Source organism: Dipodomys spectabilis, unplaced genomic scaffold (assembly GCF_019054845.1).
Source record: "Dipodomys spectabilis isolate Male_0828 unplaced genomic scaffold, ASM1905484v1 ptg000096l, whole genome shotgun sequence".
Lineage (NCBI taxonomy): Eukaryota > Metazoa > Chordata > Mammalia > Rodentia > Heteromyidae > Dipodomys > Dipodomys spectabilis.
In genome coordinates this window covers 7,088,418-7,210,313 of record NW_024870773.1, presented here as the reverse complement: position 1 = coordinate 7,210,313, position 121,896 = coordinate 7,088,418, and the positions used below count along the sequence as shown (strand labels likewise).

Genomic DNA, 121,896 nt, shown 5'->3' with positions numbered 1-121,896 from the left:
CAAGGAAAATATTGAGTGAATTGTAATATGATATGTAATTCTATGTTATAAATATGGGCGCACCCATTTTTGTGGGAGGAAAGAGTAGTCTTGGATTCTTTACATAATATAGCACTTAGAACAAAGAGTATATTGAATTTGTGTGTGTGTTTGTGTGTGTATGTGTGTGTGTGTGTGTAAGTGCACACACATATGTGTGCCAGTCCTGAGGCTTGAAATCAGGGCCTGGGTGCTGTCTCTGAGCGATTTTTACTCAAGGCTAGCACTCTACCACTTGAGCACAGCTCCATTTCTGGCTTTTTTGGAGGTTTATTGGAGGAAAATCTTATGGATTTTCTTTTTTTCCTTTTTTTTCTTTCTTTTTTTTTTGGGGGGGGGTCCGGTCGTGGGGCCTGAACTCTGGGCCTGGGCACTGTCCCTCAGCTCTTCAGCTCAAGGCTAGTGCTCTACCACTTGAGCCACAGCACCACTTCTGGCGCTGAGAAATCAAACCCAGGGCCTCAGGGTTGCAAGGCAAGCGCTCTACCACTGAGCAAACTTCCCAGCCCTAAATTAAGTTTTTTTTTTTTTTTGTGAAAATACTGTACAGAGGGGTTACAGTTACATGAGTGAGGTGATGAGTACATTTCCTATTAAGCATTGTTGCCTCCTCCTTTGTTTTTCCCCTACCATCCCTTCCCTCCCATTTACACAACTATACTGGCCCCCCCCCCCCCCCCCCCCGCCTAAATTGTAAAGTTTGTTGTTCAACAGTGTCTTGTACATCTCATTGTTGCAGTGGGTCCACCTGTATCCCTATTTAAACATTTTGTTTTTTCCCTTCCTCTCCCCAAATTATACCAACATCAAACACAGTGAAAACAGGAGTTATACTGTGGGGGAGGCTTGTGTTTTTGTTTTTGCTTTTGCTTATGGCTTGAAACTCTTTTCGAATTATACCAGAGCTGCTTTGAGGAGGAGACAGGTTCATGTATGAGTAAGTCATGCCAAAGTCCAAGGTCAAGGAGGAACCAACAGAGAGAAAAGAAACCCAGAAGAGTCAACAGCTAGCTCTTTCCACCAACAATGTCCATCAGAGCCACAAGGGAATCTCCAAACCATTTCACAGTTGGGATCAGCCTGTCCATCCCATGTCTGGAAACCCAGCAGGTTAACCTTCCTAAGTGGTGATCAGTCCATGCTGAAAAGCAACAGATGAGGACACTGAGACTGACGAAGTTAAAAACAACAACAACAACAAACCACAACAGGTGGAAATTGTATTTCCTTCAAAATGGATCAGCCACTGGACCGCCTGTTCTCCTGGCCCAGCAGCTTCTGATACCCCAGCGCTGCAAGGATTTATTACCTTCAGGTTGAAATGTAAAGGCCAACTCTGAAGTGTGAGGACTGGGTGGTCCTGAGAGATCAGGGGTCTGAAAGGTCAGTAGTCAGCACACACTGTACTCTCCTAATGGCCCGAGAACTCATCCTCGAGGTCAGTGTGAAGTTTGTTTGCAATCCTGGGACCCCTCACTAGTTCACTGGGCTGGTGGGACAGAGAGAAGTCTGCATGTATTGCACAGGTATGAAATGTCCACGAGTTTAAAAAGAACATTAAAAAAATAATTTGCTACATTGTTTATGTAATAAACAGAATTATTTATTTATTTACTTTTTTGACAAGGTCTCCCTATGTAGTACAAGCTGGCCTGGAACTTACTATGGAGCTCAAGCTGAATTTACATTCATGATCTTCCTGCATCAACATCCCTAGTTCTGGGATTATATACATGTCATACCAGGCTCATCCTAAATAGCTTTCTTTAATTAAGGATAGCATTTAATAAGATATGTCCACTGGGGTAATCTTAATGTTCATCTCAATAATTTTACATATACATGTGTACACTATGACATGTATGTATAAGTATGTTTATTTTATATATACATGTGTATGTGCATAGTATATGCATCTTTCTCTTTCTCTCTCTCTTTTTTTTTTTTTTGCCAGTCCTGGGCCTTGAACTCAGGGCCTAAGCACTGTCCATTAGCTTCTTTTGCTCAAGGCTAGCACTCTTTCACTTAAGCCACAGTGCCAGTTCCAGCCTTTTATGTTTATATGGTACTGAGGAATCGAACCCAGGGCTTCATGCATGCTAGGCAAGCACTCTACCACTAAGCCATATTCCCAGCCCTATGCATATGTCATTTGCATATGTAACCACAACCCAGATGGAGATGCAGATTTGTTTCTCCTGTTCCCCCTCTCAGTCCCAAGCTACTGACAAAGCAAGTAAAAGGTGGGTTTGAGGGAGTAGCTCAGTAGCAGTGTTTGCTAACCCCTGGATGGTAAGCTGTTGGGTTAAGACAAGAATCAAGCTGGCGCTGGTGGCTCATGCCAGCCCGGGCAGGAAAGTCTGTGAGACTCTTATCTCCAATAAACCACTCAGAAAATCGGAAGTGGTGCTCTGGCTCAAGTTGTAGAGGGCTTGCCTTGAGCTGAAGAGTTGAGGGACAGCGCTCAGACCCAGAGTTCAAGTTCTACGACTGACAAAAAATAATTTAAAGAAAATCAAGAAAAAGAAAGAACAAAAGAATGAAAGAACAAAAGAATGGAAGGAAGGAAGGAAAGAAAAAGGAAAGATAGCTGATTTTTTTTTTACAACAAAAATACTTTAAAGATCAGTCACTGTAAATTTTATTAGAAATTTAGTTGTGGAGAATAGATCCCAGAAAGAAATAGTTTAAGTAAATAAGTTTATTTGCTTTTCTGGTATGTAAGAAAAAGGTTAGAGATACGCCATCAAGAGCTGGTGTGCAGGCTGCACAGAATTTAGTGTTAACTTTTCTGCTCAGCTACCCTTAGCCATGAACTCTGCTTGGTATCATAATACCCTATGTGACTCCACCTGGGTATAGTGACCATTGTCCAAAAGGAGGAAGAGCAAAGTTGAAGCTCAGGGCAGGGCCTGCTGAGTCAGTGCTGTTTAAATGCTTCCTTGAAAGTCCAGCCAAATGATTTTGCTTATACTGTATGTATCTCATTGGCTAAAACTGTCCTACAACACAGTTTAGGGTTGAGAAGCCAAAATAAAATGGAATTTTATGGACAAGAAGGACAGGAAAGAGGTAGGTTGGTTAGTCAAGGAGCAGTCTTGATTATATTAATGGTCATAAACTGTTCCATGAATGATTTCTCTTGGAAATTTCACTTTGTTTACAATGAATAAAACTTATAATAAGTTAATGGAACAACAGCAACCAAAAAACCCATCCCACAATAAGTAATGTGTCCTGAAATAAACTTACCCTCTTTGATAAGGACACTAAAACATTTGGAAAAGAAAACGGTGAAAAAACATGACCATTATTGTTATTATTTTTGCCAGTCTTGGGGCTTGGAATCTGGGTCAGGGCACTGTCCCTGAACTTCTTTTGCTCAAGGCTAGCACTCTACCACTGAGCCACATGCAGCCCAATTTCACTATTCTTACAGTGAAAGATATGGGGAAAAAAAATAAACAAAAGTACTAGAATTTCCCCAAGACCACAAAAATTTAATGTGGTATGCATTTGTTCGTTAGGGTCAACAAATGGAAAGTTCATCATTTCCAAATTGTAACTTCATGTCATTAGAAATATAAGCCTGACCACCCTAGGCAAGAAAGGCCATGAGACTCTTATCTCCAACTAACCACCAGAAAACAGGAAGTAGAACTGTGGCTCAAAGTGGTAGAGCACTAGCCTTGAGCACAAGAGCTCAGGTCCTAAGTTCAAGTCCCATGACCAACCAAAAACAACAAAGCAAAACAAAACAAAACCAACACATGTGTGTGTATATATATATATATATATGTACATATTTATATATAAGAATATATATACATATATGTATATATATATATTCTTTCATTTAAGCTAAGAATAGAATGACAAATTTATGATCTTTTTTCACAATTATGAAAATAAAAAAATATTTGAACACTGAAAACTTCCTTTTTTTGAAGTTGCAGTATCCTGTTTAGTGGCAAAAGATGACCTGATCTGATAAGGGGCTACTTGAAATTTTTACCCCATTTACTACAAAATATTAATATATTTGATTATGGAGAGATGGGCCATAATACTTTATTTCACTTTTTTTGGGGGGGGGGAGGTGCCGGTCCTGAGGCTTGAACTCAGGGCCTGAGCATTGTCTCTGAGCTTTTGTGCTCAAGGCTTGCACTCTACTATTTGAGCCATACAGCTCCACTTCTGGCTGTTTGGTAATTTATTGGAGTGAAGAGTCTCATGGACTTTCCTTCCCAAGCTGGCTTCTAACACTGGTCCTCAGATTGCAACCTCCTGAGACATGAACCACTGACACCCAATGGAATACTGATTTTTAATCAAATTAGCTACATTAAATTTTACTTCAAAATGCTTTGTATCATTTGTAAAATTAAAAAAATGTTGAACTATATTCAACTAATCTAAAGTGTGTGATTTTTTAAATCAAGACTGGGTACGATGGCTGTCTGTAATCTCAGCGACTTGGAAGTCAGAGGATCGAAGTTCCAAGCCAGTCCAAGGAAAAAAGTTAAACCCTATCCCAGTCAATTAATTGAGTATGGTTGTGCTCAGTCATCCTAGCCGTGTGAGAGGCATAAATAGTCATTAAAAAATGATTGCACTGTTTGGTTAAGCAGAACTAGCAACTTAAAAAAAAAAGTACAAGTCTATTAAAAATTTCAATCAGAGTGGCGCTGTGGCTCAAGTGGTAGAGCACTAGCCTTGAGCTGAAGAGCGCAGGGACAGTGCCCAAGCCCAGAGTTCAAGCCCCACAAGCGACCAAAACAACAACAACAACAAAAAAAACCCTACATTTCGGAAGTGGTGCTGTAGCTCAAGTGGTAGAGTGCTCGCCTTGAGCTGAAGAGCTGAGGGACAGTGCCCAGGCCCAGAGTTCAAGCCCCACGACCGACAAAAAAAAAAAAAATTTCAATCAGTATACACATATATAATACAATATACTAGTTATGTTAAATGCTACAAACCAATGTGAGTCTACCGGAATGAAAACAATCACATTTAAGCTTTAAGAACCATTTTTTCCCTATATATTAGTATTTTCTCAAATATGTAGATGGGGAAAATGAGGAAAATGAGTGCAAAGAATGGGGCTCCCAAATTACACATATGTAAGTCCTTTCTAACAGATGCTGAGGGAAGGTATGCATTGTCATGTCTAAGCCCGAGGTGGATAATTTTCCTAAAACATTTCTCACTACCTTTTTACATTTACCTTTACCAAAACCAAACCAAACTAAAACACCTTAGCATACCAGGAATATGATCTCAAAATACACACACACACACACACACACACACACACACACACACACACACAAAAGATCCCACAGGAAAGTATGCAACAAGATATTCTAATCTATATATAAGTATTTATAGTTGGGCACCAGTGGCACACACCTGTAATCATAGCTACTGTGATTTGAGGATCATAGTTTGAAGCCAGCCCAGACCGGTAAATTAATGAGATTCTTATCTCTAAAGAACTACCAAAAAAGCTTGAAGTGGTAGAGTGCTAGCCTTGAGCAAAGAAGCTCAGGGACAGCACTCAGGCCCTGAGTTCAACACTTGTGGCCAACCAAAACAAAAGATAAAGGGAAGTGTAGATGCAAATGTGGATGTTCATATCCAGATATTTTCCTTATCATGGCTGTCCATCAAATATGTCAGAATCTAAATCTGTTTAGGTTATATACTTCAGTTAATAATGGTTGAAGCCCAGAAGAGCTGGGGATAGAGAGGGAAGGTCAGATTCTGTCTATTGGCCAGGGCCTCAAGCCTATGGATGACCTATCCCTGGTCTCTCCAAATCCATAAGTGAAGTTTGCCTCTGGATTACTCTTCCCTTCTTCTCCTGCTCCTCCCCCTGCCCCCCCCCCCTTCCTCCTCCTTCTTTATCATGTTCTATCCTGGGCTCATTAGAAACTCAGCTGGCGGAGTCTTTTAGCTTCCTTTCATTTTTGAGGACTGGGAAATTCTCTCTCTCTCTCTCTCTCTCTCTCTCTCTCTCTCTCCCTCCCTCCCTCCCTCTCTCCCTCTTTCACTTCTTCCATCCCTTCCTCCTCTCCCTTCCCTCTCTTCCTTACTCTCCTATCCCTCTTTTTAATTTCTCCTTACTTTATTCTCTTATATTAAAATAAATTCTTATTTGAAATATCAACAAGAACAAAAAAGAAATGTAGTTAATAAAGAATTTTTATAGTGAATGTGTTCAATGAACACGTATGCATTGTTGGACACCTTTTGATAGTTGCTAGCTTTTGTGACTTTATATTTGCAATCAGTCACAATGTTGTATTCATTTTGTTTTTATGTTTTTTTTTTTATTTTGTTTTTCTTTTTGACTTTTTTGTCTTCTGGGTTTCAGTACTGGGGTTGGAATCCAGGGGCTCCCTCCAGAGTGCTTCTTCACTTGGGCCACGCCCACAGCTTTTTTTTTTTTTTTAGTTTTAGACTTTGTCTTTATTTAAAAGCCTGATTGCAAACACCCAATGCCTGGCTTAGTTCACCACGAAACACCAAAGCATCGAATTTCCCAGCCCACTTAATTTGAAAGCCTGCCAAGATAGGTGAAAGACCTTATAAATATGTAAAGCAGGAAGTTCAAATTACAGTCAAGTAAATCTCTGGTGATTGATGTTCTTTTCAAAACAATTAAAAAGACAAAACTTAAAAAAAAAAATCCACAATTTCTACGATTTCCACACACACGCACCCCTATCTTTACCAAAGGTTTGTGCCGAGTTCAGACTCCACAATGTACTTTTAGTAGAGTATTTATTTTGGATTTTTTACCACTTCCTGGAGGCCGGGAGGAGACACAATGGGAGGATCCAGAAAAACTCAGTGCCACAGCCATTTTGTTTGTGAGGCAGGGTGGGAGGATTCTGTCACCCAGGAAGGGTTGTTGAAACGCAATTTTTCAGGAGGGGTGGGAGGAGTTGGTTTGATGTTTTTAATTTAACCACGAAACCCACTAGTTTGTTTGTACTTTTATTTTTTTTAACGAATAGTCATCATTCATGGCTAACAGATCGTATTGCCCCCCCCCCCAAAAAAAAAATGAAAACCTCTGGGAGCTGGAGGAGCCCTCAGTGTTGTACCACGGGTTTCTTTAGGTAACCTAGATGAGAATCAGACCAAGTCAGGGAGGAGGAGGATGGTTTCTACATTGGCCACGTCTGTAGGTAGATTCTCGATGGGCGATTTTTAAACGCAGAGAAGACGGATTTGCAGTTAGGGGGAGCGGGCGGGGGGGGGGGGGTCTGTGGAATCTGCCTTCCAAAAATGCCACATGCGACGCAGGAGCAGACAGGAGAGTTGGTGAACTGTGGGGAGAGAGTGTCTTCCCTGCGTTCCGAGGCAGCGGTTGGAGCCCATTGTTTTGCAGTGTCACTTCATCGCGAGCCTCGACTTTTGTCATCGGGGTGGCTGTGCTTTTAAAAGCCCAGTGTAAAATGGCACACACACCGCATTTTTTTGCGAGCTGAGCTGCAGGAGGCGGGGGCCGGGGGATAGTGCAGATGAGGGGGGGGCGGGGGGACCCAGGCCGCGCAGCCAATCAGAGCGCGCCTGCTTGCATCGCAAAGTTGTTAACCCCAGAGTCTTCTGGCTGCCGCTGCCTCCTCTGCTTTGAATCTTCGGTGGCTATTTCTCCCATTTTTTTTTTTCCCCCTCAAACGCCCACGGATCTTGGGGAGGGAGGGAAGCTACCCATCCAGCCACCGATCATGGAAGAAAGTATTACTTTTGATTTACCAAATATTTTAAAGATGTTTGAAGAGCCATATGCTGCTGCCTGGGAGCTGTATTTTTCTAGACACACAAGTATCCAGCTTATATTGTTACACATTTTCTTTTTTCAAGAACTGGCTTCTTCGTTTTGCCTGCACGAATGGTAAGTTTGTCGTTTTTAAACAATTATGTCGAGAAATCTTTGAATGGGCCCACAGATACAAAGGGTTTTCATTGTATTTCTTTTCTTTTCTTTTCCTTTTAAACAAAATCAATCTTTGTATTTTTCTTTAGCTTTGATCTCTGGCTGTTCCACCTAATCTTATCTGGTTAATTTTTTACCAAAATGAAAAGAAATCGGCTTCCCCCCCCTCTATTGTTAAAGCTAAGTGTGTTAATATAAATTATACTTTGATTGCTGTGAAGTATAGGGGAACTCAGATATTTCAAGATGGACTTGTTTTGTGCAATCAGTGTTGCTAATACCAAATATGTGCGTATCCTCTTTATAAAAAAATGTGTTACCTAATTTGTCGAGTACTAAATTATCAGCAGGCAAAGTATGGATGTAGTAGTTTTTTTTAAAAAATAGGCCTATTATGGTTCTCTTGTGAGTACTAACTACAGAAAAGCTGCCCTTGGTATAATGAAGGTGGAGATTGACATAACCAGGTTTATATTAAGTTATGGCTGTTTCTAAATAGTGGTTCTTTTATTTGCTGACCAGACCCCAAACTTGTAGTTCATGGTATTATTTCTTTCGAATCTCCTCACTAGTTAATCTTTGCAGATCAATCTTATTTTTCTTCCAAAAAAGGTACATTTGGGAGACATTTTGTAATTTTGGGCATTTTTTTTTCTAATTTTTTTCTTTTTTTGCACACGGTGGGAGATCTTTTTTGTTTTGCATTGATCTGTGTTGGTGGCGCTGTAGTGCTCCTCAACAATTTATGTCAGTTTCACTAAAAGAAAAAAAGAAGAAAAAAGAGGTGGGGCAAGATTTTATCTATTATATGATCTTCTGATTTTCTTAAAGAAAGTTTGATTTGGTCAGTGGATATAATTCAGTTGCATTGTTGAGATGTTTTCTGTGAACTGTGAACTGTGGTGGAGTAGACATGTCGTCATATCCAGACCATGCAAGATCAGGGACAAGCATGCAGTGGTGTTTGATTTGATCTTATTTATTGTCTCTAGGCCAGCTTCGTCAATAATAAGCTGGTGGCTTCTTGTTTTTCTCCTGAGCTACATTTTGTATTTTTCTTGTATTGTAGAATCATCTCTGGTGGTGCCTTTTCAATGTAACAAAATATTTGAGTTTTAGTTCTCTCAACATTGTAAAAGTTGAATTTCATTTTGAACCTAGGGATTTCACAAATAAGTATTCCCGAGTCTCTCTGGAAAGATTTGCTGGTACTTTGCCATGTAATAATACCTATATTATTCATTTCTTTTATTTTGAGATGCGATTTCAACTGAATTCACATAAGCCTGGTTAAAAAAAAAAAAGATCAGATATTTTAAGTAAGGTAATTTAAAAAATACGTGAGCAACTACTTTTAACTTTACAAATATGGATGTTCACATATCTAAGTGAAGACTTATATTTTTTTCTATCTTTGTTCTTGTTGAGAGTTATTTGATTAGAGACTATGGAATTTAGGCCTACAGCTTCCCAAGAACAAAAATGTGTTATGATATGGCATAGATTATACTGATCTCCATAAACATTCTAGCAGTTTATAAAACAGTAAGTATGTCCTTAGTTCAAAAAGAAGGTAGGAAGAAGCAGCAATTATGCCCTGTTAATATTTTTTCATATAAAATAAAAACAACTGAAATAGCATCCTAGATCACATTTTCCATGTGATTGAGTAGATTATTTCTTGAAAGACTGCAAATTTCAGGAGTTATAAAGTGTCCTTATTCACTTTGAAATATGTAAAGGCTCTCCTCATTATTTAAGCATTTAGTAGTTAGAAGTAAAAGAATGCACAAAAATGATGAAAAACAGCATTTCCTATAACCTACATTTTTTTCCTTGAACTTAGAAAATGATCATCCATATACCTCTATTTTGTTTAGACTGTGCTGTCAACATTTAAAAATGTCCACGGTAACATTTTTTTCTTTATAAAAATGAAAAGAACTTAAAAGATTGCAAGATTGCTCTTCAAGATTGGTTTTTGACATGATAGATTATTTATAGGATAAAACACTGCAGGTGTAAATATATTGTCTAACCTGGTTATGCTGGAGAGTTTAGTTTCATGAAGTTGATCTACAAAATAAAATATACATTCCAATATGTTTATTGCTAAAATAGTCTGCTATTTAGAACTGTGATGGTTTTCATTTTGTTCAGTCTCTGATTCGATGAATGTTTCTATAATTCTTAGTATAAAAACAAACATGCTCTGAAGTCCATATGAAGCTATGCAATGTTCTTTGTTCTCCTACATCATTGACTTACATCATTGATTAGGAACTAACCATTATAGTTGAATCTTCACTTTCTTAAAATCTCCCATCCGTATTTATTTGAAAGCTATTCTTCTACCTGTGACTCTTACTTATATCACTATGTGTATAAGGAGATTAAAAATCCATGAGGCAAAAGCAATTTACTATTTTATATTATTCTCCATTTTAAAATCCACCCTGTGCTTCATCTTAGCTCTTGATTCTTTGCACATTAATCCCCTGTTTTAATTGAAAATATTTGATAGACATTACTTCATAAGTTTGTTGAGAAAATGATCAGAAATGTAATGATAGACTATGATTTTAATCATTTTTAAAAGCCTTCTATTAAATTTAGTATATAGAGAACTAAATCTTTCATGATTGCAGTTGCTAGGTCATGAACAATAAAAAAATATTTTTCTTAAAAAATATCCTGAAATGTCAGTTCAGTCAGTCAACAGTTACATACTTATTTCATTTTTTGCATACCATTTTATCAGATCGTAGCAAGGAGAAAGACTGTTTATATGAAAATGTCATGCCATTTTTTAAAAAAATCCTGCCCAACCCTCTGACGGAGGGAGGGGTTAATAAGTAGTGAAATGGCCAAAAAACAGGTTGTAGAAAGAAGAAAGAAATGATGCCAAAGACATGGAGAATCTTCAAGTCAAATTCTAAACAATAAACCTGAGTAAAATGAACTTCAAATGATAGAGCTTGGTCAATAAAAGAAACAGAATTATATTGTTACTTCATGTAGTAAGCCAATCTAATTTCCTGATCAATAAACTTGTATTCATTAGAACTGCCAAATATTAAGGAAATTTCAGATTAGCTAAACTCATCAATCACTAGGTAATAGTAGGATGAAGCAACAAAGGAAAGAAACACAAGATATTAAGATGACCTAAGATGAGATGGATGTTGAAAATATTAGCCAGGGCCAATTTAATCTTAGCTTAGAACTTGTTCAGAAGAAGGAAGAATATTTACCCTTGGAAACCAAGCCTGATATATATCTGAATTATGTATATTTCCAATTTTACCTTCTTCTTGCATGTATTTCCCACTTTGCTGCTATTCCCTATAAAGATTGCTGCTTGCCATACGACTGTACAGATACATACTGCTGTCTCCAGCATGGTTTTGCAAAGGGGAAGATGAGAAGAACACCAAATTGGGTGTTTGTCTTATGACTTTGTTCTTTTTGATGTTTCCAAAATGATTCTCCCATGGAGAATCTAAAGGAAAAACAAGGATTTCATTCTGAAAAAGATCAAAACATTTTATTTTTGATTTGGTCAATGCTTATTTTATTTGGGGGTGTTTTGTTGTAGATTCTCCCATCTATTGTGTACCATCATGATAAGATTCTGGGATCCAACGTTAGGAAAAAAGGGAGAAAGATCCCTGTAACTAGTAAGTTGATAGTCCAACATGGCTCAGAGTTCTAAAAACATTAGAAATCTAAGGTTTTAGATGTGTGGGGTGTCTATAGGGACAAAAAAGCCAATGAGGATTTTTGGAAGAAAAAAATTATAAAAAAAAATTAAGACTGTTCACACAAGATTTCACAAGCATCCTTGCACTGAAGGTCCATTATTTGGATACCATAGATGCAGACTTTGGGAGGAAAATGGCTCTCATGTTTTATTCATTGCCCAAATACATACTTACACAAATAGATGATTACCTAATCCAAATTCCTGTTGGAAAGTGAGAAAGAAAACAATGGCTTATTTATTTGAGAGAGATTGAGAGGGTCTCTATGGTAGTATGAGCGTGGGGTATATCTCTTTGATATCTGACAAAAATTGTTTTTTGTTAATTAATTAATTAGTTAGTGAATTAATTTCAGTGCTAGGGATTAAACCCAGAATTGTGAGATCCCCAAGCCATTTTTAAAACATGATAGAGCTTTTATTTTTATATTTTCCTCACATTTCCTTGAAAAAAACATCAAATATCAATTGTGATGATGAAGGAAATACTACTAGTAAAGGGCTGGGAAGGTGGCTCAGTGGTAGAGCGCTTGCCTTGCATGCATGAGGCCTTGGGTTCGATTCCTCAGCACCACATAAGCAGAAAAAGGCAGAAGTGGTGCGGTGGCTCAAGTGGTAGAGCTCTAGCCTTGAGCTGAAGAGCTGAGGGACAGCGCCCAGGCCCAGAGTTCAAGCCTCACAACCAGCAAAAAAAAAAAAAAAAAGTAAAGAACTACTACTAGCACTGAGTGGTTATATTTGATCCGAAGTATTTATTTATATTTTAAAACATTCTTAATTTCTAGTTATATATGTATCTATAAAACAGAATCTTTAAAATAAACATTTTTATGGAGTTACTAAACTAGATCCTTAGCTAAGGGTTACTTAGTTGAGAATTTGCGACATGTGGTTTAAGATGACTTCAAAAGACCCAAATTATTTTGTTATAGCACCAACTAGTCCATACTAGCTAGATGTGCCATTATCATTTAGTTTGTTTTCGTGCTGACTAACCTAGAACTCTAAGAAGATCTATTCTTTCATCTTAATTAGTCATCAGGAGGAAAGCGATTGCTAGGTTTGATTCAGTAGCTCACAATGTTATGAAACAACAGCATATGTCTCTTGCAAGAGTTTGTCCTCTCTTTCCATGCCAATAATGTCCTCATAGTCACAAGATGGCTGCTGCAGTTCTAAGTATCATATATTGATACCACAAAATTCACAATGAGAATTTCACTTATAAAGTAAGAAATCCTTTCCCAGTAGCTTAAAACCAATAGGCCAGATTCATAGGACATATTCATATTAAAACCAGTCAGTGACAAGATGAGAATGATCATCTGTTTGACTAGGAAAGAATACTTAGAAAGGTGAGCTCTGCTGAATATCTAGTGTCATTACTTCTTACTTGCTCTTTATAAACTGTGTGTGTGTGTGTGTGTGTGTGTGTGTGTGTGTGTGTGTGTGTGTGTGTTCTGGAGCTTGAACTCAGATCCTGGGCACTGTTCCAGAGCTTTTGTGCTGAAAGTTAATGCTCTACCACTTGAGCCATAGCTCCATTTTTTTGGTCTTTTTTTTCTTTTGGTGGTTAATTGGAGATAAGAGTCTCATGGACTTTGCTGCACAGGCTGGCTTCAAACTATAATGTTCAGATCTCAGCTGCCTTAGTAGTTAGTATAGGCATGAACCACTAGTGCCTGGTGTGTGTGTGTGTGTGTGTGTGTGTGTGTGTGTGTGTGTGTATTATACTGGCGTTGAATACAGAGCTTTGCGCTTGTTCTCTACCACTTGACTCATACATCCAGTCCCTTTTGCCTTGGTTATCTTCAAATGTGTTTTATTCCCCTGCTGGCCTGGGCTTCTATCCTTGCATTTGTACTTCTTCTACTTGTGGTTGGAGATGACATGCACTACTTTGCCCAGGCTTTGTGTGTCCTTTGCAGTTGGGATACTAGGCTGGTGGAATCTTTGTAAACTTCTTTTTGCCTGGCTGGTCTTGAACTGCAATTCCATGATCTCTGCCTACTTACTAGCTAAGATTACAGGCTCTAGCAACCTCACCCAGTTGTAAAATTGTGTATGTGTGTGTGTGTGTGTGTGTGTGTGTGTGTGTGTGTGTGAGTGTCCTGATTCTTGAACTCAAAACCTGGGCACTGTCCCTGAGCTTTCTGCTCAAGGCTAGTGCTCTACTACTTGAGTTACAGCTCTATTTCTGGCTTTCTGGTGGTTAATTGGAGATAAGAGTCTCACACACTTTCCTGCCTAGGCTGGCTTTGGACTGTGATCTTTAGATCTCAGCCTCCTGAATAGCTAGAATATAGGTGTGAGTCATGACACCCAGCTAAATATGATCAAAAGTTAACATCATTTTTTTTTGTAGTGACCAGACTAATCTTAGATGAGGTAATTAAAAACAAACAAACAAGCAAACAAAAAAAACTACTTACCGTTCTATCTTTAGCCTAAATACTAGCTTTATGAGCTCCGTAAATGCTCATGCAAAGTTAGTGGATCGAACAGGTGGATCTATCTGAACACTGGTGGCTCACTCCTGTGATCCTAGCTCCTCAGAAGGCTGAGATCTAAAGATCACAGTTGGAAGCCAGCCCTGGCAGGAAAGTGTATGAGATTCTTATCTCCAATTAACTACCAGAAAACTGGAAGTGGTCCTGTGGCTTAAAGTGGTGGAGCACTAGCCTTGAGTGAAAAAGCTCATGGACAATGCCCAGGCCCTGAGTTCAAGCCCCGACACTGACAAAACAAAAACAAAGAAAAAGAACCAGTGTTTCATTTTACAGAGGAGGAAATAGGCAGAGCGTGATTGGCATGCCTGAGGCGTGATGGCCCACGGTTACACAGGAAATGAAAACGTTAGACTTTGAACCTGGAACTCTGAAATCATAGCTTAGATGTTTACTTTTTTGTCCCCTCTATCACATTACATAATGTGTACATTTGTGTTCTGTTAATTGAAAGTTGTTCTTTCTGGTTTTGTTTTTGGGTAGTGGGATTTGAGCTCAGGCCTCATACTCATTTGGTTTGCTTGCTCCTGGCAGGCTCTCTACCACTTAAGCCACATCTACAGCCCCTAAATTGATATATTTTATTTTTATTTCTTTATTTTTTTTCTTAGTCATGGGGCTTGAACTCTGGGCCTGGGTGCTGCCCCGAGCTCTTCAGCTCAAGGCTAGAGCTCTACCACTTGAGCCACAGCACTACTTCCAGTTTTCTGGTGGTTCATTGGAGATAAGAGTCTCACAGATTTTCCTGCCTGGGCTGGCTTTGAACTGTGATCCTCAGCTGTCTGCCTCCTGAGTAGCTAGGATTACAGGAGTGAGTCATCAGCACCCAGCAATCTGACATATTTTAAATGCATAGTGTGCTGTTGTTGTTGAATCCTTTAATGAAATTCTTCATTATTTTATCACTCTGGTAATCTTTTCATGGAATGATGAATTTCCTTAGGGTCCACAAAGGGTATCTCCTGTCTTCAGAGACATCTGAGGGCATTCTTTCAAAAGCTATTTTTTACAAATTGTGAACTTCATGAAGAAATATAAAAAACATAAAAGAGTTGAGACTCTTCCTTATTGGGGGAAGTGAATTCATGTTTCTTAACATGAAATCCAAGTAGAATGTTTGACTTCTGTTTCACAACTTACAAGACTAACTTTATGTCCTAAAATGTTTTAAGTCTCTGTCAACTTTAGAATATAAAGATATTTTTTCCTCTGGGACACTTTAGGGGGTTCATAGTGCTCTCAATCAACGGAGCTCAGGTTTTTTAGAGGGCCTCACTATCACTTTACTAAAATGCTGCTTGCTGGGTCACTTTAGTGAAGTCTTAAGTTCAAAAAGTCTGCAGTGACCTGTGAGAATCAGCATCTCTTAAGAAGTTTCCAAATGACTTTGGTGCTGCTTTTAGAGAATACCTTGAAACTCTGCCCAGGAGAGTCATTTGATACTGTGATAAAAATTTTGGCCTTGACAAAAATCAAGAACTCTAACAACAACAGATGCTGGAGGGGATGTGGACAGAAAGGAACCTTACTTCATTGTTGGTGGGAATGTAAACTTGTTCAACCACTTTGGAAAGCAGTATGGAGGTTCCTCAAAAGACTTCACATAGAGCTCCCCTATGACCCAGCAATCCCACTTTTGGGCATTTACCCTAATGTTTACAAACAAGACCACACTAAAGCTACCAGCACAACTATGTTTATTGCAGCATTATTTACCATAGCTAAGATATGGAACCAACCCAGATGCCCCTCAGTAGATGAATGGATCAAGAAAATGTGGTATATATACACAATGGAATTCTATGCCTCCATCAGAAAGAATGACATTGCCCCATTTGTTAGGAAATGGAAAAACTTGGAAAAAATTATATTAAGTGAAGTAAGCCAGGCCCAAAGAAATGTAGGTCCCATGGTTTCCCTTATTTGTAATATCTAGTATATGTATGACTCAAGCGGAAAAGGTCAGATAATGTGATGTCAGGAAAATGAACCCTTAGATGTGTATTTTAATGTTTTTTTTTCTTTCATGCATGTGTTTCTAACACATTTATAAGATTATCTCTTTGTTGCTTTGTATGTCCCTCCTCCACAGTATAACCCCTGCTTTCACTATATTTGATGTCAGTATAACTTGTGGAGGAGATGGGGAAAAACCAGTTGTTTAAGGATACAGGTGGACCTGTTGCAACAATGAGAAGTACAAGTTGTCATGTCCAAAACGAGCTTTACAACGTTGGTGCAGGGGGGGGCGGAGGGGGGGGAAGGAGAAGGATTGGGATTGAGGGGGAGGGGGGAGGCTGGGAAGGGATGTGAAGGGTAAACAAAGGAGGAGGCTGCAATGCTTGGTAAGAAATGTACGCATTATCCTGCCCATGTAACTGTAACTCCTCTGTACAGTATGTTCACAAATAAAATTAAATTTAAAAAAAAAAAATTTTGGCCTTGAAATATAGGTTAAAAAAAAAATCTAAAGGGTCTCATTTAATAAGTAGCAAGTATAATACATAGTAAATATAAAAATAATAAAATATAGCCAGTTGAAATCCTAGTTACTCTGGAGGCTCAGATCTGAGGATTGAAGTTTGAAGCCAGTCTGGGAAGGAAAGTCTGCTAGACTCTTATCTTCAGTAAACTTCCAAAAAGCTGGAAGCAGAGCTATGGCTCAAGTGGTAGAACCCTAGCAAAAAAAGCTCAGGGACAACACCTAGGCTCTGTGTTCAAGCCCCAGGATGGCTCCCCCCCTCCCCAATAAAAACAAATTGAGGCCGGGCGCTGGTGGCTCACGCCTGTAATCCTAGCTACTCAGGAGACTGAGATCTGAGGATCGCGGTTCAAAGCCAGCCCGGGCAGGAGAGACCGTGAGACTCCTATCTCCAATAAACCACCAGAAAACCGGAAGTGGCGCTGTAGCTCAAGTGGTAGAGCGCTGGCCTTGAGCTGAAGAGCTGAGGGACAGCGCCCAGGCCTAGAGTTCAAGCCCCACGACCGACAAAAAAAAAAAACAAAAACAAAAACAAAAAAAAAAAAAAACAAATTGAGAAAATATCAGTAGTGTGGGCAGGGTAACCTTAGCTACACAGCTGAGCAAAGACTTGAAGGAGGATAAAGTTTCACATTAGAATCACAGTTGATATGTACTCACCAACAATTCATGTGTGTTTGTGCTTCCAACTGAAACAAAAATCAGCAATGGGAATAAGAGGGTTTTTGTTGTTGTTGTTATTTGCCCCCCCCCCCCACCCCGACCTCTGTGTCACTGTTTTTGAAATCTGTACTTTTTGTCTTGCATGTAAGTTTATGTGTTTTGATAGGACAGAGAGTGAACTAATCCAGCAGGGATACTCACTAGACACTGTTATAAATGAACTATACAACTTGTGTGTGGGGGGAAGGTTGGGAGGGAAAAAACTGGGGGCAAACAAGTGAAGAAATGACACTGTCCAAAAAGACAATACCTCATTTATGTAACTGTAACCCCTTCGTGCATCATCTTTACAAAAAGAAAAAAAAAATCAGCGATGGGCAAGAAAGGAGCAATGGAGAATATTCTCAATTATTTTTGGTTAGGAGTTCTACATAGGTTCTCAACCTTTTTTTTTTTTTCCCTAGTAAATTTTGTTAAGTTGGAAAAAAAATTACAAAGCAATCTATAATTTAGAAGTTCTTTTAAAAACATATAATTTAGTTTGTTTAACAACAAGTCGCATCTGAAAAGGACTTCTATCCCTACGCCACAGTGATGGGTTTTCTCTAGATTTTATCCCACCAACCATGAATGCCCCACATTCGTGAATAGGACATGGTTTCTGTGAGACTGAGAGACTGTCCATGCCAATGGCCTATATTTAGCTCTGAAACCCAGTCTAGTGCCACAATCTGTTGGAAACTTTCCATCCACCAAGACAGAGGTCACAACCCTCCAGCTGAAAAACACTATAATCTGCCAAGAAGTGAAGAAGACCTTTGCTGGGAGTTTAATTACTTCCCTGCTTCACCATTAAACTAGGAGACAAGAAAACTTTCAGTTCTAAAGGCTTTTACTCCTTTGTTCCCAAGAAACATAAATGAAGACAAAACAAACCCCAGCTAATTCAATGTCTTGGCTTTCTTCAGAATCTAATATGTTCTGTGAGTTATACTTCCATACCCCACAAGAGTTTGTTTAGAAAGGAAGTCACCTAAAAAGACCCAGGAACTAAGTTTGGTGTGGTGTAGTCTAGAATGAAAAAGATCATTCAGACTGGGCGCATGCCTGTAATCATAGGTACTCAGGAGGCTGAGGTCTGAGGATCTTGGTTCAAAACCAGTCCAGGCAGGAAAGTCTGTGATACTCATCTCTCCTATTAAGCACACACACACAAAACACAGCCCCCACCCTCCCCCCAAAAGAGCAAAAACAAACAACCCTCAAATGGAGCTCAAGTGGTAGGGTGCTGCTAGCTTTGAGCAGAAAAGCTTCGTGACAGCATCTAGGCCCTGAGTTCAAGCCGCAGGATGCCCCCCTCCAAAAACAATAGATAATTCAGTATATCTTTATTAATTAATTAGTATCTTTTAAAATGGGAAAAACTCTAGAACTGTGGTTGTCGAATGCAGTAGTTACCTGCCACATGTATATTTAAAATTGAATTAATTTAAAATTTAAAGTTCAGTTCCTGATTTCACTTGTCCACATATTGAATGATTTGAAGCTACACCTGACTAGTGGCTTCATATTGGATACCATGGATCCACTGAACATTTTATCTAGAATGTTCCTGGCAAACTCACACTGTTATCCTAGTGGTTCTCAATTTTGCCTATATGCATGTATGCACGCATGCATGTATGTATGTATGTATGCATGAATGAATGAATGTATGTATTAATTTTGCAATGCTGGAGATTGAGCCCAAGACTTTGCAAGTGCTAGACATTCTACCTCTGAGCTGTATCCTTAGCTCTTTACCTACCTATAGAATCATCTAGAAGCTTAAACAACAAAATGCCTATGTCCCATTTTAATTGGTCTTGATGGGGCCTACACACACACAGACACACACAGACACACACACAGACACACAGACACACACAGACACACACACACACACACACACACACACACACACACACACACGCCACCACCACCCTCCCTCCCCTCCCCCTGCCCCCAAAGCTGCCCATGAGATTCTAATAGGCAGCTAGGGTTCAGAATTACTAGGTTATACATCAGGTTAATGGTTATTAAACCAAAAATTGGGGGAGGGGTACTATTTCTTATTTCCATCTTTCAAAACCTAGAGGCTATCTCTTAGGCAGTGATGGAGGCCCAGACTAGATAATGAATGAGTAGATAGACAAACCCGTTCTGAAGAGTGAAGTCATAAGTGAATTGAGGAAAACAAAACAATCATACAGTTGTAAGAAATTTAATACCCTCGAGCATAAGTCTTGTATATTAAAGGACTATGTCATAGTTAGAATTCTTTTTTAAAAATATAACATTTATATAGCCAAAAGTAGTTCTTATATTTTAAAATTTAACTTCCAAGTTTCATCATATTTATATATTAAAATTTTTAGAAATCATGGTCCTTTAAATAAACTGATTTGTGGACTCACTGATAGCTTAAATACTTTTTTATTTATTTTTTTTTTGTGGTATTGAGGATAAAACCTAGGACCTCACACTTTCTAGGCAAGTGCTCTACAACTTGAGCCACATCCCTAGTCTGTTCTTATTAACTTTAACTAGGCTGGCCTCAAAGTGCAATCTTATCTCCTCCTCCTCCTCCTCCTCCTCCTCCTCCTCCTTTATTGGATATAAGAGTCTCATGGACTTTGCTGTCTGGGCTGGCTTTGAACTGTGATCCTTAGATCTCAGCCTGCTGAGTAGCTAGGATTATAGGTGTGAGCCACTAGTGCCCGGCTACAATTTTTTTAATGTGTTGTGTTATATCAGGGCTTGAACTCAGGGCCTCATGCTCTAGCTTGACTTTTCCACTCAGGGATGAAGGAGAGCTTTACCATTTGAGCCACATTTCCTATCTAGTATTGTGTGGATTAATTGGAGATACAGTCTCTTGGACTCTTCTTTCTTTCTCTCTCTCTCTCTTTTTCTCTCTCTCTCTCCTTCCTTTCTTCCTTTCTTTCTCTCTTTCTCTCTTTCTTTCTTTGGTCTGGGGCTTGAACTCTGGGCCTGGGTGCTGTCCCTCAGCTCTTCAGCTCAAGGCTAGCACTCTACCACTTGATCCACAGCGCCACTTCCAATTTTCCTGAGTGGTTTATTAGAGATAAGAATCTCATAGACTCTGCCCAGGCTTTGAACCCTGATCTTCAGATCTCAGCCCCCTGAGTAGCTAGGATTACAGGCTTGAGCCACATGGTCCTGGCTTCTCTTAGACTTTTCTATCCAGGCTGGCTTCAGGCTGAAATCTTCAGATCTCAGCCGTTAGAGAAGTTAGGATTACAGGTGTGAGCTACTGGCTCCTGGCTAACTCTAATTTTTTTTTTAATGTCAGATTGATAAATGCACCTAACAATTGTCTTCTTTTGAGTAAAAAATTTTCAGAAACTTAAGGTATTCCATACCTAAGAAATTAATTGAAAATATGACCATTCTTTTCTCTTTAATGGCTAGACTGCACAGCAACTTAGTGCAAGTTCTGCTTAAAAATCTAGTAGGCTTACCTCTTACTCCATTGGATCACAGATTCTTAAACAGTATGATTATCAAAAAACAAACCAAAAAACAAAAACAGTACAGTTACTAAATTTAAAAGTACTTACTGAGTCAGGAGCTGGTGGCTCACACCTATACTCTTAGGTACTGAGGAGGCTGAGAGCTGGAGCAGTAGGCAATCCATTTACAGAATAACTAGCAAAAAGCAGGGGTGGAGGCATAGCTCAGTTGGTCCAGTGCCAGTTGAGCAAGTGCAAGGCTCTGAATTCCAACTGCAGTAGTGTCACCAAACAATATTTATACTTTTTATTGTACATTCTAAGTCTTCCTGGAATTAAAATATGTGTATCTCTTAGGGGAACAGTCTTCTCAAATAGTTTTAGTGTTGCCTCCCCCTGTACTTTCTTAATTTGTTGCTCTCTCTCTCTCTCTCTCTCTCTCTCTCTCTCTTTCTCTCTGTGCTAGTAACAGGCATGCTCTCCTTTGAGTTTTTCCTCATAGCTGGTGCCACAACTCCACTTCTGGGTGTGGGGATTTCTGTCTGAATGGAGGCTTTGGTTGGAATACAATTGAAGCCTTTGCTGAAATGCTGCTGAGTCTTACTTATTTTCATTGGAATTTTTTATTTCAAAGGTGTCCTCCATGTTAGATACTGGGTCATACTTTTAGCTCTTTTCAAATCAGATTACAATCTATGGTCCTCATGCAAGTAACTATATTAACTGACAAACGTTTGAATTTTGAACTTCTTAATCTTTTTGAATATATAACTGTCATTTTTGTGTGTGCAGTGCTGGGCTTTGAACTAAGGTCCTCATGCTTGGTAGGCAAATACCCTACCATGCCCCAGTCCTTTAGCTTTAGTTATTCAGATAGGGTCTCACACTTTGCTTAGGCTAATCCTCATACCATAATCCTCTTGTCGCTTCCTAAGAAGCTGCAATTACAGACCTGCACTACTGCACCTGGTCCTTGTAATTGCCTCTTTAAAAAAATTTTTTTTTTCCAGTCATGGGACTTGAACACGGGGCCTGGGCAATGTCCTTGATCTCTTTCACTCAAGGCTAGCACTCTACCACTTTGAGCCACAGCGTCCCTCTGGCTTTTCCTGTTTATGTGGTACTGAGGAATTGAACACAGGACTTCATGCATGCTAGGCAAACACCACTAAGTCACATTTCCAGTCCCTGTAATTGCCTCTTATATCTAAATCTAGACAAAGGAATATAAGCTATATTCCTTCACATTCTGTATTGTAGGTATTCCAGATAGTTAGTGGACTCTGTATCTCATATGGCATTGTCAGTCTCTGAGTTCATATTTCTAGAGTTATTCTGTTGCCCGGGTATCACTAGGATAGCTGACCAGAGGCCCCTTCATACATATTCCTGCTGAAAACATTCCATTGGAATAAGTCACATCTTTGACTACTCTGTTTTGTGTTCCTAGCATCACTCTATACTACTTGTGTAACCTTGGGCCAATTAATTGTCCAGACCCTCTATTTCCTGAGATAAGGTAGTATTGCCTACCTCATAGACTAGTGTGAGAATACAATGACTTCATGCATCTCTTGTACCTCCAATAGTGCCTATCTTGCCGTTGGTATTCACCAAACTCACCTTTTCATACACATCACATGCCTCATTTCAGAAATCAAAACGGTCCTTGCACAGTGAAATACTAAGTCACACAGATATAAAGAGAAAAGGTTTGGGGCTGGGATGTTGCTCAGTGGCAAAGTGCTTGCTTAGCAAGTGCAACATCCTGGGTTCAATCCCCAGTACCAAAAAAAGAAAAGACAAAAGAATACAGTTAAAAAGAAAAAAAGAGAGAGAGAAAAGGTTTGAGTTTATGGTTTTAGAGTCCATGATGTGGCAGAGCTGTTGTTTGTAAATCTCCAGTGAGACACTAGGTGGCAATGGTTAAGAGTCTGCAGAAGCAAAAGAGAGTTGGAAAGTCTAATCTCACTGTCCTCTTCAAGAACATGACCCAAGACCTCTGCTGCCTACACGCTCCATCATTTCCCTCTATTGCCACCCTGGGGACTAAATCTTTCACATATGTGGACCTTAAGAGACACTTGAGGTCTTCTTGACAGATGGGACTTAAAACAAAAATCATTCTAGGTCTGGGGAGAGATAACTTAGTTGTAAAGCACTTGCCTAGCATTTATGAAGCCCTGGGTTCTACCACAGCATCATGAAAAGTAGACAGATGGAAAAACATAATCAGCTCATTCAGGTATATGGATTTTGTAGACTTCTTCAGGTGGATCATTATCTTCCCCGGGAACTCTATTAAATTAATAAGGTCAGTGAATCAGATAGCTTTGCTAAGAGTTAATATTTATTATCTCCTTTTTCACTTATTAAAATAAATCTTTATTAGCCAGGCACTGGTGGTTTACAACTGTGATCCTAGCTACTAAGAAGGCTGAGAGCTACTAAGGAGGTGGATAGAGTCAGCCGTGATGTGGAAGCAGCACAGAGTTTTTGGTGCTCCAAGCTGGGGAAATCTGAAACTCATTGTCTTCAGAACACTAGTTCAAATGCTATGTTAACTGCCCAGGAAACGAGATTGATTTTTTTTAAAAGGAGCTTTCTCTTTCTTACATGAACCTGTTAACCTTTGACCCTGCAGAGAAAAACTTCAGTGGTCTAAATCTTTAGCCAGGGAAGATTTGATGGGAGAGAGTAAAGAAAGAACCCGTGAAAGAGTGGAACTATCTTCTGTAAATGTAGACACTGGGCAGCAGGGGGCAGCATGAAGGCACTGAAGAATTGAAAGAATGTGTTTCTGTAACATTTCTTGACAACGAGCAGTTCTTATTTATTAGATGGTCTATATTAAGAACTTAGGTCCCGCCTCCAAATGAGTAGAAATCAATAGATAAAAGAAGAAAAACAATAGCTGCACTTTTTAGGTTAACTATGGCAGAAGGCCATTGTTACTTGAGAGGATGGAACCAATTGTCTATGCTGTTACTTTCTTTCAAAATGCTCAGTTTGAAACAAATGTATAAATTTCACTTGAAAGAAAGCACCTTTGTTTCTTTTTTAGCATACTTATTCTGCGATATTATACTTATTCTGTGTTTAAAAAAGAGTAATGAATAAGGTAGAAACATTTAAAATAAACACTTAAAAACAAAATCGTAATTAAATAATCAGTTGAAATTTTAATACATATTTTATTTTACATATCAAATAGATGGAGATTTTTGGTTTAGATGGTTATGAAATTTTGGGACTTTAATAAAATCTTTTATAATATCTAGATCTAGAATTACCTATACTACATTTAATCAGCTTTTTCTGGTGAAATTCACTTTGCACTAACCTTTTTAAATGTTTGAATGATTAGTGATGTTAAGAGTAAGAAAATGGAAGTTTCCACCTACATCTCTACATCTCTTCTTAAGTTCTGGAATTTGCCATTTCAAAAGCCGCATTAAACCCAGTTGAAATCTCTGTCTCTGCCTCTCCCTCTCTCCTTATTCTCTATTCAGCCTATTAAACATTTCTGTATCTCACACTTTTCACTTTAAATGGACAAATCAGATGAATTGAAACCTGGAACAATAAGTAAATAAATAAGTTTTGTTTTGGTTTTCATTTTTGTTTTTGGTTGTGGGGCACTGTCCCTGAGCTTTTTTGCCCAAGGCTAGCATTCTACCACTTTGAACCACAGCACCACTTCTGGCTTTTCTGGTTAATTGGAGAAAAGAGTCTCATGGACTTTCCTGCCCAGGCTGGCTTTGAACTGTGATCCTCAGATCTCAGCCTCCTGAGTAACTATGACTATAGGCATGAGCCACCGGCACCTGGCTTGAGAAAGCTTTTGGCTTAAGCTATGTAAGTTGAAAATTAGTTCCCTATTGATATGTCACAAAATAATTGAAGGCAAATCACTTAATAAATTTATGAAATATTACCTTTGTATTTTATGTCAATTAATAAATTTGTAATTGTGGGAGTATAAGGATATCAGATTATGCCTTTCAAACTAGGGCATAAAAAAGGATGTTACCCTGTTTGCGTTTTTGTTGTTGGTGGTGGTTGGTCATGGGATCTGAACCCTGGGCCTGGGCACTGTCCCTCAGCTCTTCAGTTCAAGGCTAGTACTCCACCACTTGAGCCACAGCACCATTTCCAGGTTTTTCTGCTTATGTAGTGCTGAGGAATTGAACCCAGGGCCTCATACACTCAAGGCAAGCACTCTACCACTGAGCTATCTTCCCAGCCTCCTCCCCTTCCCCCCAAGTTGCATTTATAGGAACTAAATTCATTAAGGGCAACACACCTTTTTTCCTCACTATTTCCAATGATTCATAACACAATGTTTGCACAGAAGTGAGGCTCAATAAACAAAACAAGGTTAGGAAAATTTAGTCAAGTGTGTGAAACTTAAGATTTGCAATATAGGCTTAAGTGGATTCATTATATGTCCATCAGACTTCAAATTGCTAACGTGTTCCTGTTGTTGCTTGGTCCTAAAAAAATACTATTACATGAATTCTTTTCTAAATTTATTATGAGTAAATCCCTTATGCTTTTCTAGGGAGGATACCAGACTAATTGCAGACCTTTTATTTCTAGTCACTTGTTTTGATCATTTTGGCTTCAGTTTTTATTCTGAAGTTTGGCATCTTTCTTTTCCTATTGTGCTCTATTATGTTGCAATTTTCACAATCTATTTGCAAGCTACAGAAATTCCTTAAGTCACATTTGATCCATTTATGGCAAAGCTACTTCTTTATTGTCTTTGTGTTGGGTGGTAGGAGCAAGTAGTTAACACAGAAGAACACTGGGCTTTAATCCTTTCAACAACAACAAAAAACTCACAACCCTATCCCCCAAAGCTTTATGGAGGAATATGTGTGTGTGGGTGCATGTATGTGCATTCATATTTTTGTGAATAGGTGAAATGATGTTTTTAGAATATCTTTTCTACATCCTTTTTAAAATTTAGATCACTCATTGTTTCATTGACATGGTCCATCTACACCACAATTGCCTTAATCAAGATCACCTTCTGCATTCTCCCTCAGCTTACTTCTTTCTCCCTTCCCAACCTGACCTCAACAAGCTTCCTCATTGCAATCTCACACACGTGCATAAAGCACTCCTTCATCCTCCCCTCTCCCACTGGTACTCAACCTGAGACAAGGTCCTGTTTGACATTTCTATCATTTATTATTCTTTTTTTAAACTATACATTGTTAAAAAAGGTTTCATTATGGTAATTCTTTTTAAATCATTTTATTTTTTTATGTACATATGGTACCAAGGAATCAAACTCAGGGCCTCATACATGCTAGGCAAGTACTCTACCACTCAGCCATATTCCTGCCCACTATGGTATTCATATGTATTCATATTCATAGTGCTGTTTTGAATCAGAAGGATCTCTCACCACTCTTACTTTCCCCTACCCCCTCTATTATTCAACAACTTTTAATGAGATTAGCTTTGCCATCTTCATTTATAGATGCAACAACATAGTTTAGTATTGTTCACCCTCTAGCATTCTCTTTTCTTCCTTATCCCCTCAAATAGTCCCACAATTGTAAGCATTTTATATGTATATAATTCTTTTAGGTCTAGCATCATATGAAAGAAAATATTCAACCTTTGAAGAGGTTTGAAAAAGTATTTAAGGAGGGATACTTGCTGGGGTTGTAGTTTATTAATAGAACATGTTTAGCATGCATAAGGCCCTGCGGTCTATCAAGAGAGAGAACAAGAGGACATTTTTCTTTATTCATATCATTTCATTGTTTTGAAGGTTTGGGTTTTTAGTGGTTGTGGGTTTTTTTTTTGTTGTTGTTGTTGTTTGTTTGTTTCAAGGAAAAGACTGAACAGCTACTGTCAACTACTGTCAATCCAGAGACAACTGACTTTCTACCTCACACTCAGAACTACTACTTCGTTTTTGTTGTTTTTGTTTTCTGTTTTATTTTGTCTGGGCACTAGAGCTTGAACTATGAGGCCTTAAACTCTAGCTCAGCTTTTTCACTAATAGCTGCTGCTCTACTAGTTGAGGCACACATTTTAGTTCTGGAGCTCTTTTTCTGATTAATTAGAAGTAAGAGTTTCTCAGAGGCTCCAACCAAGATCCTCATCTCAGCCTTCTGAGGTGTGAAGATCTTAGGCACAAGCCACTTGTGCCAATTTACTGATAGTTTCAAAATTCAGAGAATTATGTGGACATGACAAACGATGCATGCTTGTAATCCAAGCAATAACAAGGCAGAGGCAGGAGGGTCATGAATTTTAGGGCAGCTTTGGGCTATATAACAAGACCCACCCTCCTGTCCTCTTCTTACCCCCTCCCTCTGCAAAAAAAAAAAAAAAACACACCAAAAAACAACAACAAAAAACAAATGGAAATAAGAAAACAAAGGGGAAGCTTAGTGAGCAGAAAACAAAATCAGGGATTATTATTTTGTTGTTGTTTTTCTAAATTGGTAATGATTGGGAAGATACTTCATCAAAAATTTTTATTAGTAAAAGTTACAATACTGGTAAATTTATCACAAAGATCAAGTTGTCACAGGTTTCCTGAACTTTACATTATATTAGACTTTCACTAAAGTACATTGAAGAAATATGACAAGATAAATTAAGAGGTATAGAAATAAAGATTATTTTTAAAATAAGTAAAATGATGCTGGGTGCTTGGGGGCACATGCTTGTAATCCTAGCTACACAAGAGGCTGAGATCTGAGGATGGCAGTTTAAAGCCAGCCCAGGCAGAAAAGTCCCCATGAGACTCTTATCTCCAGTAAACTACTCAAAAAAGCCAGAAGTGGCACTGTGGCTCAAGTGGTAGAGTATTTGCCTTGGCTGGCAAGAGAGAGAGAGAGGGAGGGGGAAGAGTCAAATGAGTGATAGATCTCATCTTAAAGATTTCCTATGTAAGGAAATGTGCAGAGGGCTGCACATATTGTATCAGTCCAGTTTTCTGTGATTACTGCTTATACTGGGAAAATGATAGGTTTTATATTCCACTGTGTTATTTGGTGAGGGATGTTGTGGCCTTTCCAATTGCTATGGTAAAATTGTTATTTTTTTAAAAAAAGTAAGAGTGTGTGTGTGTGTGTATAAAAGATAGAGTGGCATAAAGAGAGAGAAAGGAGAGAGATAATGGGAATTGAACCCAGAGTCTTATCATTCAAGTGATACCCTCAGCCCTACTATGGTAAATTTTAACTAATCTATTCTCCCTTCTATATGGCACTTGGGAAATTTCAAAGATTTGTCACCATATTATCTTTCCTATTTTTGTTTTGTCAGTTGTGGGGTGTGAACTCAGGGCCTGGTTGATGTCCCTGAGCTTTTTGCTCAAGTCTAGTGCTCTACTAAATTGAGCCACAGTGCCACTTCTGGTTTTCTGGTGGTTAATTGGAGATCACAGACTTTCCTGCCCAGGCTAGCTTTGAACTACAATCCTTAGATCCTCCTAAGTAGCCAGGATTACAGGCCTGAGGCACTGGTGCCCAGGTCACCATACTATTTTATTTGTTGTTCATATGGCCTAACAGAACAAGTATTCTTTAGACTTTGCATGTGAGACACTTAAAGCCCCCCAATTCAGTAATTTCTACAGGATCATTGTGTTAGCTTTGTGTCACTGTGACAAAATGCCTGACAAAATCAACTCAGAGCAGGAAAGGTATTGTTTTTCTTTCTTATAGTTTCACAGGTTTCAGTCCATGGTCCCTTGGCTTCATTGTTCCTGGTGGTGAGGCAGAGCACCACAGAAGAGAACAAGTAATGGAGGAAAGCAGCAGAGTAAGCGAGAATGAAAATAACAGTGAGACAGACAGGCAAGGACAGGTCTTAGAGTACATGGCCCTTTGAAGTGGATCAGAAGGATGGGATGGAGACCAGTGGGCTGGAACCATATCTCCTCATGGCAGCTGGGAAATAGAGAGCTCACTTATATGACATAGCCCTTCCTTCAGACTCTTTAAGCTGCCAATCAAAATGGATTCACCCTTGATGTCTGAACCTTTAAGATCCAATCACCTCCCAACAACCCTTACCTCTATTACTCCATTGAGAACCTAGTCCTTCAGTACAGGAACTTTGGGGGAGAGGGGAATATTGAAGATTCAAACCATAATAGTCATACTTGTGGTAGATACTAGATTAGGATCTAGGTCTTTAAAGATGGAAGCCCTTGTTCCTTGTAGTGTTTCAGACTGTTATCTCAGGACTCTGTGTGGCTACTTTTAATGCAAATTGCTACTTCTCATTTGACTGATTTTATTCAAAGCACTCACCCTGAGGCAAACAATAGCAACTTGTGCCCAGAGGCCCTCATCCCCTATGGAGCTTGCTTGACCAGATTTGAAGATTGACCAGTCACTGGACAACCATTTGGTTGGTGATGAATCACCTGGCAAGGAAACAGAAAGAGCAGCACGGCTCCTTGTAGATGTAGCCACATGAAAGATGCCAAACTACTGGGTGGAAACCAATCAAATCAAATCAGAGCAAAAGAACAGGATGGTAAACCATCTTATACGTTAGTTTTATAGAGTATTTTATAGTACATTGATTTCATGTAAGCATTTGTTTCCTTACCTAAGAATTTTGAAGCTTTTTCACAAATACTTTGTTCTATACCACAGATACAAATAATAATAATAATAAGGTCAAGGATGCTGTAACACAAGGTGGAACACTTGCCTAGCATGCACAGTGTCTTAGGTTCTCTCCCCAATACTGCAAGGAAAAACAAAAAAGCTCAGAAAAGTAAAATGAGGTATTACAAAAAGTAGTCTTCGCTGGGCACCCGTGGCTCACACCTGTAATCCTAGCTACTCAAGAGGCTGAGATCTGAGGACTGCAGTTTAAAACTATCCCATGCAGGGAAGTCTACGAGTCTCTTATCTCCAATGAACTACCAAAAAAACTGCAAGTGGAGCTGTGGCTCAAATAGTACAGTACTAGCCTTGAGCAAAGAAGCTCAGGGACAGTGCTCAGGCCCTGAGTTCAAGCCCCGGGTCCATCACACAGTAGAGTCCTTTTAAAATATCCTTTTCTAAATAGTCATTTATTAAGCATAACTTTTGCTTTGAAGTACAGGCTTTGCTTGTTAGATTGTTTCATTTAATTTATGTAACAATATAATTACTACATTGTGTTAGGATTCTTGCCTTATGGATACAAAGAACTATAGCTTTGAGAGTTTAATTTAGAGTAAGCATTTCTGAATTGAAGTTCTAGATGTTCCTTTAATAGAGAAATTTGAGGGATGAAATGCTACTGACTATTAATTTTATTTAGATAATTACTTAGTGCTGTTACTGGGGCTTGAGCTTAGGATCTGAGTATTAAATTTTTAGCTTTTTCACGTAAGGCTAGCACTCTACTACTTGAGTGACAGCTCTGCTTCCAGTTTGTTGCTGGTAATTAGAGATAATAATCACATGGACTTTCCTTTCCATGCTGTCTTCAGAACTGAATCCTCAGATCTGAACCTTCTGAATAGCTAGGATTTACAGATGTGAGCCACTGGTGTCCACCATTAATTGATTTTAGTTGTTGTTTTTGTTGTTATGTGGAGCTTGAACTCTGGGCCTGGGACCTGTCACTGAGCTCTTCAGCTCAAGGTGAGTCTCTACCACTTGAGCCACAGTGCCACTTCTGGTTTTCTGGTATTTAGTTGGAGATAAGAGTCTCATGGACTTTCCTGCCTGGATTAGCTTTGAGCCACGATCCTCAGATCTCAGGCTCCTGAGTAGCTAGGATTACAGGAGTGTGCCATTGGTATTAATTGAGTTTCAAACACTAAGTCCATTGCCAAAATATAACAACCTTCACAATTCTAGTGCTTGTCAGAATTCTTTGCAGTTTTTTTACATGTCTTATTTCACATTCTTTTTTTTTTTTAAAGTGGGGTTAAAACTCCTCATTAATGGTAGTAAAGATAAAAGTAAGATTTTTTTCTAAGTTTTTAATTGGACTCTAGCTAATTATGTGGAAAAATTTTCTACTTCCTTGTTACCTTGAGTAAAATTTCCCAAAGTGTGCTCTTACAGAACAAAAGGTAATAACTACTGGTGCATAAAAAGGCATTCTATGCTCAGATAATTTTGAAAGGTGCTGTGTAAATGGGTTTCTTTTCTGAGACTTTTCTGATCCTAAACTTCTCTTAGAGAGTATATTTCCTCCCCAACTTACTAGTTTTATTTACTGACTTACTCATTTTTGCAGTGCTGAGGATAGAATTTAGTACCTTGCATATGCTACATCAGCACCCTATAAACCTCCCAGCTTTATATGTAATTCTTTAACACCACTCTTAAGTCAGAACATCTGAGATTTGAACCTTAGCAGCTAGGTGAATGTCTGGGAAGAAATACTCATACTGAAGAAGTAGGTTTTTCTCTCCAGCTACTCAGATGGTAATATTTAATACTGTCAATCCTTATGTAGATGTGGAACAGCAGATACATTTGACTGTGACTTAATGCATAAAATTTTAAATCCAATTTTTAATCTTAAATGTTATACTAAAATTGAGTATATTCTGTTTTGTTCTGGTACCAAGCCCAGTTCTTCAGGCTTTTGCTTGGCTTTTTCACTCAAGGCTGTTGTTCTATCACTTGAATCACACCTCTACGTCTGGCTTCTTGCTGGCTAACTGCAGATCTATGTATTGGGATTTTGTCTGCCTAGGCTGACTTTGAACCTCAACGTCAATCCTCACATCTCAGCCTCCTGAGTAGCTAGGATTATAGGCATGAGCCATCATTGTCTGGCCACATATTTTTTTTTTTTGTCAGTTGTGGGGCTTGAACTCTGGGCCTGGGCGCTGTCCCTCATCTCTTCAGGTCAAGGCAAGCGCTCTACCACTTGAGCCACAGCGCCACTTCTGGTTCTCTGGTGGTTTATTGGAGATAAGAGTCTCACAGACTTTCATGCCCCAGCTGGCTTTAAACTGTGGTCCTCAGATCTCAACGTCCTGAGTAACTAGGATTACAAGCGTGAGCTACCGGTGCCCAGCTCACATGTGTTGTTTATAAAGAACAAAAAGTCAGTGTGTGTTAAAGATAATGATTATAGGACACCCATAGAATAAATATCCTTGTTTAAAAATATACTCTTAGGTTGGGCATGGTAGCTTATGCCTGTAATCCTATGACTTGGGAAGATGAGGCAGGAAGATTGTGAGTTTGAGGTCAGCCCGGACAGTAAGACCCTATCTAAAAAAATTCTCTTGGAGCTGGGAAGATGGCTCAGTGGTAGAGTGCATGTCTTGCATGCATGAGGCCCTGGGTTTGATTCCTCAGCACCACATAAACAGAAAAAGACAGAAGTGGGCACTGTGACTCAAGCTCTTGAGCTAAAGGGCTGAGGGACAGTGCCCAGGCCCAGAGTTTAAGCCCCATGATCAACAAAGAACAAAACAAAACAAAATTAATTATATGGGAACACATTCAAATTATATTGAGAAATAAAGGCCAGCAAACAGAATACATAGTGTTATCCTACTATTATAGGAAAAAACAAACAAATGAAAAAGCAAAAACAAAAATTAAGAAAGCAAGCCAGAAATGATTGTGGAAACACCAAAATGTTAACCTTGTTTTGAATAAATGAAGCCAATACATCCAAGCATATGTACTACCACATTTTTACCTGTCTTGGTTTTTGGTTTATGAATATCGTATTTAGGAAACTTAGATCTTAAGAAATCTTAAGGTCTGGGGGCTGGGAAGGTGGCTCAGTGGTAGAGCGCTTGCCTTGCATGCCTGAGGCCCTGGGTTCGATTCCTCAGCACCACATAAGCAAAAAGAAAAAAGCCGGAAGTGGCGCTGTGGCTCAAGTGGTAGAGCGCTAGCCTTGAGCTGAAGAGCTGAGGGACAGTGCCCAGACCCAGAGTTCAGGCCCCACGAATGGACCCCCCCCCCCCCCCGCAAAAAAAAAAAAAAAAAAGAAATCTTAAGGTCTGGATGTAGCTTATACCTATATGGAGCTGGCTGGCCATTGGTGTCTCAGCTTCTGCAGCTTTCAAGATGGAAGATATGTTTTACCCTTTCCACCTCCAGGATATGAACTGCTGGAATGCATTTAATGGAAAAAAAAAAAAAAGGTACAGATGGAGATAGTTACTCTGTGCCCCTGGCTGAGTCCTAAAGTAAATGGATACTTAGCTTCAAGGTGGCCTTACTCTCCTGTCCAAATAACTTTAAGAAAAAATGGTTACAGAAGAGTATTGGGAAATCACTTTCAATTTTTACCTGGTTTTGGCCTGTCAGATAAATGCTTTAGGTACACACAATCAGTAACCTTCCCTCCAGTTTACCCCTTCCCTCCAAGATCTATTTTTGGTACACAGCATCCTATAGAAATCATGCTTGCTTTGGTCTCCAGTGATCTTATTTATTTCTAGGGCTTGAACTCAGGGCTTGAGTGTTGACCCTGAGATTATTTTGTTCAAGGGTAGTGCTCTACTTACTTGAGCCACAGGGCCACTTCCAGCTCTTTGGTGGTTAGTTGGAAATAAAAGTCTCACATATTTTCCTGTCCAGGCTGGCTTGAAACCAGATCCTCAGATCTCAGCCTCCTGAATAGCTAGTATTACAGGTATAAACCACCCAGCTTGGCAATCTCATTCTTTTTGATTCTCCTTGTTGATCTCCTTGATTGTCTTGTCTCTTGGCTTGTCTAGTCTTCTAGGCTTTTCCTGGCTCTTCTGTCTCCTGGAAGATGGTGTTCCCCAAGGCTCCATACCCGACTCCTCTCACTCTGTGAATCATTTTTCACACTTCTAATCTTACTCGATGGGTCTGAAATCAACACTTTCTCCTTCTGGGAGGAGGGACTCAAATCAGGGTGCCTATCCAAACAAACGACATTGTTACTTAAAGGATCAATGAAAATAATTATTGCAAAAGGAAACCGTTTATTAAAGGTCAAAGGACATTTTATTTCAGTTACATTTAAAGGAAATATTTTACTTCCCTAAAGTTCCAAGGAAACATTTTATTGTACTAAAGTTTGCTTATACAAAGATAAGAAAGATAACTGTTTCCAAATTTCAGAAACGAGATACAATTTTATTTTCTCAATGGCAATGATAGCAGTTCATCATAATCTCATTGTTGAATGCCCTCATCTCTATTTTCTTTTGTCCATCAGCCTGAAACTTGACTTAATCCTTGCAACATGTTTTACATGAGCAGATTTCCAATGACCCTTGCATTTCACTCCTTTACCTATCTTTACCCTTTATGCCACATTAAAATGTATGTAAAGCAGTACATAAAGTTGTAGGTTCTGTCTACTTAAGATTTTAAGGCACTTACAGGTTGTTCTCTGAACGTCTGTGTCTGTCTCTGTCTTCCTCTCTTTTCCCTCCTTCCCTCTCTTGTCTCTTTCTGCCCCTCAGAACCTTGCGCTTACATCTGAGCTGTCCACAGTAGTCAGAAAGTGCCAGTTGGTGGGTTGAATAAGTTAACAGTGATTTGACATAATTTTATTTACATGAATATTAACACATACTTTTTCAATATGTTTTAATTCTTTTCTAAAATGGGATATTTATTCTTCTGGCAAGTTAAATGTTAGGATGTATGACTTGGAAAAGGCAAATACTATTAGTTTTAACATACGTATATATTTAATTCTTATGTGTTTTTTCCCACTTTTTAAGGATGGGCTTTTATTATTCTGGTAAATTGTTAGATATATTAACAACATCTATTGAGTTTTCACTGTGGGCACAGATCATTCTTCATGCTTTCATGAATTGTTTTGTTTAATTGCTCAAAAATAAGATTTTAGGAACTTGAGGGTAGGCAGTCTGGAGCTAGCCAAGAGAGTGAAAAGGAAAGAACACACAAAAAACTTGAGGCAGGGAAGACATGTGTTTGGAAGCTGATGAAACTCACTAAGAATTTGTCTTAAGCAGTGATAGAAATGATATAGGGCCCAAGGCCTTGATCACCATACTAAAACTGAACGTGGCTTTCCTAATGGGTAAAATTGACAGTGGTTATAAATATATGACTTGGGGAAGAGAGAAACAGAATGGAAGGAAGGTTTTAGGAACAGTTATTTGGTGACAAGCATTAGAAAGCCCTGCTAAGGATACAGTTGGATTGTGTTCTTCATATTCAGCCAAAGATCACAAGATGATACTGGAAGTGATCATTAAAACATAGGTCTCTGTACTTTCTATTCCTACTCTGTCCACTCAGATTCTTGCCAGTTTTGTTTCATAACTGGGTTGTTGTGGGAGCCTCCTACTGAATTCTGGCCAAACAGATCACCTCATTCTTATTTACACCAGGCAGTTCCTCTTTCCTCCATTTGTTTTGTCATCTTTCAGAACCAAGTCCCATATTGCCTTCTTCTTGCTTAATCCAAGGGGAATTGAGTGCTTCGTCTTTATTTTCTTGAATTGAGTTTATGCTGCCAGGGCTGGCCTCAAACTCACCACCCTCCTCCCTCAGCCTCCCAAGTGCTGGGATCACAGGTATAGGACAGTGTGGTTGGCCCTGACTATTCTCCTTCTGGAACAGACACAGCGCTGCATTTCACCGTACTGCCTTGTCATTTGGTTAACTGGCGATCCATTTACCAGTACTTAGCACTATCCCCTACAGTGGCAGCAGGGTATTACTTATTATTTTGTACTCAATTTATGACAGGAACTGAAACTATTCTAAATGCTTCAAATCCTTTCCCAAACATGTGTTTCCTTTTGAGGAAAAGTTAGCATACTCAGCATTACACTAGTATATGTTTTGCCGCACCACGAACTTCAAGTCACATTTGTTGGTAATACTTTTCTTTTTTAAGGAGGAACTTTAAGGTGGGAATAGAAAAGCACGTTAAAGACAGTGCAAGGTTAGCCATGTTTTCAAGGAACTACTGGGTAGGAGGAAAGAAGCGGAGGATCATCGAATCTGAGTCAGCGTTGCTGTACTCCTGCTCCTTAGGATGAGGAAAAGTGAAGTGAGCATGGGAAGGTGTTGGGACTTCAGCCTTTGGGTCCAGACATCCAAGAAGGACCCGAGAGTTAGAAATTTAGGACACTGGGCTGGGAAGGTGGCTCAGTGGTAGAGCGCTTGCCTTGCATGCCTGAGGCCCTGGGTTCGATTCCTCAGCACCACATTAAAAAAAAAAAAAGCCGGAAGTGGCGCTGTGGCTCAAGGGGTAGAACGCTAGCCTTGAGCTGAAGAGCTGAGGGACAGTGCCCGGGCCCAGAGTTCAGGCCCCACGACCCGACCCCCCCCCCCCAAAAAGAAAGAAATTCAGGACACTGAGGAGCTGGATAGACAACTAATGAGGAAACAGGTATCTCAGCTGGCAAATTATCTGCAAAAATACCTGCTATGTTTGTAAGCATATCCTTCAACTTGCCCTATAGGAATGATTTCAGAATTTCCAAAGGACAAGGAATTCATTAGCATAATGCCTATCATTACTACTATGTGGAAAATAAGGGTTTAAAGACCGTTCTTGGACTAGTTATGACTTAGGACTGTATGCTGTACTGTGAAATCTTGAGTTCTTCAAACACATATTCAACTACTAGGATTTTTTTAGGAAGCTAATATTGTAGGCTGGAGAGGACTACTACAATAATGTGCAGCCAGTATTTTCAGAGCTGTTAAACCTAGCAAAATAGGTGTTATATTCCATGGTACAGTTGGCAATGCCTAAGGATCCCAGAATGTGACATACCCTCTCAGGGCTTTGAGTGGCACATGCCACTGCTCTTGATAAGATGCCTTTCTTCATTTTTGTTTTTGCACCTAACCCATACTTATCTTACCCAGCTTTACTGAGACATCATTTTCTCCCAGATTCCTTCCCCAAATACTTCATTAGAGCAGTGCCCTGGGTTGGAAAGCCACTCCTGCCTATTCCCACAATAGCATGTGTTTTCATCCTAACCCTCATCAGAAGGGCACGGCCATTCACAGATCCTTCCCTTTGGGGAAGCTCAGGTGGAGTTCTGTGAGTTGTAGAGCAATCGGCAGCATACTTGGAAAGGCATCTCTCTAGCCATTTTCTCACTGAATGAATGCATGGTGGGCGTGTTAGAAAGATGGGTGAAAAAGCCCACCTGCCTCACACAAGTTGAGCTGTATTGGGAGTTTACTCTTCCGTGTCTTCTCCCCACCTGGTGGAATGTCGAGAACGGTGAAGAGTTCCCTATAATTAATGGTGTATAGAAACCAACCAGGAAGATAGCCCGTTTGCCAATGTGCCCTAAGCTAATAACAGTTCCTAGCAAACCCACTACTTAAGAATAGTGATTATTACTATAACTGTGCGGCCCCCAGGGAGAAAAGCACATTTATCAAACATGTTTGTTTTTTAAGTATTTTTTTTAAACTTGGTGAACGACTGAAAATTTGCTGCCGAACTTAATCTACCCACCCCACCCATTGTCCCATTTTTAAAATAATTCACTGGAAAGTGACGTCTTGATCTCCGTCTGCACAGGTAGCGCACCCCAAATGCTAGCTCTCGGCGGTATCCGTCTAAAAGCTGGTAATGTGCCTTTTGATTTCCTCTTCCGTCTCGTGTGTGGCGGGAAGGCGACCGGGATTGCTACGATTCGGTTTCATAAACAGGTTCAGAGGATAAAGTGAGAAGAAGAGTCATGAACCCCTTCCTTGGCTCTGGTGGAGCTCTCAGAAAATCCTGATCTGGCTGCACGGCACCGGCTCGGGAAGGTTTAGAGGTTTCCCCCGGAGGTTACAATGTATGCCAACTATTAACTCTCAGCTACCAGATCCAGGCCCTCTAGCTGAACACCACTTCTTCCCCAACCCAGTCCGCCCTTAGTGGGGAAACTGAGGAGCGATGCAGTTCTGGTGGGCAGTAAACAAAAGAGAATCGCCGGCTTAAAAACTTTGTCCGGACTTCACTTTTTCTTTAGCTCCTCATCCGTTTGCCCTTTTCCGCTTCCATGGCCGCGGGCACTGCGTCCTGCATCCTCCCCGGGCACCCCGCGGGCTGGAGGTGCGCGGTCTGCCCCCCCTCGGATGGATAGATGGATGGAGAGAGGATGACAGGTGCTCGCGCCCGCCCGGGGCTCCCGGGGCCACCACAGCGCCGCCACTGCGCTCTCCCCGGGCGGGCCGCCTGCGCGCCGAGCCGCCGGGCGTGCGGCTGGAGAAGGTTCGCCGGGCCGCCAGCGGGCGGACGGGAGCGAGCGAGCCGGGGGGAAGACGAGCGAGCCCGCCCGCTGCCGCTGCCGCTGCCGGCGGCGACCCCCGACGTCCTAGCGCGCCCCCCCCCCCCGGCGTGGTCGTCCCCCACCCACCGGAGGGGGGCCCCCCGAGGGCGCGCGGCCCGCCAGCCGCCGGGCCGCGGGGAGCCGAGGCCGGCAGGGCGCCGGGGGTTGGCGGGACGCGCGCTCCCCGTCTCGAGCCCGCGCTGCCCCCCCCCCCGTCCGCGTGCCCGCGCCGCTGCGCGATGCAGTGTGGGGAATGGCTGGGGTTGGCTGAAGAGCGCACAGTGGAGTTTTAATGTCCGCCATGTTGGCCATGGCGTATTGAAGAGAGCGAGCGAGCGAGGAGCGGAGCGGCACAGCGTCCCACCCTCCCGGCTGGTGTTAGTGCCCGGACGGCGGGTTCCGCGCTCCGCCCCTCAAGTCCCCGGCAGCGGCTGGCGAGTGGGGACCGAACCCCCGGTTCTCCATGATCCCGCTGGCCGGGGCCGTTTCCCCAGAGCGGAGAGGCTTCTGCTGCGCCTGAGATGAGTAAACTGTCGTTCCGGGCGCGGGCGCTGGACGCCTCCAAGCCGCTGCCGGTCTTCCGCTGTGAGGACCTGCCCGACCTGCACGAGTACGCCTCGATTAACCGGGCCGTGCCGCAGATGCCCACCGGAATGGAGAAGGAAGAGGAGTCGGTACGTGTTAACTCCCCTGTCCGACCCGCCGCCGGGCCCCGCTCCCTTCTGCCCGCGGCGGCGGCGGCGGCCGAGCAGCAGACCCACACAAAATGGCCGCCATCTTCTCTCCGCCGCCGACTCTCGGTCGCCGGCCGGGCCTTTACCCCGCCTCCCCGGCCTCCGTCCCCGGCCGCCGCGGCCTGGACGGGGCCTCCTCAAAGGCCACCCGCCGACCCTAGTTACTTGTACCCAGGTCCCGTGGAGTTCGGGGGGCCTGAAAGGCACAAAGGGGTCACGTGACGAAGCCGCCGGCAGCCATTTTGTGGTCTTAGTTCTTGGGTTGGGCCTTGTGCATCCGGAGAGGGGAACGGGCTGGGCGGCGGTGGAGGGGAGGGGGGGCGGGGGGAAGAGCGGGTGTGCGGCGAGCCGGGAGCCGGGGACCCGCCTGCAGCCTCGCCCGCGGGCCGCTGGGGGGCGCTCCAGGGCCGTCGCGCCGCTGTCGGCGCCCGGGGAGCGCCGGCTCGGTGCAGCGGTGCCCGGGACTCTTTGACTTCCCCCGTGGGCGGGAAAGCTGGTCGGGCTCGGTTGCAGCCTTCCCTCGCAGCCTGTCATCTCGGACTGCAGCTTCGAGACGTGTTTTCTCGCCTCCCTGCGAGGGCACCCGGGCTTCGCCCAGAAGTCCTAACTTTGCTAGAAGATGAGTGAGACTTCCTGGCAGCACAACCGCTTGCAGTCAATCCGACTCTTTTTTTCTTTTGCATCCAGTCTCAAACCCGGTTAAGTGCGAGGTTGATCAAGTTCAACCGCTTATCGCCAACCCGACTTTTTTTTCTTTTTTTTTTTTTTTTTTGCTTTGACCCTGGGCAATGATTGTGTTGCAGATTTGTTTGCAGTACGTTACTGAATCAAAGCCTGCAACTTTTTATTTATCCTTAAAAATTCCTGGTACCTTAAAATTTAAGCTCGCCTCCTTCTTGCGCTCAAAGCAGAGCAAGACCCAATTTAAGTAAATGTTGGCAGATCTAAATTTCAAGAGAGGGTCTTTTCCTATTTGATTCCTGACAGAGCTTCACAGATAATACTGTCATTAAGTTGGGTGGGCTTTGGTAGTTCGAGGACTGTTCACAGCAAACAGTCTGTCGATGCTGTAGCTTTACCTTGCTGTGGAAGTTGGGTTCTGACACAAGGGTAATAGAATCTTCCTCTCATTCCCCCCAGATGCTTGACAGTATAACTTGATGACTTCTAATCCTAAGGAATTGCATACCTTGGTTTTCAGGTACAGCCATTTAAACAGGGTGCAGTGTATTGACAGTTCAAGGAAGTCAAGGATTCACGTGGACGTGTGTGCTACAATTTTGTTGTGGAAAATTGTACTGTATTACTTCCATTGGTACTGTAAGAATTTTCTATGCTCTGTAATGTTTTTGAAAATAAAACTCTTTAAACTGTTTGGGTTATTTAACCTTTTAAAGTAAAATAGTTCTGCCAGTGGAATGTTTCTTTGGAGAGTAGTATCTTAAAACCATCTTAAAGATAAGTGTATGTAGTTGAGATTGTCTAGGGTAATACTGACTTTTGAGCACGTTACCTGTGTGAACAGTACCTTTAAATTTATTTTTACTTGTATCAACTCAGAGTAGAATGGTGCTATTTGTTCACTTTCAATAAGTTACTTGTTTTAAAAATTAAAGTACTTGTGATTGCAGAATCTTGTCTTTTTGTTTTATTTTTGTTTCTCTTTATAAGTTTTACAGGTAATACTTTGAAGTTGGGGTACTGGTGTTATCCTAGCCCTAGGAATTAATTCATAGTTCTTGTTTTTCATCCAAGGAAGGGGAAAATATTGATTAAACAAGAGAGCACTACAGTACACTTAAAAAATTTAGTTAAGTCTTGCTTGTCTGAATACATAAGACAGTCCTATGAGAGCTGAGCTCAACTTCAGGACCGATGCATGTTAAATTGTGCAGATAAGTTTTGTTTACTGAAATAATACTGACTTTTTTTCTTTTTCTTTTTCTTTTTTGGTCGGTCATGGGGCTTAAACTCTGGGCCTAGGAGCTGTCTTTCAGCTCTTTAGCTCAATGCAAGCATTCTACCACTTGAGCCATAGCGCCACTTCTGGTTTTTTGGTGGTTAATTGGAGATGAGTCTCACGGACTTTTCCTGCCTGGGCTGGCTTTGAACCATGATTCTCAGATCAGCCTCCTGAGTAGCTAGGATTACAGGTGTGAGCCACCAGCGCCCGGTTAATATTGACATCTTACAGGGCAATGTTTGTTATTTGGTGGTGGTATGTGGAGTTCCTGCCTTTGAGGAATTCTGAAATATTTTCCCCTTCAGACTACTGTTTCCCATCATCTGTTGAGAGATTTTTCATTTCCCAGCCAACCAACAAATACTATGATGATCAGTGAAGCATAGCTCTCAAGAAGAGATATTGAACTTAATAAAGGAAAACTTCCTGGTGTTCATGCTGTAAAGAGTCCTTACAGTCTGCTCCTGTGATTCATGCTTTAGTGTCAGGCTGTGGAAATCACAATTGAAAGAAGGATGTATTACAAATTGAAAATGTATACAAGCTAACCTTAGGAAAATGAAAGGCAGTAATTTGCCGAAGCATTTTGTACTTAACAAGAGAAAGCCTTTGACACATTGCCTATGTATCTTGACTGTCCAGCTTAGAAAAACAGTATCATTTTATTTGGTCCTGAAAGATGGGTGAAGATTTATATGAGGATAGTGGTTTATACACTATCTTAGTAAGAAAGCATTTCATGATTAAAATACATCTACAGAATTGTCACATGAAATATACCTGTTTATAGATACTTGTATTTTGTATTTTATTTCTTGACAAAAAAAGTTTTGTAGATTTTGTTTTGGTTTTTGAGATGGGTTCTCTGTGTCCCAGGCGGGTCTGGAACTTGTGGTCCTCCTGCTTTATACTATGTAGTGCTGGGATTATAAGCATGCTTTGCCACACCAGCTAAGAAATCTCTCAATCCTGAAAAAATACACTACTATTCAGCCAGTAATAAAACCTTAATATATTTGTCCTAAATTAGACTTGCTTTTAACTTTTTAAAGAAACATTAGGTGGAGTTCCTATCACAACTTTAGAGCTTAATTTCTTTTTAATAATTGTAGTAGAATTACAAAATAACTCCAGATGATAACTAATGAAAGGACTTGATTGAGTCATAGATTTTAGGGATTAAAGTTTGAATCTAGAATATAGTAAATTGCAGTAAATATAGTAAATTTCTAAATCAAAGGTAACAATTGATGAAGGATTTGTATATAATGAGTTATAGAGGTAAATTTTAAACCACAAGGAAACAACAGACTCAAATTGATGAGATAAGTGAATCTCTTTAAGGGGTTAAAACAAAAGTTTAAACATGGTAGGATGGATGTGCTATTATAAGTTATCATCTCTAAGTTTTGGTTATATTATTATTTGGGGTCTTAAATTTAGTCTTAAATTTTGCCTAGCACTGGTTGCTCACGCCTATAATCCTAGGTATTCTTTTTTTTTTTTTTTTTGCCAGTCCTGGGGCTTGAACTCAGGGCCTGGGCACACTGTCCCTGAGCTTATTTTGCTCAAGGCCAGCACTACCACTTGAGCCACTGTGCTGCTTCAAGCTTTTTATGTTTATGTGGTAGTGAGGAATGGAACTCAGGGCTTCATGCATGCTAGGCAAACACTACCACCAAGGCACATTCCCAGCCAGTCCTAGCTACTCTGATGGCTGAGATCTGAGGATCGCCCATTGGAAGTCAGCCTGGACAGGAAAATCTGTGAGACTTTTATTTCCAATTAACCACAGAAAACTGAGTGTCATGTGGCTCAAAGTGGCAAAGTGGTTAGCTTTGAGTGCAAAAGCTCAGGGACAATAACTAGGCCCTGGGTTTAAGCCCCATGACTAACACACAAAAAAAGTTCTTAGCCTGGGCTTGGTGACACAAGCCTGTAATCCTAGCTACTTGGGTAGTGATCAAGAGGATCAAGGTCAGCTCAGACAAAAAATTTAAGAAGAGACCTTGTTCTGCTCCCCCTCACCCCCAATCCACCAATAAATCCTGATCTAGATGACATGCAAATTCTTCCCCCCCTTCTAAACCCTCCCCCCTCCAGTCCCAGGGCTTGAACTCAGGGCCTGGTGCCACCCTGGAGCCTCTTTATACTCAGCCTAGTGTTATACCACTTGAGCCAACCACTTCCAGCTTTTTCTGAGTAGTTTATTTTAGAGGTAAGAGTCTCACAGACTTTCTTACAGAAATCCTTAGATCTGAGCCTTCCAGGTATGTACTTTTTATAGAAGTATAGGAATTTCTCCACCCAGGCCTGCTAGGCATAAACTTAAGACTTTATTCCAAAAAGAACTAAAGCAAGAAGGCTTTTTTTTTTTTTTTTTCCACTCCTAAGGCTTGAATCTGGACCTGGTCACTGTCCCTGGGTTCTTTTAGCTCAAAGCTAGCACTCTACCACTTGAGCCATAGCACCAGTTCTGGCTTTTTCTGTGTTTAATTAGAGATAAGAGTCTCATGAACTTTCCTGCTTGGGCTAGGTTTGAACTGTGACCCTCAGATTTCAGCCTTCTGAGTAGCTCGGATGACAGGTGTTAGCCATTAGTGCCTGGCAAGCAAGAAGGCTTTGGTTTAAGTGGTAGAACGTTCACCTAGCAAGCACAAAGCCCTGAGTTCACTAAGTCCTAGTACGATCACCATTCCCTTCCCCTAAAAAAAGTTAGAAGTGAAATGGTATTTGGCAGACAGGAACTACTTGTACCCATCATATTTTATCTTTTATTTTGTTGGTAGTAGGCAGGTCTTCATTTGTGAAGAGTTACTTTACCGACTGTTTTGTTACCTGGGCTAGGCTAGTTTGGCTGGGATACTTGATGTAATTAAGATGAAAATGATGATAGTCCATTGATACTGTAGGATCTACTTACTACTACCCAACTGCTTAATTTTGTTGGGTTCTAACTGGACAGAATAGTCTTGTACTTGTACTTCGTACCTTTTTCTTTCCCTCATTATTGGTGCAAAATACTATGTTCATAAACCCAAAGTGGAAGACTTCATAAAGTAGAGAGGAGTTTGTTTTCAATTAGGGAGAAATTGGATATGTTGCATATTCCTAAAACAATAAAAAATAGTTGAGCTCTGCATCATAAAGTATTTTGTAAGTTAATCTAGTTTTAAGTCATTGTAGGAGGTAATTTTTGAAAGAAACCAAGTTCTTTTTTTAAACCTTTAATATTTAAGCCATGTTCTTTTAGCCTTTCTCTCTGGAATTATAAGGTCAGACCAAATTTCCCCATTCTGCCCACTGTCTTGAAAGTGAAGAGAAATATGTGAAATTTTAGGTGTAATAGAAGTGAAATTTAATAAATTATAGTTTAGATTAAAAAGGAATTGAGACTATTTGAGGAGAGTTTGCATTACATAGCAAAGTGTCCAGATTAAAATCAATGATAATCTAGTTAGAAATAATGAATTCTGATTTAGTAATAATGAATTCTGATTTTAGCTATTACCCTATTTAAAATACTTTACCAGTCCTGGAACTTGAACTAGGGCCTGGGCACAGTCCCTGAGCATCTAGCTCTGCCCAGAGCTTCATGCCTGCTAGGCAAGCACTACCACTAAGCTGCATCCCAGATACTTTTGAGTATAAATTCTTAACCTGGGACACTGAAGATATAGGACTGAATGTGGAAGTTGGTGAGTCCCCATAGTATGTGTTAATTTTTGCGATTCCCTTCCCCCTGTTGGAGAGGAGATTCATACTTGATATCAGTTCTTCAGTGTAGTAGTTAATAAAATAGTTAAATATTTCTATTTTGAAGTATTTAAGGATAACTGGTAACCCAGGAAGAGACTGAAGACTCTTAAGTACAAAAGGAGTCTCTGTAAGTAACTTCAGTGCTTAAAGTATTGTTGTTAACTTTAGGCAATGCTTCATTTGATATATCAAGTTTTGGATTAGTATATATCTCAGCTTCATGGTTCTTTTTTTTTTTTTTTTTTAAGCTTCATGGTTCTTATAAAACAATAAAGACTGATGGACTCATGTATCTACAGATATCTTGTGGGTACTTTGTAATCAGTGATGGAATTTTTGTGAAGTAATATTTTTGTTAATTAATGGAGCTTAAAAAATGCTGTTTACATACAGAGCAAAAAGGGGTAAAAGGCTGCTTAAAAGTTTACCAATTTAGGCAGGGCTAAATGTACCAACCATTTCTAATCCTTTATTAAAAACAGACTTGATTTTAGTTTACTTTGCATTCTGTGTTATATTTTCATGAGTAGTAATGGCAAAAAATAAAAAATGTTTATGGAAGCCATATAAATACTTGTATAGTTGTATCTTTAAGCACTTAACAAAGAGTTCTGTTTACATATATGAAAATGTCGTTTCTGCTACATTTCCTGAAAAGCTAAGAGTGTTAATAGCACAAGTTAAAAGCACAAGGTAGCCTTTTAAAGAGAACAAAATACTGGGGAGTAATGTCATAGTTTGTGATTCTTGAAATTCAAGAGACCCACAGAATTTTGATATTGAAATTTGGAAATAAATTGTGGGGCACTCGGTACAAAAGTGATGAGAGTATGAAATATGTTCAGACAACTGAAGTATGTATTTTACTTTTGCAGTAAACTCTGGGGCCATTAAAATGTGTTTTCTACTGTCTTGTAAGAATGAATCAAATGATAAGGATTCAATAATTTAAATAATTAGAATTATTTTCAGAGAATAACTTGATGCAGTGTTCAGCATGTTTGTGGATTGTAGTCAGTCTTTGTTGATCAAGTTTCTTTTTCCTCCAGTACTGGGGTTTTTACTTGGGGCCTTTTACTTGCCTTCTTGGATCTCTACCCTTTGAGTCATGTCTACGGTCCTGTCCTTTTTTTTTTTCCTGGTTATTTTTGAGAGAGGTCTTAAGAACTTTCTTATCTCCAGCTAGTCCTGCTCTCAGCCTCCCTAGTAGCTAGAATAACAGTCATGAGCAACTAGAACCTCTTTAGTTGTTGATCTTTTTTTTTTTTTTTTTTTTTTTTTTTTTTTTTTGGTACTGGGGATCGAACCCAGGACGTTGCACTTGCTAGGCAAGCGCTTTGCCACTGAGCTACATCCCAGCCCCTAGTTGTTGATCTTAAAGCTATTATAATTAATTGCTGTAAGCTGTCACATATGTATGTGTATATATGCATATATATAGACATGTATATATACTTCTATCTCTCTTTCTCTCTCCCCCTGTCTCTCTCTCTCTCTCTGCATATATATATATATATATATATATATATGTAGTATATAGTATATAGTGTCGGTTGTAGGGCTTGAACTTGTCCCTGAGCTCTTCAGCTCAAAGCAAGCACTCTATCACTTGAGCCACAGTGCCATTTCTGGTTTTCTGGTGGATAATTGGAGATAAGAATCTCACTGACTTTCCTTGCCCAGGCTGGCTTTGAACCACGCTCCTCAGATCTCAGCCTCTTGAGTAGCTAGGATTATAGGTGTGAGCCATCAGCACCTGACTAATGTTAAATATTTTTATTAATTTAATTTTATTATTTTGTGCCAGTCCTGAGGCTTGAACTCAGGGTCCAGACCCTGTCCCAGAGCTTTTGTGCTCACTGGTGGTGCTGTACCATTTGAGATAGCCCCACTTCTAGCTTTTTGATGGTTAATTGGAGATAAGTCTCATGGACTTTTCCTGCTGTGGATGGCTTCAAACTGCTATACTCAGATTTCAGCCTCCTTGAGTAGCTAGGATTACAGATATGTGCCACTAGTGTCCAGCTCTGTGACATTTTAAATACAGTGAATACTTATCCACCAGCCCCCTTGTTACAGATAGATGATAAACAAAGAAGAAAACTCTGATATTGGTTACAGGTTCTGTGAATGCAAATATAATGTGCTCTTTGAGAATTGAATGGAGTTTAGTTTTAGATTTACATTTTAACATTGTAGTTTTAAAGTTTGGATGGGGCTGGGAATGTGGCTTCCTGGGCTTGCCAGGTATGCATTAAGGCCTGGGTTCAACTTCTCAGTACCACATAAGCAGAAAAAGCCGGTGCTCTGGCTCAAGTGGTAGAGTAGCTAGCCTTGAGCAAAAGAAGCTCAGGGACAGTGCCCAGGCCCAGAGTTCAAGCCCCGGGACTGGCAAAAACAAAAACAAAAACCACAAAAGTTTGGATGTACATTGTAACATAACTGCTTAATTTTGCAACATTAAAGCAACTTACTTTGGTTGAATTTCCCTCAGTATTATATACTGGTTGAATAAATAGAATGTGGTCTTAGTGTGGGTCTATGAGCCAAGATAACCCAAGCTATAAAATGTCCTATAGATAATTTAATATAGATTCCAATCTTTTTATGTATTGGAATAGATTATTTTGGCAATTTAGAATCTCAAAAAGCAGTTGTTATCTTCTGAGAAAATATACCTTTGATTTTGTGGCTTTTAACAAGTCACTTAATTTCCACTGAATTTAATGTAGTCTTTCTTATTTTGATAGTCAACTTGATCTCATGGGTAACTTGAATAAGGCAGTATATGCAAAAATAACAGGCAGATGAATATTTTTATTTCTAAACACTAGTTGAGTTTTCACAATGACCTTTTAATGGTGCTCAAAATGATTTCCCATTGATATATCCCTTATGTTTGTGATTGACATGAAAATGGGCTCTTCCTATTTAAAGAGTGTGAGATAGTTGTAAAAAAAAACACACACACAGTGATTTAAATTTAAGTAATCATAAATTCAGACAAGTATCAAAGTGGGATCTACCAGACCTAAGTCCTAGTCCAGCCTCTAGTGCTATATATATACATGTATGCTCCCAGGTTTGCTTTTTCTTTTTCTTTTTTGTCAGTCATGGAGCTTGAACTAAGGGTCTGGGCTCGGTGCCTGAGCTCTTTTTGCTCAAGGCTATGGCTCTACCACTTTGAGCCACAGTTGTACTTCAGGTTTTCTAGTGGTTAATTGGAGATGAGTCTTACAGACTTTCCTGCCTGGACTGGCTTTCAACTGTGATATTCAGATCTCAGCCTCCTGAATAGCTAGGATTTAGAGGTGTGAGCCACTGGCACCAACCACATTTTCTTAAAATAATTAAGATTAAAGCCAGAATTCTGTAGTAAATAGTTGCAAGTTCATGTTTACCTGTCAAATAAGTGTCCTAAGATGAAACAAAGTAGAAATACAGCTATTTTGAAATCTAATGCAAAAACTTGATCTTACTATAGCTAACTAGAGATATTTGTGATGAGATGGGCAATACCAAGACTAAGAAAATACAAGTCAATCTTTGTTCCCCTTTGCAGCAAATGTTATTCCTTTAGAATTTGACTGTTTCATGGGTGTTGCATTTTAAATTGTAGGCTTGGTAAGGATATGACTGAGGGGATGAGTATAGGAGCGCGATTGTTTTGAGTGCTGTTGGTCTGTTTTGGTAGATTAGTGGGAAGGAAAACCTAGTTGAAGTAAAAGAAGTTTCCTGAAATTTTGTCTGCTTTGTTCACTGATACGTTTTTAGCAGCTGAAAAATTGACGTTTCCAATGAAAGAATGCAGAGGAAAATAGAATAAATTTTAGAAAATAGAATTTTAACACTACTGTATGTGACAGTGGAACAAGAACTACACAATTTCAGGTAGAAGAAGGAGAGAATAGTTTTCTTTGCATGGAGGTACACAATTGACCTAAGACTTGGATGGTGGGAATGAGCCAGCCCTGTGATGATATGGATGAAGAATATTCCAGGCTGAGAACCTGAAAGAAGATCAGTATGACTAGAACAGAGTAAGAGGTTGGTTATTAGAATATGAGGACCCACAGATCTTATGGGATCCAGATTAGGTAAAGTTTTAATAGGAGACCATATAGTAGTTTTAGTGTTTTGGATTTTTTTTGGGATAATACTGGGGTTTGAACTCAGGGCCTCACACTTGGTAGATAGGCGCTTTGCCAATTCAGCCATGTTTTCAGCTTCATTAAAGAGGTTTTAATGAAGTTTGGTTTGCTTTGAAGTAGTACATTGTTTCAGGTAAAGGAATGACATCATCTAATTTTTTTTTTCAAGAGCATTCTGAGTAATAGGTGGGAAATGGGTCCTGTTGGGCAAGAGTAAGAGTTAATAGTGGTTTTAAGAAAGGTGATAGTGGAAATAAAAGATATGGATTAATTTTTTTTAATATACGTGTATAGTTAATTTTTTGTGCCAATCCTGGGGCTTGAGCTCAAGGCCTGGCTGCTGTTCTGAGCTTTTGTGCCCAAGGCTAGTGCTCTATCACTTGAACCACAACTCCATTTCCCAGTTTTTTGGTAGTTATTTGGAGATAAGAGTCTCGGAGACTTTTCTGCCTGTGCTGGCTTTAAACTGTGATCCTCAGATCTCAGCCTCCTGAATAGCTAGGATTACATGGATGAACCCAGCTCAAAATATATTTTGACTGTAGAGCAAGCAATTAACTGAAGGACTTGAATATAGAAAGAATCAAGGATCAACCTCTGAGTTTTAACTTGAGAAGCTGATTTGGTGATTAGGCCATGTAGGGAAAATTTAAAAGAAGGAGGACATTGGGTTGGCTTAGTAGTGTGCAAAAGTATCTTTTCTCAATATAATTGGATATTTAGAAATGTAGTATATTAAAGCATTTAGTCCTAGAAGTATATGTAATTTGAAAGCCATAGGTTAGTACTACTAATTTGATAGAGTAGCTTGTACAGTTGGCATAAGTATATAAGGTAGAACTTCAACCTTGTATAGTTGAGGTTCAGAGAAATATTAGAGAGACGGGGAAAAACAAGTGTCTGAAGAAAAAAGAACATTAGTTAGCTATGTCCATTGAAGAGATGAGTGTAGGAAAGTGATTATTTGAGTGCTGTTGGTCTGTTTTGGTAGAATAGTGGGAAGGAAAGCCTAGTTGAAATAAAAGAAACACACTGAAAAAGGAATTATAATAAGTGCAGGTGACTCTTTGGAATAGCACTCCTATGAAAGAAAGGAAGTAGAAAATAGGACAGAAGCTGGAGGGGGACTATGAGGTCTACAGATGATTTCTTGTAAATTAGCCACAAAATTCTATCAGAGACAAGAAATCAAGCTCAGCTCACTACTTGGGAGTTTTTAGGTTGCTTGGGAGTGGGCAACTCCTAGATTTGATAGGACATGGAATTTGAGTTTGGGCTGGGCACCAGAGCTTAGTAGAAAAAGCTCCTGGATCCCCTTGAATCTATACCTGAAACTGAATTGGACCTATTGTTAGATCCCCAGGGCCAGAAAGGAAAGGCCTTGTGATACATAGTATCAATCAAGTAGAGTGCTCAGAAAAATTCTTGTCCTAGGTACAGCCAGTCTTCAGTTCTAAAGGTGATTCTAGTAGGCTCAAAAGAATCTATCAGAAGTTCAAGCAACTTATGTTCCAGAATAAAGACCAAAAGTTTGAAGGAACACCAAAAAATTCCATAACATAGAACTTCGTTTTGGGGGCTGGGAAGGTGGCTTGGTGGTAGAGTACTTGCCTTGGCATGCCTGAGGCCCTGGGTTAGATTCCTGAGCACCACATAAGCAGAAAAAGGCGGAAGTGGCGCTGTGGCTCAAGTGATAGAGCGCTAGCCTTAAGCTGAAGAGCCGAGGGACTGTGCCCAGGCCCAGAGTTCAGGCCCCACAACCGGCAAAAACAAAACAAAACAGAACTTCATTTTTGGCATACAATCAATTACCAGGTATGCAGAGAGCAGAAAAATGTGACCCAAACTGCGTGGGGCGGAGGGGGGGGGGGGGGGGGAGACAAAGTGGGGGAATCAACAGGAAAAAGTCCTGGAAATAACCAAGTAATCAGTAGATAAAAGTGGTTAACAAAGTTATAAATAAAAATTTTACCAAAAACGAATAGAATGATCTTATTTTACAAGGTAAAATCCCATTTCCTCTCTTATTTGACTTTGCTTCTAATAACTATTTCCCATCTCTCCTGGATCAGTGTTTTGGAGGGATTAGTTACTAATTAGAAAAGGATTTTTTCCTGTTCTTCTAAGGAAGGCAGCTATATGAAGAAACACATCAATTGGTAATTTTTATTCTATGATTATGTGTGTGTATGAATGCACATGTACTTGCACACTTCCCCGCCAGACTGAGATTTGAACACAGGCCTTACTCTCTTACTTGGCTTACTTTACTTACGACTAGCATCCTACCACTTGAGTTGCTACATCTCCAGTCCAGCATTCTGATGGTTAATTAGAGATGGAGATGGAATCTAACAGACTTTCTGCTTGGGCTGGCTTCAAACCTGCCCTCTGATCTCAGCCTTCTGAGTAGTTAGGATTACAGGAGTAAGGCATCATTGCTCAGCTCTGTGATTATATATCTCTTGGAAGTCTAAGATAAGATCAGAACCTAGGAGTAATGAGAGAAATGAGAAAGCTGACTTTCTAGAAAAATGTAATAAGGTTGATGGACTTGCTAAAGGCTCATTATTTGAGATGGGCTGTTGAATGAAAATCAAGGATTCAATTTGATTTTCAGCACAAAGTAGATAGATTATTGGGCTTACAGGAGTTGAACTTTGCCCAGCAAGTAAAAAGAGGAAGAGAGGGATTAAAAAAAAAGAATTGAAAGCTATTTGAGAATCAGATTAACATGTTAGACCATACCAGGCTGTCACCCTAATAAAGCAGAGGAAGAGACCAAGGAACTGAACAGAAAATTGATACAGGACTCAGGCAATAGCAGAAGACTCAGGAAATCCTTTATTAGAGTAGGGGTTCTTGAATTGAAGACTAAGTCAGAAGAGTGGTAGTTGGAAGAATGGGATGCTTTGTTGGATTCCAGAAGTGCTATAATTATAGTGAAGGCAAACTCTAGAATATAACCCCAGAAGTGGCGAGAGGAAAAGATCAGAATAAATGTGAAGATAATGATATTAGATGATTTTATGTGTAGGAATTGTCAGCACCACATAAACAGAAAAGGCTGCAAGTGGCGCTGTGGCTCAAGTGGTAGAGCGCTTGCCTTGAGCTGAAGAACTGAGGGACAGTGCCCAGGCCCAGAGTTCAGGCCCCACAGCTGACTCCTCCCCACTCCCCAAAAAAAGAATGATATGCCAGAAGTGTATGTGAGAAAATATTGAGCTCTGTGACTGCAGAGGTACTACCAGACATGGTGCAAGAAGATGTGAGAACTTTGAGTAGCAATATCTTTAGTCTACAGAAGAGAATGGAAGAATTTTAGAAAGTAGAAAAGAGTAGAAAATTGGGTCAAACTAGAGAATATTGTGATCAGAATGGTGATAAGAATCCAGTTATGTAAAAAAACAAACTTTACAACTTTGGCACGGGGGTAGGGGGGATAGGGGGCAGGGGGGCGACAGGGGAGTACGGGGTCGGGGGGCGATGGGAAGGGATGGGAAGGGGAAACAAAGGAGGAGGCAACAGTGCTTGATAAAAAAACGTACTCATTACCTTGCTCATGTAATTGTAACCCCTCTGTAGGGTATTTTCACAATATAAATAAGTAAATACAGGATTGGGGCTGGGGATGTGGCTTAGTGGTAGAGTGCTTGTCTAGCATGCATGAAGCCCTGGGTTCAATTCCTCAGTACCATATAAATAGAAAAAGCCAGAAGTAGCTCTGTGGCTCAGGTGGTAGAGTGCTAGCCTTAATCAAAAGAAGCTCAGGGGGCTGGAAAGGTGGCTCAGTGGTAGAGCACTTGCCTTGCATGCCTGAGGCCCTGGGTTCGATTCCTCAGCACCACATAAGAAAAAAGCCGGAAGTGGCGCTGTGGCTCAAGTGGTAGAGTGCTAACCTTGAGCTGAAGAGCTGAGGGACAGCGCCCAGGCCCAGAGTTCAGGCCCCACAACCGGACCAAAAAAAAAAAAAAAGAAGCTCAGGGACAGTGCCAGGCCCTGTAGTTCAAGCCCCAGGACTAGAAAAACAGAACAAAACAAAAAACGAAACATAAATTTGGGAGAGTTGTGGGATTTATCTGGCCAACCTCAAGTCAACAAACCTTCTAAATGCCTTCCTGGTGTGGTGGTCAGAGGTGGTGGGATAGCCTGAAGAAAGACTAATTCCACAGAGTAGAAATGGTGATCCTTCAACTTCAGTGGTTTTCTCTCCCTTCTGCTGCATACTTCTATACATACTTTCATAAAAAATATTCGTACTGCACCCTTCATTTATCACCCAGGAAATTAACCTTTAAAGGTTGCTATAGAACTTGAGACCTTCCTTCCTCTACAGAGGATCTCAGCAGGAGCTATTCTATTTTGTCTTGGGATATCAGGATACTTAATAATTGTCACAAGTTGGAGAGGTACCATTGACAATAGGGCTTCAAAGTGATGTTTTCTTACCATGTTAAAAAAAAAGTCTCATAAAAAGAATTGCTTCTGTGACCTTTGATAGTGCTAGGGAGCACTTGAGTAAATAAAATTTCCATAGGTAAATTACCTTAATTCCATTTTTACATATGGCTTGGTTTGGGGACTTTTGTGCCTTAGTAAATCAGGGGCTACCACTCCTGCTGTCTTTACACCCAAAGCTTGGTCTTTTTGCTGGTTAATTTGAAGTAAGAGTTTTTCAGAGTTGTCTCCCTGGGCTGCCTTCAGATTCTCTGGTCCATCCCCGGATTAGCAGGATTGCACAGATAAACCCTACTCTTCCTTGTCCCACCGTGCCTGCCCAGTGTGAAATGGGTTTTTGGTTTTGTTTTGTTTTTTAATGTAATTTTGTGATACACTAATTTTTTCAGGAATATAATAAAGCAAAAGCATTCAGTATGGTATACAGAAATACTCAAAATTTGGTTTTATTTCTCCCTTATTTTACAGTTAGGTCCTTGGATTGAACAACCTGTATATAAATTATTACAGGAATTTGCAAAGAGAAAATATGGGGTTCAGTAGAACTGAGAGTAGCTACTATAATTAAAACATAAATAGGGTTTTTTTTTTCCTCTCCCACCCTGTCAATTATTATTATTATTTTGCCAGTCCTACGGCTTGAACTCAAGACCTGTCCCTGAGCTTCTTTTGCTCAAGGCTAGCACTCTACCACTTGAGCCACAGTGCCACCTCTGGCTTTTTATGTTTATATGGTACTGAGGCTTCATGCATGGTAGGCAAGCCAGTAAGCCACATTCCTAGCCCCCCTGTCAAAATTTTTGATTCACTACTTACTCCATGTCACTTAACGCTTTATATATAGTAAGTGCTTAACTTAGTATTTTAATTTAAGTTACTCTAAAGAGATTAACATTTTTTTAGTAAATTTTTGTAATGAGCATATTGGTTATGGAGAATTTTTTTTTTTTTTAACCAGTACTGGGGGCTTGAATTTAGGTACTTTCCTTTTGCTTTTTCACTCAAGGCTGGTGCTCTACCACTCCCCCACACAGACCTAACTCCCTTCCAGCTTTGTGCTGGTTAATTGAAGATTAGAACCTTGTGGTCTTTTCTGCCTGGGCCAGCTTCAAACTGCTTCTCAGATCTCAACCTTCTGAGTATCTAGGATTATAGGTATACGCTACTAGCACCTAGCAGCACCTGCAGTGTTTTAATGAGTGGATACTGGATAATTGTGTGTGTGTGTGTGTATGTGTGTGAATATATATATATATGTGTGTGTGTGTGTGTGTGTGTAGCTTTATTTATGACTTAGTATTATAATATAATAAACATGGAGTTTATCCAGACAAGAACGTTATTTGAAATGGATTGTTTTATATAGATGCTCAGTTTTCCATGGGATGCCTGTAAAACATAAAAATATGATTTTGGGGATTTGTGAACAACCAAAGGAAACAAGTTTTCTGAACATTTTAACTCACTGTTTGAAGTTTAGTTATGCTTACATTTTCTTTTTCTTTTCTTTTTTTTTTTTCAGTTGTGGGGCCTGAACTCAGGGCCTGGGCATTGTCCCTGAGCTTCTTTTGTTCAAGGCTAGCACTTTACCACCTGAGCCACAGTGCCAATTCCAGCTTTTCTGTGTATGTGGTACTAAGGAATGGAACCCAGGGCTTCATGCATGCTAGGCAAGCACTCTACCACTAAGCCACCTTCCCTTCCCAATGTTTACATTTTCAAGGTTCTTCTGTAGATAAATTAATGCGTTTAAATCCAAGAATTTCTGTTTAAAGGTTATAATGCAATTGTTCCTCCCCACTTTTAGTTTTCAAAGCTGCAATCCCTTCAAAGTTGTCAGGATAATCTTTCTAGAACTTGCTTTTTTTGGGGGGGGGGGGGGTTCCGGTCGTGGGGCCTGAACTCTGGGCCTGGGCACTGTCCCTCAGCTCTTCAGCTCAAGGCTAGTGCTCTACCACTTGAGCCACACACAGCACCACTTCCAGCTTTTTTCTTTTTGCTTATGTGGTGCTAAGGAATCGAACCCAGGGCCTCATGCATGCAAGGCAAGCGCTCTATCACTGAGCCACCTTCTCAGCCCCAGGATAATCTTTCTAAAATGTGAATTAAGTTATTATTTGATATTTGAAATCCTTAAATTATCCCTGTTTTTCTTATAGAATTAGATGCAGAAACTCCACGGTAAGATTTATTGGACCCTTTATGATCTGGCTTCTTTGCCTTTCTGGTCTTTCTGCCTTTGCCTCTTCAAACCCAAGTTTAGCAGCCTAAATGATTAAGATTAAAAGCAAATAAACCTTGAGATCTGGAGGATTGGAAGTCAGGAATGGCTTATCTTTAGGATACTGGTCTAGGGATTGTCCCCCCCCCCCCCCCCCCCCCCCCCCCACACACACACACAGTATAGCTTTTTGCCTAGGTTTCAATCTTCTAAAGGCTTGGCTGGGTCTGGAGAACTCACTTCCAAGTTCATTCATTCACATAGTTTAGCAAGTCTAAGTCCCTCTCAGTCCCTTGCTGGCTAAAGTCATCTTCTCCATTGTCAGTTGCAGAGTCCTTGCAGCATGGCATTTGGCTTTTCCCATAATGAAAGATTTGAGAGAAGGAAGTAAGTGGGAGTAGGGACAAGACTCAAGTCTTTTATGACCTAATTTCAGAATTTCTGTACTGTCACTTCTGTACTCTCACATATTATGGGACAAACCTGGTAAAATATAGGAAGACAGTATACAAGCTGTGAGGACCAGGAGGTAGAGATCACCGGAGGCTTCTGATTACTAAAAATTCACATTCTTTCCACATACAGATTATCCTTACCTTGCTCTCTTAAGTCTCATCTGACTAAATATTTATCTTTCTGAGATCTTACTAGATTTTACAGTCAAGTGTGATAATGCATGCCTAGAATCTCAGTCCAAAATATCTAAATCTTTGAGATACAGTTGAGGCTTCTCTTGCTTTTTATTACCATTCATATTGACCTGTAAAGCTAAAGAGTATGTCGTCTACTTTCCACTGAAGTACAATATTGGGTTAGACTTAGGATAATCACTTATAAAGCATTTCTGTTGCCGGGCACCCATGGCTCATGCCTGTAATCCTAGCTACTCAGGAACCTGAGATCTGACAATCAAGGTTCAAAGCCAGCCTGGGCAAGTAAGTCTGCTGAGACTCTTATCTCCAATAAACCACTCAGAAAGGGGCTAGGAAGGTGGCTCAGTGGTAGAGCGCTTGCCTTGCATGCTCAAGGCCCTGGGTTCGATTCCTCAGCACCACATAAGCAAAAAGAAAAAAGCCAGAAGTGGCACTGTGGCTCAAGTGGTAGAGCGCTAGCCTTGAGCTGAAGAGCTGAGGGACAGCACCCAGGCCCAGAGTTCAGGCCCCACGACTGGACCCCCCCCCAAAAAAAAAACCACTCAGAAAATCGGAGGTGGTGCTGTGGTTCAAGTGGTAGAGTGAAATCCTTGAGCTGAAAAGCTGAGGGACAGCACCCAGGCCCAGAGTTCAAGCCCCACAATGAACAAAAACAAAACATTTCTGTTGGTAGGAGAGCAGTAGTGAGGGATCACATCACAAGGAAGTTCCTTGTCAGAACCATTGTGAAATCCTGTCAGGCAGTATTGTAAGTTCCTTCACCTGTTGTTCCCACCTTTGTTTGCCATTTCGACATTTAGTTCTGCCTTATTACCCCTTTTTTTAATGAAAGGTAACACGTTTACAACTGAGGACCTGTGTGTGCGGGCGTGTGTGTGTGTGCGCGCGCGCACGCGTGAGCACGCGCGTACACTGCAAGCACCTGCCTGCTTGCCTGCCAGACCTGTGTGTGCGGGCGGGCGGGGCGGGCGTGTGTGTGTGTGTGTGTGTGTGTGTGTGTGTGTGTGCGCGCTGCGCGCGAGCATGCGCGTGCACTGCAAGCACCTGCCTGCTTGCCTGCCAGACCTGTGTGTGCGGGCGGGCGTGCGTGCGTGCGTGCGTGCGTGCGTGCGTGCGTGCGTGTGTGTGTGTGTGTGTGTGTGTGTGTGTGCGAGCATGCGCGTGCACTGCAAGCACCTGCCTGCTTGCCAGCCAGTCAGTCCTGAGGCTTCAATTCAGGGCCTGGGAGCTGTCCCTAAGCTTTTTTGCTCAAAGTTAGCACTTTACCACTTGAGTCATAGCTCCATTTCTGTCTTTTTGCTGGTTAATAGGAAATAAGAATCTCATAGTCTCTACTGCTCAGGCTGGCTTCAAACTCTTAAAATCTTCAGATTTCAGCCTCCTGAGACTACTGAGTACGTTTTAGCTTTTCATTTTTTTTCTTTTTTACCTGCCAAAATTTGAGCCTCTATATGCCCCCTCCCCCTCATCTATTCCATTTAAACAAGCAGTGTTTCTGCACATATTTTTCTTACAACTTGGTGACTATTTGGATTGTGTTGAGGTACACTCATTAGTTGAAGCTATTTGCATAAATTTGCTACTTTAAGTTCCTCATAAAACACAATTATTTTGTGAAGTATATAGTCCTCGTAAGTGAGCCTTTTGTCTGACTAAATATTTATCTTTCTGAGGTCTTGAAAGGTTTTACAATTAAGTGTAGTAATGCAAGCCTGGAATCTCAGCTACTTGGTTTCTTTTTTTTTTTTTTTTTTGGGTCCAGTCGTGGGGCCTGAACTCTGGACCTGGGCGCTGTCCCTCAGCTCTTCAGCTCAAGGCTAGTGCTCTACCACTTGAGCCACAGCGCCACTTCTGGCTTTTTTCTTTTTGCTTATATGGTGCTGAGGAATTGAACCCAGGGCCTCAGGCTTGCAAGGCAAGCGCTCTACCACTGAGCCACCTTCCCAGCCCCAATCTCAGCTACTTGGGAAGTAGACTTATAGGAGGATCATGGTCCAAGGCCAGTCTGAGCAAAGTTAGTGAGACCTTATCTGGCCAACAAACTAAAAAGCAAATGAACTGGGAGTATGAGTCAAGTAGTAGAACACAGGGCACTGAGTTCAAGCGCAGTACTACCAAAATAATTTCCTCAGTTTAAAAAAATAAAAAAGAATTTCCTCAATTTAGTTTTTTCAGGTAGTGCCTTGCATCTGATCTTGGCTCAAAATTCATTTGTAATTTTAGCATTCTTTTAAAAAAGTTTGTTTTATTGTAAAGATGCTGTATAGAAGGGTTACAGTTACATGAGTAAGGTAATGAGTACATTTCTCACCACGCATTGTTACCCCTTCCTTTGTTTTTCTCCTTCTATCACTTCCCTCAATTTTAGCATTCTTTTTTAAAATTTTATTTTATTTTTTTAGCATTCTCTGTAATCTAGAGAGACTGTAAATATTCAAAACCTTTTTTTTTTTTTTAAATTTAATTTAATTTTATTTGCGAACATACTGTTCAGAGGAGTTACAGTTACATGGGCAGGATAATGCGTACATTTCTTACCAAGCATTGCAGCCTCCTCCTTTGTTTATCCTTCACATCCCTTCCCAGCCTCCCCCCTCCCCCCCTAATCCCAATCCTTCTCCTTCCCCCCCCCCCCCCCCCCTCCGCACCAACGTTGTAAAGCTCGTTTTGGACATGACAACTTTATTCAAAACCTTTTGAGAGTTCTTGATTTAGTTATTCTTGACTTTCACTATGTATAGCAGAAAGAACAGTACTTGGTTGAAAACAAAATCTCCTTAGTTCTGTCACCTTATTTAGAGGTAAAGTTTTCTCTTCACATAACTGAAGGTGAGTGTAAACTTGTGCCTCTTCCTAACAAGGGATATGCCTTCCGTTTTCCAATTTTCTGCAGCCATACACACTATGAGGCTTTGTTGACAGCTTCATCACTAATGGATAGTTCCAAAGCAATTCCTACACTTTAGTAAATTTTTGTTATAACAGTGGGGAAGTGGGGACTCTTAGTACCATGTGTGTTATCTATTACCACATAACCACTCAAACAAAATCTAGAAGCTTAAACAAACATCTATACCTTCGCAGTTTCTGAGGCTCAGAAAATTTAGGAGCAGCTTTATAGGATGGTTCTGGTTCACATTCAGAAAAGCTGTTAAGGATTGCCAACCCTTGTATTCCACATTGCTTTCAGACTCATATTGCTCTCCTCAGTATGAAGGTCTGTCTGTTTACTACTTGTCAGTCTTCTCAGAATAATCAGGCTTCCTCCAGAGCAAGTGACCCAAGTGGAAGAGTATCCCAAAGCTACAGTCTTTTATAGCTTGATCTTAGAAGTGATGTATCATTACTTGTGCTTTATGCTAGTGGTCACATCAACTTATCTGTGGTGCTTTGTGGAAGGGAAACTGCATGAACAGTATAAACATCAAAAAGCAAGTATCCTTGGGACTGGTGAACTGCCAGTGTTTAACAAACATACTTTCAGTGGGCCAAGCTGCTTCTTACTTTTTCCTTTGCTTGTTACAGTGTCATTTACTCCAAATGCTTTTCCTTTTCCTGTTTCCACATCTATTCAACAAACCACCATTAACTTTTTTTTTTTTTTTTTGGGTCCGGTCATGGGGCCTGAACTCTGGGCCTGGGCGCTGCCCCTCAGCTCTTCAGCTCAAGGCTAGCGCTCTACCACTTGAGCCACAGCGCCACTTCTGGCTTTTTTTCTTTTTGCTTATGTGGTGCTGAGGAATTGAACCCAGGGCCTCATGCATGCAAGGCAAGTGCTCTACCACTGAGCCACCTTCCCAGCCCTGACCACAGTTAACTTTTATGAAACATTCCTTCTAGCTTCCAGCATGGTTTCTGAATGTGGAAAACAAGTTCATTTATATAATGGTTCACTCACTATACTGCTGACCTTTTAAAAGCAAAAGCATTGTTGTATCTTTAAAGGGTTAAGATTGTGGTAGCACAAATCTTACTTGAGTTCATGGTTAGTGTGGAAAAATTTAGGTGCTCAGTGATAACTTTATGCTCTAAAATAGTATTCAATATCTGTTTTGTTTTTCTGCCCTTTAGTTTTTGGAGTAAGGCTAATAAAGTAGAATTTAAGCCATTGTTTATGGGAAGGACTTCAGAAATTGTAAGAAGCAAAAATTTTAAGCCATTTGAGATGTACATATAAAACACATAAAAGATTGTATTTCCAAAGTGTAGTGCCAAATTGTATATTGTCTCCAAATATTCTTTTTATGGTAAAGGACATTAATGATTTATATGGTAAATAAGACTATCTATATTAGCCTTTTTTACTTTCAGTAATTTTGTAAAGATCAGAAAGTATTTTTGTTTTGAATAGTTTTTATGTTACCACTCAGTCTAATAAAATCGTGTAAGCCACATTTTAATAGTGGATTCCTGAAAAGTCATTCTTTCTAACATGAAACACATAAAATAGTCATTCTTTCACTAAAATTTTTATATTAAAATTTCTTCTTGAAAGGGTGACTTGATCAAGATTAATTATAAACTGGCATGTTGAACTGAAATCCCTTGGCATAATTACTTAAGGATCATTTTTAAAATGCTTTTAAATTTCTTCTCTCTAATCTGAAAGTTTTATAAACAAAGATTTAGGTTGTTAGTACTTTGTTATTCCATAGCTTGAAGTTTCCTTTTCATTTACCATAGTGACATCTTGGTATTATATATTTAATTCTGTATTATTTTTCGTTTTGCTAATATTTTCTTTAAATGCAATTTCACTAAACTATAGCTGACTATTTTCTCCAATCTATGAAGAATATTGTAGAATCAACTCCATAAATATATATTCCTTAATTAATTTGTTTTGGATTTTGTTGTTGTTTGGTTTGGGATTGGTGTTGTTTGTTTGAGAGGCCTCACTATCTATTCCAGGCTAGCCTCAAACTCACCATATTGTGCCTTCCAAACACTGGGGTTTACAGATGCGCATCACTGTATTCAACTTGTTTAGAGGACTAAGATTAAAACTTAAGCTAGAGTTTAAAATGCCTAAATAAAAATTTTAATGTATTGGAATGGTATCTTAACTAATTTGCTAAGTATTTCAATTATTATTGTCCCTTACTACTTCCTTAATTTACTCTACTCTTGTTTCTTGCCTAGATTTAAATAATTTCCCAGCTAGTCTTCTGTAGTTGTGATCTGTAGTTATGATCTCCCCAGTATTACCCAGCCAGTGGTCCTTTGTCACTTTTGCTAAAAACCCCATTCCTCTTGTTTTCAAAGTGACTTTTGTATATGGACATTATTTGACCTTGGCCTACCTCCTTTTTAGTTTATAGAAGTCTCATTTCCTTCATCTGGGGAATCAGTTCCGATTTATTCTCATATATTGAGACATTCTCCTGTAGATTAGTGAACTTGGAGATCTTTAAATTGAAGCTCAAGATCACTTCCTTAGTTGTCTGTTCATTATGACAGATCTTACGGCACTTATAAGCATATTTTTTCATAGCAGCTACTACTATAACCTTCTTAGTGGTTATTTAAGTATAGTCTTTTACTAGAGAACTCTATGCTTTCCAAGTACCTTTGTAAGGAAGTTTAATGCCTCAATTTTTTATTGAGTGAATGACTGGATTGACCTGTTGCTAATTTATTCATGTTTGTAGTTCCACTTAACCTCACGGCTATCTTTAGAGTTGAGTAGTGTTACTCTGAGGTGCTTTAGAATTAAATGAAGATAATGATCCTGCCCTGAAGTTACTCTGATGAGGCAGGTCTCTCAACTACTAGGCCTCTCACCCTCACTCACTTCATCTCTTACAAAGGTAAAGGGAATTTGAATTAGGGGACAGTGAGTATAATGCTTCTGTCTCATCAGACAGGGTAGGGAAAATTGGACTGCAAACTTACAATCCCCCAATCTTAGAGGATTTGGAACTGATTTGTATTACTCGTTAGATTAACAAACTTTTTATTCTGTATGACCTTACTTCAGGATTCAATGGGACAGAGCAGAGCAATCTTTATTCTGAACATGACTGTGATAGAGAAATGGGGAAAACAAAAACAAAAACCCAGGAGAATCACTGCAGTCTCAAGCTGGCCCTGGGTAAAAACACAAGATATCCAAAAATAACAAAAGTGAAGAAGGAATAGGGTTGTGGTCCATTGAGTGCTTGCCTAACAAGCTTGAGGCCCTGTGGCTGTGTGTGTGTTGTGTGTCTTAGGGCCTGAACTCTGCCCCTTATCTTTTTTGCTCAAAGCTGGTATTTACCAGATAGTTACCAGAGATAAACTGTGATCCTCAGATCTTAGCCTCCTGAGTAGACAGAATTTAGCTCCTAGCTCCCAGCCCTGAGTTTAAGCCCCATTACTACCAAAAAGAAAAAAAAAATGTTATCTTCAATCTTTTTCCTACCCCAATGTACAATAGAACTTACAGGGACAGTATAACCACAATAAACATTCATTTAGACAAAGGAAGGCTGAGAGAGGTACTGTAGTTGGGAATTCATAACAATTCCAAACTCTTACCAGGCTGACTTTGTAGGCCCTCTTTCTTTCTTTCTTTCTTTCTTTTTTTTTTTATTACAAACACTAAAACTTTAATGAATGGCTAAAAACTGTGATTCAAAATGGGTTCAAGATCAGCCTGTGTGCATAGTTATTGTCAGTCTAAAGATAATATGCACTTACATAAGGTAAGCAGCAACATACAAAAGTACATATCAAATGAGAATAAGAGAACTAGAAGGGGAGACTGATAATGTCCTAGAGTGGAAAGAGTTGGAGTTTAGGGTTCTCATCTTGAGATTGCCCTGCTCTTGTAGGCCCTCTTTCTTTACATTAGCTGTGGGAATATTTTTATTTAGGCACTATGCCTGACCCTTTGAAATGGCTCCTCTATCCAGTGGCTTTTTGGTTTTGAATCGAGTGGATACTTCATTTTCATCATCTCTCTTAGCCTTGTCAGAAGTAGGCTTTGGAGAATGTGCCTGTCATCTTTGGGAGCTAAAGTGCTTTGCAACTTCCTTCCTACCTATTAATTCAGTCATATGAATCAGTTACTTCTAGTGTGTTGCTGTTTGCAGCACATCAGTGTCCTTTATGATAGCTCTTCTAAATACTACTATGAGTCTACCAGACTGTTCCTGGAGAACTATATATGCCTTAGTGTCTGCCTGTCACATTCTCCATCTCTGTTTTCCTGTCCTCCCTCCTTTTCAAACAGAACAACCAGTGTACCATTTTGATACTTCAGTGTGTTAGCCTTCTTCCCTGAAGGTACAGGTTTAATTAAGTCCATTATTGCTACTCAAGTTATTATATCTTAGTTTTACCCAACAGTTTTTACTGTCTAATACACATTGTTGTCCTTCTCCCTTCAGAAAAGTTTGCTTGCTTCCTGACCTTCAAACCAACAACATATACTTACAGGTGTTTCCTTTTCTCCTTTTTTTTTTTTTTTGTTTGCTTTTTATTGCAACAGTAATCCACTTCTAAGCAACCCATTAATAGATGATTTATGATAATTTATGTTATAACAACAACCCCAAAGTTTTTTGTTTTATTTTTGAGAAGATGATGAACTTGGGTGTACAGTTACATAGGTAAGGCAATAAGTACATTTGTTTTTAATCATTGGTACCCTATCCCTCTTTAACTCCCAGTTATCCCTCCCTCTCCTAACCCTGAAAATTTAATGGCCTATAATACCAAAAGTTTATTTCTCATTCATGTCACATTTAGATTGTTATCATAGATCTGCTGGGGCAGAGTCAATGTGTGCTTCACCAGCAGATGTAATGTAGGTCACTAACCACAATGAGTCATCTAGTCTCACCTGCCACAGATGGGTCAGAAAAAGCCATCATCCCAGAAATATTTCCATAGTCATCTTTGTGTATTGGTACAGAAAGTTAAGATTCTGGGGGCTGGGAAGGTGGCGCTTGCCTTGCATGCCCAAGGCCCTAGGTTCGATTCCTCAGCACCACATAAGCAAAAAGAAAAAAGCCGGAAGTGGCGCTGTGGCTCAAGTGGTAGAGCACTAGCCTTGAGCTGAAGAGCTGAGGGACAGCGCCCAAGGTCGAGTTCAGGCCCCACGACCGGACCCTCCCCCCCTCCCCCCCCAAAAAAAAAGATTCTGAAGATTTTTATCCTACAACTTCTTGTGTTTGGGGCAGTATGCTAATTGTCCTCTTGTTTCTAGAGAACTTTTTGTGAAGAGAGATAGGTGTTTCTTAAATGGGCCATATTTTATCTCAAGAGTGTTTTTTGTTTATTTTTTAATGGCAGTACTGGGGTTTGAACTCAGGTCCTTTAGTGCTTAGCCACACCTCCAGCCTCTCTTCTACCTCTGTCCTTCACTGGTTATTTTGAGATAGAGTCCTTTTGCCTAGGTCCACACTGTGCTATAGAGCCTTTTAATGTACACTTCCCATTATAACATGAGAACAGATATGCACCACCACGTGCAGTTTTTTAATTAATTTTTTATTATAAAGGTGAGGTATAGAGGGGTTACTGTTTCATAAGTCAAGTAATGAGTACATTTCTCTTTGACAATGTCACCCGTTTTTTTTTTTTGCTTTCCCAGTTTTTCCTTCCCTGTCCCCACCTACAAGTTGTGTGGTTCATTTTTAACATAGTAAGTAGCACCGATGCATTTATTCACTCCTTCCATTTATGTGCCCCTCCTTCTTTCCCTCTTTGTGCCCAGGTCTTAATTGAGAGGTCTCTGAATTTATTTTTTATTTATTTATTTGTGCCCGTCCTGGGCCTTGAACTCAGGGCCTGGGCTCTGTCTGAGCTTCTATGCTGAAGGCTAGAGCTCTACCACTTGAGCCACAGCATCACTTCTGGCTTTTTCTGTTTATTGGTACTAAGGAATTGAACCCAGGGCTTCATGCCTACTAGGCAAGCATTCTACCACTAAGCCACATACTTAGCTTTTCTGAAACTTTGCTGCTTGCTCAAACCATTGTCCCAGTCTCAGCCTCCTAACTAGCTAAGTGGTAAACCACCAGCACTCATTTGTCTTAAGGTTTTTGATCTATCCTTATACAGAAAACAAATATTTTTTGGTGGCACAGGGTCTTTGTCTGCTAGATAGGTGTTCTGTGACCTCAGGAACATCCATAACTGTTTTTGCTTGTTTATTTAGTAGTCTTTCCTTTGCCTAGGCCCTCCAGTGGAGAGCCTCCTATCTGTTCTTTTAAATATAATTTTATTCTATTTATCTATTTTTGTTGGTTATAGAGCTTGAGCTCAGAGCCTGGGTGCTGTCCCTGGGTTTCTTTGTGTTTAAGACTAACACTCCACCACTTGAGCCACAGTACCACTTCCAGTTTTCGAGTGGTAAATTGGAGATAAGTCCTACGGGGACTTTTCTGCTTCAAACCGCAAAACTTAGACCTCAGCCTTTTGAGTAGCTATGATTACAGGCGTGAGCCACCAATGCCCAGCAATTTTATTGTTATTATTAAGTTGTTACACAGAGAGGTTATCACAATTCAGGTAATGCATACTTTTTTTTTTTTTTTAAGACATTATCACCCCTTCCTTCACTTTCCCCCAGTTTCCCTGTCCCTGCCTACAAGTTTCATAGTTCATTTCCCACATAGTGTATACTAAATACCATGATTATATTTGTTCACCCTTTTTAAAAAAAAATATGCTATTAGATCATATATGAGGCTGTTGATAGATACATGATAAAACTGAATAAGAAGCATTATATGCATATGCCACCACTGTTGGCTTGTTTGTTGAGATGGCATCTCCCTAAATTTTCGTTTACTATGAACTCATTTTAAAGGCGTTGAACAGTGCACTCACAAGATGTTTTCCCAAAATTGATAAATTCTGTTGTGAAAGTGAATGGGTTAGCATATCACAGCATCATTTCTATTTTAATGATTATTGTACCTTTTACATACTGTAAATTAAAGACTGGGTACCACTAAACCTTTCAATAGATCACACTAACAGTAATGAAATAACTAATTAAGACATATTCAATTAGTGAACCATAAAGTATTTTGGTGTAACGTAAAATCTATGAGAACTATGCATTTGCAAAAATTAAGCATCGAAATCCTTGCATACATTAATGATGGAACGATTTACAAAATCAAATACACAGTACTTAGCCCTAGCTGTAATTAGTGCTCAGTACAAATTAGCTATTATTTAGTTCTGAGAATATGAACAGTAGGCTTAATAATAGAGGCTAAAGGCTCATAACCCAAAGCTTATTTAATAGATTTAATGCTTTATTCATAGTGAGTGCCTTTTAAAAATTCTTATTATTGAACTTGTTTGTTCTCTTCTTTCCTCCCTGTTAAATGCCTTGCCCTTCTGTATGAGGCAGGCAGCTTAGGGCATGGAATCACTCTCAGGAAGTTCTTTTTCTGATATTGAATTACTCACTTTTTCAAATTCAGTTAAATATGAAGCTAGAAATTGTTCTTTAGTTATGTTTGTGTTAGTATCTCTGGCTGCCCTCAGACTTTTAGATTCAACTTCCAGAGAAAGGTATAGAGATTTTTATTTTTTGGTAGTGGTACTGGGATTGGAACTGAAGGCCTCCTACTTGCTAGGCAGGTACTCTCCTACTTGAGCCATAACCCCTCCCCTCTTCTTTTTCTTTTTCTTTTTAAAGTTATTTCTCAGGTAGAATCTGATATGAGATCATAGTCCTTCCTATGCCCACCTTCATAGTTAGGATCATTTGTCTGGTTTTTGTTTTTTGTTTTTTGCCAGTCCTAGGGCTTGAACTCAGGGCCTGGGTACTGTCCCTGAGCTTCTTTTGCTCAAGACTAGCACTCTACTACTTGAACCACAGTGCCACTTCCGGCTTTTTCTGTTTATGAGGTACTGAGGGATGGAACCCAGGGCTTTGTGCATGCTAGGCAAGCATTCTACCACTAAGCTTCATCCCCAGCCTTTATTTATGTACTTTTTAAAATCTGGCCTGACTGTGGTCACACCATCTCAGTAGCTGAGATTACAGGTATGAGCCAGCCACCATGCCAGCCTAGAAGCTAGACAGTTCTTAAGTTCACAGTTTCTTATTTTCAGTGTACCATTCGGATAGTGCTATATAAAAGTTGTGGAAGACTTTCTAAAGGAAAGGTAGACACCTAGTATGATTATAAAGAATAGAGAGTATAGGCAGATAAAGATAGAGAAAGCATTACATATAGATGTTACAGAAAGTTCTATTAGATGCTCACTGTGGTGGAATATGAAATTCATAGTAGAAAAATCATAAAGAGGTCTGCTTGTCATACCAAGAAGTTTGAATTTTACTAGGTTTGAATTCTACTAGTACTAGACCAAAGGATTAAGTGTAAGAATGATTGTTTCAGACCATTTTAGAAAGACCACTGTAGGAGGATGGAGAATAATGTGATGTAGCTGTCAGATGAGCTTTTGGCCCTGTGATAGAAAAATATTGAATAATTTATAGACACTAAACAATAAGAAATTTGTAAGATTTTGGCACCAGGTGTGGAAATAGGGAAGAAAGAAGAAACATTTGGGAAAATTTCAAACACTTCTGACTTGAGTGACTGGGTAGGTGGTAGTACAATTCAATGAAGTAGGTAATAGAGTGAAGAGTGGAGATGTTAGTGCTCTTGACTTGAAGGGTAAAGGGTGGGGTTTTTGGTGCTCTCTGAGAGATGTTTGAAATATATAGTAACAAGTAAGTGTGTATGTGTGTGTGTGTTTACATACGTATATCCAGCTCAGCAGAAATCAGAACCAGAAATTAAGATTTTGAATCACCAGTGTACAAATGGTAGTTTGAAGGCATGCTAGTAGATGCCTTTGCAAAAGTGAGCCTGTTCAAGGGCTAAGGACATAAAGCTTGGGAACAGTCTTTGAACTGTTTAATACATAAGCATGCTTAGTGTCAGTCAGTTTGGCAGACACAGTGGTGCTTCTTTAGGCTATTAATAAAAAGGAAAGAAACATTTGTATTTTATGTGGCTGCTGAGTTACAAGGAACAAATGATGACCAATGGAAGGGAAATAAAGACTAGTTCTTGAGTTAATTTGGAAGCATGGAATCTCTTTGGGCCTTTTTCTACAATTAATTTCCAAATTGCATTTTTGTTAGTGGGAGAGGGAGTCACAATTATATTTTGATATCTTCTCCACTTCCCTCCTCTCCTCCGCTAGGCTTGAGGCTTGAGCTCTGGGCTGGAGTGCTGTCCATGAGTTTTGTTGCTTAAGGCTCAAGTGATAGAAGCTCTGCTTCAGGCCTTTTGTGATTACTTGGAGCTAAGAGTCTCACTGATTGTGATATTTCTTCGAGTAAAAAGCCAGGCTTGTGGTACGTGGCTTAATTGCAGCACTAGGGAAGTTGAAGCAGGACTAAGAATTTGAAGCCAGCCTGTGTTACCTAAGGTTAGCAAGAATGTCTCAGAAAATGAAAGAGGAAGACTAATTTCATTCTCCCTTGACATTGCTAAAAATCACATTGAGCACAAAAGTGATTAATCAGCGCAACACAATGTGAGGGCTACAAAGAAGGGACATGCCTGATTTTGCCTAGGATTGCCTTTGAATGGGCGGTCCTGTAATTTTAAGTTACTTTAACTTTTATGAAGAAATGGCCTGCCAAGAGATAAGATATTGCAAGGAAGTTGAGCTAATTTGAAAAGCCAACTCAGTAAGAGAGGGTATTCTGTTCATAGCTCTTCCTATGAGAGTAGGTTGAGGGTAGCTTAGGTGCTAAGGAGTATTCCCAACCTTGTGGTAATCTTACTGAAACAGGAAGATTTCATGATGCTCACCTTACCCATTTTGAGTCAGTATTTGCAGGTGGCAGAAACAAAGACCATTATTTCTTTGGCTTATGCCTGCCTTCAACTACATATTAAGTAGCTAACAGAGGCAAGAGTTACAGTACAGTGATTACCCTACAGTTACAGTGATTACCTGCCTCTTGCTGACCTGTCCTTTGATTTTTAAACCTCTGCTCATTTTATGTTGGAAACTTTTGACAGTGAGTGTAAAACATGTTCTGTTCACTGAAAATTCTTGACAATGCACAGAATTTGGTAAATATGTATGCCACAGTGAAATAACAAAATTGTACTAATTTATCTATACCTCAGTAGAGGTCCTTCTTCACTAATTTGTACTGGAAATAAAAGTTTCAGAATACTGTATTTTAAGTGAGAGGACAGGGAGAGAGTAATAGTCTTAGGATTTTTTTCTCTCTCTCTTTAGTACTTGAGTTTGAACTCTGGGCTTTGTGTTTGATAGGCAGGCATTCTGTCACTTAAGCCACACTTTAATAATCTTTTTTTTGTCGGTTGTGGGGCTTGAACTCTGGGCTGGGCACTGTCCCTGAGCTCTTCAGCTCAAGGCTAGCGCTCTACCATTTGAGCCACAGGTGCCACTTTCAGTTTTCAGGTGGTTAATTGGAGATAAGAGTCTCACACACTTTCCTGCCTGGGCTGGCTTTGAACTGCAATCCTTAGATCTCCGCCTCCTGAGTAGCTAGGATTACCACGGGCATGAGCCTCCAGAGCCTGGCTTAATTAACCCTCTTTTATGTTTGTTTGTTTTATAATAAACATTGAGTTATTTTTTCTTGCTAAATATTCTTCCAGCTATTTTAAATTACTCTAAGTACTATAAATATAAAAACAAAATGTTTAATTTTTGTTTGCTCTTATGGTACTTTATCTTAGTGTTTTTTGTTTTTTTTTTTTGGTCAATTGTGGGCCTTGAACTCTGAGTCTGGGTGCTGTCCCTCAGCTCTTCAGCTCAAGGCCTAGCACTCTACCACTTGAGCCACAATACCACTTCTGGTTTTCTGAGTGGTTTATTGGAGAGAAGAATCTCAGGGACTTTCCTGCCCAGGCTGGTTTTGAACCTCGATCCTCAGATCTCAGCCTCCTGAGTAGCTAGGATTACAGTCATGAACCACTGGTGCCCAGCTTTTATCTTAGGTTTTGGTTTTTTTTTTTTTAATGAAATCTATTCCAAACCAGAATAATTTGTAGACCTTAAGTAATTGGTATAACTCTTGGATTTTTTATTCTAAAGCTGTTTATTAGATACTTGTGTTAGGCCGTAAGTCTATAGCTGGAGTAAAACAAACAAAATAGACTTGCCTTCATGGGTCTTATTCTGGTGAGAGGGAACTGACAGTAGATAAAACAATAGTGTATAAGGAGATGACAAGTAGATAGGGGAGCAGGATGTTGTGGAGTTGTCAAAGGTTTGATGGTGATTGTCTACCCATAATACTCTATTAGTGAGATGCTAATATTAACATTAGCTTTATTGTCCATATATGTCATCTCTCTAACATTCTTTTTTTTTTTTTTTACTGTATTTCAGAGTAAATTGCAAATATCAGTTGTTTCTTAAATATTTCGATACACTTATCATTAACTGGAGTACAATATTTGCTTACTTTTTTTCCTCCATTTTGATGGAATTGAGAGTTAATGAAATTCCCCAATAGCACATATTAGCTGAATTTTAACAAATTTATATATGTGCATAACTCACTCCCCACAAGATATAGAACATTACCATCATCCCAGAAATACTCTCTTTCCTCCTCAATCAGTCCTTGTTCCTATTATCAGAGCTAACTACCATGATGATTTCTGTCCCCACTCTAAGTGAATCTTGCTTATTTTAGAGGTATATATGGATAGATGGAGTATACTCTTCAGCTTTAAACACTGATGCTTATGAAATTTACTTGCGTTGTTGCAAGTATATAAGTAGCTTCTTCCTTTTCATTGTTGATTTGTTTTTCACTTTATGGCTTTGCTAGAATTTGTTCATTTGGGGGGTGAGGGAGGTAGGCGGTTGGGTTGTTTCAGTGCTAGGATTGGACCGATGGCCTCACAAATGCTTGGCAAGTACTGTTCTGTTGCTTTATTTCCCAGCATATTTATTGATGGAAGTTTGGTTGTGGATAATTTGAGGCTATTACTAACAAAACTAAACAATCTTACTGCAGGTCTTTTTTGTGGGATTGTATTTTGTTTCTCTTGGGTAAATATTTTAGAAGTAGAATTGCTAGGCTATAGGGACTGTGTGAACTTGATTTTGTAAAACAATTTGCCACAACTTCCTCTTAGTTGACATTGAAATCCTTACCATCACTTGATGTTGGTGTCAACCACCTATTTAGACATTTGGTGAGTGTATAGTGATGTAGGGGTGTGGCTTTTAAACAAACTGGAAAGAGGCGAGGAAGGAAACTATTTCTTATAAGTTTGCCAAACAGCAGGGACTTCAGTATCACAGAGTAGAGTGAGTGAAGAGGAAAACCATAAATGAAGCTAGGGTAACAAGAAAACAAGTATAAAGCCTTTTGGACCTTGTTAGAGAAATTACATGATTCACTTGGATATTATACAGTTACTCTGTTTTGTAAAGAGTAGATGAAAGTGGGAAGAAGAAACTGGTTAGAAGGTCACTATAATTACTTAGGCAAGAGTTGAATGTGTGGATGTTTAAAACTAGGGCACTTGTCTGAGCAATTCTCCTTCAGGTTGATATTTTGGTTCTTGCAAATGTCATTTGGAGATGCAATTCAACTCAGGCCTTTTGTTCAGCTAGTGATATACATTTGAGTCTCTGTCACTGAGGCCCAGGCTCAGTTTGTAATATTTTGGTGTCATATGTGGAAATAAGGAAGAAAGAAGAAGCATTTGGGAAAATTTCAAACACTTCTGAATTGCAGGAGGCAGGCAGAATGCTTTTTAAGCCTAGTGTTATGGTAGCAAGGTTAATGAATATTTAAAATGTGCCTCTGAGCTTCCGCAAAATCATTGTTTATTTTCTAACCTGTATTTGATTCTTGATAGCAGTTTAACTTGCAGTGCATGTGGTTTTTTAAAAATTATTTAATCCTAAATTGTTTTTCATCCAGGCCAATTTTTGTAAGATTGTATATTAAGGAATTCTTTATTTATTTTGTTTCCAGTAATTTCAGGCTGGTTTTGAGTTTTTGCTTCAGTTATTTTATGAAATATTGGAGTTGATCTTGGTGTTTGCTAGGTAACTGAAAGTGTCATTGAGTCTGATTGCTATAAATATAATACAGAGAAACTTTAGCTCCTAAAGTGTCATGAGCTAGTGTCCTTCAAATAACTATCTTCTTTGGCTTAGAATGATCTGTCACTTCTTACTCCTTTAAGCTATTAGCTTTACATATCACTTTGTCCACTGGCAAAAGTGATAATGTTCCTGAAATCTGCTTCTTATTAATAGTTCCCATAGCACATAATACTTTTTTTCATAGGACTTAGTTTTATATTTAACAGATTTTATTTATTAAAAAATTTGTCTGTTGTTGTGCCACTTCTGGGGCTCGAACTTGGGTGCTGTTCCTTAGCTTCTTTTTGCTCAAGGATAGCACTCTACCACTTGAGCCACAGTTCTACTTCCAGCTTTTTTTGTGATTAATTGGAGATAAGAGTCTCCCAGGTGTTTCTGCCTGGGCTGGATTCGTACCTTGGTGCTCACATCTCAGCCTCCTGAGTAGTTGGGTCCTGACTATAATCCTAGCTCCTCAGGAGACTGAGATCTGAGGATAATGCAATACCAGGCAGGAAAGTCCATTGATAACCTTATCTCAACCTGCAGAATGCCAGAAGTGGAGCTCTGGCTCAGTGGTAGAGTTCCAGTCTTGAGCAAAACAGCTCAGAAGCATCTAGGCCTTGAGTTCAAGACCCAGTACACACACACACACACACACACACACACAGAACATATAGACTACCTAATGATAATTTGAAATTAGTTTTCAAGACCCAGCACGCACACACACACACACACACACACACACACACACACACACACGGAACATATAGACTACCTAATGATAATTTGAAATTAGTTTGCCAGGAAACAGTTTGGTAATATTAACCTACAGCAAACAGATTTGTTTAAAAAAAAAACTTTATTGATAAGCGCTGTCTTCAGGGAATATCTGAACTTTTACACTTGTATAATCTTAGCTTTTTCATCAAAACAGTCAATAAATAATTGAGTCTAGTATGTATTTTTACTTAGTTTTACCACTGCATATTCTGACTCAAAACCAAATAATTACATTTCACTTAACTTTTTTTCATTGAAATATATTTATTTTTGAACTTTTGACTGTTTAGGGGGAAAGAATCTCTGTTGTCTTATAGAGAAAAACTTGTAAACAGGGCTGGGAAGAGTGGTAGAGTGCTTGCCTAGCATGCATGAAGCCCTGGGTTCGATTCCTCAGTACCACACAAATAGAAAAAGACAGAAGTGGCACTGTGGTCCAAGTGGTAGAGTGCTAGCCTTAAGCAATAGAAGCTCAGGGACAGTACTCAGGCTCTGAATTCAAGCCCGAGGTCTGGCAAAACAAAAGCAAAACAAAGCCGAGCGCTGGTGGTTTACGCCTGTAATTCTAACTACTCAGGAGGCTGAGATCTGAGGATCGTGGTTCAAAGCCAAGCCCGGGCATGAAAGTCTGTGAGACTATTATCTCCAATAAACCTCTCAGAAAACCGGAAGTGGTTCTGTGGCTCAAGTGGTAGAGCACTGGCCTTGAGCTGAAGAGCTGAGGGACAGTGCCCAGAGTTCAAGCTCCACGACTGACAAAAACAAAATAAAACAAAACTTGTAAACAAGTAAACTATATAGAAATAGAAAGGAGTAGAGGCCTGGCTGAAGTGCTAGAGCAAGTACCAAGTCCTGAGTACAAATGCTGCCAAATAAATAAACGTAGTGACAGTAGTGTTTTATTTTTTTAATAATCTGGAGATTAGAGAATGGAAAATATGTGACACATTAATTTTCTGACCCACTAATTTCAGACATTTGTCTGTGCCTTGCTCATCATCAGTTACCTTTCATTTGGACCAATTGGTAAACATCAAACTAGTAAAATCAACATAATCTTGAGTACTATGTCTAAAATTATTAACCAGAGTAAAACAGGCCAGATTTCCATTAGAATTGAAAAGATGAAACCTTTTTTTTCTCTTATTTATTCAACTACACATGGAAATGATGGATTAAGAGTTTGGAACTAAGGGGCTAGGAATGTAGCTTAGTGTTAAGAGTGCTTGCCTAGCATTTATAAAGCCCTGGGTTCTATGCGGAAGTGGTGCCGTGGCACAAGTGTTAGAGTGCTAGCCTTGAGCAAAAGAAGCTCAGGGACAGTGCTCAGGCCCTAAGCTTAAGCCCCAGAGTTCTGAAACTAAGAACAAAATACAAATTTAAGAATAATGTGTTCTCCTTTCTTCTTCCCACCTTTAAATTTGGTGTGTCTGTGCTGGGGGTAGATCAAAGGAAATTTCTCTTGATATTGAAGTATATCGAAGAATAAGGGCTTCCAAAAGCACATTGTGGTCCAATGAAAAAGTACCCTATCACAAAATATGAGAAGCCTAGTGGCCAGAAGCCATTAGGTAACCTGAAGATTTTGAACTACAAAGAAGAAAACGTTTGTTTTCATAACCTAGTTTATAACCATGGAATTTGAATGATATTCAAGTCAAAAATAGAATGATTTGTTAAATTTGACTGATAGAACTTTTCTATATGGAAAAGAAATAGAAGTCAGAAAAAATACTTGTAAAATTGATACACAAGAGCAGTTTCCTTAATATTAAAAAAGAAGCTCTGAAAGGCGCCTCGTGTCCTGTAATCTCAGCTGTTTGGGCAATAGGATCATGTTCAAGGCCGACTCAGGCAAAAAAGAAAAAGTGATTTGAAATCCTATTTCAAAGAATGGAGGCCATGGTATTCATATCTATTGTCTCCTATCTGGGGGAAAAAAGATGGGCTGTGTCTCAAGTGTTGGACTGCTTGCCTAGCTAGCATCAGTCCCTGAGTTCCAGCCTTAGTACCAACAGGAAAAGAAAAGTAAGTTAAAAATGTATATCTGTGTTAATGAAAAAAATTAAGATTATAGGCATCCACCACCACCAACCCTGGCTAAAAGTGACACTTTTTTTTTTTTTTTTTGGTCAGTTGTGGGGCTTAAACTCTTGGGCCTGGGCACTGTCCCTCAGCTCTTCAGCTCAAGGCTAGTGCTCTACCAGTTGAGCTGCAGCACCATGTCCGGCTTTTTCTATTTATGTGGTGCTGAAGAATCGAACCCAGGGCATCATGCATGCAAAGCAAGCACTCTACCACTGAGCTACCTTCCCAGCCAAAGCAACACTTTTGAAAAATGAAGAAAGAGGGCATATATTAAGGAAAGGAAAACTTAACCATAATTTATAATTAAGTTATAAAATAAGATCGATAAGATTTTTAAATTCAAAAGAGATGCTGAGAAGTAATTACTATAGGGAATAGCAACAGGTGTGGTCTGCTTCAGGTATTTGCATTGGTAGTTGTCTGTATCTGTTTTAGGAGATGAGTAGGATATCATGTACATAGCTACATGGGTAATTTTTGTGGCATTTGTGGAGGATTAGAGTATGCATTTAGGTTGATTCCAGGGGTTCTCCCTATCAGTGTGTGAATTAAATAAATTACAGTGTGCATCAGTACAGTGCAGTACAGTGCAACTGTTGCAAAATAATGTAGAATTACCACTATTGAAAGACCTCCAAGAGAATCAAAGCTAGGACTATAACTCTGTATGTTGAATGGTATGGTTCTAGATTCATATAAATTTATATGTGTCTACTTGTTTTGTACATAGGAGCATATGTGTATTCTTAGTGGGTTTCTTTTCTTTACTGTTGGAATGTGTCATCTGTGAATTAGTTTATATATGTGTATGTGCATATGTATATATAGAAAAACTTAATAAATAAGATGCCAAAATTCAGAATTCATGGGGCTAGATGAGAATTATACTTTTGTGGCAGCTGGTGACATTGTAATAGGTAAAAACCCTTTCTAAAGCCGAAGTTTGGGCTGGGAAGGTGGCTCAGTGGTAGAGCGCTTGCCTTGCATGCATGAGGCCCTGGGTTCGATTCCTCAGCACCACATAAGCAAAAAGGAAAAAAATGCCAGAAGTGGTGCTGTGGCTCAAGTGGTAGAGTGCTGGCCTTGAGCAGAAGAGCTGAGGGACAGCCCCCAGGCCCAGAGTTCAGGCCCCACAACCGACAAAAACAAACAGGTCAGCTAAAGCCGAAGTTTATTTTATGCACCTGTTACACTAAACATTTTACTCAACGTTTATCTTACTTAACTCCCCAACAAACTCTGTAAATGAGATTTTTGTTTTCCTTACTAAAGGACACAGAAGCCGGGCACAGTGGCTCACACTTGTAATCCTAGCCACTCAAGAGGCTGAGATCTGAGGATCACGGTTCAAAGCCAGCCCGGGCAAGAAAGTCTATGATCTCCAATAAAAAAAAGTCTATTATCTCCAATAAACCAGTAGAAAACTGGAAGTGGTGCTGTGGCTCAAGTAGTAGAGTGCTCGCCTTGAGCTGAAGAGCTGAGGGGTAGTGCCCAGGCCCAGAGTTCCAGCCCCACGACAGACAGAGAAAAAAAAGGACACAAAAGCCTGCAGTTTCTTGCCAGGAGTTACAAATGGTTAAGTGTTGGAGTCGGGTGTTAATCCAGACAGTCTGAGTCCAGAGCAAGTGCTTTCCACCCCTGTACTTAGTACTTTACTGTCCACAATGGCTCTGGAAAATCATAAGGAAGTATACCAAGTGTGAAAAGGGTTCATTTCATAACTGAACATGATACAGATAATCTTAATCCTCCTTTTTTTAAAAAAAGATCATATTGGCTTATGAAAGAACTTTCTAAATTTACAAAGCACTGTATAACTAGAACATGTAAATCTATAAAATATTTTTACTTGAAGCTTAGTTTCTTCATATAATAAATTCAGATACTTTAATACTTTTTCTTCAAATCGCATCTGTAAAAGGCAAGCTTTAACAGTTTCAGTCAACATTTTGAATCTCTATAGCTTGATTTTGGTGTAGAATAGGTTGAAGCAAAGAATGAAAAACCGAGGAAATACTGCTTCTAATAAAAAATCTTCTCATTTCTATTTCAAAATGTTTTAAATTACTAGTATTATATTATTAGCACCATTTTCAAGGGCTATTTTAAAAGCAAGACTGTTGTTCACTACTTTTTAATATATAAACTTACATGTCTTTCCTCTTTAGGAACATCATCTTCAGCGGGCTATTTCCGCACAGCAGGTTTATGGCGAGAAGAGGGATAATATGGTTATACCCGTCCCAGAGGCAGAAAGTAATATTGCCTACTATGAATCCATATATCCTGGGGAATTTAAGATGCCAAAGCAGCTCATTCACATACAGCGTAAGTAATTATTTTTTTTTCATTTATTATGTAATTTGTTGAAGAGCATCAGTTTGAGAATTCTTAGAGCTAGTCTTCAACTTCTAAAATGGTATTTGGGTCAGGTGCTGGTGGATCACACCTGTAATCCTGACTACTCAAGGGGCTGAGATATAAGGAAGGAGGTTCAAAGCCAGTACAGACAAGAAAGTCGGTGAGACTCTTATCTCCAATTCCACCAAAAAGCTGGAAGTGGAGCTGTGGCTCAAGTGGTAGAGCCTTTAGCAAAAAACACTCAGGACAGCATCCATATGTGTCAGGTCCTGAGTGCAAGCCCAGGACTGGCAAAATTAAATTAAATTAAATTTTTTTAAAAAGATAGTATTTGAGATATTTTTCTGACATAAAAGACAGCAGTTAACTTCATGGATTTTTTCATTTCATTCCAGCATGGGATCTTTATACAGGCAGGGTAAGAATGTGACTTAGTGAGGAGGAGGTTAGGAGGATAGTAAAGAGTAATGGGTGAATATGATCAAAGTATGTTATATACATGTATGGAAATAGCACAATGAAATCTCTTATTTTACACAACCAACTTAAGTTAATAAAAAAGAAGACATCAGAAAAAAAATAAAAGTTCAATTTGAATGCTGGAAATAAAAACAAAAAAAGTGTCAGAATAGAAAGTTTTTTAATAATTCAAGGAACTTTGATATCACTTGGGAGTCAAAAAACTTTCCCTGCAAAAAGGAATAGATAAAAAAGTATGTTTGTGGCTCATTCATTTTCTGTCACACTAATCTCCACTATTGTGTAAAGGCTGCTATGTAGAATTCATAAATAGATATACATAACTGTGTTTTTGGTAAAACTTAATTGACAAAACTCGGTGGCAGCCATAGGTTTTTGGTCTATCTAGAGCAAGATGCTAATGTTTGACCTGGATTGGCAATGCACATCAATAATATCATCACTCAGAGGGCAGAGGCATCCAGATGCTGGTGGCTCAAGCCTTCAATCCTAGCTACTCAGTAGGCTGAGCTGCCTGGATTACAGTTTGAAACCAGCCCAGGCAGACACTTTCTCCAGTTAACCACCAGGAAGAAAAAAGCCAGAAGTGGAGCTATGTGTGGCTCAAATGATAGAGCACCAGCCTTTAGCAAAAATAAGGCTAAGGGACAATGCCCAGGACCTAAGTTCAAGCCCCAGGATCAGCACTCACTTAGGCAGTGAGTTAATTGTTTAATAAAAGTTGGTATGTTAAAAATTCCTGCAGCTTTCATTGTTGACTTGTTGACCTTTATGATCAAGAGATTATTGTAGGGGCCTATCTAATGCTTTTTCAGCAAAATATAAATCTTATTTTGTTTTCATTGATCCTTGTAAGTACCTTCCAAAATTAGTTTTAACTAATTCCTAACTCATTTAACTAGTTTTTTGAATATCACATAACCAGTTTAACTCATTTATAATACCAAGGCAAAGTGGCTCAAATCTGTAATCCTAGCTACTTGGGAGGCAGAGATCAGGGGATCATACTTAAGAGGTCAGCCTGGTCCTAAAAGTTGTGATACTCCACCTTAACTAATAGTTGGGTAGATCCCTAGCATAGAGCAAAATCCTACCTCAAAAATAACCTAGGCAGCCAGGTGTCAGTAGCTCACACCTGTAATTTTAGCTACTCTTCTGAGATCTGAGGATTGCTGTTCAAAGCCAGAACAGGCAGGAAAGCCCTTGAGACTCATCTCCAATTAATTACAAGAAAACTGCAAGTGGCACTGTGACTCAAGTGGTAGAGCGCTTGCCTTAAGCTTCTGAAGATGCTGAGGGAAAGCGCCCAGGCCCAGAGTTCAAGCCCCATGACCAACAAAACAAAGCAAACAAATAAACAAAAAACAGGAATTGAAGGTGTGGCTCAAGTGGTAGAGTGCCAGCTTTGAGTGGAAAATCTGAGTGAGAACATGATGCCCTGAGTTCAAGCTCCATTACCAAAACCAGTGATATGTTTGCATACTTGAGTTTGAATACATTTAAGACACAGAGTATGGTGCCACAACCCAGCTGAAGAAGGTTATCACTGGAACCCAGAAGTTTCCTCCAGCTTAAGCAACATAGCAAGACCCTGTCTGAAAACAATAAAAAGTGAATCTAAAAAAGAACCCTAAATTCTGATGTGATTATTATTTCAGGGGTAGAAGATGTAGTTTAGTGGTAGGTGATTTATGAGTTCAATTCCCAGCAACAAAAGAAAAGAGACAGATGGAGAGATTCTAAATAAATTTAATAGATATTAGGACCTAAAAAGTTTTTTTCAACTAGGTGCTAGTGGCTCATGCCTGTAACCCTACCTAGCTACTAAGGAGGCTAATTTCTGAGGATCAAGATTTGAAGCCAGCCTAGGCAGGAAAGTCTGTGAAACTCTTATCTCCAATTGACCACCACCCCCTCCCTCCCCCCACAAATAAATAAATAAAATAAACTGAAGTAGAGCAGTGGTTCAAGTGATAGAGTGCTAACCTTGAGGAAAAAAATCTCAGAGCCAGCACCTAAACCCTGAGTTCATGGACTACAATACATAAACAAATAAATCTCCACCAGGAAATGTATACTCTGGAGTATTTAACAAGAAGTATGGCCATTATTCATAGAATTTACTCTTGATACTTAAACAATGAAAAATAAGTGTGTTTGTGTAATAAGAGTTTGTATAATAACACATGCAAATGTGAAGACAATAGAACTCTAATACCATATGAATTCAAAAAGTATGCACTGTGCTAGGAATGTGACTTAGTGGTGGAGTGTTTGCCTAGCATGCATGAAGCCCTGGGTTTGATTCCTCATTACCACATAAACAGAAAAAGCTGGAAGTGGCGCTGTGGCTCAAAGTGGTTGGATGCCAGCCTTGAACAAAAAGAAGCTCAGGGACCTGCCCAGACCTTGAGTTCAAGCTTCAGAACTGACCAGGGGGAAGGGGAGGGATGGGGGAGGGGGGGGAGAGGGAAGGTATACAGGTATTCTCAATACTGTTTTTATCTCACACAGTGTGTAGAAGTTCAGACTTTTTAATTTAGAAGGTTTTATTCCTAATTGATATTTTATAGAAAAGAACTTTTTCTTATCTTTATGCCCTGATTCTGAAAGATTACATATCCTCCTTTGCCTCCCTCCACATCCATTGTATTACAGAAATTATGGTAGTGTTTTTGACAGAACTTCATATAGATAGATAGATAGATAGATAGATATGTACACATAACATATCTATCTATCTATATATAATATATAAGGGATGCTATGAGAATTCCAAATCAGGGACTCTACCTCAATACATTCTAGAAATGAATATACACTCTTGTTTCTCAACATAAAGAGGTTGAAGAATTGAATGATCTACTAGCCAGTCAGCCTTTGGTTTTTAGATCTGAGGCAAAGTTGTCAAATACCACTTTTAGTAAATATCAAAAGTCTACCCTGCTACTCTGAATTTATTTTGTGAGCTTTATAAATCATTTAGAATTAGTGGTTTTGCCGAAACTGGTCCAGGAAATTGCTCCTCAGTCTTAAGTGATGTACCTTCCTTTCTGTCAGGGATTATATTCCATGCTATTTACTAAGCCCAAATATCCTATCACTAATGCTTGCACTTTTCAAATTATATTGGATGTTACGGACACACTCTTTTATACAGACATTTACCTTTAGCCATGGTGCCATTTGTTACATAAACATTTATATGGGGCTGGGAAGGTGGCTCAGTGGTAGAGTGCTTGCCTTGCATGCATGAGGCCCTGGGTTCGATTCCTCAGCACCACATAAGCAGAAAAGGCTGGAAGTGGCACTGTGGCTCAAGTGGCAGAGTGCTAGCCTTGAGCTGAATAGCTCAGGGACAGCACCCAGGCCCAGAGTTCTGGCCCCATGACTGGCCCCCACCCCAAAAAAAAAAATATATATATATGTATATGTATATTTAAGTTCAACTTGTATTTCTAGACTCTTTAATACAGTATTCCCTGCTTATCTGTGATTTCATTCATCTGTGGTCAGTCAAAATCTGAAAATATTAAATGGGAAATTCTGTATATAAATAGACCCCAAGTTTTTTTCTTTAAAAAATTTAAATTGTTATTATAGAAGTGATAGACAGAGGGGTTGCAGTTACATATGTCAGGTAATGAGTACATTTCTTTTTGGACAATGTCACTACTTCCCTTGCTCTCTCCCAGTTTTCCCCTTGTGTCCCCACCCAAAAGTTGTATAGTTGGTTTTCAACATAGTGTCTAGTAAGTACCACTACTGCATTTGTTCACCCCTTTTCCTCTATGTCTGTGCCCTTCTTTTACCACCCTAAAGGTAGATAAAAGAACAAACAAGACAGAAAGAAAACAAAAACAGCAATGAAGAAAAAAACCTTGTTTCCATTTCCTAGAGTTCATTTTGATAAATACTTTATTTCATATGATCAGATGCACATAGGCATTGTGCTTTTGTGTTCCTCTCCTAAGAATAATCTCCTTTCAGACCCTAAATTTTAAGTTACAGTTCAGCCTGCCTAGAACATGAATTGACGCATTCATTAGTCTCAGAGCCATCTATGTTACTAGATTGACTGTTACTACATTATGGTGCTTGTGTTCAAGTACCCTTACTTTACTTAATAAGACCTCAAAGAATAAGAGTAGTGATGCTGGCAATTCAGATATTTCCAAAGTACTTCCTTCCATGAAAGGATCAAAGTTCTTGGCTTATGGAAGGAAAGGTTCATATACTGAGATTGTTAAAATGTACAGGTCTTACATCTGTGAAGAAGGAAAAAAATCCATGCCAGTTTTATTCTGGCACCTTAATTGCAAACATGAGAACTACAGTGCCTATTGAGTACTGAGTAAAGATGGGAAAGTCATTAGGTTACAAGGTTTGGCATTGACCACAATCTCAGGTATCTAGAGATCATCTTCTAGTGGATACCATAGTTTGTACCACTTTATATGACAGTTCTTTTCTTATATGTGTGTATCACATACAATAGTTGTTCCCTCCCTCACCCTATTCCTTCCTCTAGCAGCAAGTTAGTTGAACTCTGGAACTCTGACCTGAGGCTTGCTAATAAAAGTGCTCTGCCACTTGAGTGAGTACTTTTTTCCGTAACTATAAGAGTCTCACAGACTTTCATGCCTGGCTGACTTCAAACTGTAGTCCTTAGGAATTAGCCCCCTTTGTAGCTAGGGTTATAGGCCTGAGTCACCATTGCTCAGCTGGGTCTTGTGTTTTTGCCCAGGATTGGCCTCAGACTGTAATCCTCTCTCATGGATGCGTTACAGGTGTGAACCTCCACTGCCTATCTTGTTTGTTGAGATAGGGTCATGCACCCCTGAACAGACCTCAAATCATAATCCTCCTAATCTTTGCCTCTTGAGTATCTGTATTTCAGGTATAAACCTACACACTCAGCCTAGTATGTGTGTGTGGTTTACTGGGGAATCTAACCCAAAGCCTTCTAATGTTGAGCATTCCACTAATAAACTGGACCCCAACATGTATTTTATTTTAGTTGTACATACTTACGGGTTTTTCGCTATCGGAATGTTTTAGAGGCATCTTCTACAGTGTGGTAATTATTGAACAATAATTGGCTACCTCAGTCATAATCAGTTAACAGAAGATGTGACTCATTTTCTATTTTTCATTAGATTCTGCTTTCTGCTTTAAATGTATTCCATAATGGTCAGAAAGTCTGAGGCAATAGTCCTGTTTCTAGAACTGCAGTAAACATTGTTACTTCTTATCAGCTGAGGCTGAGCTCAGTAGGAAACTGCATGTTCAGCCAATGCTAAATTATACTTAAGGTCGTTGACTGTGTTTAGATGAAATCCTGAAGCAGATGCCTAATGATAGCTTTACTCTAGAAATTTAATATTCTATATGTAAACAGATATTCTTATTTATTATATTGATTGCTTTTTTGTCTGTGTGCTGGTACTGTAGCTTGAACTCAGGGCCTAACACTCGTTCAGCATTGTCACTTATGGCTGGCATTATTCTACCATACCTTCAGTTCCATAATATCTTCATATGCAAGATTTAGATGTGTTTGCCCTGAGAAGAAAATCCTGTTAGAAGGACACTGAGCTCCCTGATTTGTATGATGGATCCCTCCTTCCCAGTCTTGCTTTACTTCCCTGGTATCCTAGATGTTAGGCAAGATTGTTTCACATTTGTGCATAACTAAGCTTTGTAATTGTAATGTAATTTGATCTAAATAAATATAAATTTTACATTGGAGGAGGCCAGAGTGTAATATATAAATAGAACCTTAAGAAAGTAGAACAGTGGTCTCCTGTGTGGCCTGGACCACACAATCTACCTATTTACAATTCTCAAGTAGCTAGGATGACAGACACATGCCACCATATCCAGCTTTTGTTGATTGAGTTAGGAATCTTGCAAACTTTTTTCTGAGTTAATCTCAAAGTGTGATCCTCCTCCTAACTAACTGGGGCTGTAGGTGTGAGCTACAATACCCAGCCACTTACTTTAATTAGGAATGTTACAGAAGTTAAATTGGCTAAGATGGAAAATAAAACAATAGAATTATATAGTAATTCTGCAAATACTTGTTAGATTCCTCTGAGTTGGTTACCATGTTAAGCTTGAAGCAAAAATGTCTTATATTTATCATAAACTTCAATAATGAATGGCTACTTGGTTGGTTGGTTGGTTGGTTTCAGATTTTTCCCTCCATTGATATAAATGCTCATTACATTCAAGCAGAGGTGGCATACAAGAGGAAACATGTTGCTCTCCATTTGGAGGTACAAAGTTAAATAAGAAGACATGTGTTTAGACACTGGTGGGCCCAGTACTGGCACCAAAAAATGTGGGGGGGGGGGCGGTGTATATACTGCTTGTGTGTGTGTGTGTTTGTGTGTGTGTGCCTGTCCTCAAAGGGATGAGTCACATTTTAATAGTGGAAGACATGCTTAATAACTAGATTGTAAGTATGTATAAAAGGTAGTAGGAATCTGGGCACTGGTGGCTCTCGCCTGTATTCCTAGCTATTCAGGAGGCTGAGATATGAAGATCACAGTTCAAAGCCAGCCATGAGACTCTGATGTCCAATTAACCATCAGAAAACTGGAAGTGGCACTGTGATTTAAGTGGTAGAGCACTCTCCTTGAGCTGAATGGCTGAGGGACAGCATCCAGGCCCAGAGTTCAAATCCCACAGGTGATTAAAAAAAAAAAAAGTAGTAGGAAATAAGTGATCTAGGACAGAATTTTTTTTTAATATTTGTGACACGGGCTTTAGGTATCATGTTTGAATTTCTTGTAATTCATGCCCCATTTTTCTGAGAAAGCTCGTAATTTCTAAAAAAGGAAAAGAGGACAGGAACCACTGATGTTAGACTGAGTATTGAAAAGATTAAAGTGTGATTTGCTTTTTTGGTAGGTGAACAGAAAATAGCTAATGTAAAGAAAGGCCTGAAGTCATGAAGTAGCACGCTGTGTGACATAGTTGGTGACACTAGACACTCTAGGTAAAAAGGCTCCACTATTCTAAGCATTTGGGCTCTAAGGTTAGTAGAAAGACTTGACTTGCGCCAAAGGAAAGAAAAGATAGACAAGTTTTGATATCAAGAGATTTGATGTTTTCTTAATATCGTTATCAGCATAGCTTAATTTTGATAAAATATAGAGTGACATTTGGTAATATCAACTGGTAATTCTTGATAGCCTAAGAAATAAATCTCCAATTTTATCACCGTGACAAGTGACTCATGGGAAACAAACCCCTGCAGAATGCACTCCCTGAGTGATCACTGTCACTGCTATTGGTAGTGCATTTAATAGCATCAGCTTTAACTACCAATCTCTAAGCTTTTGGTGAAATAGTTTCATTATTTATAAGATAGGACTTTAAGATTCTAGAAAATAATTGTGCCTAAAAGATCTTTTGTATATGAAACTGGTGATATGTTTTATTTTAACTACAAAAGTGGCACTTTCACATGATTCAACCTGATGCCTTTAGTAACCCTTTTATGTTCTTAATAATATGCTTCTAGTTTATTTGTCTTTAGGGGCTGAGCTTGGGGGTGTCCCATTGTTAGATTTTACTGCTTTTATCTATTTTCATAGTCAAGATAATCTTCCTCTGATGTTAAATGTGGAAGACATATCAGTAAGCTTAGACTGTAACGTTTCCTTAGGAAACTAGGTTTTGCTTTTATTCAGACATCTGGAGAGGTTTTTGTCAGTGAATTCATAGTAAATGATTGCTTATGGTTTCTTCTGTCAGCTTTTAGTTTGGATGCTGAACAGCCTGATTATGATTTGGATTCCGAGGATGAAGTATTTGTGAATAAACTGAAAAAGAAAATGGACATCTGCCCATTACAATTTGAGGAGATGATTGACCGTCTAGAAAAAGGAAGTGGTCAGCAGGTACAATTCCATTTATGTATAAGTATGCATGTTCATATTTTGTACAAAAGTCTATATTATATAAAAACAGTGTTGAGGGGCTATAAGCAAATAGGCTTTGCAGTTAGAAAGCATGAATTTACATCTCATCTCTCATTAACCTGTGTAATCTTGAGTAATATATTTTAAAATTTCTGTGTGCACAGCTGTCAAACAAATATGATAAGCACCATAGGATTATTATGAGAAGTCAAATACTGTGTACTGTGTATAAAATATATTGTATCAAAGTGTAATGTAAACACTTTTATGAAAGTAACACAATGGTTTTGTATTTAGCCAGTCAGTCTGCAGGAAGCCAAACTACTGCTAAAAGAAGATGATGAATTAATTAGAGAAGTTTATGAATACTGGATTAAAAAGAGAAAAAGCTGTCGAGGGCCATCTCTTATCCCATCAGTCAAACAGGAGAAGAGAGATGGTTCCAGCACAAATGATCCTTATGTGGCTTTTAGAAGGCGTACTGAAAAAATGCAAACTCGGAAAGTAAGTGAACTTTGAAAAACTATTTTCTATAAGAAAAATTACTATAAAATAATGAAATGATTGTAATCATTTACTATCCTAATTCTATAATTTGTGTTTACATAGTACCTTTAAATTATAATGAAAAATATCTATTTAAAAAGCAACTATATTTTCAGAATCGCAAAAATGATGAAGCCTCTTATGAAAAAATGCTTAAACTGCGTCGCGATCTAAGTCGGGCTGTAACTATTCTAGAGATGATAAAAAGAAGAGAAAAGAGTAAAAGGGAACTATTGCATTTAACACTGGAAATTATGGAAAAGAGGTAATGTATTTTGTTTACATTGCACTTTATTTGGCAGTACTGGAATTTGAACTCAAGCCTTTGCATCTACTAGGCATGTGCTCTACCACTTGAGCCACACCCATGCCCCATATTTTTATGGTATTAGGGAGTATGGTTCCAGTAACATTTTGCATAGAATTAATTTCCTAAGCAGTTACATAATTTATGGAAACACCTTTTCTTAGGTATAATTAGTACTGATTTAAATATGTAATAGGTATTTATACTTTGTTTAATTTTATATGTATTCTGTCTCATCTTTGAAAGTGACAGTAAAATGTATCAGGTATTTTCATTTCAAAATCTTCTGCTTCTGTTCTTATTTGCGTTGTGCAAAAGTCTGTGTGAGAGAGAAAGCATTTGTCAATTCTAAAATTTTTGTTATATTCACTTGATATTACTTACTCTTTACATATATTGAATACAGGTTCTTTTATTGCTTCTTGGGATTGAATACAGGGCATTGCACATGCTAGGAAGGTTGCTCTACAACTGAGCCAAATGCCTATTCCCAAAGGCCCCAGATTAACCATTTAAATACACAATGAAAGCTTCAAGCCTCACTGTCCTACTTCTTAGTCCCTATCCCCAAGGAAAATCAGTCCATTTTTGTCTTTCGCCTGATCTTAGGGTTTGATCTAAGAGCCTTGAGTTCTATTATTTGAGCTGTGCCCTTTTTGCTTTAGTTAACTCACCCTCTACACACATATGGGTATATATGCACATACAGGGTAACTGCAAGTTGATAGATATGTTAGCTCAGTGTACTCTTGGAATATGTACATTTTGTACTTTGAATATATGCAGTTTAAACTTTTTTTTCTTCTAATTTTAGGTATAATTTGGGTGACTACAGCGGTGAGATCATGTCTGAGGTTATGGCACAGAGACAGACAGTGAAACCTACTTATGCCATCCCCATCATCCCTATCACAAATAGCAGTCAATTTAAACATCAGGAAGTGATGGATGTGAAGGAATTTAAAGTTAATAAGGTGATGAGCGTGAAAATAATATCTGACAGTGGGGTTATGTTTTATCATTAGAATGAAGTAAGAAGGAAAAATACATGTAAACTCTACCATGGACTGTGCTTCAACCTAATGATTATAGTATGTTATAAAGAAAAGCAGAAACTTTGTAATTAAATTTTATATTTGCTTGTTATCTCTTTTAAAAGGGAAGGTTTTGTTACTAATATGAGGAATATTTTACTAGTATACAAGGATTGAGTGTAAATTAAATTGGGTGCCTGATGCCAGTTGTTCATGCTGGTAATTCTACCTACTCAAGAGGCTGAGGGGCTGGGAAGGTGGCTCAGTGGTAGAGCGCTTGCCTTGCATGCATGAGGCCCTGGGTTCGATTCCTCAGCACCACATACGCAAAAAGAAAAAAGCCGGAAGTGGTGCTGTGGCTCAGGTGGTAGGGCGCTAGCCTTGAGCTGAAGAGCTGAGGGACAGCACGCAGGCCCAGAGTTCAGGCCCCACAACCAGACCCCCCCCCCCCCCAAAAAAAACAAAAAACAAAAAACAAATAAGAGGCTGAGATCTGAGGATCATGGTTTGAAGCCAGCCTAGGCAGAAAAGTCCATGAGACTTGTCTCCAATTAACCACTGGAATACTGGAAGTGGAGCCGTGACTCAAAGTGGTAGAGCACTAGCCTTGAGAAGTACGCAGGGATAGAGAAAGCCCAGGCCCTGAGTTCAAGCCCATGGCCAAAAAAAAAAACCAAGAAAAAAACCCCCTTAAAATGGAGAGAGATAAAATTCTTTCCTAGTTGGGTGACAGTGGCACATGATTATCACCCTAGCTGCTCAGGAGGCTGAGATCTGAGGATTGTGGTTTGAAGCCAGCCCAGGCAGGAAGGTCCATGAGACTCTTAACTCCAATAAACTACTCGGAAAAAGCCAGAAGTGGCATTACAGCTCACTTGTAGAGCGCTAACCATGACTCATAGGAGCTCAGGAACAGTGCCGAGTCCCTGAGTTCAAGCCCCAGTAGCAGTATCAAAAAAAGACAAAGAAAAGAAAAGAAAATTTCTTTCCTATAGTTTTTTTGTCTTTATGAGCACATTTATATGTAAGTGGAATGAAAAATGGAAGTAATTTAGGTATTATTTTAGTAGTTTGTAATACAAACAGATAGTGGTTTAGAATGGAAATATTTTGACAAATCAGTACTTAATCACATAGATCACAATTTGTGAAGAATAAAATTGGTAAGAAAAAACTAAGAAAAATAAAGGATACAGTCAAGTGCACTTTCGTAAAAAATATGCATCTGGGGAAAGTGTTGTTTGTTTGTTTGTTTTTATTTTGGTGTGTGTAGCAAAATTTGGGTTTGAACCAGGGCGTTGAATTCACTCAACTTACTATCTTGCTCAGCTGGTGCTCTACCACTTGAGCCATGCCTACATTCATGCTTTTTGTTGGTTATTTGGAAGATGGAGTTTCTTCAACTTTTCTGCCTATGTGGCCCTTAAACCAAGATATTTGAGTTGCTAGGGTTACAAGAATGAGCCACTAGCACTCAGCTGATATTTTGATTTCAAAATATGTTGGGGAGGTTGGTCAGGATAATAAAAGAGTTTCTCCTTGATAATATAGATGGTTGGGCTCACATTCCAATATATTCCTTTTACTAATATATCACACAGGCATATTTGTGTTTTATATTTAATCTGAATTTTGTGTTCTACACTGATAATTTACTACTCCTAAATATGCCCTTGCAATTTTTTTGGGTTTTTTGGTTGTTTTTTTTTTTTTTTGTCGGTCATGGGACTTGAACTCTGGGCCTGGGTGCTGTCCCTCAGCTCTTCAGCTCAGGGCTAGCGCTCTGCCACTTGAGCCACAGCGCCGTTTCTGGTTTTTCTGGTTGTTTATTGGAGATATGAATCTCACAGACTTTCCTTCGGGGGCTGGCTTTGTACTGTGATCCTCAGATTTCAGCCTCTTGAGTAACTAGGATTTCAGGCGTGAGCCATCTTGCCCAGCTTTCCCTTACAATTTAATAGCTTTCCTGATTTTAGCATTTTAAGTTTGTAGTCTCCCTGTCTGAGCCCTATGGGGCTTCAGAGATAAGTGTTATTTTTCAGTTTTTATATTTTAAGTTTAAACTCTTAACCTATTTTGTACTTTTTTTTTTTTCTTTTTGTCAGTCATGGCTTTTGAACTTGGGGCCTGGGCACTGTCCCTGAGCTCTTTTGATCAAGGCTAGCGTTCTACTACTTTGAGCCACAGCGCCACATACTTCCTACCCTGGGCTGGCTTCAAACCGTGATCCTCAGATCTCAGCCTCCTGAAGATCCTGTTCTATATTTTATTTATATGTGCCAAAACTGTGAGCACTTTAAATTCCTCCAAGTTAAGATAGGGTCATTTAATAAAACTCTGCGTTACTGGCACCTGGCTATTCCAAACTTTTGAATAATGTTAAACTTTTTAATTATACTGAAGAAAAGTCATAGTTAAGAGAGTTGTCTTAAATTGGTGATGTAGCTGACATTGGTATTAACTTTCAAGTAATGTTCTTACTATGTTTACCATTCAAAACTGTGGAGAAATTATAAATCAATACTCTATAGCTGAATTGACTTTTCCCAGAAAATTGCAATGCTACAAACTATGTAAACTTATAAATTATGTAAGACCTAGTGTTGTTGCGCTTATCTCTCCCTGAAAAATGTATCTTTTGTCCTTAATCCTTCCTACCTCTTGCCCACTCATCAAATGCATCCTTCTTCTTGCCTGTGCCATCACCTAGCGTTATGTAACTAATGCATGCTTTTCATCAATTCCATCACTCTCGCATCTGAACTTTGTTTTTTTTTTTTTTTGTCGGTTCTGGGGCTTGAACTCTGGGCCTGGGCGCTGTCCCTCAGCTCTTCAGCTCAAGGCGAGCGCTCTACCACTTGAGCTACAGCGCCACTTCCAGTTTTCTGGTGGTTTATTGAAGATAGGAATCTCACAGTCTCTCCTGCCTGGGCTGGCCTTGAACCGAGATCCTCAGATCTCAGCCTCCTGAGTAGCTAGGATTACAGGCGTGAGCCACCAGTGCCTGGCTGCATCTGAAGTTTTTACCTGAATTTTATTCTGGTAGTTCCACTATTTAATGAATTCATATCTTAGCCTCTGAAACTGCTGAGTCCAGCATTCCAGAAAGTTTCATTTTTCAGCAAGCAAATCCTTACTGTTTTATTTTTATTATGTCTCAGAATTATGTGTGATTCTATTTCTTGCAGTGTTAATAATTATCTGTTCTTAATGCATATGCAATATGCAAAATTTGTTTTTTTTCCTATTTTTTTCAATTGGAAGTCTTCATTTATTTATTTTGGTGGCAGTAATGCAGCTTGAACTCAAGGTCTTGTGCTCTCACCTGGCTTTCCACTCAAGGCTGGCAGTGATCTTTTTCTTAAATCCTGATTTGTTACTGCTTCAGAGTAAGGACTAGACATTCCTTTCCCCTCCCCCCCTCAAATTTTCCTAGAAGAATGAGAGGAGTCAGTGGTAAATACTAATTTCAGTTAGAGCACTTCAGAATCTAAATCTATCCTTTTAGTTTAATTGAAGCAAAATACTTTACAGGGCTGTGTTTTAGGTTGTAAGACATATTCATGCTTTTATAGAGGCCAGCTTCTTAAAGATTGTAAAAGTCTCTCTCTCTCTCTCTCTCGTGAATATAGCAATAAGCTTCTTTTAAAATTTTTCCCCAAAGCTGAAATTTGTAGGACATGGTTTCTAATGAATAATTAATTTATATCTTTGTTGCAGCAAGATAAAAGTGATCTTATTCGACCGAAACGGAAATATGAAAAGAAGCCCAAAGTCTTGCCATCTTCTGCTGCTGCTCCTCCCCAACAGATGAGTCCTGCTGCACTGCCAGTCTTTAATGCTAAAGATTTAAATCAGTATGACTTTCCCAGTTCAGATGAAGAGCCGCTGTCCCAGGTAAACAGAAGACTGTCTGTGAATCCAGAAAAGCAATGTAGAAAGATGCATGTTTGACCTATTTCCTTTTCTTTCTTTAAAGGTTTTGTCTGGCTCTTCTGATGCTGAGGAAGAGAATGACCCTGATGGGTCTTTTGCTTTCCGTAGGAAAGCAGGATGTCAGTACCATGCTGTAAGTTTTAGATTTTCTTTGTAAGTAGCAAATGACATACTATTTGCCTTTGACTGACAAAAATAATTGGAGTTTCCTTTTTTTTTTAAAGCCTCACTTAGACCAAACTGGCAACTGGCCTTGGACTAGTCCTAAAGATGGAGGATTAGGGGATGTGCGATATCGATACTGCTTAACTACTCTCACTGTACCCCAAAGGTGTATTGGATTTGCACGAAGACGGGTTGGGCGCGGTGGAAGGTAAAGTCTTTCCAAATTATTAGCAAAGATACAGTTTCAACATTATGGGAATCAAATTTAAAGTTTAAAGTAAATACTAAACCAGTCTTTCTAAATAGCCATTAGTTCCTGCTTGGTGTTCTTAACTGACTTGCTTACTGTACTACATCTTTTACTTGATTCTTTCACTACTGTAGTTCACACACTAGTATATAATTTTACTGGGTCCTACATGGTTTTGCTTTTCCATTCCAAGACTAAAAAGCTCAAAAAATTATCAAGTGATAGGATTCTAAGAAAAGGGAATATTCAAGAAAACTACCAATCATATTTGCACACATTATATTGTGTTATGAAGAGCATGCATGGAAAAACCATAATGAAGCTCTTTGTCCAATTAATATATATTAAGAAAAAGTTCTAGGAGAAAAGATTGAAAAAACCAAGAACTGTCATATTTACTAATATAATGGGTTGTTTTAACTGTTCAATAAGAAGATTCTATGCAGAAACCAGCCTTTGACATCTCAAGTGTGTCAGGATCTGATTGTTCTTCCTTTGTGTGATAGAACTCTTTCATATTCTAAGTGCCATTATGTGAGAAGTTGTTCATATAGGGAGTTGGAAACAATATGAAAAAGGAAGAAATAAAAAACTTCACCAGAATTTGAGAGCCAAGAGCTGAAGTAATAAAATTTATACCTTTTAAAAATATTTACTATGCTTTTCTTTAGGTTTTGAGGAGTTGGGGAAAGAAAGGAAAATTGTTCTGATATAATCTTTATATAGCTATTTAAATACACATTTTACATCTTCTTTTCCATAGGGTTTTACTGGACAGAGCTCATTCAGATTATGACAGTATGTTTCGCCATCTGGACTTGGAAACACTTTCCTCACCACAACATTCTCCAGTCAATCAGTTTGCCAATACCTCAGAAACAAATACCTCGGACAAATCTTGCTCTAAAGACCTCAGTCAGATACTAGTCAATATCAAATCATGTAGATGGCGGCATTTTAGGCCTCGGACACCATCCCTACATGACAGTGACAATGATGAACTCTCCAGTAGAAAGTTATATAGGAGTATAAACCGAACAGGAACAGCACAACCTGGGACCCAGACATGCAGTACCTCTACGCAAAGTAAAAGTAGCAGTGGTTCAGCACACTTTGGTATGTTTGTGTGTAAAGTACATTTCTATAGAATTGTTGCATTTGTTTTTATTTGCAATATGAAGATTGTACCTAGAACCTCTTGCTTGTTAGGTAAATATTGTACCATTTGAAGAACACCCCTTGCCCTTTTGTTTTTTAGATAGGGTCTTACTAACTTTGCTTGTTTTGGCTTTGAACTTGTGATCCTTCTGCCTCCACTTCCTGATTTACTGAGGTTACAGACACACCCAGCTCAACTTTTTTTTTTGAGGATGTAGTCTTATATTCATAGACAAAAATACTATTTTATTTGAATCCTATTCAGTAATCCTGGTGCCATTATTGTATGTATATATATTTACTTAAACATACCTCCAAAGGAAGGTAGTTTGTTACTTACTTTTTTAATGTGTGACATTTGTTTCCTGGGAGCAGCTTATAAACCACAATATTATCAGTTATATTTGGAATAATATGCTTCAATACTTATCTGGTCTGTTTAAATAAACTTAAGAGACCAGCAAGGCAATAGGTATGCATAACTTATATGCTGACATAGTAATTTAGAATAACTTGTGAGAGAAACTGAATTTTCAGAAAAAAATATTTTAAGATTTAAATATTTTTGGAAACATTCTCATATCTACTTTATTATTATGCCTATGTTGTGAAGTGTATGTAAAATACAAATGTGCTCTACTTGATATATTCCAACAATCTTAGCTTTCTATTTTAAAGCATAAGCCTGCATTGAGAGACACATAAGATTATAAAAATTCATCATTGAAATTATTTTACTACAAGTTTTTTCAAGTAATTAAAATTCAGAATTTGGAATTACGAATAAAGCTATTTGTCTTCTTTCCCTAACCATCTGTTAAGATTACTACTCTACGGCCTTACAAAAACTGCTACTGTTCTTAAGGGCTTCCAGTGCTCCATAAACTAATTTACTTGGTCATTAGAAAAAATTACTTCTGTGAAATGGAAGCCATTCAGTTCATAAAAAAGCTTATCACATTTCAGAAAATAAGCATATTTTATAATTCCATTAATGTTAATTTTTTTTAAATCACCAAAGGCCCGTTTCTCTCTGCTGTATACTCTTTTTTTTTTTTTTTTTTTTAATGCCAGAACTAGGATTTGGACTCAGTGCCTTGTGATCTTGATTGGCTTTTTCTATCACACCTGGGGCTTTACCACTTGCGCCATGACTCTCTAGTCCCAGCTTTTTTGTTTTAACTGGTTAAAGATAAAGAGTCTCTCACATTTATCTGGTTACAAACCTCAGTCCTCAGATCTCAACCTCCCGAGTAGCTACAATTATAGATAGAGCCACAAGCACGGAACTTTGCTGTGTAGCCTTAAAAATCAAAATGAACAACTTTTCGATATGAAGGCTTATATACAATGTGAAAGTAGAGATATTAAACATGAAAATTTGTAGTAACTTTCCCTGAATAAGCTTTTTTTTTAAGTAGCTATATTCCATCAATTAACATCTTCTCTATCTTCCAAAATTGAGAAGTTGAAGTGTGAGCTATCAAGGATTTCATTATGATCAATCTTTTATGTAAATTATTTGGATCTACTATTTAAAAGATACATCAGTATCAGTTGAAAAACTTCCTTTGTTTGCCAAAGATAATTAAATGTGGAACATTACCAAAAATTAGCTTAATAAAAAACAAAAACAAAAAACCTTACCAGGTGCCGGTGCTTCATTCAAATAATCCCAGTTACTCAGCAGGCTGAGATCTGAGGATTGCGGTTCAAAGCCAGTCTGGACAGGAAAGTTCCTAAAACTCTTGTCTCCAATTAACTACCAGAAAATTGGAAGTGGAGCTGTGGCTCAGAGTGGTAGAGCACTAGCCTTGAGCTAAAGAGCTCAGGAACAGCACCCAGGCCCAGAGTTGAAGCCCCACAACTTCCCCCCCTCCAAAAAAAAATCTTTAGTAGTCTTGTAATTTTTCTTTATAATAATTTCCCTTCCTGAGATATTATGTAACTTTTTTAAAGTCTGGGTTTATGTATTTTTTCCAGTTGTACTTGTTTTTAATTAAACTTTGTTAGACTTTCTGTATCTAGAGAATAGATGACTACAAAGATAGAGTAATGCTATTGATTCCTTCATATTGTGAATATTTTAGAGACCTAAAGCTTTTCTGTGTAAATAAATTACAGTAGTTATATCAGATGTGCATTTAGTGTACGTTAATTCATCTGCTAGGCCTCTGGGGTGGGGGTAAGAGAAAGCTTAGCTGTTACATTATTTGAGATTCTGAATGCAGTTCTCCTGAGAGAGAACGTGTTCTCCAGAGTGAACCTAGATGGGAAGAATGAATCTTTTCGCTATTCTTTCAGTGTCTCTGTCTACTTTCCCGCTTCTTTCGTAGGTTAAACATCTCAATCATTGTAATTGTAGTTTTAAAAATAAATTCTGTGGATTCAGCTTGGTCCCCAGGATGCAAAACAAACTTCTTTATCTGGTCCTTCAACCAAAGGAACCCTGATGTGCTTGTACCATAGGAAATACTGCTTGTGTTGAGATTGTCGAAGAGAAGAGATTTCCTAAGTATTTGAGAAAGGATTCCCTGCTTAATTTTGACCATAACTGACTTGTGTTAAATACCAGTCATTGATATACTTCCTTGCTGATTAAGTCAAATACAATGATTATAAATTAGCCATTCCTTGATTATTTATTATAAATATTAAAATTTATATTTTAAAGAGACACAATGCCCTTTTCTAAGTAATCATCTATGAGGTTTTATTTATCTGCTCCCATTTTTAAATAGAAATTCAACATGAGAATATCAGAATATCCCCCTCCCCAAAAAAAGATCATCTATCTATGCTACAGACAGTGAATAGAAGATTTGTGATTAGATCATCAGTATGCATAAAGTATCTTACTTTAGATCTTAAAATTTGTGTGTATGCAGATATAAGGGCTTGAACTCAGAGCCTGAAGCTTTCGCTTGTCTTTTTTGCTCAAGGCTAGTTAGCACTCTGCTACTTAAGCCATACCCTCACTCTGCTTCTGATTTATTAGAGATAAGAGTCTCACAGTCATTTCTGCCTTGTCTAACTTTGAACCACAATTAAATTGCAAGATCACAATCTTTATTCCAATGTTTCAAAATTGAGGATTTCTTCACTAAGGAGAGTGAATTTATCACGTAGCATTTGTAGCAGTCCTGAATGGTATCTGTAGTAAAATGCACTGGTAGCTCTCAAGCTGTGAATACAGGAATAGTCATGCTAGCAGCAGTATTTGACTATAATTAATCCTTGTTCAAGTCATTCATGGCCACATGAAGTCATTCATGGCCACAGAGTTCAGATCAGCTCACAGTACCATCAATACTACAAGAAATAGGTTTTCAGACTGGGTTTCTAGGTTGATGAGGCCTTATGAACCTTACTGATTCAAGTAACTATGTAACTACCTAGAGTCATTTCACATTGTAACTATTTTGGGGGTCAGGGTGGGGGTAGGGACCTCTGCACTGTCCCTGAACTTTTTTTTTGCTCAAGGCAAGCACTCTACCATTTGAGCCACATCTCTACTTGTGCTTAATTGGAGATAAGAGTCTCACAGCCTTTTCTTTGAACAGTAATCCTCAGATCTCAGCCTCCTAAGTAGCTAAGATTACAGGCATGAGCCACCACACTCAACTTCATTTTGTATTTTGTTAAAGTTTAAGGGCTTTCTGCTAACTCAGTAATCAGATACCAACTTCTCTGACTCAATTTTGAAGTAGTTTCTTTCCCTCTTCCTTCCCTTTGAGCATTTCTGTGGATGAGTTGCAGTTACAAGAGTGTGCCCACAGGCCAGCAGCCTGAGCCACAGGCTGTCCCAGGTGCTGAGCTGCCACACCGTAATAGCCCTGTAGGGGTGGATTCATAGTCAGAACATTTCTATACTCCAGAACAGTTTTATACTCCAGAAGAATTAGCAGCTACCAAAACAAAGGTAGTTTCTAGCTTATGCTTAGCTATTTCTGATGAGGAATTTAGTTTTCTGGATCAAATTATTTCAGATTTAGAGATATGTTATTCATATATTGGAACCAAAAGCTGCCTCCTTAACTTTAAGCTTATAGTTTCAAGTTTATACTCAAGCATACTGAGTAAATAAGGTTGCTCTTCAGCATCATATTGCTCTTCAGTTACTTAAAGTCCTGTCATGCTTTTTTCTTAGCCCTAGTTCCCTGTTAAATATCCCTTCCCCCCCCCCCCACCCCCCCAGCCAGAGCTTAAACTCGGGGCCTCACATTTTCTTAGCTAGTGCTCTACTACTTGAAACATACCTCTAGTCTGGTTTTTTGCTAGATATTTTGGAGATGGAATCTAGTGAATTTTTCCTTCAACTCAGGTCTTGGGTGTTGTCTCTGAGCTTCTTTGTGCTCCAAGCTCTAGTGCTCTACCACTTGAGCCACAGGACCACTTCCAGTGGTACTTTTGGGGGGGGGGGTAGTTTATTGTATATAAGAATTTTCAGGGGCTGGGAAGGTGGCTCAGTGGTAGAGCGCTTGCCTTGCATGACTGAGGCCCTGGGTTCAATTCCTCAGCACCACATAAGCAAAAAGAAAAAAGCCGGAAGTGCGCTGTGGCTCAAGTGGTAGAATGCTAGCCTTGAGCTGGAGAGCTGAGGGACAGCGCCCAGGCCCAGAGTTCAAGCCCCACAACCGGACCCCCCCAAAAAAAAAAAAGAATTTTCACAGGGACTTTTCCACTGGGGCTAGCTTCAAACTGCAATCCTCAGATCTAAGCCTCCTCAATAGCTAGAATTACAGGCGTGAGCCACTGGCACAGGCTGCATATTTCTTGTAATAAATCTAAAATCCATTTCTTTTTAAGTTCAAAATCACATTCATTTTGTTTTGTTGGTTTTTTTCCACTGCTGAATGTCTGTGATCTCAGATAGAACTTTCTTCATCTCTAATGTGAAGTTACAGAAGGAAATCACCAAGGGTCTTTCTGACATTCAGTTTTTTTTTTATTCTGTGAAGTGGATCTGATTGTAGATTTGGTCATCTGTCTGTAATAACCATCTTGCCTTTTTGAGACTACAAATGTGACTACCACACTTGGGCAGAAAGTGGATGTACAACTAAAAACTTACTGCTTCAGTATGTCAATACATAGAGATTTAGGGGAGGTATGGCCATTTTGTCTTTTCCATTTAGTACATAGACTTTTGAGTTATAATGGTACCATGGATTTTCTGTAATAAATAATAATGTAAAACCAAATTCAGATTGAATCATCCCCAAATTTCTACCTTAACTTTTGTAGTAATAGTCCTATTTATCCTAATCATTCACACAACTTCTTGGAGATTGAGGGAGGGTGTGTGTGTGTGTGTGTGTGTGTGTGTGTGTGTGTGTGTGTGTGTGTGTGTGTGTGTGTGTGTGTGTGTGTGTGTGTGTGTGTGTGTGTGTGTGTGTGTGTGTGTGTGTGTGTGTGTGTGTGTGTGTGGTTGGAGATTGAGGGTGTGTGTGTGTGTGTGTGTGTGTGTGTGTGTGTGTTCATCTTGGCTTGAACGTAGGGCTGGGGTGCTGTCTCTGATTTTGCAAAAGGCTAGCACTCTATGAGCCAGAGCTCCACTTCTGGCTTTTTTGGTGGCTAATTGGAGATAAGAGTTTTACAAATTCTCCTGCCGGGGCTGGCTTCAAACCATGATCCTCCTGATTAGCTAGGATTAAAGGCATGAGCCACTGTCCCTGGTTTAGATTGTGATTTTATGTTTTAGAAAAATAACAATTCATTGCTCAAAAGGACTTTAATGCTCATCTAATTTAACTTCTTTCCCATTTAAATCAGATAGTCTGAACAGATTAAGTAACTTGTTTATGGATAGTCTATTGGTTATATTATATCTGAGGACTAAATAGACTAGAGATATTTATAGCCTTCACTACCAGTCTATATCCTGCTTGTTGTATGACATTTACCAGTAATACTCAAGCAAAAATACATAGATTCCATAGCAGTATCAAAAATAGACTAAATAAAATGTTTGGTGACTGATACATATTAACTGTATTTTTATTTCTAAGTCTGTATTACAAGGAAATTTAACAGTGAAATAAATTTACCACTCTTGAATATTAGGTTTAGATGTTAATTTAAATAGGGCAAAAATATTTGGAATTTTATTCAAAATATTTTTGGTCAGTTGCAGGGCTTGAACTCGGGGCATGGGCGCTGTTCTCTGAGCTTTTTGTTCAAAGCCACTCTACCACTGAACCACATCTTCATTGAAAGTTTTCAGGTGGTTAATTGGAGATAAGAGTCTCACCGGCTTTCCTGGCCTGAGCTGGCTTTGACTGCAGTCCTCAGATCTCAGCCTCTTGAGGAGCTAGTATTACAGGCCTGAGCCACCAGCCATCGGCTCAAAACAATTTGTAAGAATAACTTCCACTCATATACGTGAACTCTCCAAATAAGTCTTTACTGAATGCCCAATTATTGTTTTTCTACATATGAAATGACCTGATCTTCCAAAGGCATTCTTTTTAACAGAAAATTCACTGCTACAAGAATCAACATTACACTCAAACTTAGGAAATTAAAAGTGTGTTGGTAAAAACATCTAATAAACTAAGGATTCTTAAGCTTTAATATTTGCTTTTCATGGTTTTTTTAAACTTAAAGATAAATATGGTAAGCTGGGTGCTGGTGGCTCATGCCTATAATCCCAGCTACTCAAGAGGCTGAGATATGAAGATCACGGTTCAAAGCCAGCCTGGGCAGGAAAGTCTGGGAAACTCAATCTCCAATAAGCCACTCAGAAAACTGGAAGTGGCACAGTGGCTCTAGTGGTAGAGCGCTAGCCTTGAGCTGAAGACCTGAGGGACAGCGCGCAGGCCTAGAGTTCAAGCCCCACAACCACAACTGACCAAAAAAAAAAAGATAAATGTGTTAATTATGACATTGTTTCAGAGCAGCATTAATTGTAAATTTTCTCCAGATTTTGCCCAAACACATTTCTATTACATGGAAATTTTAGTGTTAATAGTTACCTGTATGTCAGTGTTCAGAAATTATCCTAATACAGTAAGTTTTTCCTGTAGATTGCAAGTCTCTGGATTATAGACACGTTAGAAAAAGGAATCCATCAAAGGACAGATATCAACTCAACAGATTTATAATACACACACACACACATACACACAAAGAACAGGATTTTTCTAAGTTATGTTTTTGCTCTTATAGCCTAAGAACTTATACAGGCAGAAATAACTTCTAAGACTTTCTTGACTTTTATTTCATGATTTTCTGATCCACTCACTCAGAATATGGTGGAATTTGGTACCCAGTCATTTTCTAATTGCACCAGACAGAAACAGTATCTCGGGGATTTTTCATGAGTTGTAAGTGAAACTTATAAAACTTGTTGAAATGGTATTCTAACTAGATGATTAGAAGTTAAACAACAAATTAGGTGCCAGTATTTTAAAAGCATCAAACTTTAGGAAAGTTGCATGATTTATATCTTCCCTGGTACCCAGGGATGCATGATAGCTTTTTTGTTTTATTTTGTTTTGCTTTATTTTAAAATAATTCTTACTCAGACATCAGCTTCTTAAGGAAGCCGTTAAAGTCAGATGTATTGTGAATGTATGTGCTTTTTTTTTTCCTTTTTTTAACTGGCACAAAAGAGAGAAAAGGTTTCCTTTTTAAAAACTGCACACACTTTTTTGGGGTAATAAATGAACATTTTTTTGTTTGTTTTTTTTAGAACTGAGCTCTCCATAGACAAACATAAGTAGCATAACACAGTGTCTTTCCTCAGACATCATTCTGTACAGTAAACCAACATAAACAACTCCGTTCTTATTGACTGGATTTTTTCCAGGTGGGTTAATTGGGTGGGGAAAAGTAACCTTAACAATTGGAGCCTCTTTTCTTCCTATTAAGCTTAAAAGATAAGTTCTTTTTTTAAAAATAAAAAAAAAGGAAAGGAAAAGGGGGGTAATAAACCAACAACCTTACCTTTAGAGGAAATCTTTAATGACTGAAATGTAAACATATATAGAAATTAATATTTGTACACAGAACTATTACGAACCATCTGAATCCATTGGGAAGGTGATATGGATAGAATTCAAATGGCAGTTACCAAATTTGTTCTCAAGCTCAGTGCAAAACTGAATTGCAAGTCTGTGGATTTTAAGAAAAGCTGATGTTACTTTCCTACAACTATCTAGCACAAGTGTCACAGCTTTATAGAAACAATAGTGTTGAAGCTTGGGAAGTGAGTAGTTAGTTCTCTTTCCTATGTTTAATTCAGGAAGTTTTTTTTTTTTTTTCTAGTGCCAGTCCTGGAGCTTGAACTCAGGGCCTGGGTGCTGTCCATGAGCTTTGTCGCTCAAGGCTATGCTCTCCCACTTGAATCACAGCTCCACTTCTGACTCTTATTTTTGTTTGTTTGTTTGTTTGGTAGTTAATTGGAAATAAGAGTCTATCAGACTTTTCTTGCCCAGGCTGGCTTCAAACCATGATCCTCAGATTTCAGCCTCCTGAGTAGCTAGAATTACAGGCGTGAGCCACCAGCACTCGGCTAATGTTCTTTTTCTTTAAATTCAAATCACTCTTGTTAAATATAACAAAAATACTGAAGTTTTCATTTGGAAGCCATCTTTTAGCATGATCATGAGCGTTTGTCAAATGCTTTAATTTTGTACCCAGGGTGGAGGGGGGATGAACGTTGATGTGTTTTAGTGTTATAAGGTACATGTGCTATCTGTGTGGTTTTATAAAATGTTTCCTCATTTTATGTTCAGCATTTACAGCCGAACAATACCAGCAACATCAACAGCAACTGGCACTAATGCAGAAACAGCAGCTTGCACAAATTCAGCAACAGCAAGCAAATAGTAATTCCTCCACCAACACTTCACAGGTGAGGGATTTGTCTGTCTTATGATTATCCCTCATTGTTTCCCACCAGAGTTCATCTCTAATTACCAACTGTTGTCATAGAACCTTGCATCTAACCAGCAGAAAAGTGGCTATCGCCTGAATATACAGGGTTTAGAAAGAACATTGCAGGTGAGTATGGAAGCTGTTGCCTCTGCTCCTTATTTTTAAAAGTAAAAAAGTATAGTTAAATGAAATGGAGACACTGCTTCAAGTCTGACCTGTAGTCTGTTGATGTAACTCCTTGGTATACAGCCCCATGCAGTTCATTATCTTAAACAGTCTACTTTTTTTTAAATTTAATAACCTGTTTTACTCTTGAAAGAGATCACTCTTAAAACTAAAGCATGATCAATATTAGCGATGTAGATGCATTTTTGAGTTTGAAGGATGAGATTTGTATCTCTAAACATCTTGAAGGGAACATTTTTAAAAACTCAGGGGGCTCTCAATGTTTATGTTAAACTATAATGTTATTGAGTGATGGGGTACAAGGGAAGAAGTTTCCATATTGATTCATTATATGTATCTGCAAATCACTGAAATGTTTTACTAGCATATTCCTTGTCTAACTTTTTGTCTTGGAGGTGTGTTGTATATACATTCTAAAGGGCTTATTTGGGGAATTGATTTGTACATTTTTTTTTTGGTTGGTGGTGGGGCTTGAACTCTGAGGCCTGGGTACTGTCCCTGAGCTCTTTAGCTCAAAGTGAGCACTGTACCACTTGAGCCACAGAGCCACTTCTGGTTTTCTGGTGATTAATTGGAGATAAGAATCTCTCAGACTTTCCTGCCTGGGCTGGCTTTGAACTGCAATCCTCAGATCTCAGCCTCCTGAGTAGCTAGGATTAAAGGTGTGAGCCACCAGTGCCTGGCTATACAGTTTTTTATTACCACATATGAAGATCAAAATTAGAACCTTTGGGTTAGGTAGTTACATTCCTCCAGGTTATGCCTGTCGAAAGAAATGAGATTTCAGTGGTTTGCCATGTTCATTTATATTCTAACTGATTTTGATTTAATATGAATTTGAGACTAATTGATACTGATTAGGTTTTATTTGTATTTTCTTTTTAGGGTTTTGTTTCTAAGACTTTGGATTCCGCTAGTGCTCAATTTGCTGCTTCTGCTTTGATGACATCAGAACAGCTGATGGGATTCAAGATGAAGGATGATGTGGTGCTTGGGATTGGAGTGAATGGTGTCCTTCCAGCCTCAGGTAAGCAGAAAGACAAGTCCATTTGTATATACCCAAACTAGATTATAAACCAGGCACTGGTGGCTCATGGCTGTAATCCTAGCTATTTTAGCTGAGATCTGAGGATCATGGTTCTAAAGCCCGCCAGGCGAGATCTCCAGTTAATTACCAAAGAAGCCAGAGGTTGGAGCTGTGGCCCAAATGGTAGATTGCTAGCCTTGAGCAAAACTCAGGCTTTGAGTTCAAACCCCAGGACTGACACTACCCCAAAAAAAAAAAAAAAAAAGATTATATGTATATATAGAGAGACAGAGACAGAGAGAGATTTTTTATATCAGTATATTTGTATTTTTTATGTAGTATATATGTGTGTGTGCATATATATATACATATATATATATTAATGTGAACCACAAATTGCACATTGTTTAGACACTTCTTTCTTTTTGTCTCTAGGAGTATACAAGGGCTTACACCTCAGTAGTACTACACCAACAGCACTTGTACATACAAGTCCATCAACAGCAGGTTCAACTTTGTTACAGCCTTCAAATATTACACAGACTTCAAGTTCCCACAGTGCACTGAGTCATCAAGTAACTGCTGCCAATTCTGCAACAACTCAGGTTCTGTTTGGGAACAACATCCGATTAACTGTACCTTCATCAGTTCCCACTGTAAACTCTATTGCCCCAATAAATGCTCGACATATACCTAGGACTTTAAGTGCTGTTCCATCATCTGCCTTAAAGCTGGCTGCTGCAGCAAACTGTCAAGTTTCCAAGGTCCCATCTTCATCCTCTGTAGATTCAGTTCCAAGGTAAGTAATTACTAATTTACACTAAGCCTGAAGTGTTTGAAAAATATGACACCCAACTGAAATCTGTGGGCTTTTCTTCAGTTCTTTTTTTTTTTTTAACTTCATTCTACTTTATTTAAAAAAAAAAGTTTTATTAGTATAAAAGTTGTCTACAGAGGGGTTACAGTTAAGTCAGTCAGGTAATAAGTACTTTTTTGGGGGGTGGGGGGGGTGAACTGTCATCTCTTCCCTCATGCTCCCAGTTCGTTTTCTTTTATATATTAAAAATATAATCTGAGGGCTGGGAAGGTGGCTCAGTGGTAAAGTGCTTGTCTTGCATGCGTGAGGTCCTGGGCTCGATTCCTCAGCACCACATAAGCAAAAAGAGCCAGAAGTGGTGCTGTGGCTCAATTGGTAGGGCATTAGCCTTGAACTTAAGAGCTGAGGGACAGCAGCCAGGCCCAGAGTTCAGGCCCCATGACTGACCCCCTCCCACCCTCCAAAAAATATGTATGTATGTATGTACGTAAATATGTATATATAATATAGATAGATATTATATATAGATATATCTGAGTTCATGTCTGTAATCCTACCTACTTAGAAAACAATCTGAGGATCATGGTTTGAAGCCTGGACAGGAAAGCCTGTGAAACTCTTACCTCCACTAAACTACCAAAAAAAGAAAGAAAGAAAGAAAAGCACTAGCCTTGAGCACAAAAGCTCAGAGACCGCCTTGGCCCAGAGCTCAGGTCCCAGGACAGGTTAACAATGTAGCTGGGCACTGGTGGCTCATGTCTGGAATCCTAGCTACTCAGGAGGCTGAGATCTGAGGATCTCGGTTCAAAGTCAGCCCAGGCAGGAAAGTCTGTGAGACTCTTATCTCCAATTAGAGACCAGAAAACCAGAAGCGGCACTGTGGTTCAAAGCAATGGAGCGCTAGCCTTGAGTTGAATTGTGCACAGACAGCTCCCAGAGCCCAGAGTTCAAGCCCCACAACCAACCAAAAAAAGTAATCTGAGGAAACAAACCTGGGTGTTGCCCATGCCTATGTTCTCAAGCACTTGGGAAACTGAAGCAGGAGGATCCCTCGTTCCAGCCCCTGGGCAAATTTAGGAGCGTAGTGAGCTCTGTGACTGAGACTCAGATGGAAGGAGATGAAACAGATGCAGATGTTAATGACTGCTGTAAGGACACTCAATCCTTATAAAGTTAGAGCTAATTTTCTGATAACTAGTTCAGCAGTTGTCCCATTCATTTGTATGTATTAGGACCCTGACTTTAAAGTCTATTTTAAACTCATTTAAAAAAAAGTTAATATAGTAGGAATGAGAAACATCTAGATCACTTGGGTGTTTTATTGTAAAATAGTTGACCATGGAATTCATAGTTGATGTCAGTTGATTTGACAGTGTATTCTATAATAAACTACAAGGGTATGCGTTCCTCAGTTGTCCTAAATGAGTCACATTTCTTCCTGTTCTTTTTTTTTTTGTTTGTTGGTCATGGGGCTTGAACTCTGGGCCTGGGCGCTGTCCCTCAGCTCTTCAGCTCAAGGCGAGCGCTCTACCACTTGAGCTACAGCGCCACTTCCGGTTTTCTGGTGGTTTATTGGAGATAGGAGTCTCACGGTCTCTCCTGCCCAGGCTGGCTTTGAACTGAGATCCTCACATCTCAGCCTCCTGAGTAGCTAGGATTACAGGCGTGAGCCACCAGCGCCCGGCTTCTTCCTGTTCTTAACAAATTAAACTTCATCCTGGAAAAAGTCCTCATTCACTGCATTTTTGTGTGACAGAGCTGTCACTGAGTGGCCTTCTTTTCCCCTTTTCTACAGGGAAAATCATGAATCAGAAAAGCCAGCACTGAACAACATAGCAGACAACACAGTAGCGATGGAGGTGACGTAGCTTCCTCAGGAGTGGAGCGCAGCCTGGGGACATGATTAGGTGCTATGCATCAGTAGCATTTTGAATGCAAGGGAGGATGGAATGCAGCACATGCGTTTCTGTGGCAGCTGTGGGGACTTGACAGCAATGCTCATCTCTCATGCTTCAATTTTTCTTTTCTTACTGTTAATAGGAAAAAAAATCAACATCTGTAAATTAAGAATACAGCAATTATCTGTACAGTACTGCATATTTGTAATACCCTTGTATATATGTTACTTGAATACAGAAATGTTCATTTGTGATGCTTTGCACTTGGGGGTGGGGGGTGGGAGGGAAATAAATTGCAACAGAGTGTGAGATGTGAGATTGTATAGAGATGAAGTGTCATCACATCATGTGCATGGTGCGGAACCTGCTGTTTTATCTATTTATTGTGCCGTGTTTACAGTTTTTTGTACACTGTACCTTCGTTGGTTCCTGTGCTGTAGTAAATGTGTTAGGTAGCTGTGGACTCCTTGGTATTTTGTAAATGGTATAACATAACTTGGTTCCCCTCTGGATCCTTGAGTTTTCTGTGTATCATGTGAAAAAAAAAATGGTGACATACATACAGAATTTTACAAAAAAAGAAAAACAAAACAAAAAAAAGGCATCAGTTTTTTTAAAAATGGGGAATGTACTGTTAAATGGGGATCTTCCTGGTCTACTACCATTAGGACAAGTAACAAGCTAAAAATGAAGTCTCTTGAATCTTCCCATCCCCACTTGCCCACCAAGTTGTGGGTGGTTTCTGGTACTTAAAGCACTAATGTTATGTTGCTGCTCTACAAACAGCCCAGTAGTCCCATTTCCTTCCACACCAAAAAGTGTTCAATCAAGTATGCAAATGGAGTCCTTACAACTGGAGTTTTATGTTGTCTTGCCCTTTTTTTAGCACAAAAAAATGTACTTTTTTATTGTCGAATTGTTTAAAAGACTTCATTCTTTACTTGTTCTTATAAAAAGGATATAAGGGAGAAGAATGCAGTAATTGCTGTACGTGTATCATCATTCCAGTATCTAAAAACAGCCAGCCAGCTTTTTTCCTTTTACGATTCTCCAGAAGGCTGCAAGGCCAGAACCACAAATATCGGGTGCCTTCCTTTGGAAATATTTGACCTCTCTTCTGTGAAGAGAATGGTACTTAACAGACTACTACTAGTGCTTTGTCAGTACCGAAGTCTGAATGCCCAGTCCAATGGCATACATTATCCTTAAGGTTTTTAATCCCACCTGGAAAAATTGTGATAGAATTCTCACAAAATAAAGCCAGGGCATTACATGTTGACAAACTAATGTGTAGTGGTCTTTTGCTTTTATTTTCAACCCAAGAGCTTTGGTGTGGCTTTCATTACAATCATTTGGTAAAGCTGGGGGAGGGGGAGGGGAGGGAGTAGACATGGGGAGGGATGACTTCAAGTTCGTTTTCCCAACGATTGTTTATTGCCTAGCTACCGTAAGCCTGGGACTATTTGAGGTCCTACAACAGTAGATAACATCTGTTCTCATGGAGTTTATAGTGTTGTTGGGGGAGAGAAATAAGGCGATATTTTAAATGTGTCACAGTACATATCAGGAAGTAAAAGCAAGGGAATGAAAAGGCAAAATACCTATGTGTGCTGGAAGTCTCTAGTAGGGAACCAATGGAGGGTGGTGACGTTTTGGTCAGAGATCTGGAATGAGGAAAAGCTGTCCAGGTGGAGAGAAAAAGAGATCTTGGTAAGGAGTGTGCGGCTGCGTGCTGAAGGAGCAGCTGTGTGTGGAGCACTGGAAGGAAGAGGAGGCAGCCATGAAGATGTAGCTCATGGAGAGTGTAGTGGATGACAGGGACTCAAGTCAAGAGGACACAAACTAGGATGCCCAGTTAGGAAGCTAACCCCAATAGTCCCAGTAAGAGGTGGCAACTATGGCAGGGGTTTGCTAACACCATTTTTATTTCTAGAGGAGAGGTGCATGAGAAAAGGTAAAGGTGACCTCAACATATTGGACCTTAGTGACTACCACCACTGAAAGCACCCAGGAAGGTAGGTTTGGGGCAAGATCCCAAGTTCAGTTTGGGACTGTTTGAGATCCCCATTAGGTGTGCAGACAGGTAAGCAACAGCATAGAATGATCTGGAGTTTGGAGGAGAGGTTGAGCTGGAGAGGTATCTTTATAGTTGAAGTTTGAGGCAAGAAAACCAAGAAAGATGGATTAAGCCAAAAACAGCTGACAATGGTGGGGTATTGTAGAAGTAATGGCACTTTCATGAGAATTTCTGTCACAATGTGTTAGTCATTTTTATTTTTTTGGTGCCAATCTTGGGGCTTAAAACTCAGAGGGGCCTGGGTGCTGTCCCTGAGCTTCTTTTGCTCAAAGCTTGCTCTCTACCACTTGAGCCACAGCTCCACTTCCGGCTTTTTTGGTAGTGTATTTGAGATAAGTCTCATGGGCTCTCCTGCCCCAGATGACTTCGAACCATGATCTTTAGATCTCAGCTTCCTGAGCATCTAGGATTACGGGCATGAGCCACCAGTGCCTAACATATGGACAACTACTTTTATCTCACTAAATTGGGGGGGGGGAGAAGGAGAGGGACAGGGAAGGGAAACAAAAATCACCTTTCAGATGAATGTGACTACAAATTTTAAGCTACAAACTACTGATTTAAATGTATTCAATAATTTGAGATTCAGATTTAAAATTCTAAAGAAGTACACTTGACAGACAGAATGAGACTCAGGTCCCCCAAGTTTATGAGTATGCTTGCAGCCCACAGGCATCCATTTGTGAATGGATTGGGGAACAAGAAAATGGGTTCTCACCCAGCATACCCAATGAGCTGTGAGACAAGTCTACTGGGGTTGGCGTGACAGATGTGCAGACAGTGATTATTCATTTCTATACTGGCCACACTGACATACAGAGAAAAGACAAACTAATGTGCATTTTGGGGGGAGGGGGAGGGTCCAGTCGTGGGGCTTGAACTCTGGGCCTGGGTGCTGTCCCTCAGCTCTTCAGCTCAAGGCTAGTGCTCTACCACTTGAGCCACAGTGCCACTTCCGGCTTTTTCTTTTTGCTTATGTGATGCTGAGGAATCGAACCCAGGGCATCATGCATGCACAAGGCAAGCTCTCTACCACTGAGCCACCTTCCCAGCCCCATAATGTACATTTCTTCAAAACTGAGTTTTGGGCCTCAAGTTTTTTAATTTTGCATCTGCTTTGCTACCAATATTGTCATAGTAAGTAAACACTGATCCCTTAGGGAAAGAGAACTACGAAGTCATTCAGGAACTAAGAAAATATTTTACTAAGGGAATGTAAAATGGTGCATCCTGAAAGAAAACAGTCTTAGTCTGTCACTGATGGCTTATGCCTGTGATCCTGACTACTCAGGAGGCTGAGCTCTGAGGATTCAGTTCAAAACGAGCTCAGGCAGAAAAGTCCCCATAAACCAGATGTGGAGTGTGGTTCAAAGTTGTAGAGTGCTAGCCTTGAATGCTGGGAAGGTGGCTCAGTGGTAGAGCACTTGCTTTGCATATGAGGCCTTTGGTTCGATTCCTCAGCACCACATAAGCAGAAAAAAAAAGCTGGAAGTGGCACTGTGGCTCAAGTGGTAGAGCACTAGCCTTGAGTTGAAGAGCTGAGGGTCAGCGCCCAGGCCCAGAGTTCAGGCCCCAGGACCAGAAAAAAAAAAAAAAGCTCAGGGACAATGCCCAGCCCCACAACTGACCTCCCTCACCCACCCCTTAAAGAAAAAAGTCTTAGAGAATGATCTGCCCTACATGTGTAGGTACATTTGTGTGTGTGTGTGTGTGCACATGCATGCATGTAAGCATGCATACCATTCCTCAGGGCCTGAACGCTGTCCCTGAACCTCTTTTGCTCTACCACTTGAGCCACAGTTCCACTTCTGGTTTTCTAGTGGTTTATTGGAGATAGGAGTCTCACAGACTTTCTTGACCAGTCTGGCTTTGAACTGCGATCCTCAGATCTCAGCCTCCTAAGTAGCTAGGATTACAGGTGTGAACCACCAGCAACTGGCTTGTAGGCCCCCCCTCCACTTTTTTTTAAAGTTTGTATTTAAGACCACTTATATTCTACAGCATGACTGCTTAGTGGCAGCTTTATTCCTGATCTCATTGCAGTAGCACATTACTACAAGTTTGAATGGGCTCAAACAATAAGGATGTCTTGTCTCACTGTTCCAAAAGTCCAGAATAAATTCCACTGAATTGATATCAGGTGTCAGCTGGATCACACTTCTTTCAGAGAAGCTAGGGGGCAATGTGCTCCATGCACTTTCTTACTTCAGGTGGCTTCCTGGCATTGTGGGGCATGGCATTTCCAGGATCTCTGCCCTTTGCCTTTCTCTAAGGCCTTTTGGGCTGCATCTAGAACCCACCTGGAAATCAAGCCCACCCCCTCCCTTTCATACTCTCTATACCAGCCCTACTAACAGCTATGCACTGAGTGTGACTGCTCCTCACAGCTCTGAACCACCTCAAGTCATCCTTACAAACAAGGCTATTAGGGGGTTGCTGTACAAGTCATGTTACTATTACCACTATGACCCCATGTAAATGGCACACACACACACACACACACACACACACACACACACACACACACACTGTTCACAGATAAGAAATCAAATTTGAGAAGTAAAGCTGCTATATGCCCCAAGAACTGTATTAGTGACAGTCATAATAAAATGTTTGTTGGCTTTGTGTGCTATTTGTCTCATTTCCCTATTGCTGGTACTTTCAAACTTTAGAACATGGTAAAAACCTATTGAAAGAATCCATCCATAGAATACTAGTATGTAAACTAGATGTGAGCGGATCTGCTATGATAGTGAAGAGAATTACTTTCCCATTTGGAACAACTTATCTGGGCAATCTAAAAGAAAGCAGAAAAGGAAGCAAAGGGAAACAGAATCGATGAAGCGAGTAGAAAAATCACATGAAAATATTAAATGTTGATGTATTAAACAATCCAGCTAAGAGATTAGATGAGGGGGGGAAAAACTGCTATGAGCCAGGGGCTGGTGGCATATGCCTTTAATTCTAGCTACTCAGGAGGTTGAAAACTGAGCATCATGGTTCAAAGTCAGTCCTGGCAGGAAAGTCCATGAGACTAATTAAAAAGCCAGAAGTGGAGGAGTAACTCAAGTGGCAGAATGCTAGCTTTGAACACAAAAGTTCAGGGACAGTGCCCAGGACCAGAGTTCAAACAAGCAAAAAATTTTTTGTCTGGCTTGATGGAATCACTGTGGCTCCAAAATTCAGTGTCACTAATACAGTATTATTAAGAGCTGAGCCTTTAAGAGGTGGTATGCCATGGGAGTCAGCTTCTCCGATGTCATTGTGATGGATGCTTCTTACGGTATCAGTATCTCAGTAGCTTGCCCTTCACTTTTCCATCATGGAGGACATAGTGCTCTTCTACCTGAAGGATAGAACCCTTGGTAGAGAATGGAACCTGCCAGCACCTTCATTGTGGCTTGTTGGTTTCTAGTTTCTAGAGCTGTAAGAAATAAATTATTCTACCTCAGGTTTTTGTTTTGTTTTGTGCTGGTCCTGGGGCTTGAACTTGGGGCCTGGGTACTGCCCTTGAGTTGTTATTGCTCAAAGCTAGTGCTCTACCACTTGGCTTTTTTGCTGGTTAATTGGAGATAAGAATTTCATAGGCTTTCTTGCCTGGGCTCACTTCAATCTCAGCCTCCTGAGTAGCTAGGATTACAAGCATGCACCACCCACACCCAGATTCGGGTATTTAGTGGTAATAGCACAATGGATGAAAACACATCCATCTGTGAGCCAGCTAGTTAATGATATACTCTGTGAACATTGAAAGAAATCTAGAGTATATATATTAATATCGAGTCAATTGCAGAGCAAAGGGCATTACTAAGGATTAAAGAAGATTGAGTCTTTCCTTCCTTCCTTCCTTCCTTCCTTCCTTCCTTCCTTTTTTCCTTCCTTCCTTCCTTCCTCTTCTTTCTTTCTTTCTTTTTTCCCCATCTGTTGCCCTGAGTCTCGATTTCTGATGGCTGATTGGAAATTGAGTCCCACAGACTTTTCTGCCTGAGCTGGCTTTGAACTGGGATCCTCACATTTCAGCTTTCTGAGTAGCTAGGATTATAAGTGTGAGCCACCAGCACCCAGCAAAATCATTTCTTCTCTCTCTCTCTCTCTCTCTCTCTCTCTCTCGGTTGTTCTTGGGGCTTGAACACTGGACCTGGGCACTGCCCCTGAGCTCTTCAGCTCAAGGCATGCTTTCTGCTTCTTGAGCCACAGTGCCACTTTCAGTTTTCTGGTGGTTAATTGGAGATAAAAGTCTCATGGACTTTCCTGCCAGGGCTGGCTTTGAACCACAATCCTCAGATCTCAGCCTCTGAATAGCTAGGATTACAGGTGTGAGCCACCGGCACCTGGCTGAGATTATTTCTCAATACTAAAAAGTTCACATTATTTAGAGGACATAATGGTGCAAAAGTTATGTACTTAATTACATTAATTCAAGATATTTGAAGAAACACAGAATTGGAAGCAGAAATGGGTACAGTAAAGAGAAAATCAGGACATCCAATGACATTGGCAGATGTCCAACAATTGCAGACTATGCATTTGCTTCAAGTACACAAGCCACATACTGTGAGCCGTAATGCAAGGCTCAATACATTTAAAGGATTTCAGTCATACTAAGTATTTTCTCTGATCGCAATGAAATTAAATTAGGATTTTAAAATGAGATCTACAAAGTTCACAAATATTTGGGAACTAAATACAAACGAAATATCACATAAAGAAAGAACATTTTGAGCTTAGTATAAATTGAAATACAAGCACTGAAAGTTGTGAGATGTACCTAAATTTATATTTAAATAAGAATTTATACCGAAAGAAAGAGAGAGGAGAGAGACAGAAAGGAAGGAAGGAAGGAAGGAGGAAAGAAAGAAAGAAAGGAGGAAAGTTGAAAGAAAGGAAGAAAGTTGAAAGAAAGAAGGCAAAAAAGACAGCTGGATGCTGTAATCCTAGCTACCTGGGAGGCTGAGATCTGAGGATCACAGTTCAAAGTCAGCCTAGGCAGGAAAGTCCATGAGACTCTTATTTCCAATTAGCCACAGAAAACTGGAAGTAGAGCTGTAGCTCAACTGGCAGAGGGCTACCTTGAGCAAAAAAAGCTCAGGGACAGCACCTAGACCCTGGGTTCAAATACTACAACTGTCCAAAAAAGAAAGAGAAAATCAATAACTGAACCTTCTATTTCCTTAAGATACCATGTAGGTAATGCCAGTTAAACAGAAAGTAGAAAGAATCTCTCCAAATTTTGCTTTCTGGCATCTCTCCATCAAATTGCTTCTTTTAGAACATGATCATTGGTCTGATGTTTTCAGAGGAACAGATCATGACTAGGAACTGGTCTCCTGAGGACATTAGCATAAGCTGAAGCTCTCAGCCAAATCTGTGTCCTGGGTCTAATGATCAATTGGGCATTCCACATAAAATACTTAAAGATAAGCTGGACACCAGTGGCTCAGGGTTATAATCTTAGCTAGACAGGATGTTGAAACCCGAGGACTGCTGTTCGAAGTCAGCCCAGGCAGGAAACTCCATAAGACTTATCCCTAGTTAAACACCAAAAATTTGAAAGTGGAGCTGTGGCCCAAATGGTAAAGCACTAGCCTTGAGTACAAAAGCTTATGCCAGTGCCCAGGCCCTGAGTTCAAGCCCCAAAACACACACACACACACACACACACACACACACACACACACACACACACACAGATCCTCTCAGCCTCTGGATTCGCTGTCACAGTGGAAAGAAATAGCGCTAGGCTCGATCATACCTCACAGGCATGGAATGATAACATCTAGTGAGCAGGAGGCTGAGAAGCTTGGGGCATTATGCTTTTCTTAAATACAGTCACACCTAATGAGTCCAAAGAAGTAAACTGAGCCTGTAAGACAGAGGAATCAGGAAGACATGGTATTCATTCAACCCTGCATGCAGTACTGGTACTGTGTTCAAATTAACAGCTGGCTGAGATGGCTTATAGTATCATTCCTAGATACAGGGGAACTGTTGGAAGACTGATGAGTAGAAAGAATTCATGCTGATGCTGACATATGCCTTCAAACCATGTCCCACTTACCCCACATTTAAGGTATCTCTGCACATGGGCCACATCCTTCATAGGAAAGCAAAGTATGGGCTGCCTTCCAAACATTTGTGACCAGCGATAGCTGGGTTTGGACAGCCCTGATGTTGCGATCTCTTTTCTAATTGTGACAGGGCTGATCTCTAGTCTCCTTTCTTCAAGGCCTGTAGAATTATACCAGCAGTAAGCCAAAGACCAAAATCTAGTCTCTGTTGTGTGGTCTTGACATTGAACTGATCATTGGTACAGCTGGACCCTTCTTTGCTGATCACTTTTTTTTTTGTGTCAGTTGTGGGGCTTGAACTCTGGGCCTGGGCGCCATCCCTCAGCTCTTCAACTCAAGGCACTACCACTAGAGCCACAGTGCCACTTCTGATTTTCTGGTGTTTAATTGGAGATAAAAAGTCTCACAGCCTTTCCTGCCCGGGATGGCTTTGAACCTCAATCTTCAGATCTCAGCCTCCTGAGTAGCTAGGATTACAGGCATGAGCCAATGGCGCTCAGCTACTGATCACCTTTGATTGGAGGATTATGAAGGTGGGTAATGATAACCACATAAAAGGGGATTTTGTGGTGTGTGTGTGTGTGTCCTGGGGACTTGAACTTGTAGCCTGGGTGCTATCCTTGAGTTGTTTTTGTTTTGCTCAAGGCCGACATTCTACTCCCTGATCCACAGTTCCACTTCCAACTTTTTGGTGGTTAATTAGAGATAAGAGTCTACTGGACTTTCCTGCCTGGGCTGGCTTCAAACTGTGATCCTTAGATCTCCACCTCCTTGGTACCTAGGATTACAGGTGTGGTCACTGGCACCTGGCATAAAGGGAGGAGTGTAGTTTTGCTCACTGTTTTGTTTAGCAAGGTGCTTTGTCACAAAGAGCAGATGGGGAAAGTGTGTCACAGCCTGTTCTGTGTTCTGCACAGGACAGCTCAAATCAGAAACCTTCAGCAAAAATCCCTAGGTATGGTCCAAGCCCACACACCTCACATCTCCAGGCCCACATGCCTCTTTAATTATTAACAATATAGTGATGGCCCTAAGTCAGAAGTTCTGGATTTCATCCTCATCAGAGGCATCAAGACCCAGACCCTGAGGCCCTGGCTGATGGTTTGTGAGTCCATGGTTGGATGTCATGTGTGCCCCCTAGTGGAAATTTTTGGGAATGAGCGAGACAACATGGCTGCACCAGGAAAACAAATAAAAGAGCATTTCACCAGACAAAGCAAAGAGTAAAATGGGGCAATTGAGCTTCCACTTGAATCAGAATTATGTAGGAGAAAGAGTATCTAGGAATTTTACTGGGTGAATATAAGGCTTAAAAAAAAGCTTTCTATTTTTTTGTTGTCTGTGGGGCTTGAACTCAAGGCCTGGGCAATGTCCCTAAGCTCTTTTGCTCAAGGCTAGCTCTGTATCACTTTGAGCCACAGCTCCATTTTCAGTTTTCTGGTGGTTAATTGGGGATAAAGAGTCTCATGGACTTTCCTGCCTGAACTGGCTTTAAAACTCAGTTCTCAGATCTCAGCCTCCTGAGTAGCTAGGATTACAGGAATGAGCCACCAGTGCCCTGCAAAAAAGCTTTTTTCCCCCCTAAGAAATAGAGTTAATCCCTGCAAGCGCTCCATGCAGCACCTTTACTGACCCTGTGTCAGATACTCTTGCACGTGGTTTCTCAAAGGGTAATCACCTGGTGTATTGGTAAAAATACATATTCTCTAACATCACCAAAACCTAAATACAGCTGAAAGAGTGGTTAACATGCAGAAAGCTTGCTTAGCAAGCCCTGCATTCAAAGCCCAGTACTGCCCCAAACATACTAAGTAAATAAATAAGTGAAGTTCTTTAAGATAATTATGAAACAAGACCTCCAGATAAGTCTTATGAACACTGAGAACCACTTGAACTCAAAAAAAGCATTAGTGTAAGACCTGCTGAAAGTTGATTTTGCTGGGTCCATGAATTAATTAAAAGCAAAAGCCAAGCTTAGCTTCTCTGCCTCCATTGTGTATTTCAGCTCCAAGCCAGCCTTTCTCCAGTCACTTTACAATCAGGAAGAACAGGATGAATCAGTCATATCTTTAGGACCAGCAACTGAGACAGAAACAATACAGCCTCCTCAGGACAGACTATCTACCAGTTAATCATGACTTGTTTATCATGATCAGTGATGACAGTTGTAACAGCTTCTCTGGAAGTTGTTTTATTTACACACACACACACACACACACATATGTATATACACACATGTTACATAATATATTACATCTAAATAAATATTAAAATATTATATACACATATATAAATATAAACAAAGAAATATATAAATATAAATATAAGTATACACACACACACACACACACACACACACACACACACATACACACATATATACCTTTGAATCCCAGAGATGATGCCTGAAGATATACTAAAATGAGCTGGGCTCTGGTGGCTCACACCTGTAATTGTAGCTACTCAGGAGGCTGAGATCTGAGGATAGCGGTTCAAAGCCAGCCAGAGCAGGAAAGTCTGTGAGACTTAACTCCAATTAACCACCAGAAAACCGGAAGTGGCTCCATGGCTTAAAGTGGTAGTGCACTAGTCTTGAGCAAAAGAGCTCAGGAATAGCACCCAGGCCCTGAATTCAAGCTCCACAACCAACCAAAGAAAGGTTTACTAAAGTGATGTGTTTTTTTCTACAACATGCTGGTATCACATAATAAATCTTTTTCTATCTCTCATCATGTCTCTTTATTTGGTTTATAGGGGTAAGTGGTCTTGCTTGATGTGTGGAATTCCTGGGGTTTGAGGTTGGAAACTAAAACCTCTGGTTTCTGTGTGTGTGTGTGTGTGTGTGTGTGTGTGTGTGTGTGTGTGTGTGTGTGTGTGTGTGTGTGTGTTACTCTCGGGGTTTGAACTCAAGGCCTAGGCACTGTCCCTGAGCTTTTGTGCTCAAGACTAGTGTTCTACCATTTGAGTCCCAGCTTTACTTCTGGATTTTTTGGTGGTTAACTGGAGGTAAGAGTCTCTTGGACTTTCATACCCTGGCTGGATTTGAACTGTGATCCTTAGATCTGAGCCTCCTGAGTAGCTAGGATTATAGGTGTGAGCCACTGGAGCCTAGTCATAAAGAATTCAAGCATTATTGTTGTTATAGCTGTCTCTTGTGAAGTGTGTCCCAGATCAAAGGAGACTGAGAACTCAAGACTACTAAATACAGTATGTGATCCATGTATGGATTGTGGTGCAGAAAAAGGATATTAGTGGGGAAACTGATCAAATTTGAAAAATGACTGAAGATGAGTTAATAATGTCATTTTAATGCCAGGTGCCATGCTTAGAGCACTGACCTATGATGGTATATAACATGTTATCATTTAGGAAAGCTGGGTGAAAACTCCATGGAAATGTATTTATTTATTTATTTTTTCTGTTGGTGATGGGGCTTGAACGCAGGTGCTGTCCTGAGCACTCAAGGCTAGCCCTCTACCACTTGGAGCCACACTACCACTTCTGGTTTTCTGGTGGTTCATTGGAGATAAAGAGTCTCAGGGACTTTCCTGTCTTGGCTGGCTTTGAACTATGATTCTCAGATATCAGCCTCCTGAATAGCTAGGATTACAGACATGAGATATCAGTGCCTGGCTCTATGCTATTTTCCCCCATCTTTATTTTTCTTGGTGTTGATGATCACCAGGATCTATCATCATACCCCTAGACCTTCCCCACATTAAAGTTCCTTCCTTCCTTCCTTCCTTCCTTCCTTCCTTCCTTTCCTTCCTTCTTTCCTTCCTTCCTTCCTTCCTTCCTTCCTTCCTTCCTTCCTTCCTTCCTTCCTTCCTTCCTTCCTTCCTTCCTTCCTTCCTTCCTTCCTTCCTTCCTTCCTTCCTTCCTCCCTTCCTTTCTCCCTGTCTCTCTCTGTCTCTGTCTCTCTTTCTATATTTATCCTAAGGTTTAAACTCCAAGACCTGGGTGCTGTCCCTGAGCTTTTTCTACTCAAGGCTAGCACTCCACCACTTAAGCCACAGCTCCACTTCCAGCTTGTTGCTGGTATTTGGAGATCAGCATCTTACAGACTTTCCTGCCTGGGCTGCAGTCCTCAGATCTCAGCCTCCTGAGTAGCTAGGATTACAGGTATGAGCCACTGGTGCCCAGCCAGAATCTACTGTTCAAAGTGATCATCTCCATATGATTGAGTTTGAGAAAACAAACTTTGCACATGTAACCCCACCAAGTAGGCACTTCATTTTATTGATGGGAACTGAAACAGAATCATGACTTGTACCCTGTCTCGTGTCTGTTTGACAGGGAAGTTCACTGTGTTCCTCAGCTTTCTGTTCCTATACCAAACACCTGAGATAACCACAGTGGCTCATAATTTCAGCTGAATGTTGGCTGGTTCTGTATTTTGGGGCCTGGGAGGAAGCAGCAGATCACGGCCAGCTTTTCCCCTCATGACAGCTGAGAAGTAAAAGGAAAGAAGAGAAGGGGAAGGGGGTCCAATACTTCCTTCAAGAAGACACACCCCAATGACCAGGAGACCTCCCACTAGGCCCCGCCTCTTAAAGTTGCCACCACCTGCCAAAGAGTGCCAAGCTGGGAAGCAAGCCTTGCAGCCATAGGTAGGCCTTTGGAGGACATTTACGATCCAAAGTGTGCAGCCATTTGCATAGTTAGAATGTTGCCTGAGTCTGGCTGCAGATGTAGAACTTAATAATGTGTGCAAAACTAAGTCAGACTCAGTTCTCATAGCCTTGACTTTCTGACTTGCTGCCCGAAGGCAGAGACATGATCTGCTTGAGAAATCACGGCCCTGGTTTCACTCAGCACCTCACGTTACTCGCAGGGGCATGCAGGTTGCCGGGCCTCTCAGGGATTCGGGGTTCATCCACAGATGCTGCATGAACCATCCTATCCAGCTACAGCATCTTGCTCAGCTAACTTCTGGCCACCTTTTTCCAGGCTTTATTTCCTTAAAAACAAAACAAACAAAAATGGGTGTGACCTTGTCCAAAACGAAATGTACTCATTACCTGACTTATTTGGAACTGTAACCTAACTGTACGTCACCTTTATAATACTAACAAACTGAAAAAAGAACTGATGTAGAAAAGAGGTTACATGGTCTTTTGTGTTGTATACTGTTCAGTCCCCTTATAGATTCTTGCCCTTCTCTTCACTCTATTCCCTTCCAATTCCCCTCCCCTCCCCTTCCCCTCTTTCCTCTCCAGACCTTTTGTCTTCCTTCCTTTTGCTTCCTCTCTCTTCCCCATGCCTCTTCTCTCTTCTCTCCCTTCCTCCCCTTCCCTTCCTCTCCCCCTCCCTTGCTTCCCTTTTCTTCTCTCCTTTCTCTTCATCTCCCCTTTCCCTTCTCTTTCTTCCCTTCCCTTCCACTTCCTTCCCTTCCTTCTCCTCCCCTTCTCTCCCCAGGTAGCTGGAACAAGTTGGGCAAAGAGGCCAGATGTCCAGCACCTGATTTCCCCCCAGCCTCCCAAAGTTGGTCTTAGCCCTAGGAGGTAAGTGACCCATCTCCCTGAGTTCCTTCTCCTCTTCCCTTGCTGTATCCTCGGGTTCAGGTGCTGCTCCCCTCCAACTCCAAGTCTTTACCTTTGGCCAATAGGATTATGCATGGACCAGAAGGATTTGAATCAATGGATTCAGTTTGCATTGCTCGCTGCAGGGCAGAGCTCCAAGCCACCTACAAGAAACCTGGAAAAGCACTGATCCGGTGAGGGACTCACACATGACAGGAAGCTGGTGAGAGATTCCTCGGGGGCCCCTGGGTCTCATCACACACACACACACACACACACACACACACACACACGAGTTATTTAAAGCTCACTCCTGGGAGGTGAAGCTGCCAGCTCATTAACTAAAGCCGTCTCCTCCAAGTCCCTTTTGTGTCTCAACTCCATTATATTTGTGTTGGGAAGAGAAACTGAGGAGGTAAGGATGAAATGAGATTAATGATAGACACATCCTTAAAATCACAGGGGTGAGCCACTCACATCCCATAAATGAGTTTTACTTCTCTTGGTCCCCTCATCCCCTTGGGTGGAGAAACACAGATTCTGACTTACTGGAGGTGATGTATTTTTAGTAAATATTCAGCAAATTCAGCCAAAGGAAGTCCAAAACTCATTTCAAGTTTTAGTGGACATTCTTAAGTATATCGATTGACTTTCTGTGACTATAACAAAATATATAAGAAAAACAAGAAAGATTGTTTTGGCTCAGAATGTCAGAGCTTTCCATTCAGTATCAGATGGCTCCATTTCTTTGGATCTGAGACAAGGCAGACTGTCATGGTGGTGGGAGTTGTGGCTAGAGGAGGCTGTTCAAATCATGGAGGCCAGGAAGCAGAGAGCATGAGAGGAAGGGGACCAGGACCAGACAATCTTTCAAAACCACACCCCCAGTGAGCCATTTCCTCCAATCAGACCACACCTCCAAATAGCCCACTCAGTATGAATTCATCAATGGATTAACCTTCAACACTTGAGCTTTTTTTGGGGGGACATTTCATACCCAAAATAGGAACTTTATGAAAATGGTTCTAATTTAGCAGGTCAGGGCTAAAGGAAAAGATTGTATGTTTCTTTTTTCCTTTTCTTTTTTTTTTTTTTTTTGTGCATAACCTGGGGCTTGAATTCAGGGCCTGGGTACTGTCCCTGAGATTTCTTTGCTCAAGACTATGGCTCCATTTATGGCTCTTGGGTGATTAATTGGAGCTAAGAGTCTCATGGCCTTTCTGCCCAGGCTGGCATTGACCCAAGAGCCTCAGATCTCAGCCTCTTCAGTAGTTAGGATTACAGGTGTAAACCCTAAGCCACTGGCACCTGGCATGCACCTTTCTTCCTTCCTTCCTTCCTTCCTTCCTTCCTTCCTTCCTTCCTTCCTTCCTTCCTTCCTTCTCTCCCCCCTCCCCCCCTCGTTCTTTCTTTCCAGTTCTGGAGCTTGAACTCTGGGCCTGGGTGCTGTCCCTGAGCATTTGTACTCAAGACTAGTACTTTACCACTTACTTGAGCCTCAACTCTACTTCTGGCTTTTTGTGGTTAATTAGTGATAACAGTCTCATGGACTTTCCTGCCTGGGCTAACTTTGAACTGCAATCCTCAGATCTCAGCCTCCTCAGTAGCTAGGACTACATGCATGAGTTGTCAGCACCTGGTGAGATTGTGTATTTCTTTTTATTTTTCTTTTTGTCAGTCATGAGACTTGAACTTGGGACCTGGACACTGTCCCTGGGCTCTTTTTGCTCAAGGCTAGCACTCTACCACTTTGAGCCATGGTGCCACTTCCAGTTTTCTGGTGGTTTATTGGAGATAAGAGTCTCATGGACTTTCCTGCCCAGGCCGGCTTTAAATCTTGATCTTCAGATCTCAGCCTATTGAATAGCTAGGATTGCAGGTGTGAGCCACCAGCGCCTGGCAAGGTTGTGTATTTCTAATAAGTTCTGAGGATAAGCTAAGGTTGCTGGTCTAAGAGCTGTGCTCTAAGTACCAGAACTGTCTGGTCTGACATCCTTTTTAGTTGCTCACTTCAGGCATTCTCTAAAAACATGTGCTTTGCTCTGTTACAAATTTCCTGAGTTATCAAAACAACATTTTGGTTGAGGAAAGATACACCAGTAATTTTGCATACCCCTCCCCCCTGTTAAAAAATAAGAATAAAAAATATTGTGTGATTGCTTGTGCTTAGATAAAGTTGTGGGAGACAACCCAACATCACTAAATCTTGCCAGTCA

General features: G+C 39.8%; 1 protein-coding gene across 5 annotated transcripts; it reads left to right on the top strand.

Annotated features, from left to right (window-relative positions):
- The first annotated feature begins 7,655 nt into the window (after positions 1–7,655).
- Positions 7,656–107,300, top strand: Epc1 (enhancer of polycomb homolog 1). 5 transcript variants are annotated; one of them, XM_042685960.1, is made up of 16 exons: positions 62,214–62,225; positions 68,789–68,793; positions 77,200–77,359; positions 85,640–85,785; positions 86,104–86,310; positions 86,469–86,617; positions 87,474–87,633; positions 91,414–91,590; positions 91,673–91,762; positions 91,854–92,002; positions 92,808–93,160; positions 101,944–102,062; positions 102,143–102,211; positions 103,157–103,298; positions 103,734–104,097; positions 105,911–107,300. In XM_042685960.1, the coding sequence occupies exons 3-16, from the start codon at positions 77,260–77,262 to the stop codon at positions 105,981–105,983; spliced, it is 2,298 nt and encodes a 765-aa protein (XP_042541894.1). In that variant the 5' UTR covers positions 62,214–62,225; positions 68,789–68,793; positions 77,200–77,259; the 3' UTR covers positions 105,984–107,300. The 5 variants fall into 5 exon arrangements, with proteins under 5 accessions (XP_042541893.1, XP_042541891.1, XP_042541892.1 ...); XM_042685959.1 differs by lacking the exons at positions 62,214–62,225; positions 68,789–68,793 and adding an exon at positions 7,656–7,948; XM_042685957.1 differs by lacking the exons at positions 62,214–62,225; positions 68,789–68,793 and adding an exon at positions 38,364–38,818.
- The last annotated feature ends 14,596 nt before the right edge of the window (positions 107,301–121,896 follow it).

Bases quoted from the DNA above. Each gene is read 5' to 3' on its own strand.
- Epc1 (XM_042685957.1), top strand. From the start codon at position 38,666: ATGAGTAAACTGTCGTTCCGGGCGCGGGCGCTGGACGCCTCCAAGCCG. The intron at 86,618-87,473 runs GTAATGTATTTT...TTCTAATTTTAG, and splicing joins CTGGAAATTATGGAAAAGAG to GTATAATTTGGGTGACTACA. The intron at 103,299-103,733 runs GTAAGCAGAAAG...TTTTGTCTCTAG, and splicing joins TGGTGTCCTTCCAGCCTCAG to GAGTATACAAGGGCTTACAC.